The sequence below is a fragment of the Scyliorhinus torazame genome, chromosome 6, assembly GCF_047496885.1.
Source record: "Scyliorhinus torazame isolate Kashiwa2021f chromosome 6, sScyTor2.1, whole genome shotgun sequence".
NCBI lineage: Eukaryota > Metazoa > Chordata > Chondrichthyes > Carcharhiniformes > Scyliorhinidae > Scyliorhinus > Scyliorhinus torazame.
Genome location: NC_092712.1, coordinates 45,530,754 through 45,674,932, shown reverse-complemented (window position 1 = coordinate 45,674,932; position 144,179 = coordinate 45,530,754).

The following is a 144,179-nucleotide window of genomic DNA, read 5'->3' as shown; positions in this document are numbered from 1 at the left end:
GGAATGTGGCAAAGAGCAGGAATAACGCAACTGAAAGATCTGTTTGTGGATGGGAAGTTCGCGAGTCTGGGAGCGCTGACCGAGAAATATGGGTTGCCCCAAGGGAATGCATTCAGGTATATGCAACTGAGGGCTTTTGCGAGGCAACAGGTGAGGGAATTCCCGCAGCTCCCGACACAAGAGGTGCAGGACAGAGGATCTCAAAGACATGGGTGGGGGATGGTAAGGTGTCAGATATATATAGGGAAATGAGGGACGAAGGGGAGACTATGGTAGATGAACTAAAAGGGAAATGGGAAGAAGAGCTGGGGGAGGAGATCGAGGAGGGGCTGTGGACAGATGCCCTAAGCAGGGTAAACTCGTCGTCCTCGTGTGCCAGGCTAAGCCTGATTCAGTTTAAGGTATTACACAGGGCGCATATGACTAGAGCACGGCTCAGTAAATTTTTTGGGGTGGAGGATAGGTGTGCGAGGTGCTCGAGAAGCCCAGCGAATCATACCCATATGTTTTGGTCATGCCCGGCACTACAGGGGTTTTGGATGGGGGTGACAAAGGTGCTTTCAAAAGTAGTGGGGGTCCGGGTCGAACCAAGCTGGGGGTTGGCTATATTTGGGGTTGCACAAGAGCCGGGAGTGCAGGAGGCGAGAGAGGCCGATGTTTTGGCCTTTGCGTCCCTAGTAGCCCGGCGCAGGATATTGCTAATGTGGAAAGAAGCCAAGCCCCCGGGGGTGGAGACCTGGATAAATGACATGGCGGGGTTCATAAAGCTAGAGCGGATTAAGTTCGTCCTAAGGGGGTCAGCTCAAGGGTTCACCAGGCGGTGGCAACCGTTCGTCGAATACCTCGCAGAAAGATAGACGGAATGGGAAAAAGAAGGCAGCAGCAGCAGCCCAGGATCGGGGGGGGGGGGGGGGGGGGGGGGGTGGGTGGGGGGGGCGGGGAGGGGGGGGGGGAGGAGGAACCAGAAGGACTCTCAGGGTTGTTAATATATACTGTATAGTATGTATAGGTCGTTGCTACAGATAATTATATATTGGACTGTTAAATTATATTTTTGGAGAGTGTTACTTGTGACAAGGCAGTTGCCAATTAGGGCTAGTTTTCATTTTTGTTATTTATTATTTATTCATTTTCTGTTTATAAAATAGGTCATTGTTATTTGTGTTGTTATAATATTGTGTAAAGGATGCACAATGTACTGTGTTGGTTGACCAAAAATTTTCAATAAAATATTTAATTAAAAAAAAATAGGACAATGTCTTCTCTCTGAACACTATCTTTTTCCTCTTCTGACTCTTCCATGTCATGTGTCGCTTCAAACACTCTATCATAACGTTTTGGACAGTTGAAGACATAATGGTATTGAGAGTCACATCGAAAACATCGACTTATCATGCCCCGTGCATTTCTGGGGTTCATCTTCCTATTGTAAGTTCTAACTGGGTTTCTGTCTTCATAATTTCCTTGTCTCGATCTCCTTCTATAGTCTTGGGCCCTGTTCATAGCCGTACAATTTCGCCATCCCGTTAGTAGTGTATTTTCCATATTCTGCTTTATAGCAGGCTGACCTACTTAAGTCATCAGAGCCATCGGAATCGAATGTTTCCCCAGAAACTTCTTTAAAGCTTTTGTCATCTGATCGAATAAGGTATCCTCATCCGTAAACAGAACTCCTGTCAAAACCAGGAGCCTATCCATGTTGCTCTCTCTAGCACAGTCAAGTAATTTAAAGGCCAACACAGTCTGTGGAAATTCCAGGTTGAGTTTCTGCAGCCTTTTATATAGTCTGCCAAATTCCATTTTATAGTCTTCCATGGAGAATTCCTCTATTTTCCGGAACTTATCAAATTCCGACCATGCTTCAGACGCACTTAACAAGTCATCTTTCTTGTAAATCTTATCCATATATTGTGATAGAGTCTCCAGACCTTCTTCTGAGTCTAACTCTTCCAAATCCAGCTCAGAAAGCACTTTGTTTCGGATTTTACTGTCATAAGGTAGAGAAAGAGCCAATGCCATACCTTGTTTTCTCTTTCCCAAGACAGTTACCTTAGTCCACATAACTACTGCACTTCTCCATTGGTCGTATGATTCCCTTTCTGAAAATAAGGTGGGATAGTCATATCCAGTCATCATTATCCTGGGTTCAGCCATGGATCTTTTTTTTCCTTCTCACTCACTCCTTGGTTTGATCAGGAAAAGTTGTATCTTTCAAACCTTCACATTTGCACAGCAACCATCCTCTGCTACCATTGTTATACGTTTTAGTTACCGTTGTATGAAGAGTCAAAAGTCCTGTTCCTTTTCACCAAACACCATTTATTTCACTCCCACAACCTTGGCACAAAACTCTAACAACACACCACCTGACACAAGGGCCACCTGAAGCCCCTTTACATATCAGTGTCAATCATTGGATACTTAACATAAATGAGACAACTAATTGCAATGTCTCTTAATGCATTACTTAACTCTTAACCCATTACTTAACACAGCGCACCGTTCACTGGTGGTGGGATTCTCTCCTTCGAATGCTTGTCAATGGGATTTCCCATTGAAGCCACCCCATGCCCCTGGAAAACCCATGGGCAGAGGTGTGCCACCAGCTGGAAATGGGAATCCCAAAGGCCCAGAAAGGACTCCCCAACTGCAGGACAAGTAAGCTTGAATATTTTCTTAACTCTTTTCGCAACATATTCCTGGGAATGTAAATCGATTGATATAAAAGCTGCAGTTTAGCAGGCTGAAAAATTTCAAATGGAAGTAAACAAAAGAAGCTGATGATATTGAAGGGAAACTGTGGAAATTGAACAAGTGTGGTTGTAGAGTGAATGACGGATAAAGGGGTGGTACATCTCAGTTTTGTCCACCCATGTTGAAAACAGGTTGCATTCAGCTAAAGGCTGACCCAGCAATGTTCCGTTGGTATCACAAGGAGAAATGAGCAAGCATCTTTATGATGCACATTGATAATGTTCTGTGGGGAGGTTCTATAGAATTTGAACAATAGGTTCATGATTGGAAGTCAAGCTTTGGAGGCCATAAAAAACATAGGTTTAGACATGAAGCAGAGTAGGTCAGGAGTGTTAGAAAATGTCAATTGTCAATCGCATCCCAATAAATCGGGCCAGGTCCTGACAAAAAAATGATACTGCCCCCAACAAAGAAATCGACCAATTAAGAAGACTGATTGGACAATTGCACTGGTTGTGCACTTAGAGTAGATCTGGGGTGGGATTCTCCGACCCCCCGCAGGGTCGGAGAATCACCGGGGGTCGGAGTGAATCCCGCCCCCGCCGGCTGCCGAGTTCTCTGGCGCCGGAGATTTGGCGGGGGCAGGAATCGCGCTGTGCCGGTCGGCGGCCGCTGGCAGCGGCCCCCCCCCCCCCCAGCGATTCTCCGGCCCGCAATGGGCCGAGTGGCCGCCTGTTCTTTTGCCGGTCCCGCCGGCGGAAATTAGAGTAGGTCCTTACCGGCGGGACCTGGCGGCGCGGGTGGCCTCGGGGTGGCGCGGGGGGATCTGGCTCCGGGAGTTGCCCCCACGGTGGCCTGGCCCGCGATCGGGGCCAACCGATCCGCGGGCGGGCCTGTGCCTTGGGGGCATTCTATTCTTCCGCACCGGCAGCTGTAGCGGTCCGCCATAGCTGGTGCAGACAAGAAGCCCTCTGCGCATGCGCTGGGATGATGCCAGCACACGCTGGCGCTCTGGAGCATGCGCCAATTCGCGCCGGCCGGCAGAGGCCCTTCAGCGCTGGTTGGCGTGGCGCCAAGCCCCTTCCCCGCCGGCCGGCACAGCGCAAACCACTCCGGGGCCAGCCTAGCCCCTGAAGGTGCAGAGGATTCCGCACCTTTGGGGAGACCTGACGCCAGAGTGGTTCACGCCACTCCTTCCCGCCGGAGTTGCCCGCCCTGCTGATTACGGCAAAATCCCACCCCTGATGTTAGTTATGACGTATTAGAAGTGATGAAACACATTATAATTGAGGAGGGTCCGAGAGCAAATAAAACATTAAATAAATTAAATTCAGGGAAATGCGCACTCAAGTTTCCAGCCTTAGATGAGCCAGAATATATGAGGTTCACCATTTTCAGTGATGCTTCCAATGCTAATCTTCCAGATGGATGGTCTAGTACAGCGGGATTTGTCGTATTCCTGAGGGGACAGAATACAAATGTTGTCCACTGGCCTGGAAGCAAAGAAAATTGAAAGGGTAGTTAAAAGGACCTGAATGGCAGAAAGACTGGCTCTAGTAGAAGCAATAGATATGCCATTTTACTTAGCAATTATTGAGAGAGAAATCCTGGACCTGGGGCATTTAGAGAAAAGGTTGCCCTTGAATGTTATGTGGATTATTGTTCTTTATGGGGGCAATATACATTCAACAAAGAGTGACTGAGAAAAGGCTGAGAAATGACCTTGCTAGCACAAAAGAAATGTTAGAGAGAAAAGAGATCTCTAAGATAAAATGGGTTGACGCAAGTCACCGATGATCGGATTGTTTTACAAAAAGGAATCCTTGCTTGAAGAAATCGATGGCGGTCCTAGAAGACGGATGTCTGGTATTGTGATGGGTTATTAGAAATGTGGAGATAAAAAAATTCAATTTGATTTGTTTTTAAATTATTTGATTGTGTTATGTAGAGGGTTCCATCTCTGCTACTCCACTACTGGGCCGATATCTGGGGTTTGAGTATCTGTGTGTGTCTCCCTCCAGCTGGCACTGAAACTTCAGAGGCCAGGGGATGCCGCACTGGGACACCTCCACGGAAGAGAGCACTGAATCAAGCCTGCCGTTTATCCCTAACCGGAAGCCTGAGGCTTATATCACACAGATATCCAGACCCCCACCACTGCCCAGGTGATTCTCTCTCTTGCCGGTGGTGCAACACCCACCCGGTTCCTACTTCGCTGGAGTAGCTTTCCCAAGAGAGAGAATAGGACACTGCTGTTTATTACCTAACCAGCAGCCTGTCCTGAGTGAACGGGTTTGAATCATTCAAGATGACCCTAGATTCTCGACCCCGGAATTAAGGTGAGGAATATCTTAACAATGACTTGGTCAGAGATCGCTGGTGAGAGATTGAAGAATTTAAACGACTCCAATTATCAGCAAATCGAGGTTTATTGCAAAACCCAGGTCAAAATCATCAAACAGAAGAAATTATAATAAAATCTTAAACTCTAACACAAACTAAGTCTATTCAGAAAGTACTATAACGGACACAACGTAAAATCTTATTGTTACACAATTTTAGCAATGACACAAAACACAAATCAAGTCCCCTTCCCCAAAGCCTCAACCACTATCAAAGTCAAGGGAGTTTCGCAAGCTGCTGCAGGGTACTTACAGTCACAGGCTGCAGGAGGTCAAGTCAAAGGTGGAGAGGTCAAGCCAAGAGACCCTCAATCGAAACACAGCCCCTTTTATATCCGTTTTACCTGGCTTTTTCCTGTGTTCGGCCAGCCCCTTTTGCATTGAATCCATAAGGTTTAAAGTTCCCGCTGGTCCTGCCCCCTTTGAGCCGGTCAGACCTGTCAAGATGGGAGTACCTCCCCTAGGTCCGCCTCCAGTCTGCTTTTTGAGATAACGAGGTTGAGCTCCCTTGTGAAGATTTTCAAAGTCTTCCATCTGCTCTGGAGATCGCTGCTATGTTGATGGGGTGTTGATTGGATTCTGCTCTGGTGGAGGCAAAGTCATTTACATCTGCATGGGGCTATGACCATCCCATTGTCCTGCTTGCAGGCAGGCCCCTTACAGCATTACCATGCCCCTTTGTCTCTGTGTTTAATCTTATCTAGTTGTCTAGTTGGCTCCTTCTTCCTTGTAGCTCCTGGGGGGGGGGGGGGGGGTTTGTAAATACCTATGCCCCTACTCAGCTCAGCGGACCAAGCCTGCTGGGAAATTTGGTTACGTTCCTTTGGCTGAAAAGTGTCCAGTTTAGTCTCTGGGTTTTATTCTTGGGCAGTCCAAAAAGGGCCGAATTGCCCGAAAACCTTACAGTTATAAAGTTATTGTTTAAAGGGAAAAAAGGGAATCTGTTAATGGGACACTAATTACATTGTTCGGATATAGAGGTGAAGGTCTTTGCTTCATTAAGTACTACGAACACATGTAATTTGGGGTCAACCTCCTCATAATCTTGCTCCCGGGCCTGGCCAAGCAGGCAGCAGGCGGTCGACTGGGTCATCCAATCCAACTGTCTTCCCCATTACTGCGTCGACATTCACAGCCAGGTGGCCTTGGAGAGGGGCCACGCAGTGTCTGCCAGCATACTTCAGGTTTCCCATGACCAGTGGGCACTGCGGGGGCTAGGGTGCATCATAATAACAATAATCTTTATTAGGGTCACAAGTAGGCTTACATTAACACCACAATGAGGTTACTGTGAAAAGCCCATAGGCTCCTGTTCGGGTACACTAAGGGAGAATTCAGAATGTCCAATTCACCTAACAGCACATCTTTCGGGACTCGTGGGAGGAAACCGGAGCACCCGGAGAAAACCCACACAGACACGGGGAGAACGTGCAGACTCCTCACAGACAGTGACATACGCCGGGAATCGAACTTGGGACCCTGGAGCTGTGAAGCAACAATGCGAAGCATTGTGCTACCGTGCTGCCCGTTAGCCCCTGGGAATTACATTTTGGTTTATTTAGTTAAGTTTCCTTTGTAATTTTGTTTTAATTACAGTGTCCCACCAGGGGCTCTCACCCCCTATCATTTTAGTTTAATTAATTTTTTGTTTATATTAAACAATTATAAATAGGGGACACATTTTGTAAGTTTTCTTTAAAGTTTAGATTTGCTTTGTTACAGTACCCCAGGTACTGTCTCATGCCCTTTTATTTTTTGATCTCTTGTTTAATTTATTGCTTTTTATCTTATCAAAAGAGACTATGAATAGGGGATGTCTTCGGGGTTCCACACAGTCAAGTACACTGCATTTGGTAGTCCTTCAGTTGAGCAGCATTGGACTCAGGAACGATTTATCTTCTATTAGTTGATTTTATTTTTTATTAGTTGAACTTAAATGAGCATATAAATAGGGGAGTGTGGGGAGAGCTATGAGACTCATTAAACTCTCAGTAAAGTTTGGGCTTCACCAATCGGTTTGCATTCTATTAACACTAGTGTGTGATGAGTTTGTCAATCTTATCTCTCCCACAGAATTCAGCTTCTTGCAGCTGTCATAATATACACCAGTATATCATGGTGCAGACACACACTGATGGACACACAGTGGGACCAATCAACACACACAACACCGCAGCCAATCACCAGTTAGAGCACACGCACTATAAAGACAGGGGGCATCAGAGTTCCCGCTCATTCGAGCTGCAGCTTGCTAGGAGGACAGAGCTCACTGCCTGCAGCACAGACATTCACCATGTGCTGAGTGCATCGACTGGTTAGGACAAGGCAAAGGTCTTTAGTTAAAGCTAGTATCGTGTTAACCCACAGTCAGAGTATGTTAAACAGTTAATGATTCAATAAAATAGTGTTGCACTATTTCAAGTGTTGGTGACCTGTATGTGTTCCACGGATCCAGAACACCCAACACAACATGATACCACGAGTTAAGGGATATTAGCACTTCTTAGACCTACCTGCAAGTGATCTGCCTTCCGCCAGCATTCCGTCATCCTGCAACAGGGACACATGGTGAAGATCTGTGCTGTAAGCTCTGTCCTTCTGAGAGGCTGCATCCCGAATGAGCGGGAACTCTGATGCCCTCTGTCTATATAGTGAGTGTGCTCTAACTGGTGATTGGCTGCGGTGTTGTGTGTGTTGATTGGTCTTGCTGTGTGTCCATCAGTGTGTGGCTGCACCATGATATGCTGGTGTATATTATGACACCCACCATGTCGCTAACCCATACCCCCGACTTCCGGGCCACCATGGAGGCAAAGGCCAGAGCATCGGCCTCTCTCAGCCCCTGGGCTCCCGCTGGCTTCCGACACACCAAAGATCGCAACCTCTGGATTCGATACCACCCTCATTTGTAATACCTCTGACATGACGTCAGCAAACCCCTGTCAAAACCCCTCAGCCTCGGACAAGCCCAAAACATATGGACATGGTTCCCCCCCCCCCCCCCACCCCCCCGCCCCCCGCCCCCACACCTGTCCTCCACCACCTCAAAGAACCTGCTCATCCGGGCCACCGTCATGTGTGCCCTGTGGACCACCTTGGCTGAGCCTGGCACACGATTAGGATGCATTGACTCGCCTCAGGGCCTCCTCCCATAATCTGGCCTCCAACTCCCTACCCAGCTCTTCTTCCCACTTTCTCTTCACCTCCCCTATCAGGGCTCCCTCCCACTCCATCAGTTCCTTATAGATCTCTGATACCTTCCCCTCCCCTACTCCTGCTCTCAACGCCACCTTAGCTTGTAGACCCTGGAGGCGGGAATATTGAAACCTGCCTTCGCACAAAGTCCCTCACTTGCAGATAACGGAACCTATTCCCACCTGGCAACTCCAACTCCTCCTCCAACTCCTCCAAGCTCGGGAAACCCTCATCAGTAAACAGATCTCCAAATCTCTCAATCCCCAGACGCCATGGAGCGAATCGGTGGTTGCCACATATCGGTGCCCACACCGATGCCCCTTCCAGGCCCATGTGCCGCCGCCACTATCCCCATACCCTCAGGGCTGCCGCGACCACCGTGTTTGTGGAGCACATGGCTGGCGAGAACGGCCGTTAACAGTGCCCCCAAACTTGTATCTTTGCACGAGGCCGCCTCCACCCGCTCCCAAACCGACCCCTCCCCCACTACCCACTTCCTGACCATTGCTATGTTCGCCGCCCAATAATAATTCATAAAATTCGGAAGAGCCAGCCCCCGGCCCCCCAACACCACCCCCCCCCGCACCAAAGACCCCCCCCCCCCCCCCACCCCCCTCGACTCCAGCAGCACCTTCTTCACCCGCAGGGTTTTACCCACCCAAACAAATCCCGAGCTCACCGCATTCACCTTTTTAAAGAACGCCTTGGGGGATAGAAATTGGAAGGCTCTGAAAGACAAACAGAAACCTCGGGGGGACCGTCATTTTCACTGGTTGTACCCGCCCCGCCAGTGACAGCAGGCGTGCATCCCACCTCCGAAAGTCCCCCCTCATCTGTTCTACCAGCCGACCCAAATTCAGCTTGTGCAGCTGTTCCCATGAGAATAGGAATCTTCATCGAGCTTCCTGCCCTGTTTGTCTGATTGCCAACAACCAATCACAACTAAATGCGATTATCCCAGTGTTTCTAGGACTACTTGGCTCCATATATGACCTGCTTGTTTTGGTCTTCGGTATGAAGACAGTAGCACAGTGGTTAGCACAGTTGCTTCACAGCTCCAGAGTCCTAGGTACGATTCCGAGCTTGGGTCACTGTCTGTGCGGAGTCTGCACGTTCTCCCCGTGTCTGCATGGGTTTCCTCCGGGTGCTCCGGTTTCCTCCCATAGTCCAAAGATGTGCAAGTTAGGTGGATTGGCCATGATAAATTGCCCTTAGTGTCCAAAAAAAGGTTAGGTGGAGTTACAGGGATAAAGAGGATAGGGTGGAGGCGTGGGGCTTAAGTAGGGTGCTCTTTCCAGGGGCCGGTGCAGACTCGATGGGCTGAATGGCCTCCTGCTGCACTGTAAATTCTATGAAAACTGCTCTGTATTGTAGCTTTCTATGGTTTTTACTGTATAGCCAAGGCCTGAATTTTACATTTGTGGCACACCAGGAGCCGACGCGAGCATGAGTGGGAGCGGCTTTCACATCAGCTCCTGCCCGAGATTGCATTGTTGGCTTGATATTACCCGGGCTGGCCAAGTAACAGCCATCTCATGTGACATGCGCTCCGTTAAAGGTTGAGCGCTGCCAGGGATGGAGGCGTGTAAAGGGAGGGTGCGGGCTGGCACTTCCAGGGGAGAGGGGGACAGCTGCTGTGGAGCTGTCTCAGGGGGCTACTGATTTGTGGAAAAACGATGCCACGAGTGTCTCGGCAGCACAATCACACATAGACCTCTGTCCCCAGGCACATGTCAATTTTATTTGAGCCCTGACATTTACCTCGCCCTGGACTGAAGTTGCAGCTTAAACGTAAAGGACCATCGGCCTACCCGTCAACCATGAAGGCAGACAGGTAATGTCAAGTCCTAGTCAACTGCTGCTTAATTAATGGGCATGATGACCCAATGTTTTCTGATGCGACACACCTGCCCGGGCAACATAAAGTTCTGGCTCTGGCGTTGTTCTGAGCACGCCCTTCTGCACAACCCTTTATCCTGGCTAGGTGGTGATGAAGTGACGGATCTGCCAGACCATGAGTTGTGGGACTATACAATTGTACTGCTGGTGATGGCCCAATGTGTCTCATGGATGCTCCGTTTTGGATTCTAGATTAGCACAGCAGTAGCACCATGGCAGCTATCCTCAGTTTAAACATGAGACTTTGTATTCACGAGGACTATGTAGTGATTATTCCTACAATGCTCTTGAGGTGAGGATGGGATGAAATGAGTTATATCCTTGTATTGGTTCTGTACCTGAAACAGGAGCAGTCTCACAGAATCGCACTGGCATTACTTCTTTGGGCCTTCTGAAGGGAGTAATTGGAAAAATATATTCCAGTCATGCAGCCTGTGAGAATTTTTATTACACTACAGGAGGAAACATTTTTAGTTTCATCTATATTCTCTGCACCCATGGAGAAGTCTACAGAATAATAATAAAGCATTGGTAGTCTGGTTGATTTCTTTCTCACTAGTCTGAATTACTGATGTAAATTGAAACCTTCATACTGCTGCCCTGATCAGGTGATGGCAAGGACTATCTATCCTTCCTTAATCTTGCCACAACCAAACTATCCTGGGTGACAGGGTGTGAAAGGTGTCCAAAAGACCTGTGTACCAAAACAAGCCACTCCCACTCTCCCAACAAATATATTGGAGTGCAGTTATTTTTTTAAATATAAATTTAGAGTACCAATTATTTTTTTCCAATTAAGGGGCAGTTTAGCATGGCCAATGCACCTAACCTGCACATCTTTGGTTTGTGGGGGCGAAATCCACGCAAACACGGGGAGAATGTGCAAACTCCACACAGACAGTGACCCAGAGTCAGGATCGAACCTGGGACCTTGGCGCCATGAGGCAGCAGTGCTATCCACTGCGCCACTGTGCTGCCCTGGAGTGCAGTTATGAGGCCAGCATCTACCAGCATCATGATGTGTAAGGTTTCTAGATATGTGCTATCAATAGACGAAAGTGTAAATGTTACCTGGTGAATTACAGGCCTATCAACTTCCTCCCAATTGATCAACAGAATGATGGAAGAAGTAATGAACACTGATATTAGAGATGCATATTCACCAATAATTCACTCGCTGGCATTCAGGCCAGGGGCTGTTTAGCACAGGGCTAAATCGCTGGCTTTGAAAGCAGACCAAGGCAGGCCAGCAGCACGGTTCGATTCCCCGAACAGGTGCCGGAATGTGGCGACTAGGGGCTTTTCACAGTAACTTCATTTGAAGCCTACTTGTGACAATAAGCGATTTCATTAATTTCATTTTGTCAGAAGTGCTTGGCTTTATGTTGTAGCACAGCATTGGTGCAGGCAAAAATACAAAAGATAAGTACAAGAGAGTAACTTCACTTGACATCAAGGGAGTATTTGACCGAATATAACACCAAGGGCCTTGCAAAATTTAAGCCCATATGAATTAAAAGGAAAAATCCTCCATTGGCTGTATTACGAAAACAAAGGTGATTTTAAGGGATTTATATTTGTATTGGCAAACATTAGGAATAAAGCATAGTTTTAAGTGGGTTATATTTAATGTTTTTGTGCCTGGGAGGGTGGACATATAGAACATAGAACATAGAACAATACAGCGCAGTACAGGCCCTTCGGCCCACGATGTTGCACCGAAACAAAAGCCATCTAACCTACACTATGCCATTATCATCCATATGTTTATCCAATAAACTTTTAAATGCCCTCAATGTTGGCGAGTTCACTACTGTAGCAGGTAGGGCATTCCACGGCCTCACTACTCTTTGCGTAAAGAACCTACCTCTGACCTCTGTCCTATATCTATTACCCCTCAGTTTAAAGTTATGTCCCCTCGTGCCAGCCATATCCATCCGCGGGAGAAGGCTCTCACTGTCCACCCTATCCAACCCCCTGATCATTTTGTATGCCTCTATTAAGTCTCCTCTTAACCTTCTTCTCCAACGAAAACAACCTCAAGTCCATCAGCCTTTCCTCATAAGATTTTCCCTCCATACCAGGCAACATCCTGGTAAATCTCCTCTGCACCCGCTCCAAAGCCTCCACGTCCTTCCTATAATGCGGTGACCAGAACTGTACGCAATACTCCAAATGCGGCCGTACCAGAGTTCTGTACAGCTGCAACATGACCCCCCGACTCCGGAACTCAATCCCTCTACCAATAAAGGCCAACACTCCATAGGCCTTCTTCACAACCCTATCAACCTGGGTGGCAACTTTCAGGGATCTATGTACATGGACACCTAGATCCCTCTGCTCATCCACACTTTCAAGAACTTTACCATTAGCCAAATATTCTGCATTCCTGTTATTCCTTCCAAAGTGAATTACTCACACTTCTCTACATTAAACTCCATTTGCCACCTCTCAGCCCAGCTCTGCAGCTTATCTATATCCCTCTGTAACCTGCTACATCCTTCCACACTATCGACAACACCACCGACTTTAGTATCATCTGCAAATATAGTTAGATTCATGCTGGACAAAGGCATTGGTATGTGTGGGGGTTGGTTATGTGCCAACTGTGTTTCTATTTTGCTTAGAATGGGTTATGGTGTGAAGAATAAATAAAAAGCATGTAGGGGTTGCTTAGCAACTGGAGGCCATTCTAAAGATAAGAAAAGCTTTTGAGTTTTAGTTTCAGCTGACTTTGTGGGCAGTTGGAGGCAGGATCTTGGAGAATAAACATCTCTCAACTCTGCCAGAAGGTAGACTAGACAGGATGAGAGCTGCAAAGAGGCAGGCTTCCTAAAGTACAAGTCAGCTGGACTCATGCAGTCCATTAACCAGGAATTGGGACAGAAAATGTGTTTAAGATGACTGGAGTTAAGAAAACAGAGACCAGGGTATTGTTCAGAAGAATTCAAGAAAGAGTAAACAAATTGTTCTGAGTTAAAGAGACAATCACAGGAACTAGATTTAAAGTGGGACAGCAGACTTCAGAGATAGATTAAGCGTTTGATGTAATTTTAATACAGACTGGGAATCGAGAGTTAAACCAATTGTGAGCAGTTTGCACAGCAGTCAAGACAAGGAAATGCTAAAGGGGTTGGTGTAAAATCCTTGACTGGATAGGCTGTTAAAAGTGGAGCGGAAGCTTTGTTTAACAGTTTTAAACAGGAAAGCATAATTACGAGAGAAAATCTTAAAGTGTGTTAATCATCTGGGGGGATTCTGAGGAGATATCCACAAACATTCACTTGGGTTCAGAGTGGAGAGTGTATTTGCCCACAAGAATTTTGTATGCTTAGAAAGAACTTTGTATTGATGAAAATACTGTAGATTAAGATATACTTTGTAATCGGTATTAATCCTAAAACCTGTGTGTAATTATTAAGGTAAAGGGGGAGTAAAGGTGTATTGTATAATAATCCAACTTTTCATGTTTAATAAAAAGTTTTTTTCTTGTTGTTGAAACTAATTGGGGGTCCTGTGACTCTGTTCCTCCAAGTTTTTTTTTAAATAGTAAAAGTTATGGTCTTTTGAGCCAGAGTTCTATTCTGGGACTTCCCGTCCAGTTACAACATCAATTGAGATCGTAACAGCTGACGTCCGACTTGAAGCTTAGGGGGTCTTGTGGTTGACACAGGCTAATCATCGCAATTCCATAATATTGTTGCCAGAGTTCTTCAGGCTTTGACCAACCATCTTTAATTGCTGCATTGCTGGCCTTCCGCCCATTTTAAGGTCAAGAATGGGGATAATCACTGATGATACCAGAACATTCATTCCATTCACAACTGCAATAATGAAGCAGTCCATGGCAGTCTTCAACAATGCCTGCACAACATCCAGGTTTGGGCCAACAAGTGACAGGCAACATTCACACCACATCAAGTCAGGAAGCGTTCATTTCAAGAAGAGAACTCACAAGCACAATCTCCCCAATGTTCGATAGCACCACCACAGTCAAATTGTCTCCACCATCAATGTTCTGTTAGCCATTCTAACAACCTGGCTTTGGGAGTGAGGCAGAGGAAGAGGTAAGATACCCTCTGAATTGTGGCTCACTTCCTCCATGCCTTTCACCAGCATCATCACTTCAAGAGTGGAAGAAATAGTTGTACAACAACATTATAAAATCTTATGAAATATATTGAATATTATAGAAACGTCTCCCTTCTTTAAATATATTCCCTAGCAACCTGCTGAGTTGAAAAACACAGAACCTGTTATATCTGTCAAGGGCATGATTCAAGAACAGGCTCTGAAATCCGGTATTACTAAACCTGGTATCTCATGACCAATATTTAAATGGAAGACGGGATCAAAATGGTAATGTCACTGGAATAGTAATAGTAATTGCCCTCTGAAATGGCCGAGCAAGCCCCTCCATTCATAGGCAGTTAGCGGTGGACAATCCTTGCCAGCTACACCCACACCCATGAAAGAATAAAGAAAAAAAAAAGATGCTCTTTTTCATTCGTGGGATGTGGGCGTCGCTGGCTGGGTCAGCATTTCCTGCTCATCCCTGAGGGCATTTAAGAGTCAACCATATTGCTGAGGATCTGGAGTCACATTTAGGCCAGACCAGGTAAGGACAACAGATTTCCTCCCTAAAGGATATTAGTGAACCAATGGTTTCATGGTCACACTTGGACTTTTTATTCCAGGTTTTTATTGAATTCAAATTCCACCATCTGCAGTGGCAGGATTTGATCCCGATCAGAGCATTGCAATGGGTCTTTGGATTAAAGCCTTTGAATTTCGGCGGGAGCGGTGCGCAGGGGCCTTCTGGGAGGTGAGTAGTGACTTTAAAAACCCTTACCTTTGCAGGAGCAGCCCTTTGAATTTCGGCGGGAGCGGTGCGCAGGGGCCTTCTGGGAGGTGAGTAGTGACTTTAAAAAACCCTTACCTGGTCCCGTGTCTGTTCTTCTTTTCTGTTTTATTTTTTTTATATATAAGGCGGGAACCGGAAGTTCGACCTGCGGACTTCTGGGAAGGCCCCCCCCCCCCCCCCCCCCAACCAATAAATTCTGGTGGAGAGGAAACCCGAGACACTACACATGTAGTGTCTCCCACCCGCCCTCCTCCTCTAACCTAATAATAAGACCCATTGGTGTGAGGTAAGTACCATATTTTATTATTAACACTAAGAAGGTAAGTAAGTGATTTTTACTCATTTTTACTTTTATACCTTTTCAAATTGTGTGTGTCGGGGGGAAACTGAAGTGACATCACAGAAAAGCTGCGGCCTGAGTGGCTGGTTGGGATTCTACACTAAATTAAAAAAATTGAGCATTGGTAACTAATTAAACATAATTACTTAAGTATAATTTAGAGGGATATCTAAGCCAGAGATTGGAGAGTACTATATTTAGCTTTCGCATTTCTATTAGAAATCTAGTGCTAGGAAACAGATAGTTAACAGTAACTTTGAAATTAAAAAAAAAATATTCCAAAAAAAAAAATTTTTTAATTTTAATTTTAATTAATTGACGCAATGTCAGTTAGAGGGGTGCTGTGCTCTGACTGTGAGATGTGGCAGATCCGGGAGGCTTCCAGCGTCCCGGATGGCTTCATCTGCAGAAAGTGCACCCAACTGGAGCTCCTCACAGACCGCATGGTTCGGTTGGAGCAGCAATTGGATGCACTTAGGAGCATGCAGGTGGCGGAAAGCGTCATAGATCGCAGTTATGTAAATGTGGTCACACCCAAGGTGCAGGCAGAGAAATGGGTGACCACCAGAAAGGGCAGGCAGTCAGTGCAGGAATCCCCTGTGGTTGTCCCCCTCTTGAACAGATATACCCCTTTGGATACTGTCGGGGGGGGATAGCCTATCAGGGGAAAACAGCAGCAGCCAGAGCAGTGGCACCACGGCTGGCTCTGATGTTCAGAAGGGAGGGTCAAAGCGCAGAAGAGTAATAGTAATAGGGGACTCTATAGTCAGGGGCACAGATAGGCGCTTCTGTGGACGTGAAAGAGACTCCGGGATGGTATGTTGCCTCCCTGGTGCCAGGGTCCAGGATGTCTCAGAACGGGTAGAGGGCATCCTGAAGGGGGAGGGCAAACAGGCAGAGGTCGTTGTACATATTGGTACTAACGACATAGGCAGGAAGGGGCATGAGGTCCTGCAGCAGGAGTTCAGGGAGCTAGGCAGAAAGTTAAAAGACAGGACCTCGAGGGTTGTAATCGCGGGATTACTCCCTGTGCCACGTGCCAGTGAGGCTAGAAATAGGAAGATAGAGCAGCTAAACACGTGGCTAAACAGCTGGTGTAGGAGGGAGGGTTTCCATTATCTGGACCACTGGGAGCTCTTCCGGGGCAGGTGTGACCTGTATAAGAAGGACGGGTTGCATCTAAACCGGAGAGGCATAAATATCCTAGCCGCGAGGTTTGCTAGTGTCACACTCTACCAATAAAAGATAACACGCTGTACGCCTTCTTAACAACCCTATCAACCTGGGTGGCAACTTTCAGGGATCTATGTACATGGACACCGAGATCTCTCTGCTCATCCACACTGCCAAGAATCTTACCATTAGCCCAGTACTCTGTCTTCCTGTTATTCCTTCCAAAATGAATCACCTCACACTTTTCTGCATTAAACTCCATTTGCCACCTCTCAGCCCAGCTCTGCAGCTTATCTATGTCCCTCTGTAACTTGTAACATGCTTCCGCACTGTCCACAACTCCACCGACTTTAGTGTCATCTGCAAATTTACTCACCCATCCCTCCAGGTCATTTATAAAAATGACAAACAGCAGTGGCCCCAAAACAGATCCTTGTGGTACACCACTCATAACTGAACTCCAGTCTGAACACTTCCCATCAACCACCACCCTTTGTCTTCTTCCAGCTAGCCAATTTCTGATCCAAACTGCTAAATCACCCTGAATCCCATGCCTCTGTATTTTCTGCAGTAGCCTACCATGGGGAACCTTATCAAACGCTTTACTGAAATCCATATGCACCACATCAACTGCTTTACCCTCATCCACCTGTTTGGTCACCTTCTCAAAGAACTCAATAAGGTTTGTGAGGCACAACCTACCTTTCACAAAACCGTGTTGACTATCTCTAATCAAATCATTGCTTTCCAGGTGATTATGCACCCTATCTCTTATAAACCTTTCCAAGATTTTGCCCACAACAGAAGTAAGGCTCACTAGTCTACAGTTACCGGGGTTATCTCTACTCCCCTTCTTGAACAAGGGGACAACATTTGCTATCCTCCAGTCTTCTGGCACTATTCCTGTAGACAAAGATGACTTAAAGATCAAAGCGAAAGGCTCAGCAATCTCCTCCCTAGCTTCCCAGAGAATCCTAGGATAAATCCCATCCGGCCCAGGGGACTTATCTATTTTCACACTTTCCAGAATTGCTAACACAGTATTTTCCTGTGTGAATACTGATGAAAAATATTCATTTAGCACCTCTCCTATCTCCTTGGACTCCAAGCACAACTTCCCACTACTGTCCTTGACTGGCCCTACTCTTACCCTAATCATTCTTTTATGCCTGACATATCTATAGAAAGCTTTAGGGTTATCCTTGATCCTACCTGCCAAAGACTTCTCATGTCCCCTCCTGGCTCTTCGTAGCTCTCTCTTTAGGTCCTTCATAGCTAACTTGTAACTCTTGAGCGCCCTAACTGAACCTCCATGTCTCATCTTTAAATAAGCCTCCTTCTTCCTCTTGACAAGTGTTTTGACTGTTTAGTAAACCACGGTTCCCTTGCTCGACCACTTCCTCCCTGCCTGACAGGTACATACTTATCAAGGACACGCAGTAGCTGTTCCTTGAACAAGCTCCACATTTCCATTGTGCCCATCCCTTGCAATTTTCCTCTCCATCCGATGCATCCTAAGTCTTGCCTCATCGCATCATAATTGCCTTTCCCCCAGATATAACTCTTGCCCTGCGGTATATACCTATCCCTTTCCATCACTAAAGTAAACATAATCGAATTGTGGTCACTGTCACCAAAGTGCTCACCAACCTCCAAATCTAACACCTGTCCTGGTTCATTACCCAGTACCAAATCCAATATGGCCTCGCCTCTCGTTGGCCTATCTACATACTGTGTCAGGAAACCCTCCTGCACACACTGGACAAAAACGGACCCATCTAAAGTACTCGAACTATAGCGTTTCCAGTCAATATTTGGAAAGTTAAAGTCCCCCATAACAACTACCCTGTTGCTTTCGCTCCTATCCAGAATCATCTTTGCAATCCTTTCCTCTACATCTCTGGAACTTTTCGGAGGCCTATAGAAAACCCCTAACAGGGTGACCTCTCCTTTCCTGTTTCTAACCTCAGCCCATATTACCTCAGTAGACGAGTCCTCATCAAACGTCCTTTCTGCCACCGTAATACTGTCCTTGACTAACAATGCCACCCCTCCCCCTCTTTTACCACCTTCCCTGAGCTTACTGAAATATCTAAACCCCGGCACCTGCAACAACCTTTCCTGTCCCTGCTCTATCCATGTCTCCGAAATGGCCACAACATCGAAGTCCCAGGTACCAACCCATGCAGGGGCTGTTTAGCACAGGGCTAAATCGCTGGCTTTGAAAGCAGACCAAGGCAGGCCAGCAGCACGGTTCAATTCCCGTACCAGCCTCCCTGAACAGGTGCCGGAATGTGGCGACTAGAGGCTTTTCACAGTAACTTCATTGAAGCCTACTTGTGACAATAAGCGATTTTAATTTCATTTCATTTCATGCCGCAAGTTCACCCACCTTATTCCGGATGCTCCTGGCATTGAAGAAGACACACTTTAAACCACCTTCCTGCCTGCCGGTACACTCCTGCAACTTTGAAACCTTACTCATGACCTCACTACTCTCAACCTCCTGTATACTGGAGCTACAATTCAGGGGCAAAATTCTCCCGAAACTAATGGGGCTAAAGGTAGACAAGTCTCCTGGCCCTGATGGAATGCATCCCAGAGTGCTAAAAGAGATGGCATGGGAAATTGCAAATGCACTAGTGATAATTTACCAAAATTCACTGGACTCTGGGGTGGTCCCGGCGGATTGGAAATTAGCAAACGTGACACCACTGTTTAAAAAAGGAGGTAGGCAGAAAGTGGGTAATTATAGGCCAGTGAGCTTAACTTTGGTAGTAGGGAAGATGCTGGAATCTATCATCAAGGAAGAAATAGCGAGGCATCTGGATGGAAATTGTCCCATTGGACAGACGCAGCATGGGTTCATAAAGGGCAGGTCGTGCCTAACTAATTTAGTGGAATTTTTTGAGGACATTAACAGTGCGGTAGATAACGGGGAGCCAATGGATGTGGTATATCTGGATTTCCAGAAAGCCTTTGACAAGGTGCCACACAAAAGGTTGTTGCATAAGATAAAGATGCATGGCATTAAGGGGAAAGTAGGAGCATGGATAGAGGATTGGTTAATTAATAGAAAGCAAAGAGTGGGGATTAATGGGTGTTTCTCTGGTTGGCAATCAGTAGCTAGTGGTGTCCCTCAGGGATCAGTGTTGGGCCCACAACTGTTCACAATTTACATAGATGATTTGGAGTTGGGGACCAAGGGCAATGTGTCCAAGTTTGCAGACGACACTAAGATAAGTGGTAAAGCAAAAAGTGCAGAGGATACTGGAAGTCTGCAGAGGGATTTGGACAGGCTAAGTGAATGGGCTAGGGTCTGGCAGATGGAATACAATGTTGACAAATGTGAGGTTATCCATTTTGGTAAGAATAACGGCAAAAGGGATTATTATTTAAATGATAAAAAATTAAAACATGCTGCTGTGCAGAGAGATCTGGGTGTGCTAGTGCATGAGTCGCAGAAAGTTGGTTTTCAGGTGCAACAGGTGATTAAGAAGGCAAATGGAATTTTGTCCTTCATTGCTAGAGGGATGGAGTTTAAGACTAGGGAGGTTATGCTGCAATTGTATAAGGTGTTAGTGAGGCCACACCTGGAGTATTGTGTTCAGTTTTGGTCTCCTTACTTGAGAAAGGACGTGCTGGCACTGGAGGGTGTGCAGAGGAGATTCACTAGGTTAATCCCAGAGCTGAAGGGGTTGGATTATGAGGAGAGGTTGAGTAGACTGGGACTGTACTCGTTGGAATTTAGAAGGATGAGGGGGGATCTTATAGAAATATATAAGATTATGAAGGGAATAGATAGGATAGATGCGGGCAGGTTGTTTCCACTGGCGGGTAAAAGCAGAACTAGGGGGCATAGCCTCAAAATAAGGGGAAGTAGATTTAGGACTGAGTTTAGGAGGAACTTCTTCACCCAAAGGGTTGTGAATCTATGGAATTCTTTGCCCAGTGAAGCAGTAGAGGCTCCTTCATTAAATGTTTTTAAGATAAAGATAGATAGTTTTTTGAAGAATAAAGGGATTAAGGGTTATGGTGTTCGGGCCGGAAAGTGGAGCTGAGTCCACAAAAGATCAGCCATGATCTCATTGAATGGCGGGGCAGGCTCGAGGGGCCAGATGGCCTACTCCTGCTCCTAGTTCTTATGTTCTTATGTTCTTATGAAATGGCGCGATGTCCGCCGACTGGCGCCCAAAACGGCGCCAATCAGACGGGCATCGCACCGCCCCAAAGGTGCGGAATGTTACGCATCTTTGGGGGCCAAGCCCCAACATTGAGGGGCTAGGCCGGCGGCGGAGGAATTTCTGCCCCGCCAGCTGGCAGAAACGGCCTTTGTTGCCCCGCCAGCTGGCGCGGAAATGACATGTCGGGGCGGCGCATGTGCGGGAGCGGCAGCGGCCGCTGACAGTTTCCCGCGCATACGCAGTGGAGGGAGTCTCTTCTGCCTCCGCCATGGTGGAGACTGTGGCAGAGGCGGAAGGGAAAGAGTGCCCCCACGGCACAGGTCCGCCCGCGGATTGGTGGGCCCCAATGGCGGGCTAGACCACCGTGGGGGCACCCCCGGGGTCAGATCGCCCCGTGCCCCCCCCCAGGACCCCGGAGCCCACCCGCGCCGCCTTGTCCCGCCAGTAAGGAAGGTGCTTTAATTTACGCCGGCGGGACAGGCAATTTATCGGCGGGACTTCGGCCCATCTGGGCCGGAGAATCGAGCAGGGGGGCCGCCAACCGGCGCGGCCCGATTCCCGCCCCCGCCGAATCTCCGGCGCCGGAGACTTCGGCATCTGGCGGGGGCGGGATTCACGGCAGCCCCCGGCGATTCTCCGACCCGGCGGGGGGCTCGCAGAATGACGCCCCAGGTTCCCAAGACCCTGCTGAATTAGTTTAAACCCTCCCGAAGAGCATTAGCAAATTTCCCCCCCAGGATATTGGTACCCCTCTGGTCCAGGTGTAGACCATCCCGTTTGTAGAGGTCCCACCGACCCCAGAATGAGCCCCAATTATTCAGAAATCGGAAACCCTCCCTCCTGCACCATCCCTGTAGCCACGTGTTCAACTCCTCTCTCTCCCTATTCCTCGTCTCGCTGTCACATGGCATGGGTAACAACCCAAAGATAATAACTCTGTTTGTCCTAGATCTAAGTTTCCACCCTACCTCCCTGAATTCCTGCCTTACAGCCCTATCCCTTTTCCTACCGATGTCGTTGGTACCTATGTGGACCACGACTTGGGGCTGCTCCCCCTCCCCCTTAAGGATCCCTAAAACACGATCCGAGACATCACGCACCCTGGCACCTGGGCGGCAACACACCAACCACGAGTCTCTCTCGTTCCCACGGAATCTCCTATCTATCCCCCTAACTATGGAGTCTCCAATGACTAATGCTCTACTCCTCTCCCCCTTCCCTTCTGAGCAATAGGGACAGACTCTGTGCCAGAGACCTGTACCCCATGGCTTACCCCTGATAAGTCATCCTCCCCAACAGTATCCAAAGCGATATACTTGTTACTAAGGGGAACGGCCACTATCCCCTTGTTACTAAGGGGAATGACCAACAATCTGTTTTTGTGATGTTGATTAAGGGATAAAATGACCAACACATCAAGGATAACTTCCCTGCCCTTCTTTGAAATAGAATCACTACAGTGCAGAAGGAGCCCATCGACTCTGCACCGACCCTCTGAAAGGGTCAGGCCCCCACCCTATCCCCTTCTTTGAAATAGAATCACTACAGTGCAGAAGGAGCCCATCGACTCTGCACCGACCCTCTGAAAGGGTCAGGCCCCCACCCTATCCCCTTAACCCAGTGACCCCACCTAACCTAAACCTTTGGACACTAAAGGGCAATTGATTATGGCCAATCCACCTAACCTGCACATCTTTGGACTATGGGAGGAAACCGGAGCACCCGGACGAAACCCACGCAGACATGGGGGGAAAGTGCAAACTCCACACAGAATGTCACCCGAGGCCGGAATTGAACCTGGGTCCCCGGAGCTGTGAGGCAGCGGTGCTAGCCACTGTGCTGCCCAAATAGTGCCACGGGATTATTTAGATTCATCTGAGAGGACAGATAGGACCGCAATTTAACATCTCATCCAAAAGGAGTCACCTCCAACAGTGCAGCAGTCCCTCAGTACAGATATAGTTTGAGAGGCGATGGATTTAAAACTGAGTTGAGGAGGAACTACTTCTCACAGAGGGCGATAAATTTGTGGAACTCGCTGCCCCACAGTGCGATAGTAACTGAATCATTAGATGGTTTCAAGATGGAGATAGCTACATTTCTGATTTTAAAAACAGGTTAAAGGGATATGGGCGACAACTGGGCATGTAGATTTGAGACAAGGAAGAGTTCAGCCAAGATCTGATTGAATGGTGGGGGGAGCAGGTTCGAAGGGCTGAATTGCCTACATTTGCTCCTCATTCCCATGTTCGTATGTGCACTGCGAGTGTCAGCCTTGAATTTTATCCTCATATTTTGGAATGTGGCTTGAGCCCAGAGCATTCCGATTCAAAGGCCAGAGTGCTACCAACTGAACAATAGCAGCCACAAAATGCAACAATGTTGAATTGCCTGTCTTGCTGGTTATCAAAAAAATACCATGATGTTTTTCCCCTGAAGAAAGTTTTTATTTTGCAACAATGCATCATTAAATATCTCCCCGAGATACATTAGTTCACATTCAATGCAGTTGAGTTGAATGTGTCAGCATTTGGCTGAAGCGTTGATGACAAAATAGACTAAATTCAATTTGTTTCAAATTAGAACAGGTTCAAAATCTGACAACACTGGAACTCTGTGGTCTAAATAAAAAGGAGCAGTTTGAAGGGTGATTCGAGGAAATATGCAATGGATTTAAAGGATGGATGTTAGGAAGATATTTCCACTTGTGGGAGGGAGAAATCAGGGTCATAAATCCAAGGTAGTCTCTAATAATGCCAATGGGGAATTTGGGTGGCATTTGTTAACCCAGAGAGTGACTGGCATGTTCAACGCGCTCTCAGGAGGAATAAAGTAAAGTAAGTAAAGTTGCCATAGTCCCAGATGACCAGAGGCTGCTTTCCCCTTTGAGGGGGAGAGCTGACTGGTGGTGATTTGACCTGAGGATCACCACACCTCAGGCGAGGGGCAAGGTTGAGAGGATAAGCCCTCAAGGAATAGGTGAGGTGAATGGCAAAGATGCATTTAAAGCAAACCTTTTCCTTGGGACTCACTTTTGCCAAGGGGCCAACACTTGCCATGCTCACTTAGTTTTAATGTGAAAGAGGAGCCTGATTGGTCCGCACAGTTTCGGTCCAATCAGGTTCACAAGAGGAGAGGGCAATCTGAATATCGGATGCAGACTTCAGCCAGCTCCTTTGTGTGGTCTTCATCTTTGTGGGAACGGAAAATCCAACATTTGCACCTGTAGATCGTCGTGAAGGACAAGAGTAACAAAATGCTTGTTTTACTCAGCATTGGATGCTCCTGGGACATGTTACTCCAGAATGCCGATAGCCTCATGGACTTTTGGCATGTTTCCAATGTGCTGCCACAGGTCAGGTACAGCAGCTCAGTCTTTTCAGTTGGAGTCAGCTGTAAGTTAATAACTGACAAACAGGCCTCAACCTCAAAAGGAAGTTTTCACCCACCGTTGTCTTTCAAAATCTTAAACTTCTCTCATTCGCCAGTACTTCCCTGCATGTAACACACATGGGCTTTGCATCCTGGTGTGGCACCATTAACGAAACCATGCGTCAAGAAATCAGCTTTATACTGCTTTGTTCCCGAATGAAGATTCTCCATTGGAGGCTGTTCACCAGAGGTCTTGGAGCTCTGTACAGAGCTAACACTGGCGCTCTATGTCCTTCCATGGTGTAATGACTTAGGCCAGGTCTTTGAGATTGGCCAATTAGAATACGGGTTCCCTGGAAGGACTTCCGGTGGTGCTGAAGGACTTCCAGCGGCACTCGCGAGCGGACTGGCTGCGTCGAGAAAAGTCTCCCACTGGTCCGCGATATTTCGGACTTTTTCGGGGGTTTCCCTGTGGTTCTTTCTTCCCGGGTTTCTTCGGCCTTTGGGGCCTGAGGGACGGGTGTCGGGTCGGTCCGGTTTGGAGCCGGTGAGGAGCCCCGTGGGAGTGTCCGGCGGCCGGAGCGGGAGACATCGATCCAGAGGTCGGATGCGTGGGTGGAGCTTGACACGAGGCGAGGCAATCGAGGTGGCAGGCCCGAGTCCAGAACGCGATGTAGAGGGGGACTAGAGCACACTGGGTGGCTCCCACTGAAAATGGATCTTTGAGGAGTTTGAAGTCCAGTCCCTGGGGTGAGAGCTTTTTTGGAATTTCTGGAAAACATTTTTGAAAATAATTATTTATTTATTTTCGGATTGAAGAAAGAAAGAAAAAATAGTAAGTCATTAGAGGATGCGAAAAGCAGCTAGGAAGAAGGAAGAAAACCCGGGTTTGCCGTTGAGTGAAAGGGCCAGCAAAAGCGCTGACAAGATGGCGGATGCCGGACCGCATGGTGGGGCCGCACTACTTACAGTGGAAAACATGACTGAGGTGATGGCAGTGGAACTGGAAAAGCAGTTTGTGAGGCATATGGAGGCTTTGAGGAAGGAGACGGCGGTCGCATTGAAATCATTGGTGGAGGAGGCAATCGCCCCGGTGAGGGTAGCTGTGGCAAAGACATCGGCCGAGATGAGTGAGCAGGGCGAGAAGATGAAGGAAGTGGAGGAGGCCGTGTTGCAGCACAGCGACAAGTTCACCTCGATGGGGATGAGCTGCGGAGAGTGGTGGAGGTCAACAGAGGACTCCAAGCAAAGCTTGAGGACTTGGAGAACCGCTCGAGATGGCACAATCTGAGAATTGTGGGCTTGCCCGAAGGGACAGAGGGCCCAAGGCCAACAGAGTACTTCGCTAAGAAGTTGGTGGAGCTGATGGGGGAGGGGGAGAACTCCTCCCAGTACGAGCTGGACCGGGCTCATCGGTCATTAAGGCTGAAGCCCAAGGTGAATGAGCCGCCAAGAGCAGTAATTATCTGCTTCCATAAGTACTGCATGAAGGAGAAGGTGTTAAGCTGGGCGAAGCAGAAGCGCGAGGTGCAGTGGGATGGTGCTGGAGTTCGGACCTATCAGGACTTGACGGTGGAGTTGGCAAAAAGACAAGCGGCGTTCGGGCGAGTGAAAGCGGCACTGTACAAAAAAGGGGTGCGATTTGGTATGATATACCCGGCGAAGCAAAGGGTGACGTATGATGCCAAAGACTTTTATTTCGAGGCAGTGGAGGTGGCTGAGGCATTCGTGAGGGCGTAAAGCTTGGGACAGACGTGAGGAGTGGAGCTGGAAGAGAGACTGGGGAGCTGGAAAATGTATAAATGTCATAACTTTCTTTTTACTGACGTGTATTGTAATTTACTTCTCTTCACATTGTTACAGAGTTCAAGTTATTGGTTGGGTTGATTGGCATTCTGTGTTGCGACGGTTATGTCTTATTTTAGTGAATTGTATGGGTTGGATTGTTGTTTTTGTTTTTTCTTTCTCTGGGACTGGGTGGGAGGGGATGGTATATCTTGGCGGAGGGAGCCACCCGCGCTAGCTAACTAAAGTCGGCTAGTTAATGGAGGTGAGGTGAGAGGAAGGCTGCGGACATTGGAGCCTGGTGAGCAGATTTCGATGGGCCTACGAGGTGAGCGAGGTGGGGGGGAAGGGATTGATGCTGGGAGATGTTTTTTCGAGAGGAAATGTTTGGGGGGGGGGGGGGCGGGGGGGATTTGGGAGGGGGGGAAGGGGTTTGATGTTAATAATGGATATGGGTGGGTCAGGCTCATGGGGCAGGGCCCGGTGGTATGATGATGGTGGATAAGAAGGGGCGGTGGGGTGAGAGACCCCCAGTTAGGATACTCACGTGGAACGTGAGGGGGTTAGGAGGTCCGGTCAAGAGGTCAAGGGAGCTTGCACATCTTAAAAGTTTGAAAGCCGATATAGCAATGCTGCAGGAGACTCACTTGAGGGTGAAAGACTTAAAAAGGGCTGGGTTAGTCAGGTGTTTCACTCTGGACTTGACGGAAGGGCTCGAGGGGTAGCGGTAATGGTCAGCAAAAGGGTACGCTTCCAGATGGAGAAGGTGGTGGCAGATCAGGGGGGTAGATATGTGATTGTGACGGGGCGCTGGAGGGGAGGTTAGTGGCGCTGTTAAGTGTATACAGCCCCAATTGGGACGATGTGGGATTCGCAAAGAAGGTGTTTGGGGCCATCCCCGACTTGGACACACACGAACTGATAGTGGGGGGGGGGACTGGAACTTGGTACAGGAGCCAAGGTTGGACAGGTCATGGCCGCGCTTGCTGGTCCCATCAGGTGGGGGGGGAAAGGCGTTGGCTGGGCTGCTGGTGGAAATGGGAGGGGTGGACCCTTGGAGGTTTCTGCATCCGAGGGAGCGGCAGTACCCGTTTTTCTCAGCGGTCGATAAGGTATATTCGCGGATCAACTTTTTTGTGGTGGAGAAGGCTTTGCTGGCTGGGATTAAAGGGTCGGAATACTCGGCAATTGCAGTGTCAGATCATGTTCCGCATTGGGTGGATATGGTGCTGGAGAAGGGGGTAGCGCAGAGACCGGGGTGGAAATTAGATGAGGGACATTTGGGGGACCAAGTGTTCTGTGACAAAATTGAAAAGGTAATTAAGGAATATGTAGGTTTCAACTGTACGGGTGAGGTTTCGAAGGCGGTCGTCTGGGAGGCTCTAAAGGCGGTGGTGAGGGGGGAGGTGATTTTGTTTAAGGCCAGGGTGGACAAAGAGGAGAGGTTGGAGCAGCAGAGGATAATAGATGAGATGTTGGAGGTAGATAGAAGTTATGCAGAGGATGGGGACCCAGCAAAGCTGGAAAAGAGGAAGGAACTACAGGCGAGCTTTGACTGACTATCTACCAGGAAGGTGGTGCGCCAACTGAGATGAGCAAGGGGTGCAGTTTACGAACATGGAGATAAGGCCAGGTATATTAGCAGGTCAGCTCCAGAGGGAAGCAACGGCAAGGGAAATTGTGCAGGTGAGGAATAGGGCAGGGAGGTTGGTGGTGGCTCCAGATCTGATTAGCAAGGTTTTTGAGGAATTTTATGAGAGGTTGTACAGGTGAGAGCCACATGGGGGAGACCGTGAGATGCAGGAGTTTCTAGATGGGTTGGAGTACCCGAGGTTAGGGGAGGGGGACAGGGCTACATTAGAAGGAGCGATAGTGGAGCAGGAGATAAAGGATGCGATTGGAAGGATGCATTCAGGGAAGGTGGCAGGGCCGGATGGGTTTCCGGTGGAATATTATAAAAAATTCAAGGATAAGAACATAAGAACATAAGAACTAGGAGCAGGAGTAGGCCATCTGGCCCCTCGAGCCTGCTCCACCATTCAATGAGATCATGGCTGATCTTTTGTGGACTCAGCTCCACTTTCCGGCCCGAACACCATAACCCTTAATCCCTTTATTCTTCAAAAAACTATCTATCTTTATCTTAAAAACATTTAATGAAGGAGCCTCTACTGCTTCACTGGGCAAGGAATTCCATAGATTCACAACCCTTTGGGTGAAGAAGTTCCTCCTAAACTCAGTCCTAAATCTACTTCCCCTTATTTTGAGGCTATGTCTCCCTAGTTCTGCTTTCACCCGCCAGTGGAAACAACTTCCCCGCATCTATCCTATCTATTCCCTTCATAATCTTATATGTTTCTATAAGATCCCCCCTCATCCTTCTAAATTCCAACGAGTACACTCCCAGTCTACTCAACCTCTCCTCGTAATCCAACCCCTTCAGCTCTGGGATTAACCTAGTGAATCTCCTCTGCACACCCTCCAGTGCCAGTACGTCCTTTCTCAAGTAAGGAGACCAAAACTGAACACAATACTCCAGGTGTGGCCTCACTAACACCGTATACAATTGCAGTATAACCTCCCTAGTCTTAAACTCCATCCCTCTAGCAATGAAGGACAAAATTCCATTTGCCTTCTTAAGCTGGCACCCCTGATGGTGGGGATGATGGAATAGGCGATAGGGAAGGGGGTGTTGCCACAAACTTTGGGGCAGGCATCGATTTCCCTGTTGCTAAAAAAAGATAAGGATCCGACGGAGTGTGGGTCGTATCGGCCCATATCACTTCTGAATGTGGACGCAAAAGTATTGGCGAAGGTACTGGTGGGTAGGCTGGAGGAGTGCCTCCCGAAGGTGATAGGTGAGGATCAGATGGGGTTCGTGAAAGGGAGGCAGCTCTTTTCAAACATTAGAAGGGTATTGAACGTTGTTATGGCACCGGCAGAGGGGAAGGAAACAGAGGTGGTTGTGGCACTGGACGCTGAGAAGGCGTTCGACCGGGTAGAATGGGGGTACTTGATGGCAGTGCTGGAGCGGTTTGGGATTGGACCAAGATTTGTGAACTGGGTAAAGCTATTATATAAGGAGCCGAGGGCGAGTGTCCGCACAAACAACATCAGCTCGAGATACTTTTCTCTCCACCGTGGGACTAGGCAGGGATGTCCTATGTCCTCCCTGCTGTTTGCACTCGTGATTGAGCCGTTGGCCATCGCATTAAGAAGTTTGGGGATATGGAAAGGAATAGTGCGGGGGAATAGTGCATAGGGTGTCCTTGTATGCCGATGACTTGCTGTTATACGTGTCGGAACCGAGTGTGTCGATAGGGGGAATTTGGAGCTGCTTCGAGTGTTTGGGTCTTTCTCGGGACACAAACTAAATCTCGAAAAGAGTGTGTATTTTGTCGTGTCTCGGCCAGGGGTGGGGGGGCTACCATTCCGTAGGGCAAGGACTCACTTTAGGTACCTGGGGGTGCAGGTTGCCCGGGAGTGGGGGGGGGCTCCGCAGGTACAACATCACTAGTTTGGTGGGGAAAGTGAAAGCTGATCTGGCAAGGTGGGACAATCTCCCTCTGTCACTGGCGGGTCGGGTACAGGCGGTTAAAATGAACGTGTTGCCGCGATTTCTGTTTATTTCTCAATGCCTACCGATTTTCCTGCCAAAGGCTTTTTTCAGAGAGATTGAGGGAAGGATTACCTCATTCGTATGGGGAGGGAAGGTGGCCAGAGTGGAAAGGTGCTACTACAGAGGGGAAGGCAGGCAGGGGGTTTGGGTCTTCCGAACCTGATGTATTACTACTGGGCGGCGAATGTGGAGAAGGTGCGGAGTTGGGTCAAAGGGGTTGATTCCCAGTGGGTCAGAATAGCGGAGAGTTTGTGCAGGGGGTCGGGATTGAAAGCACTAGCAACAGCGCCGCTCCCGATAGCCCCGGGGAAATACTCAGGGAGTCCGGTAATAATAGCTTCGTTGAGAATTTGGAGGCAGTTTCGCCAACACTTCGGGTTGGGGGCAGGGTCAAGGGAAATGCCGATTCGGGGGAATCACAGATTTGAGCCAGGGAGGTGGGATGGAAATTTTCGGAAATGGGAGGAGAAGGGGATTAAGACACTGAAAGATTTGTTTCATAGGGGTCGGTTTGTAGGATTGAAGGAGCTGGAAGCGAAGTATGGGCTGGAGCAGGGGGAAATGTTTAGATACATGCAGGTTCAAGATTTTGCCAGAAAGGAGATACAGAACTTCCCGGAGGAGCCGGCCTCCACATTGCTGGAGGAGGTGCTGACGACGGGGGGACTGGAGAAGGGGGCAGTGTCGGCGGTTTACAGATCTATTTTGGAAGAGGAGAAGGCACCACTGGAAGGGATCAAAGCAAACTGGGAGGAAGGGTTGAGAGAGGATATGGAGGAGGGGTTCTGGTGTGAGGTGCTCCGGAGAGTGAATGCCTCCACCTCGTGCGCGAGGTTGGGGCTGATACAGCTGAAGGTGGTATACAGAGCACACCTCACGAGGGTGAGGATGAGCAGATTCTTTGAAGGAGTAGAAGATGTGTGAGAACGTTGCGGGGGGTGGGGGGGGGGAGCCGCTAATCACGTTCATATGTTTTAGTCCTGTCCAAAGCTAGAGGATTACTGGAAGGAGGTTTTTTGGGTGCACGTGAAACTTGACCCGGGCCCCCGGGAGGCCGTATTCGGGGTGTCGGACCAGCCAGGGTTGGAAACAGATTTGTTTCCTCCCCCGGAGCTGACTCAGACCAGCATACCAAGGACCGGGGAGAGTCCTCTGGGACAAACCTTTCACGTCCCTCCGACACCACTGCTGAGGACATCTGACTCGGATAAGGACACCGTGGATGATGCTGCAGCTGTACCCCTGCCGCCAGAGGAAAGGAGCGAACTGCCCCTCAGGCGCTCACATCGTTAAAGACGGGTGACTAGCCGTTATACCCCCCCTACCCCCGGAGGCCGAAGTGCAGGAGCCGGACCCGCCGCAAAAATGAAGCAGGAGACCCATGAGTCACGAGGACCATGGGGGCTCGGACTTTGGAGGGGAGGAGTGTAATGACTTAGGCCAGGCCTTTGAGATTGGCCAATTAGAATACGTGTTCCCTGATTAGTGTCCCAATCAGGGAACCCCTTTCTGTGTATATAACAGGGAGTGTCAGATCCTCTCCACTCCCGGTGTGGACAGCAGACTGAATGGTCATGGTTGTCCAGCTGTTGGGTTTGTAAATAAAAGGAATTCTGGTGACGGGACTTCTGCCTCCGTGGACGTATTACAGTGGCGACGAGGAAAACGGAACGACCTGAAGGAACCGGCTCATTAGCAGCTGCTGCATATTGAGGGTAAACCACTGACAGGCACAATGCCCTTATTCGGAAAGTTGGATTCTTTTGACCCTTCAATGGAAGACTGGGCCCAATATGTAGAGCAGATGAAATACTTCTTTAGAGCAAACGATATAATTCCGGTTGCATAGCAACGGGCCATTCTGTTGACCTCGTGTGGGCCAGCAGCCTTTGCCATTGTGCGCAGTCTCACTTTTCCAGAGGTACCGGGCATGAAATCTTTCCAGGAATTGACGGATTTAGTAAAAGAGTACTATGATCCTAAGCCACGTCTGATCCTGCAAAGGTTTTACTCAGCATTCCGAGACACTGGGGAGTCAGTTACAAACTTTTTTTATTCTCCTCATTTTCACATTTTCTCCCAAATTTACCCCCAACAATAAACAATAATCAGTAACGAATGCAATGTCAATCCCCTATCAATAACAACCATCCCATCCTCACACCAAACCCCAGACATTGGCCCGCATGTTAACATAAACAAATGACAAAGAGGAATCAGGAATCACCCATAGTCACCATTAACACATACAGTCCCCCTCCCCCCAACCCTCCCAGCCCCCAACCCCCCTAATGTTCGATGTGATCCAATTCTCGAAAGTGCATGATGAATAACGCCCATGAATTGTAGAACCCCTCCATCCTTCCCCTCAGTTCAAATTTGACCTTTTCAAGAGTCAAGAATTCCATCAGGTCCCCCGCCACGTCAGGGCACAGGGTGGAGAGGTTGTTCTCCACCCTAACAGGATCCGCCTTCGGGCGATCAACGAGGCGAAGGCTACGACATCTGCCTCCACACCCGTTTCCAACCCAGCTGGTCCGACACCCTGAATATGGCCTCCCAAGGGCCCGGGTCCAGTTTCACGTGCACCACTTTAGAGATTACCCTAAGCATGTCCTTCCAATAATTCTCCAGCTTTGGACAGGACCAAAACATATGAACGTTATTTGCGGGGCCCCCTCCCACAATGTTCACACACATCTTCTACCCCCTCAAAGAACCGAGTCATCCTCACCCTTGTGAGGTGTGCTCTATATACCACCTTCAGCTGTATCAGCCCCAACCTCGCACACGAGGTGGAGGCGTTCACTCTCCGGAGCACCTCACACCAGAACCCCTCCCCTATAACCTCTCCCAACTCTTCCTCCCACTTTGCCTTGATCCCTTCTAGTGGCAGTTACAAACTTTTTAATAAGACTAAGGCAATTACCAGAGGCTTGCGAATTGGCCTGACGCTAAATGAGATGCTCCGAAACCATTTGGTATGTGGAATAAATAATTTATCAATACAGAAACGTCTGCTTTGCAGCTGGCTTTGTCCTTAGAAAAAGCGGCAAGCCGAGTGCATGAGTTACAGGATACTCCGAAGGAGGTAGCCGCCCATACCGATGCAACTGAGTTAAGGGACTACCGCTGGGGAATAGGCAACTGCATAGCCACCCTCAGGAATGACTTGGATACTAAATTAACCAGGCCCACTCGCAGAAGCCCTCCCAAGCAAGGGAAAATTAGGTCCAGACTGACAGCAGGCCCTGCAGCCTTTCGCCCGGCAAAATATTATAGTTGTTGCCAGAGATTGGAGCCAGAAAGGAGAAATAGAAGCCCCAAACCATCATCCTGGAGAAGGTCATGTAGGCCGGGGTACAGGAGAATGCATACCCTAGAAGCTCTAACGAGGAACAACTAAATTGTGTAACGATGGTGAAATCAAAACCCATTAAATTATCCATTAGGTTGAATGGACGTCCCACACTGATGGAAATCGACACTGGAGCAGCCGTATCAGTGATAGGGGAAACAGTATTCAATAAAATTCGCACTGGACTCCAACCTTTATTCCTAACCAGGACCTCGGCAAAACTGAGGACATACACAGGGGAACCACTGAGAGTGTTGGGCACAACACATGTAACTGTGGCTTATGGAGAGCAACTGGTTAGGCTGCCTTTAATGGCAGTGAAAGGTGTGGGGCCAAGCTTATTGGGACAAAACTGGCTAAAAGAGATCCAGCTGGATTGGGTAAACATTTTCCAGCTGGAAAATGGCTGCCTGAGTGAACTCCTGTGCAAATACCCAGAGGTTTTCTGAGAAGGGCTCAATAAAGGGAGAAAAGGTGACATTCCATGTAGATCCTGATGTGTTATGTACTCTGGGATAACACAGGCTGCAACTGGATGCAGCTTTAACCAAAACGTACTCCAGACCTTGAAGTTGGTTAATCTGATTTATTGAACCAGTAGCACAGTTAGCACAGTTCTCTATGAGTTCGACTCTCTGCTAATCTAAGTGTGGTTACTCTGTCTGACTGAACCAGACTAGCTCTTAGCCACGTGCTGGAGGTGTGATACTGTACATACACCCTGACTCACTCTGTAGATGTTCATCAGTGGAAAGAGGCGGAGTGTGAGTGCCTCGTGCCTTTTATAGTGATATACCACCACTGAGTGTCCTTCTTGCTCATTGGTCATGTCCTGTTCTCTGTGTTCATTAGCTGCCTGTCTGTGCCTGTCTGTATATCATTATCTGCATGTCTGCAAATCATGACATCTCCCCTTTTTTTAATGTTTTGTTGGCATATGGGAACGTACTTACATGTGGTGACATATATTAACATATTTACAAGCGGTGGCATATGTGAACATATTTACAAGTGAAGACAGCTGTCTCATGTGAGAAAACAGAACATAGCAAACAAAACAATTGTTCATAAGTCCAGTCTCTGGGGCTTGCGTCTGATCCTTGTCGACGCCGGATAGGTGGTGGTGGGGACGACGGGGCCTTGACAGGCGGGATGGAAGCCTGACTGGTGGCCTCGTAGTTTGAGGTATCAGGAGATGGCAAAACAATGGAAGGAAACGGAGAAGAAAGCGGTTGCGGGCAGGCAACTTTGCGCAGTGCCCGTCTGTTTCATCGCACAACAGAACCATCAGCCATACGTATAACATACATGTGGGGCGCAGCCTGACGGACAACGACAGCTGGAGCAGACCAGCCACCATCCAGTATCTTGATCCTGAGTGTCTGCCGGGGATAACATGGGCAAATCGGTGACATGAGCATCATAGCCCTGCTTTTGCTGGTTTCAGAGCGGCTGCACCTTCTGCAGCACCGGGAGGTGATCCAGGTTGGGCAAGTGTATGGCTGGAAGTGTTGTTCGCAGGTCCCTGTCATCAGGAGTTGAGCCGCGACATGCCAATGGACAGTGGGGTCGCCCTGCACGCAAGCAGCGCGAGGTAGATGTCAGAAGCAGAATCCGCGGCCTTGCAGATGAGCTGTTTCACAATGTGCATCCCTTTTTCAACCTTCCCATTGGACTGTGGATAGTGTGGGCTGGAAGTGATATGTTTGAAATGGTATGACTTGGCAAACGTAGTGCACTCGTGGCTGCTGAAGCACGGGCCATTGTCACTCATGACAGAGAGTGGGATAACATGCCTGGAGAACGTCTCCTTACAGGCCTTGATGACGATCCGAGATGTGAGGTCTGAGAGCTTCACGACTTCAGGGTAATTGGAGAAATAGTCAATAATCAACACGTAGTCACGACCATTCGCACGTAAGACGTCGATGCCAACCTTGGACCACAGTGAGGTCTCGATTTCATGCTGCTGGAGAGTCTCCTTGCTCTGCGCTGGCTGGAAGCGTTGACAGTTGAGGAACATGTTCGAGATGTCCTGGCTAATACTGGGCCAGGAGACAGCCTGCCTGGCTCTGTGTCTGCACTTCTCGACGCCCAGGTGTCCCTCATGCATTTGGCTGAGCACCAAGCTCTGGAGACTGAGTGGAATGACAATCCGCTCCAGCTTGAGGAGGATACCAACAATCACTGTCAGGTCGTCCTTTACATTGTAAAATTGTGGGCACTGCCCTTTCTGTCAGCCATTGGCGAGGTGGTGCATGACACGCTGCAAGAGGGAGTCTTTGGCTGTCTCCTCGTGGATAAGAACCACCTTCTCATCAGACGCCGGGAGGGTGCTAGCACACAGCTGCACCTGTGATTCAATCTGCCGGATGATTTCCAGCGGTTCACTAGGCAATGTGATGGAGTGGGACAATGCATCAGCGATTAGCTCCTTGCCAGGCGTGTACACTAAGTCAAAGTCGTACCTTCTGAGTTTGAGGAGGATGCGCTGCAACCGAGGCTTCATGTCGTTCAGGTCCTTGTGGATAATGTGGACCAGAGGCCTATGATCTTTCTCGACAGTGAATGTCGGCCGGCCGTAGACAGTTTAAAAAAAAAAAATTTTTATTAAAGTTTTCACAGAATATCAATAACAAAATGAAAAAGGAACCCAACAGGGTTAAATACAAAACACAGTCAAAAAACTATCCTCCATACCCCCCTCCCCCCCTGTACATAAATAATAAATTAACACCCCAACTTAACACAAAGCCAACAGAACAAATATATACACCCCCTCAGATCCCCCAGTGTAAATAAACATAAATAAAGTAAACCCCGCCCCCCCGAGCTGCTGCTGCCATTGACCAATGTCTACCGTTCTGCCAGGAAGTCTAAGAACGGTTGCCACTGCCTAAGGAACCCTTGTACCGACCCTCTCAAGGCGAATTTCACCCTCTCCAACTCAATAAACCCCGCCATATCGCTGATCCAGGATTCCACGCTTGGGGGCCTTGCATCTTTCCACTGAAGAAGAATCCTCCGCCGGGCTACCAGGGACGCAAAGGCCTGAATATCGGCCTCTTTCACCTCCTGCACTCCTGGCTCCTCTGCCACCCCAAATATTGCGAGCCCCCAGCCCGCTTTGACCCTGGATCCTACCACCCTCGACACTGTCCTCGCTACGCCCTTCCAAAATTCCTCCAGCGCTGGGCATGCCCAGAACATATGGGTGTGGTTTGCTGGGCTCCCTGAGCACCCAACACACCTGTCGTCACCCCCAAAAAACCGGCTCATCCTTGTCCCGGTCATGTGTGCCCTGTGCAGCACCTTAAACTGTATGAGGCTGAGCCTCGCGCACGAAGATGAAGAGTTCACCCTCCCTAGGGCATCTGCCCACGTCCCTTCCTCAATCTCCTCTCCCAACTCCTCCTCCCACTTACCTTTCATCTCCACCACCGAGGCCTCCTCCTCCTCCTGCATCACCTGGTAAGTTTCTGAGATCTTCCCCACTCCCACCCACCCCCCCCGAGATCACCCTGTCCTGTATTGTGCGTGGCAGCAGCCGCGGGAATTCCACCACCTGCCGCCTGCCGCCCTTACCTGTAAGTACCTAAAGGTATTCCCCAGGGGAGTCCATGCTTCTCCTCCAGCTCACCCAGGCTCGCGAACTTCCCGTCCACAAACAGGTCCCCCAACCTTCGTATCCCTGCCCTGTGCCACCCCGAAAACCCTCCACCTGTTCTTCCTGGGGCGAACCAGTGGTTCCCCCGTAATGGGGTCCACGCCGAGTCCCCAACTTCCCCCCTGTGCCGCCTCCACTGCCCCCAGATATTGAGGGCAGCTGCCACTACCGGGCTCGTGGTATACCTCCTTGGAGGGAGTGGCAGCGGCGCCGTTGCCAGCGCCTCCAGACTCGTACCCACACAGGACGCCGTCTCCAGCCTCTTCCATGCAGCCCCCTCCCCCTCCATCACCCACTTGCACACCATCGTCGCATTGGCGGCCCAGTAGTACCCATAGAGGTTGGGCAGCGCCAGCCCCCCCCCATCTCTACCCCGCTCCAGGAACACCCTTCTCACCCTCGGAGTCCCTCGCGGCCACACAAACCCCATTATGCTCCTGTTAACCCACCTAAAAAAGGCCTTCAGGATAAACACGGGGAGGCACTGGAACAGGAACAAAATCCTTGGGAGCACCGTCATTTTGACTGACTGCACCCTATCCACCAAGGACAGCGGCAACGCGTCCCACCTCTTGAACTCCTCCTCCATTTGCTCCACCAGCCTTGTGAAATTAAGCCTATACAGGGCCCCCCAGCTCCTGGCCACCTGGACCACCAAATATCTGAAGCTCCTCTCCGCCCTTTTTAGTGGGAGCTCGCCAATCCCCCTCTCCTGGTCCCCTGGGTGAACCACAAACAGCTCGCTCTTCCCCATGTTGAGCTCATACCCCGAGAAATCCCCGAATTCCCTGAGGATCCTCATTACTTCCGGCATTTCCCCCACCGGGTCCGCCACATATAACAGCAAGTCGTCCGCATAGAGCGACACCCTATGTTCCTCCCCACCTCGCACCAACCCCCTCCAGTTCCTCGACTCCCTCAGTGCCATAGCCAGGGGTTCAATCGCCAGTGCGAAGAGCAGGGGGGACAGGGGACACCCCTGCCTCGTCCCTCGGTGCAACCGAAAGTACTCAGACTTCCTCTTGTTCGTGGCCACACTCGCCATCGGGACATCGTACAACAGCCTAACCCACCTGACGAACCCCTCCCCAAACCTGAACCTCCTCAGCACCTCCCACAGGTACCCCCACTCTACCCTATCGAAGGCCTTCTCAGCGTCCATTGCCACCACTATCTCCGCCTCCCCCTCCCTCGCCAGCATCATGATAACGTTCAAAAGCTTCCGCACATTCGCGATCAACTCTCTCCCCATTCACAAACCCCGGCTGGTCTTCGTGGATGACCTGCGGCACACAATCCTCAATCCTCGTGGCTAAGACCTTCGCCAGCACCTTGGCATCTACGTTTAGCAACGAAATCGGCCTGTAAGACCCACACTGCAGGGGATCCTTGTCCCGCTTCAGGATCAAGGAGATCATTGCCCGGGACATCGTCGGGGGAAAAGTATCCCCCCCCCCTTGCCTCATAAAAGGTCCGAACTAGCAACGGGCCCAACAGGTCCATATATTTTTTTATAGAATTCGACCGGGAAACCGTCCGGCCCCAGTGCCTTCCCCGCCTGCATGCTCCCTATCCCTTTGGTCAGCTCCTCCAGCCCAAATGGGGCCCCCAATCCCGCCACCAGACCCTCCTCCACCTTCGGAAACCTCAATTGGTCCAGAAAGCAGCCCATCCCTCCCTCCTCCAGTGCGGACTCGGACCGATACAATTCCTCATAAAAGTCCCTGCAGACCCCATTGATGCCAACCCCACTCCGCACCACGCTCCCTCCCCTGTCCTTCACTCCCCCGATCTCCCTCACTGCGTCCCGCTTCCGAAGCTGATGCGCCAGCATCCGGCTTGCCTTTTCCCCATACTCGTAGACCGCCCCCTGGGCCTTCCTCCACTGCGCCTCCGCCTTCCTGGTGGTCACCAGGTCGAATTCGGCCTGGAGGCTGCGCCTCTTCCTCAACAGTCCTTCCTCGACAATGTGGAGGTTGAACAATGGGTTTCAGACTAAAACGTCCTCCTCTGGGCAACATCTGGGAGCAATTCATTTTGAGGGGTTATTGGTAACTTGCAGCAACTGAAGAAAAAGGAAGTGAATCCAGTCTGATATTAGATGAAGATTTGCAGAAAAAAACCTAACCTCACTTCAGGATTTGGAAGAGTCACTTGGTTTTTTCGGGACCTGAATATCATCAGGAGAACCATCACTGCAAAAGACACTTCTGGGGTTAAGGATTGCCAGTCAGTCAAAGGACAGAATGGAAGTAAACACAGGAATGAAGAATCACATTGGGCTGGTTCCAGGAAAATTGAGTGACAACTTCAGCGACGTAATCATGGAGTGTGATTTTTGATTGTGTTAAAAGTAAAAGGGCAACATTCTATTTATAGTTCAAGGGATACGTTCCCTATAAAAATAGTGTTAAGGCATTGTTGCTTTTAGTTTGTTGCAGTAAAATCATGAAACCTGAAAAAAAAACAGTCCTTCCTCAGTCACCTCCACATACCTCCTGTCTACCCTCACCATCTCCCCCACCAACCTCTCCCTCTCCCTCTGCTCCCTCCTCTCCTTGTGGGCCCTAATGGAGATCAGCTCTCCCTTAACCACCGCCTTCAGCGCCTTCCATACCATCCCCACTCGGACCTCCCCGTTGTCGTTGGTCTCCAGGTACCTCTCGATGCTTCCTCGGACCCGCTCACTCACCTCCTCGTCCGCCAACAGCCCCACTTCCAAACGCCACAACGGGCGCTGGTCCCTCTCCTCCCCCAGCTCTAAGTCCACCCAATGCGGGGAGTGATCCGAAATGGCTATCGCCGAGCACTCAGTATCCTCTACTCTCGCTATCAGCGCCCTGCTCAAAATAAAAAAGTCGATCCGGGAATAAGCCTTATGGACATGTGAGAAGAATGAAAATTCCCTAGCCCCCGGCCTTGCAAATCTCCAAGGGTCCACCCCTCCCATCTGGTCCATAAACTGTAGCCACCTAAAATGGCTGATTCCCTATTAATTTGGCCAAAACCCGATTTAAAATGGCTAACCGAAAAGGCTGATGGGAAAATCAGCCAACAGGACACAAACGGACAGCTGCAGACAGAATAGCGTATTCGGCTCTGGGGAAGTCGGCCCAGATCGATACTCAAGACTATTAGCAGCACATCAACCCAGACATCTGCAGTTTAATCGGCTATCCCCGGGAACAATTGCAACATATTAGCAATTGAATGCCGGGCCAGACCTGTCGGCGCCTGCAGTGGCCGAAACAAAGACAGGTGAACGACCACCCCCCGATCGAGGAATCGCCCCGTTATTGGATATATCGAACCCAGTGATTGGGAACAAGTCCAATCACTTGGGACTCAGGGTCAAGGGCCGCCCCGAGAGGCGGGAAGCCCCGGGACCCTATAAAGTGAGGGGCCAAGTTCAGATTGCTCTCTCTCTCCCTTTTTCACCTGCTCGCGACCTTCGCAAGAACATCGACCAGAAACCGTAAGTCTGACTCCAGCGATCGCTACCCGATAAAGACTCCTAGCCATCGACTCGTATCAGCCTTTTGAATCCCGCGGGCCAGATCCGATTCGATAAGCCATTTGTTTCCCTGACCTGGTGGGCCCTTCCTAAAGTTAAGTATTGGCCAGTAGTGGTAGGTTCCTATATAGAGAGTAGCATTATTGTGTAAGCATTACTTGTCGTATATAATAAATGACCGTTGATTTCAATTTTACTAAGCGGTGTGCTGATTTATTAATCATAACTCGAGCTTGAACCACGTGGCGGTATCAGAAAGATACCTGGCGACTCATGAGCAAAGGTGACATAATCAGAGGTAATAAACTAAGGCTAATAAGAGCAACAAAACCCCCTCAGCACCTTAGCCGCCGCTGGCTTCCTACCCGTCCTAGACCTGGGGTGATCCAGTGCCGGATCCAACACCGTGTTAAAGTCTCCCCCCATTATCAGGCCCCCCACTTCCATATCTGGGATCCGATCCAACATGCGGCGCATTAAACCCGCATCGTCCCAGTTCGGAGAATACACATTGACCAGTACCACCCTCTCTCCCTGCAACTTACCACTTACCATTACGTACCTGCCGCCATTGTCTGCCACAATGCTCGACGCCTCGAACGACACCTTCTTTCCCACCAAGATCGCCACCCCTCGATTTTTGGCATCCAGCCCCGAATGAAACACCTGACCTACCCACCCTTTCCTCAATCTTACCTGGTCTGCCACCTTCAGGCGTGTCTCCTGGAGCATGACCACATCCGCCTTCAGCCCCTTCAGGCGCGGACACGCGGGCCCGCTTAACCGGCCCGTTCAGTCCCCTTACATTCCAGGTTATCAGCCGGATCAGGGGGCTACCCGCCCACCTGCCCCGCCGACTAGCCATCACCCCTCCTCGGCCAGCCACGCGCGCGCACCCCGCGCCCGGCCCATTCCCCACATCAGCAGACCCCCGTCTCGACCCCCCCCCCCCCCCCACTCGCTCCAGCGCCCCCTTGACCATAGCAGCAGCAACTCAAATCCCCCCCCCCTTTCCGGCTAGGACCCATCCTAGCTGCTTTACTCCCCCCATTGCACTTCCGCAAGTCAGCTGACTCCTGCTGACCCCGGCCACTCCCGCCTCTCCTTCGACCCCTCCCATTGTGGGACATACCCTGCTCTTCCATTCCCCATCCGCAGGCTCTTCACCTCCCCCTTCCATCCCAAGCGCGGGAAACAACCCTCGCTTCCCCGCCCCGGCCCCGCCCCCTCCAGCCTTCAGCGGGGGAAAAAGCACATGCTTTCCACCTACCCGGCCCCGCCACCTCTTACGCAGCTCCTTTTACAGGCCCAGTCTCCTCACCCGCGGGTCGGGCCTCCCCCTCCCCCGCGGGGCCCCATCACACTGCCGGCCATCCACCCCTGTTCCATTTGCTTACCCCCCTCCAAGAGCCCTCCCGGCCAACCCAACCAAAACAGTGCCCAACCCGCCCTAACCACCAACACCAAATCAGAAAGGAAAAAACAAGAGCAAAGAACCCCCCTGTGGTGGTATGTATTAGGGGTAATACGGTACACCATGATGCCGAGAGGCTATTGGTGGATGGATACTGGGTCCTGATAGGATCTGCCGCCTACTGGGCTCCACCCAGAAATGCGGGTATAAGAACCCAGGTTTCTCCCAGCAGCTGCATTCTGTAACCGAGCTGCTGGGGAACAAGTCTGCTCAATAAAGCCTTGATTGATGTTAATACAACCTGCCTTGCGTCATATTGATGGTCCTACAATTTATTGAGCAGACTTAAAACACAAAGTAGGAATATGGAGCTCCGGATCACCCCGGAGTGCCTGCGAATCGGCCCCCAAGCAGCTAATTCTACCTCTGTTTTTAAACACTGGCTGGCGTGTTTTGAGGGTTACCTCCGAACGGCCCCTGACGAACCGACGGACGAACAGAAGAAGCAAGTCCTCCATTCCAGGGTGAGTCCCGACATCTACTCACTCATCGAGGACGAGGACGATTTCGAAGCGGCGATCGCCACGCTGAAAGAGATCTACATCCGGCCCGCCAACCAGGTCTTTGCACGCTACCAGCTCGCGACACGGCGACAACTTCCCGGAGAATCACTGGATGAGTTCTACAATGCTCTGCAGATCCTGGGAAGAAACTGCAACTGCCCGGCGGTAACGGCGAACGAGCACACGGAGCTCCTGGTCCGAGATGCGTATGTGGCAGGTTTGGCTTCATCCCAGATCCGCAAGAGACTTTTGGAGAAAGACTCTCTGGGACTCACAGAAGCTCGGGCCCTGGCGGCACCCTTCGATGTGGCCTCGCGAAACGCCCGCGCCTATGCCCCCGACCGCACTGCAGCCCCTTGGGCTCCGTGGACCCCCGCAGCGATCGACTCTCCGGCACACCCCCACCCCCGCAAACCTGCGCGGCCAGAACCCCAGACCACCCGGGGGGGCCCGCTGCTATTTTTGCGGCCAACCGAAACACCCCTGGCAGCGCTGCCCGGCCCGCTCGGCTACCTGTAAAAGCTGCGGCAAAAAGGGCCACTACGCCGCGGTGTGCCAGTCCCGGGGGGGTCGCCGCGATCTCCGGGGAAGAAACGGGACCACCGACTCAGCCCCCCCAGCGACCAACGAGCGGCCAACGGACGCTGCCAATTTGGGCCCCGGACGCCACGAGGGAGAGATGGGCGCCGCCATTTTCTTACCCGCAGCTCACGTGCGATCCATGGGAGTGGCCATTTTGTCCACCCCAGACCGCGTCCGATCCGTGGATGCCGCCATCTTGGCTGACAAGCAAGGACCCCAACACGGACGGCTCCATGCTGCCTGACAACAATGACCTGATGCAGCAACCACGCTTGGCATCGATGACCCTGGACCAGTCGCTGCCCCGGACGCTCCAGACAGCAACGACGACAGTGCTGGTGAATGGGTACGAGACGCCGTGTTTAATCGACTCTGGGAGCACGGAGAGTTTTATTCATCCGGACACGGTAAGACGCTGTTCCCTTGTAATTCGTCCCAGCACCCAGAGAAACTTCCTGGCGGCGGGGTCCCACTCTGTTGAAATCAAAGGGTTCTGCATCGCAAACCTAACGGTGCAAGGGAGGGAGTTCAAACATTATCGGCTGTATGTCCTCCCACATCTCTGCGCTCCCACTCTCCTGGGGTTGGACTTCCAATGCAACCTCCAGAGCTTAACATTTAAATTTGGCGGCACTGTACCCCCACTGACTGTCTGCGGCCTCGCGACCCTCAAGGTTGAACCGCCTTCCTTGCTTGCGAACCTTACCCCGGATTGCAAGCCCGTCGCCACTAGGAGCAGACGGTACAGCGCCCAGGACCGAACATTTATCCGGTCTGAAGTCCAGAGGCTGCTGAAGGAAGGCATCATCCAGGCTAGCAATCGTCCCTGGAGAGCCCAGGTGGTAGTCGTAAAGACCGGGGAGAAGCAGAGGATGGTCATCGACTATAGTCAGACCATCAACAGGTACACTCAGCTAGATGCGTACCCTCTACCCCGCATATCCGACATGGTCAATCGGATTGCACAACACAAGGTCTTCTCCACCGTGGACCTTAAGTCCGCCTACCACCAGCTCCCCATCCGCCCCAGTGACCGCAAGTACACTGCCTTCGAAGCAGATGGGTGACTATACCACTTTTTAAGGGTTCCATTCGGCGTCACGAACGGAGTCTCGGTCTTCCAATGGGAGATGGACTGAATGGTTGACCAGCACGGTTTACGGGCCACGTTCCCGTACCTCGACAACGTCACTATCTGCGGCCACAACCAGCAGGACCACAACGCCAACCTCCGAAAATTCCTCCAGACCGCTAACGCCCTCGACCTCACCTACAACAGGGAAAAATGCGTGTTCAGCACCGACCGTCTAGCCATCCTGGGCTACGTAGTGCGTAATGGAGTGATAGGCCCCGACCCTGAACGCATGCGCCCCCTCATGGAGTTCCCTCTCCCCACTGTGCCAAAGCCCTGAAACGCTGCCTGGGCTTCTTTTCTTACTACGCCCAGTGGGTTCCCCAATACGCAGACAAGGCCCGCTCACTAATCCAGTCCACGACCTTCCCTCTGTCAACAGAGGCACGCCAGGCCTTCAGCCGCATCAAAGCGGATATCGCAAAGGCCACGATGCGCGCCATCGACGAGTCCCCCCCCTTCCAAGTCGAGAGCGACGCATCCGACGTAGCTCTGGCGGCCACCCTCAACCAAGCGGCCAGGCCCGTGGCCTTTTTCTCCCGGACCCTCCACTCTTCAGAAATCTGCCACTCCTCAGTGGAAAAGGGAGCCCAAGCCATAGTGGAAGCTGTGCGACATTGGAGGCATTACCTGGCCGGCAGGAGTTTCACTCTCCTCACTGACCAACGGCCGGTCGCCTTCATGTTCGATAACGCACAGCGGGGCAAGATAAAAAAACGACAAGATCCTGCGGTGGAGGATCGAACTCTCCATCTACAACTGTGAGATCTTGTATCGTCCCGGAAAAGTGAACGAGCCGTCCGATGCCCTATCCCGCGGCACATGTGCCAACGCACAAATAGACCGCCTCCAAGCCCTCCACGAAGACCTCTGCCATCCGGGGGTCACTCGGTTCTACCATTTCGTAAAGTCCCGCAACCTCCCCTACTCTGGGGAGGAGGTCCGTACTGTCACCAGAAACTGCCAGACCTGCACAGAGTGCAAACCGCACTTTTTCAGGCCAGATAGAGCGCACCTGATAAAGGCTTCCCGACCCTTTGAATGCCTTAGTTTGGATTTCAAAGGCCCCCTCCCCTCCACCGATCGCAACACGTACTTTCTAAACGTCGTTGACGAATACTCCAGTTTCCCCTCCGCCATCCCCTTACACTGTTCGGTTTCCCCGCCTACATCCATAGTGACAGGGGGTCCTCCTTCATGAGTGACGAGCTGCGTCAATTCCTGCTCAGCAAGGGCATAGCCTTGTGCAGGACGGCCAGTTACAAGCCCCGGGGGAACGGGCAGATAGAAAGGGAGAACGGAACGGTCTGGAAGGCCGTCCTGCTGGCCCTCCGGTCTAGGAATATCCCAATTTCCCGCTGGCAGGAAGTCCTCCCGGATGCCTTTCACTCTATCCGCTTCCTGCTGTGCACGACGACTAACCAAACGCCTCACGAGCGCATCCTTGTTTTCCCTAGGAGGTCCTCCTCTGGAACATCACTTCTGACCTGGCTGGCAGACCCGGAGCCCATCCTGCTCCGGAAACATGTGCGAGCGCACAAATCAGACCCGTTGGTGGAAAGGGTACATCTCCTCCACGCAAACCCGCAATATGCCAATATCCCCGATGGCCGACAGGACACGGTCTCCCTGCGGGACCTGGCGCCCGCCGGAGCTCCCCACACCCCACCAACACCAATCACACCCTCACTCCCGCCGGCGCATCCCACAGCCACTCCCTTCCCGGGGGGATCGGTTCTCCTCCCAGGCCCGCCCAGGAGTAAGGAAACAGGGATGGACAGCGCGACCCTCCCAGAGACAACGGGACTCGAGCCAGCCCCATCACCACCACACGGCCTGAGACGATCGGAAAGGACGACCAGGGCACCCACCCGGCTCATCGAATCGCTTTAAGTCATGTCAATGATTCAGTAGCCCAGTAAGGCGGCATTATTGTATATAGTTAATAGTTACAGCACAATACCGACCCTGTAAACCCCTACCACCATACGACACACCATCCCGCCGGGTTCTTTTTTAACAAGGGGTGAATGTGGTGGTATGTATTAGGGGTAATACGGTACACCATGATGCCGAGAGGCTATTGGTGGATGGATACTGGGTCCTGATAGGATCTGCTGCCTACTGGGCTCCACCCAGAAATGCGGGTATAAGAACCCAGGTTTCTCCCAGCAGCTGCATTCTGTAACCGAGCTGCTGGAGAACAAGTCTGCTCACTAAAGCCTTGATTGATGTTAATACAACCTGCCTTGCGTCATATTGATGGTCCTACACCCCCCTCAAAAAGTAACATATCAACCGCAATCCCCAAACGCCCAACAAAGAACAAAGAACAAAGAACAAAGAAATGTACAGCACAGGAACAGGCCCTTCGGCCCTCCAAGCCCGTGCCGACCATACTGCCCGACTAAACTACAATCTTCTACACTTCCTGGGTCCGTATCCTTCTATTCCCATCCTATTCATATATTTGTCAAGATGCCCCTTAAATGTCCCTATCGTCCCTGCTTCCACTACCTCCTCCGGTAGCGGGTTCCAGGCACCCACTACCCTCTGCGTAAAAAACTTGCCTCGTACATCTACTCTAAACCTTGCCCCTCTCACCTTAAACCTATGCCCCCTAGTAATTGACCCCTCTACCCTGGGGAAAAGCCTCTGACTATCCACTCTGTCTATGCCCCTCATAATTTTTATACCTCTATCAGGTCGCCCCTCAACCTCCTTCGTTCCAGTGAGAACAAACCGAGTTTATTCAATCGCTCCTCATAGCTTATGCCCTCCATACCAGGCAACATTCTGGTAAATCTCTTCTGCACCCTCTCTAAAGCCTCCACATCCTTCTGGTAGTGTGGCGACCAGAATTGAACACTATTGAACCCATCCTGACCCTCAATCTATGTCCAATTTCTCGGCCTGAACAAAGGCCCACGCCTCAAAATAATGGCGCCTGTCCTTGTAGGTGACCCACAGTCGCGCCGGCTGCAACATGCCAAAGTTCACCCCTTTCCTGTGCAGCACCGTCTTCGCTCAGTTGTACCCGGCCCTCCTCTTCGCCACCTCCGCACACCAGTCCTGGTATATTCGAACCTCCGCGTTCTCCCATCTGCTGCTCCTCTCCTTCTTGGCCCACCTGAGCACACACTCTCGATCAGCGAACCGATGAAACCGCACCAGCACCGCCCGCGGAGGCTCGTTAGCCTTGGGCCACCTCGCCAGCACTCTATGGGCCCCTGGAAGGACCCCGCTCCCATCAGCGAGTTTAACATGGTGACCACATAGGCCCCCATGTCCGGCCCCTCCAGCCCCTCCGGGAGGCCCAGAATCCGCAAGTTCTTCCGCCTCGACCGATTCTCCATCTCCTCGAACCACTCTTGCCATTTCTTGTGGAGCGCCTCGTGCGTCTCCACCTTTACCGCAAGGCCTAAGATCTCGTCCTCGTTGTCGGAGATCTTTTGTCGAGCCTCTCGGATCGCCACCCCCTGGGCCGTCTGTGTCTCCAGCAGCTTATCGAGAGAAGCCTTCATCGGCTCAAGCAGGTCCGTTTTAATCTCCCTGAAGCAGCGCTGGATACCCTCCTGTTGCTCCTCCGCCCACTGCCTCCACGCTGCCTTGTCCCCGCCCGCCGCCATTTTGTTCTTCTTCCCTCGCACCTTCTTCAGGTCCACCACCACTTTTTTAGTCGCCCCGCTCCTGGTAAAAGCCATGTACTGTCGGGAAACTATTGCACTCTCCTTCCCACAGCGGGAACATCAAGAAAATGCCGTTAGGGGCCCTGAAAAAGAGCCCAAAAGTCTGTTTTTTGCGGGAGCTGCCGAATGTGCGACTTAGCTCCGCATAGCCGCAACCGGAAGAGAGCAGGCCGTAGACATAGTCGTGAAACTTGAGAATGCCAGTGAGAAGACCCAGGCATTCCTTCTCGATTTGCGCATACCTTGTTTCGGTGGGTGTCCTCGATGCATTGGCTACCGGTGCCCAGGATGAAGCGTCATCGCGTTGGAGCAGCACCACATCGATGCCATCCTGGCTCGCATCTGTCGAGATCTTCGTCTCCCTGTCTGGGTCGAAAAATGCCAAGGCGGGTGCAGTGGTGAGCTCGGCTTTCAGCTCCAACCACTCTGCCTGATGTGCTGCCTTCCACTCAAGGGCAGTGGACTTTTTCACCAGGTTTCGTAGGGCCATGGTGTGTGAGGCCAGGTTTGGGACGAACTTGCCCAGAAAATTGACCATGCCCAGGAAGCGCAACACCGCCTTCTTGTCTTCAGGGACCTTCATGGCTTCAATGGCCTTGACCGTGTCTGTGTCCGGGCGCACGCCCTGCTGAGAGATCTGGGAACTTGAGTGTCAAAGCAACATTTGGACCTGTTCAGCTTCATTGGCATGGACATGGCGGAATACCTGCTGGAGACAGGAAACTTGCTCTTCAGGGGTTGTGGACCATATGATGATGTCGTCCACGTACACACGAACCCCTTCAATGCCCTCCATCATCTGCTCCATGATGCAATGGAAGATCTCCGATGCCGAGACAATGCCAAACCGCATGCGATTATAGCAGTATCTGCCAAACGGTGTGTTGAAGGTGCAAAGCCTTCTGCTGGACTCAACCAGCTGGATTTGCCAAAATCCATGTGATGCATCTAACCTGGTGAAAAAACGTGCATGTGCCATCTCACTGGTGAGTTCCTCCCGCTTCGGGATGGGGTAGTGTTCACACGTTATATTCTTATTGAGATCCTTGGGATCAATGCAGATGCGCAGGTCTCCCGATGGCTTTCTAACACATACCATCGAGCTGACCCAGTCAGTCGGTTCGGTTACCTTGGAAATGATGCCCTGTTGCTGAAGATCCTTGAGCTGTGCCTTCAGGCGCTCCCTCAGCGGAGCCGGGACCCGGCGTGGTGCGTGGGCCACTGGCTTGGCATCAGGTCGTAGCAGAATCTTGTATCGATATGGCAGCGTGCCCATCCCTTCGAATACATCCGGATACTGAGCGAGGATGTCGTCAATGCCGGCCTGAAGATCCACATTGAAGGATGTCGTTGCGTAAACCCGCTGCACGAGGTTCAGCTGCTTGCAGGCATGCGCGCCAAGTAGGGATGCCCTGTCTGGCTTGACAATTTCAAAACGTAACCGCACATCGGTTGGAGACGAGTAGATGGCAGGATCCCAGTGCCGTGATGGCATTTCTGTTGTAATCCAGGTGCCTGCAGGCTGCTGGAAGGACCTTGGGGGGTTTCTTGATGTGTTTGAAATCTGCCGGTGAGAGGAGTTTGGCAGAAGCACCTGTGTCCAGCTTAAACTGGATGGAGCAGTGGTTGACCTGCATCACCGCACACCATTCGTCCGCAGAATCCACAGCGAGGATGGATTGAATTTGTGATGAGTTAGATGTGGCATATTCACATTTGGTAATGATGCCAACACAGTAGGCGGAGTCCAGGCATTCTTCCTCTGGATCCGTTGTGCTGCCAGGATCAGAATCCTGTAATCGTTGTTGCACACTCTAAACGCGCTGTCGTCAGAATTGGGAGCGCTGGCCCCTGACTGGTGGTGCAGACCTGCACAAGGCTGCATAGTATCCAGGATTCCCGCAGGTTAAACATCGCCTGCCTCTTGCAGGGCAGCGTTTCTTTAAGTGGGCGTTACCGCAGTTCGAGCACGTCATGACATCGGCGTCCTGACGCTCCACCCGTCGTCGCACACGCGCAGTGCGGGTGTCGGCCGCTTCGTTACCCCGTTCGCATCGCGCATGCGTGGGGCCCCGGGAAAAGCGCGCAAAATGGCGGCTTTCATCAATGCTGAGGCTCTGCATCCGGGAGATGGCCAACACACTCTTTGCCTCGTGGGAGGCAGGTTTCTCATTCTCAGCCGATTTGCACTGGGCATAGCAATTTTTGGCGTGCTCATGCACTGTGCATGTTTCAATCGCGACTGGCAGGGTCATATGCTTGATTTTCAGTAGCTGCTCTCACAGAGGATCAGAGTGAACTCCAAAAACGATTTGGTCTCTGATCATGGAGTCAGCAATATCACCAAAGTTGCAGGACAGGGCTAGCAGGCGGAGGTTAGTTAAGAAGGAGTTGAATGATTCATCTTTATCTTGTAGACGCTGTATGAATATGAAGCGCTCAAAGATTTCACTGGTGTCCACTTCACAGTGACTGTCAAACTTGTCCAGGATGGTCTGAAACTTTGTCTTGTTCTGGCCTTCGGCGAAGTGAAAAGAGTTGAAGAGTTCGATGGCTTGATCACTCGCTGTTGAGAGGAGAAGCGCGATCTTCCTTGCATCAGACGCACCCTCGAGGTCTGAGGCTTCGCTGTACAGCAGAAACGTTTGCTTGAATGTCCACCAGTTGGCACTGAGATTGCTGGAGGTCCTGAGCTGGTGAGGAGCCTGAATCTTCGCCATGGTGCCGGGATACATTCGCTGGTCATCACGGAACGGACTGAGGTAAACCACCTAGATTAAGCAGTCTCCTGATATTATGATGTGTCATGTACCCTGGGATAACACAGGTTGCAACTGGATGCAGCTTTAACCAAAAGATACTCCAGACCTTGAAGTTAGTTCAATCTGATTTATTGAACCAGTAGCACAGTTAGCACAGTTCTCTATGAGTTTGACTCTCTGCTAACCTAAGTGTGGTTACTCTGTCTGACTGGACCAGACTAGCTCTTAGCCATGTGCTGGAGGTGTGATACTGTACATACACCCTGACTCACTCTGTAGATGTTTATCAGTGGAAAGAGGCGGAGTGTGAGTGCCTTGTGCCTTTTATAGTGAGATACCACACCTGAGTGTCCTGCCTGCTCATTTTATAGTGAGATACCACACCTGAGTGTCCTGTTCTCTGTGTTCATTAGCTGCCTGTCTGTATATCATTATCTGCATGTCTGCATATCATGACAGATCCAGAGGCAGTCTAAAATTCTATAAGGCCTGACCAGTACCCTTCGCATTAAGGCAGAAAGTTGCTATGGAAATAAAATGATTAGAACGTGAGGGAATAATAAAACCGGTCCAGTTTGCAGAGTGGGCGGTACCCGTCGTGCCTATCCTTAAGCCGGACGGCTCAGTCCGCCTTTGTGGAGATTTCAAACAAACGATTAATCGCTACTCACAACTGGACAAATACCCAATTCCCCGGATTGAGGATTTGTATGCAATGCTGGCCGGAGGACTCCTATTCTCAAAGTTGGATATGAGCCATGCGTATCTACAGCTGAAGCTGGACGAAGAGTCCCAAAAATTCTCAACACTAAACACCCTGAAGTGCCTCTTTCAGTATACAAGATTACCCTTCGGGGTATCGTCAGCTTGTGCGATATTCCAGAGGACAATGGAGAATATATTACAAGGGCTACTACAAGTCGCCATTTACCTGGACGACGTCCTCATTACAAGAAAAATAAAGGCAGAACACCTGCAAAATCTGGAGGAAGTCCTTAGGAGGTTTTCAGCAGCAGGCGTGCGCCTAAAGAGGGAGAAATGTGTTTTCCTAGCACCTCAAGTAACCTATCTGGGGTACAAGGTTGACAAATCAGGGCTCACCCTTTGGAGGATCGGGTGAGAGCGATTAAAGATGCCCCGGTCCCCACCACAATCCAGGAGTTAAGGTCTTTTTTTAGGACTGGTGACATATTCATACAGAAGAGAGCTTCCATCTTGGACCCCCTACACCAATTACTAAAAAAGGGGCAAGCCTGGGAGTGGTCCGCCCTCCAAGACAGGGCTTTCAAGAAGGTAAAAGAACAGCTCTCCTCAGAGAACGTCTTGGCACACTACGATCCCAGGAAAGAGTTGGTGCTCACGTGCGAAGCGTCTCCATATGGCATTGGTGCAGTTTTGGCACCCAGAGGGCAATACGGACAGGAACGACTGATAGCGTTTGCTTCCAGGACGCTGGCAGCAACAGAACGAAAGTGCGCCCAAATCGTAAAGGAAGGACGGGCTGTGATCTTCGCGGTGAAGAAATTTCACCAGTACTTGTACGGGCGGAAATTCACTATAATTACAGACCACAAGCCATTGCTGGGTTTGTTGAAAGAAGACAAAGCAATACCACACCAATAGCGTCATCCCGCTGAGCCCTACTACTGGCAGCGTACCAGTATCAACTGGAGCATCGGCCAGGAACCCGGGTGGCAAACGCCGATGCACTAAGCAGGCTGCCGTTTCGGGACGCCCCGCCATTAGTACCCAAAATGGAGGAAACGGTAATGACGTTACATTTCCGGGACACCCTTCCAATGGCAGCACAAAACATTTGTTTATGGACCCAAAGGGACCTGGATTTATCAAAAATAAAACACATGGTGCTAACTGGGGAGATGACAAAGACCAGTCCAGGCGGAATTCCACCCTTACTGGAGCAGGAGAGAGCAGATCACAGTGGAAGACGGGATCCTGCTATGGGGGGGCTAAGTAATAGCTCCAAGTCAAGGCCGTCGAGCCACTGGCTGAACTACATCATGGGCACCCTGGAGTCTCAAAAATGAAGATGCTGGCCAGAAGCTATGTCTGGTGGCCGGGCCTGGATACTGACATAGCGGCATTGGTAGGTCAGTACCAAGAATGCCAACAAGGGCAGAAGGTGCCACCAGCAGCCCCGCTGCACCCATGGGAATGGCCGGGTAGACCATGGTCGCGACTTTATGTCGATTTTTGCAGGGTTCAATATTTTTTTTAATAGTGGACGTGCATTCCAAATGGCTGGACGTCTACAACATGAACTCTGCAAATTCAACAACTACCATTGAAAAACTCCGCACCTTGTTCGCAATTCTTGGTATCCCGGAGGCGTGAGTTTCGGATAATGTATCGGTTTTCACCAGCCAGGACTTCACAAAATTTATGAAGTCGAATGGCATTCGGCGCACAAGGACGGCACCGTACCACCAGGCATCGAATGGTTTGGTGGAGAGAGCCGTCTTAAGTCGGGTTGAAGAAACAGTCAGCAGCATCATTGGACACCAAACTGTCGCGCTGGCTATTTGACTATAGAACAACCCCACACATCACAACGGGAATAGCACCGGTGGAGATACTCATGGGCAGACGACTCCGAACCCGGCTGAATCTACTATTCCCGAATTTAGGTGGCAGAATAGAGCGACACCAAGAGGCCCAATGCAGGGCCCACAACAACACTCGCCAAGAAAGGCAGCTCAACACGGGTGAAAATGTGTGGGTCAGAAATTATGCGAATGGGACTTGCGGGTGCGGCGATGACCAGCTAAGTCGCACGTTTCGGCAGCTCCCGGTGGAACGGACTTTTGGGCTCTTAATAAGAGCCCCAACGGCAATTTTAACGGCTAAAAGCACTGTGCGGTAGTGCGGTAAACCAGAAGGGAATCCTCCCTGGACACGGATGGAAAAAGGAGAGGAAAGTGGCCAGATTGCAGTGGATCCTTTAGAGCAGCGGCAAGGAAGGCAAGCACAAACCAAGATGGCGTCGGAAGGTGGCAGTTTAATATGGGGCCGTGAACAACAAGAGTTCCTGCAGCGCTGCGTGGAAGAACTTAAAAAGGAGATGAAGAAGGAGCTGTTGGCCCCGATATTACAGGCGATCGAAGGGCTAAAGGATGAGCAAAAGACCCAGGAGCAGGAGCTTCGGGTCGTGAAGGCAAAGGCTGCCGTGAATGAGGACGATATACAGGGCCTGGTGGTGAAGACGGAGATGCACGAGGCACAACACAAAAGGTGTGTGGAAAGGCTGGAGGTGCTGGAGAATAATGCGAGGAGGAAGAATTTAAGGGTTCTTGGTCTTCCCGAGGGTGCAGAGGGGGCGGACGTCGGGGCATATGTGAGCACGATGCTGCACTCGTTAATGGGATCGGAGGCCCCGACGGGCCCGTTGGAGGTGGAGGGAGCTTATCGAGTTATGGCGCGAAGACCGAGGGCTGGAGAAATTCCCCAAGCCATAGTGGTGAGATTTCTCCGATATAAGGACAGAGAGATGGTCCTCAGATGGGCAAAGAAAACTCGGAGCAGTAGGTGGGAGAACGCGGTGATCCGCGTATATCAAGATTGGAGTGCGGAGGTGGCGAGAAGGAGGGCGAGCTTTAATCGGGCCAAGGCGGTGCTTCATAAAAGGAAGGTCAAATTTGGAATGCTGCAGCCGGCAAGACTGTGGGTCACACATCAAGGGAAACACCACTACTTTGAAACGGCGGATGAGGCGTGGACATTTATTGTCGAAGAGAAATTGGAATAAGTGGGTTATAAAAAAGAACGTTTGAGACAAAGTGGTGGGGCGAATATGGGGGCGAAGTGGGGGGAAAAAGGGGGGAGAGATGATTTTTAAGTTGTTAATCCTGCGACCCGGTAACTTTTCCCTCTTCCCCTTGTTGTGGGGGCGGGAGGGAGGGAGGTGGAGGAGCTGGGGGCGTCAGCCATTGGGGGCGGGGCCAAAAGGGAAGCGCGGGCTTTGTTCCCGCGCTATGATCATTATGGCGGGAACAGGGAAGCAGGAAGGAGGGGGCGTCGCACAGTGCGAGCCGAGGTCACGGGGGGAAGCCGAGGTCGGCCAGAGTTTGCTGACTTCTGGGAGCAACATGGGGGGTGCAATTACGCTAGTGGGGGATCTAGCGGGGGGGTGGGGGGGGGGGGTTAACTGGGTTGCTGCTGCTGGGGAGAAGGGGGAGCTGGTATGGGGTGGGGTGGGCGGGGCGGGGGGGCGCTGCCTGGGGGGGACACAGCTACGTGGGAACCGGGTGAGGAGCTGGATAAAGAAAAGGGGATGGCTAGTCGACAAGGGGGGGGTAAAGAGCCCCCAACCCGGCTGATCACGTGGAATGTGAGAGGGCTGAACTGGCCGATAAAGAGGGCACGGGTACTCGCACACCTTAAGAAACTTAAGGCAGATGTGGTTATGCTGCAGGAGACGCATTTGAAACTGATAGACCAGGTCAGACTACACAAAGGATGGGTGGGGCAGGTGTTTCATTCGGGGCTAGATGCAAAAAACAGGGGGGTGGCTATACTAGTGGGGAAGCGGGTAATGTTTGAGGCAAAGACCATAGTGGCGGATAGTGGGGGCAGATACGTGATGGTGAGTGGCAAATTACAGGGGGAGGCGGTGGTCTTAGTGAACGTATATGCCCCGAACTGGGATGATGCCAACTTTATGAGGCGCATGCTAGGACGTATCCCGGACCTAGAGGCGGGGAAGCTGGTAATGGGTGGAGATTTTAACACGGTGCTGGAACCAGGGTTGGACAGATCGAGGTCCAGGACCGGAAGGAGGCCGGCAGCAGCTAGGGTGCTTAAGGACTTTATGGAGCAGATGGAGGAGTAGACCCCTGGAGATTTAGTAGACCTAGGAGTAAGGAGTTTTCGTTTTTCTCCTATGTCCACAAAGTTTATTCAAGGATAGACTTTTTTGTTTTGGGAAGGGCGCAGATCCCGAAGGTGACAGGGACGGAGTTTACGGCTATAGCTATTTCGGATCACGCTCCACATTGGGTGGACTTGCAGATAGGGGAGGAAAAGGAACAGCGTCCACCCTGGAGAATGGACATGGGACTATTGGCGGACGAGGGGGGGTGCTTAAGGGTGAGGGGGTGTATTGAAAGGTACTTGGAACTCAATGATAATGGGGAGGTCCAGGTGGGAGTGGTCTGGGAAGCGTTGAAGGCAGTGGTTAGAGGGGAGCTGATATCAATCAGGGCACATAAAGGAAAGCAGGAGGGTAGGGAACGGGAGCGGTTGCTGAAAGAACTTCTGAGGGTGGACAGGCAATATGCGGAGGCACCGGAGGAGGGACTGTACAGGGAAAGGCAAAGGCTACATGTAGAATTTGATTTGCTGACTACGGGTAATGCAGAGGCACAGTGGAGGAAGGCACAGGGTGTACAGTACGAATATGGGGAGAAGGCAAGCAGGTTGCTGGCCCACCAACTGAGGAAAAGGGGAGCAGCGAGGGAGATAGGGGGAGTGAGAGATGAGGAGGGAGAGATGGAGCGGGGAGCGGAGAGAGTGAATGGAGTGTTCAAGGCATTCTATGAAAGATTATATGAAGCTCAGCCCCCGGATGGGAAGGAGAGAATGATGTGTTTTCTGGACCAGCTGGAATTTCCTAAGGTGGAGGAGCAGGAGAGGGTGGGACTGGGAGCACAGATTGAAACGGAGGAAGTAGTGAAAGGAATTAGGAGCATGCAGGCGGGGAAGGCCCCGGGACCAGACGGATTCCCAGTTGAATTTTATAGGAAATATGTGGACTTGCTGGCCCCGCTACTGATGAGAACCTTAAATGAGGCGAGGGAAAGGGGGCAGCTGCCCCCGACTATGTCAGAGGCAACGATATCGCTCCTCCTAAAGAAGGAAAAAGACCCGCTGCAATGCGGGTCCTATAGGCCTATTTCCCTCCTGAACGTGGACGCTAAGATTCTGGCCAAAGTAATGGCAATGAGGATAGAGGATTGTGTCCCGGGGGTGGTCCATGAGGACCAAACTGGGTTTGTGAAGGGGAGACAGCTGAATACGAATATACGGAGGCTGCTAGGGGTAATGATGATGCCCCCACCAGAGGGGGAAGCGGAGATAGTGGTGGCGATGGATGCCGAGAAAGCATTTGATAGAGTGGAGTGGGATTATTTGTGGGAGGTGCTGAGGAGATTTGGCTTTGGAGATGGGTATATTAGATGGGTACAGCTGCTGTATAGGGCCCCGATGGCGAGCGTAGTCACGAATGGACGGGGGTCTGAATATTTTCGGCTCCATCGAGGGACGAGGCAGGGATGTCCTCTGTCCCCATTATTGTTTGCACTGGCGATTGAGCCCCTGGCAATAGCATTGAGGGGTTCCAGGAAGTGGAGGGGAGTACTCAGGGGAGGAGAAGAACACCGGGTATCTCTGTATGCGGATGATTTGTTGCTATATGTGGCGGACCCGGCGGAGGGGATGCCAGAGATAATGCGGATACTTGGGGAGTTTGGAGATTTTTCAGGGTATGAATTGAACATGGGGAAAAGTGAGTTGTTTGTGGTGCATCCAGGGGAGCAGAGCAGAGAAATAGAGGACTTACCGTTGAGGAAGGTAACAAGGGACTTTCGGTACTTGGGGATCCAGATAGCCAAGAATTGGGGTACATTGCATAGGCTAAACTTAACGCGGTTGGTGGAACAGATGGAGGAGGACTTTAAGAGATGGGACATGGTGTCCCTGTCACTGGCAGGGAGGGTGCAGGTGGTTAAAATGGTGGTCCTCCCGAGATTCCTTTTTGTGTTTCAGTGCCTCCCGGTGGTGGTCACGAAGGCTTTTTAAAAAAGAATTGAGAAGAGTATTATGAGTTTTGTGTGGGCCGGGAAGACCCCGAGAGTGAGGAGAGGATTTTTGCAGTGTAGTAGGGATGGGGGGGGCTGGCACTACCGAGCCTAAGTGAGTACTACTGGGCCGCCAATATCTCAATGGTGTGTAAGTGGATGGGAGAAGAGGAGGGAGCGGCATGGAAGAGATTGGAGAGTGCGTCCTGCAGGGGGACTAGCCTACAAGCTATGGTGACGGCGCCGTTGCCGTTCTCACCGAAGAAATACACCACAAGCCCGGTGGTGGTGGCTACACTGAAAATTTGGGGGCAGTGGAGACGGCATAGGGGAAAGACGGGAGCCTCGGTGCGGTCCCCGATAAGAAATAACCATAGGTTTGTTCCGGGGAGAATGGATGGGGGATTTGGAGCATGGCAAAGAGCAGGGGTAACACAATTGAGAGATCTGTTCGTAGATGGGACGTTTGCGAGTCTGGGAGCGCTGACGGAAAAATATGGGTTGCCCCAAGGGAATGCATTTCGGTATATGCAACTGAGGGCTTTTGCGAGGCAACAGGTGAGGAAATTCCCGCAGCTCCCGACGCAGGAGGTGCAGGACAGAGTGATCTCAGAGACATGGGTGGGGGACGGTAAGGTGTCAGACATATATAGGGAAATGAAGGACGAGGGGGAGATCATGGTAGATGAGCTGAAAGGGAAATGGGAAGAAGAGCTGGGGGAGGAGATTGAGGAGGGGCTGTGGGCTGATGCCCTAAGTAGGGTAAACTCATCGTCCTCGTGTGCCAGGCTAAGCCTGATACAATTTAAGGTGTTACACAGGGCGCATATGACTGGAGCACGGCTCAGTAAATTTTTTGGAGTAGAGGATAGATGTGCGAGATGCTCGAGAAGCCCTGCGAATTATACCCACATGTTCTGGTCATGCCCGGCACTACAGGGGTTTTGGGTGGGGGTGGCAAAGGTGCTTTCGAAGGTGGTGGGGGTCCAGGTCGAACCAAGCTGGGGGTTGGCTATATTTGGGGTTGCAGAAGAGCCAGGAGTGCAGGAGGCGAAAGAGGCTGATGTTTTGGCCTTTGCGTCCCTAGTAGCCCGGCGCAGGATATTGTTAATGTGGAAGGAAGCCAAGCCCCCGGGTGTGGAGACCTGGATAAATGACATGGCAGGGTTTATAAAGTTGGAACGGATTAAGTTCGTTCTAAGGGGGTCGGCTCAAGGGTTCACCAGGCGGTGGCAACCGTTCGTCGAATACCTCACAGAAAGATAGAGGGAATGGAAAAGAAGAAGACAGCAGCAGCAACCCAGGAGCGGGGGGGGGGGGGGGGAGAGGAATCAGAAGGACTCTCAGGGATGTTATTGTATATGCATAGGTATGTGGTATATGTAATTGTATATTGGATTGTTGGATTGTATTTTTGGAGAGTATTTATCGTGGACAAGGCAGTTGCCATTTAGTTTTGTTTTTGATTTTGTTCATATATTATTTATTTATTTGTTTAAAACCGGCCATTGTTATTTATATTGTTGTATTGATGTGTAAAGGAAACACTATGTACTGTTATGTTTGGCCAAAAAATCTTGAATAAAATATATTTAAAAAAAAAAAGAAATTATGCGAATGGCCCCACATGGGTAGCAGGAACAGTCAAGGCCGGGACAGGACCTGTGTCGTGTGAGATACGTGTGGGAAAACCTGTAATAAAGAAACACCTGGACCAGGTGCGGGCCTCAGATCCGTTTCCTCGGGAGCTGACTCAGACCAGCATACCAAGGAGCGGGGAGGGTCCTCCGGGACAAACCTTTCACGCCCCTCCGACACCACTGGTGAGGACATCGGACTCGGATAAGGACACCGTGGATGATGCTGCAGCTGTACCCCTGCCGCCAGAGGAAAGGAGCGAACTACCCCTCAGGCGCTCACATCGTTAAAGACGGGCGCCTAGCCGTTATATCCCCCCTACGTCGGAGGCCGAAGTGGAGGAGCCGGAGCGCACAAACGAAGCAGGAGACCCATGAGTCACGGGGACCATAGGGGCTCCTCAGACTTTGAGGGGGGAGGGGTGTAATGACTTAGGCCAGGCCTTTGAGATAGGCCAATTAGAATACGTGTTCCCTGATTAGTGGCCCAATCAGGGAACCCCTTTCTGTGTATATAACAGGGAGTGTCAGATCCTCTGCACTCCCGGTGTGGACAGCAGACTGAATGGTCTTGGTTGGTCAGCTGTTGGATTTGTAAATAAAAGGAATTCTGGCGACGGGACTTCTGCCTCCGCGGACTTATTACACATGGACTCTCCTGTGCAGCTCTCCCCCAACAGATTCCGGTATTAAATCCTGGCCAGTAGGTATATTGTCTACTTGTGTCTCCGGTTTCTCTTTCTTATAACAAACCGATCCATCTTCACAGTCTTCTTGCCTTGCTTGCCAGCAGCTAGAAAATGGAAGAAGCTCTCCTCTGATTTGGTGCCCAGAACATGTACGTACAGGGCACTTGGCCTGTACTTGCAGGGTGCGTGACCTGGTCACTGCTGCCATATCTGGCCGGAAAACCGCACACAGCCATTCTCATTTCAAATGGGTAGCACCGTAGCATAGTGGTTCACACAGTTGCTTCACAGTTCCAGGGTCCCAGGTTCGATTCCCAGTTTGGGTCACTGTCTGTGTGGAGTCTGCACGTTCTCCCCGTGTGTGCGTGGGTTTTCTCCGGGTGCTCCGGTTTCCTGCCACAGTCCAAAGATCTGCAGATTAGGTGGATTGGCCTTGATAAATTACCCTTGGTGTCCAAAAAGGTTGGGTGAGGTTACTGGGTAATGGGGATAGGTTTGAAGTGTGGGCTTGGGTAGGGTGCTCTTTCCAAGGGCCGGTGCAGACTCGATGGGCTGAATGGCCTCTTCCTGCGCTGTAAATTCTATGAATCTATGAAATGCCGGAAGCAGCCATGGGGTGCTTTACCTACAATCAGGACCCCTGCGGTGCCTTGACCGATCTTTCCGCAACCCTCCCAATATCCACCCACGGTTTTCAACCCATACTTAGAAAAACCCTGATTTAGAATCATGCAGTGCAGAAGGAGGCCATTTGGCCCATCACGTCACACTGGCCTTCTGAAAGAGGACCCCATATAGGCCCACTCCCCCACCCTATCCCTGTAAGCCCATAACCCTACCTAACCTTTGGCAATTTAGGAAACCTTTGGACACTAAGAGGCAATTTAGCATGGCCAATTCGCCTAACCTGCACATCTTTGGACTGTGGGAGGAAGCCAGAGTACCCAGTGGAAACCCACGCACACACGGGGAGAATACAAACTCCACACAGACAGTGACACAAGGCTGGAATTGAACCCGGGTCCCTGGCGCTGTGAGGCAGCAGAACTAACCACTGTGCTGCCCTAAAGGGGAAGCTAGGTAAGCATATGGAGGGGGGGGGGGGAGAAAGGATTTGGACATTATGCTGATTGGGTTAGAAGGAGAGGGGTTTGAGGGGCACATGTGAACCATAAATTGCCCTTAGTGTCCAAAATTGCCCTGAGTGTTGGGTGGGGTTACTGGGTTATGGGGATAGGGTGGAGGTGTTGACCTTGGGTGGGGTGCTCTTTCCAAGAGCCGGTGCAAACTCGATGGGCCGAATGGCCTCCTTCTGCACTGTAAATTCTTTGACATAATTCTATGACATAAATGACTGGCATGGTGCAATAATGCACTTTCACAGAGTTAATTTGTGAAACCAAGGACTTGTGAATAGGAAAGCAGCAGCCTCATGGGTGCACTTACTCCCTACATGTCTGTTGCCTCAGAGAGCTCCACCGCACCCCCCCCCCCCCCCCCAGGGCAATTACCTACTCTGAGTCCCAATTAGTCCCTCAAGCCAATTGAACCTTACTCTGCTGTGTTGCCCTCAAAGGGACAATCGCCACAAATCACCACATCCCTCCCCCTTTGATCCATTTATACAATCTTCAATATCAAAGATACTCTGGTCTAAATTCTAACTAAACATTATAAACGTCAATTGGACAACTATAAACAGGGGGCTGGATTCTCGGCACCCCGACGCCGAAATTGCAGCCGTCGCCAGGGCGGAGAATCCATTCCCCCGCATGGAATCGGGACCGGCGCCAGTTTCCCGATTCTCCAGGCCCCGAAACGTGGCGTACTCGGCCACATATCACCTACCTGCGGCCATTGCTGGAGGCCCGCCCCGCCATTCTCTGCCCCCTACTGGCCGAAGTCCCGACGGCACGGATCTAACATGATCCTGCCGGTCGGGATACTAGCGTGGCGGCTGTGGACTCAGTCCGCGGCTGCCCTGGTCTGGGCCGGGCCAATCGGAGGGCAGGGGAGGCCTTCTACGAGGCCGGGCAATTTTTGGGCAGGCAGTCATGGTCAGGCATGCAGCCAATCGGGGGCACTCTTTAGGAAGTCCAGCTCTGCCATGAAGCATGGCGCGGCCGCTGGAGGCCATCGCCGTGCGCATGCGCGGCCTCAAAACGGGAAGTGCAGGGGCCCGTATCTGCAGCAAAATGTGCTAGTTTTACGCTGGTTCACTGCTAGCCCTCTGCTGGGCTAGGAATATGTGGCTCTTTCACGCCAATGTTTCTGGCGTGAAAGTCCACAGTTTTTACGACGGCGTGGGGACACAGTCCCAAAAACAGAGAATCCAACCCCAGGTCTTTGAGGGGATTTCTATTTCTTGTAGAGTGGTGTAATTCTGTAATCTGAGATGCTGCCACAGGGTCAACATGAACAGAAATGTACGGGGCACTTGGGATCAAGTGTGCTGCAGGGCCCGGGACCTGCTCACTCTTATGGCCGGAAGACTGCACACAGCCCTTATCATTTCAAATGCTGGTAGCGACCTTTGTGCGCTTCTGGTACAGCCAGTTCATTGTGTTTGCTTCCACGGAGACATCAGTTATATCTATAAGTGGTTGATTAACTAATTTAATGCTTATGAGTTTGGATACATTTCTTGATGGCAACACCGACTGCTGGAGTGCCTCTCAACTCCTCAAGTGATCTGTCCCTCCATGTCTACTTGGTACGACAAGATTCCGGTCTCAGTTGGGGGGAAGCCTGGCTCTGCAGTGAAATTATGCACTGGATAAATTCAACCTCATTCTGTGCTATGATGGGCCTTATACAGTTTAAGGTGTTGCATTGGGCCCATATAACGGGGCCTGTATGAGTGGGTTTTTCCCAGGCGTGAAGGATGTATGTTAGAGATGTAGGAGGGGGCTGGCGAATCACGCTCTCATGTTTTGGACGTGAACAAAGTTGTTTTTTTGGGGGGGGGGCAGTGGTTTTCGAGACTCTGTCAGAAATTAGTGGGGGTGAAGATGTCGCCGTGCACTTTGGTGTTTCAGACCTGCTGGAGGCGAGGGCGCCCCGATGTTGTGCCCTTCGGCTCTCAGATTACCTGGCGGCAAATCTTACTGAGTTGGAGGTTGGCTGTGCCACCTGGGGTCTTGGCGTGGCTTGAGGATTTGCATGCAATTTTAAGACTGGAGAAGATCAAGTTCGCTCTTAGAGGGTCGAAAGAGGGGTTCTATGTAAGATGGAGCTCTTTCTGACTTTATTTAAGAATGTACTTGTCGGTAGCCATTGGTGGGAAACGGGTATTGGGGTAGTTTAGGGGAGAAAATGGACAAACTGCTAGAAACGTGTTTATTTATTTATTTTTTAAAAATATTTTTCTTCTCCTTTTTCACATTTTCTCCCAAATTTACACCCACGAACAATAAACAATAATTAGTAACAAATATGTCAATCCCCATATCAATAACAACGATCCCATTCTCCCACCAAACCCCAAACATTAGCCTGGATGTTCACATAAACAAATGACAAAATGGAATTAGGGATCACCCATAGTCGCCATTAACACACACAGCCCCCCTCCCCCCCCCCAACCCTCCCACCCACACGCCCCAACTAATGCTCGATGTTATCCAGTTCTTGAAAATGCATCATGAATAATGCCCATGAATTGTAGAATCCTCCATTCTTCTCCTCAGTTCAAACTTAACCTTCTCAAGAGTCATGAATTCCAGCAGGTCCCCCCCCCATGCCAGGGCACCGGGTGGAGAGGCTGCCCTCCAACCCATCAGGATTTGCCTTCGGGAGATCAACGAGGCGAACGCTACAACATCTGCCTCCACACCCGTTTCCAACCTTGGCTGGTCCGACACCCCGAATACGGCCTCCCGAGGGCCCGGGTCTAGTTTCACGTGCACCATTTCAGAAATTACTCTAAAAACCTCCTTCCAGTAATCCTCTAGCTTTGGATAGGACCAAAACATATGAACGTGATTAGCCCCCCCCCCACCCCGCTCACATACATCTTCTACTCCTTCAAAGAATCTGCTCATCCTCGTCCTCATGAGGTGTGCTCTATATACCACCTTCAGCTGTATCAGCTCCAACCTCGCGCACGAGGTGGAGGCGTTCACTCTCCGGAGCACCTCACACCAGAACCCCTCCTCCATATCCTCTCCCAACTCTTCCACCCACTTTGCTTTGATCCCTTCCAGTGGTACCTTCTCATCTTCCAAAATAGCCCCGTAAACCGCCGACACTACCCCCTTCTCCAGTCCCCCTGTCGTCAGCACCTCCTCCAGCAATGTGGAAGCCGGCTCCTCTGGGAAGCTCTGGATCTCCTTTCTGGCAAAATCCCGAACCTGCATGTATCTAAACATTTCCCGCTGCTCCAGCCCATGCTTCGCTTCCAGCTCCTTCAATCCTGCAAACCGACCCCTAAGAAACAAATCTTTTAGTGTCTTAATCCCTTTCCCTTCCATTTCTGAAAATTTCCATCCCACCTCCCTGGCTCAAATCTGTGGTTCCCCCGAATCGGCATTTCCCTTGACCCTGCCCCCAACCCGAAGTGTTGGCGAAACTGCCTCCAAATTCTCAACGAAGCTATTATTACCGGACTCCCTGAGTATTTCCCCGGGGCTATCGGGAGAGGCGCTGTTGCTAGTGCTTTCAATCCCGACCCCCTGCACAAACTCTCCTCCATTCTGACCCACTGGGAATCATCCCCTCTGACCCAGTTCCGCACCTTCTCAGCCCAGTAATAATACATCAGGTTCGGGAGACCCAAACCCCCTGCCTGCCTTCCCCTCTGTAGCAGCACCTTTCTAACCTTGGCCACCTTCCCTCCCCATATGAACGAAGTAATCCTTCCCTCAATCTCTCTGAAAAAAGCCTTTGGCAGGAAAATCGGTAGGCATTGAAAAATAAACAGGAATCGCGGCAACACGTTCAGTTTAACCGCCTATACCCGACCCGCCAGTGACAGAGGGAGATTGTCCCACCTTGCCAGATCAGCTTTCACTTTCCCCACCAGACTAGAAATATTGTACCTGCGGAGCCCCCCCCCCCCCACACTCCCGGGCAACCTGCACCCCCAGGTACCTAAAGTGAGTCCCTGCCCTACGGAATGGCAGCCCCCCCACCCCTGCCCCCACCCCCGGCCGAGACACCACAAAATACTCACTCTTGTCTAGATTTAGTTTGTACCCTGAGAAAGACCCAAACACGCGAAGCAGTAGAAACATGTTGATATTAGGTTGTTGTTTGTGTATGTTATTGGTTGTGTTTGGAATAAAATACATTTTTTAAAAAGAGAATTCCGGTCTCAGGGATCCAACTTGATCCACTACTGAAGTTTCATCTTCCGTAACTTTATGTTGCAGTGGTGGTGGCTCATTAATGCGATCTCGAGGCTTGTGCGTTTAAACATAAATGCCTTTATTGGTAGGCTTTAACAATGTAGAGTTCAGAATATGGTCTTGCGTGGCCTTGTTCCATGCAGGCTTTCTGTTTACCGAGTTCTGTTCTCTGACCATGTGACTACATACATCACTCTGCGGGTGGTGCCACTCTCCAATTTCACGTTGATCCTTGCTCTGCCGAGCACCTTACATTATGATGCATGCAGGCACCTATCATCACAATACAACACAGTCTTAGGTCTGGACAGTTCTTTCACAATCTTGATCTATCAAGCATTAAGGAATGGTCGTGGTATTAGTCTGTTTCTGGTGTCTAGGTCGTGTGATAAAATTTCTTCTCCTTTCTGCATTTCAATTCAGCAACTTTTTCATTGACTGTTTTGTCAGATTGGTTCTTGTGCTTTTCTCTTATTCTGACCATTTCAGCAACCTTGTCCTTTAATCTCAGTGTCTTTCTCTGTCTGAATTGCTGATTCTGCTGTCAATTTCAATGTTTGTACCTCTTTAGTTAAATTCTCATTGTCATGCTTTCCTTCATCAAGCTCTCATTCTCCTGATTCAGTTCCTCTTTAACTCAGTTGGCTGGAGAACTGGTTTGTGAGGCAGAGCAAAGCCGACAGCGCAGGTTCAATTCCTGAACTGGCTGAGGTTATTCACGAAGGCCCATCTTCCCAACCTTGCCACTCGCCTGAGGTGTGGTGATCCTCAGGTTAAGCCTCCACCGGTTGGCCCTCCCCTCTCAAAGGGGAGAGCAGTCGATGGTCATCTGGGACTGTGGTGACTTTACTTCACTTTATGGGTGGCAGGGTAGCACAGTGGGTAGCACTGTTACTTCACAGCACCAGGACCCAGGTTCGATTCCCGGCTTGGGTTACTTCTGAGTGGAGTCCGCACGTTCTCCCAGTGTCTGTGTGGGCTTCCTCCGGGCGCTCCGGTTTCCTCCCACAAGTCCTGAAAGACGTGCTTGGTAGGTGAATTGGACATTCTGAATTCTCCCTCAATGTACCCGAACAGGTGCCGGAGTGTGGCGACTAGGGGATTTTCACAGTAACTCCATTGCAATGTTAATTTAAGCCTACTTGTGACACTAATAAAAATTATTATACTTGTTCCTATTTTCTGGTTGCTTTTTCATGGAGTTCAGTTTATTCTATATTGTCTCATTAATTCCTCCTCCTCCTTAACTTCATTTTGTAATTTCTTGTAATTTCGTTTTTCAAATTTTGCTTATTCCTCTTTAGGTTCAATAGTTCCTCGTTTCTTTTGAAGTCTTTAATTTCTGTTTTTTTTCCGAGGGGAATCCGTCATGTTTTCACTGAACATCTACATTTCACAAATGGAACCGTCATTTCGACTTGGCTGAACTTTAGCCAAACCCTTTTGGGTCACTGTTGGTCAGGTCTGTCTCCGATGAAGTGTCGGGTTTTTTAAAAATCTACATTTATATTTGATTTTTAAAGTTTTAAATATACAACATAATAAAGTACAACAAAAAACCCCAACTCCCCACCTCCATCCTCCAACATCCCAGTGACTCAAACCCACCCCCATAGCAGCCGACGGTAACCAGCTCTTTAAAGTGTAGTATAAACAGGCCCTATCTCTTGTGGAACCCTTCCCCCACCCCCACCCCCAAAATGAACTTAACCATCTCCAAGTACAGGAATTCCATCAAGTGCCCCAGCCACACTGTGGCACAGGGCAGAGAAGCTGACCTCCACCCCAACAGGATCCGTCTGCAATCAATCAGCGAGGCGAAGACCCCCACTCCCGCCTGCAGCTTCGGCAAGTCCAACACCCCGAATGTGCCCGCCAAGGGCCTGGGCTCCAAGTCTACATGCAGGATTGCCAACATGGTGCTGATCAATGACTTTGGGCAGGACCAGAACACAGGTGCATGATTGGTCGGACCCATGTGTTGAACTGTTTCCATTCTGCAATTCTCTCATTGTCCTTCATTTGGTCATTTACTGTCATTCATTGCCCTCATTCTGTGTCTTTCATTGCCCTCATTCTGAGGTCTATCATTGCTCTCCTTCTGGGGTCTTTCATTGCCCTCATTCTGGGGTCTTTCATTGCTCTCCTTCTGGGGTCTATCATTGCCCTCCTTCTGGGGTCTATCATTGCTCTCCTTCTGGGGTCTACCATTGCCCTCCTTCTGGGGTCTTTCATTGCCCTCATTCTGGGTCTTTCATTGCCCTCCTTCTGGAGTATTTCATTGCCCTCATTCTGGGTCTTTCATTGCCCTCATTCTGGGGTCTTTCATTGCCCTCATTCTGGGGTCTTTCATTGCCCTCATTCTGGGGTCTTTCATTGTCCTCATTCTGGGGTCTTTCATTGCCCTCATTCTGGGGTCTTTCATTGTCCTCATTCTGGGGTCTTTCATTGTCCTCATTCTGGGGTCTTTCATTGTCCTCATTCTGGGGTCTATCATTGCTCTCCTTTTGGGGTATTTTATTGCCCTCCTTTTGGGGTATTTCATTGCCCTCCTTTTGGGGTCTTTCATTGCCCTCATTCTGGGGTCAATGCTCTCCTTCTGGGGTCATTCATTGCCCTCATTCTGTGGTCTTTCATTGCCCTCCTTCTGGGGTCATTCATTGCCCTCATTCTGGGGTCTTTCATTGCCCTCCTTCTGGGGTCTATCAATGCCCTCCTTCTGGGTCTATCATTGCCCTCCTTCTGGGGTCTATCATTGCCCTCCTTCTGGGGTCATTCATTGCCCTCATTCTGGGGTCTTTCATTGCTCTCATTCTGCGGTCTTTCATTGCCCTCATTCTGGGGTCTTTCATTGCCCTCATTCTGGGGTCATTCATTGCCCTCATTCTGGGTCTTTCATTGCCCTCATTCTGGGGTCTTTCATTGCCCTCATTCTGGGGTCATTCATTGCCCTCATTCTGGGGTCTTTCATTGCTCTCCTTCTGTGGTCATTCATTGCCCTCATTCTGGGGTCTGTCATTGCCCTCCTTCTGGGGTCTTTCATTGCCCTCATTCTGGGGTCTTTCATTGCCCTCATTCTGGGGTCTAACATTGCTCTTATTCTGGGGTCAATGCTCTCCTTATGGGGTCTATCATTGCCCTCATTCTGGGGTCCATCATTGCCCTCATTCTGGGGTCTATCATTGCCCTCATTCCGGGGTCTAACATTGCTCTTATTCTGGGGTCTATCATTGCCCTCCTTTTGGGGTCTTTCATTGCCCTCATTCTGGGGTCTATCATTGCCCTCATTCTGGGGTCTATCATTGCTCTCATTCTGGGGTCTATCATTGCCCTCATTCTGAGGTCTATCATTGCTTTCTCCTTTTGGGGACTTTCATTGCTCTCCTTCTGGGGTCTATCATTGCCCTCATTCTGGGGTCTATCATTGCTCTCACTCTGGGGTCTTTCATTGCCCTCCTTCTGGGGACTTTCATTGCCTCCTTCTGGGGTCTTTCATTGCCCTCATACTGGGGTCTATCACTGCTCTCCTTTTGGGGTCTTTCATTGCTCTCATTCTGGGGTCTATCATTGCCCTTATTCTGGGGTCTTTCATTGCTCTCCTTCTGGGGACTTTCATTGCTCTCCTTCTGGGGTCTATCATTGCTCTCCTTTTGGGGTCTTTCATTGCCCTCCTTTTGGGGTCTTTCATTGTCCTCATTCTGGGGTTTTTCATTGCCCTCATTCTGGGGTCTATCATTGCCCTCCTTTTGGGGTCTTTCATTGCTCTCCTTCTGGGGCCTATCATTGCCCTCCTTTTGGGGTCTTTCATTGCCCTCATTCTGGGGTCAATGCTCTCCTTCTGGGGTCATTCATTGCCCTCATTCTGGGGTCTTTCATTGCCCTCCTTCTGGGGTCTATCATTGCCCTCCTTCTGGGTCTATCATTGCCCTCCTTCTGGGGTCTATCATTGCCCTCCTTCTGGGGTCATTCATTGCCCTCATTCTGGGGTATTTCATTGCTCTCATTCTGGGGTCTTTCATTGCTCTCATTCTGGTGTCTTTCATTGCCCTCATTCTGGGGTCTTTCATAGCCTTCATTCTGGGGTCATTCATTGCCCTCATTCTGGGGTCTTTCATTGCTCTCCTTCTGTGGTCATTCATTGCCCTCATTCTGGGGTCTTTCATTGCCCTCCTTCTGGGGTCTTTCATTGCCCTCATTCTGGGGTCTTTCATTGCCCTCATTCTGGGGTCTAACATTGCTCGTATCCTGGGGTCAATGCTCTCCTTCTGGGGTCTATCATTGCCCTCATTCTGGGGTCCATCATTGCCCTCATTCTGGGGTCTATCATTGCCCTCATTCCGGGGTCTAACATTGCTCTTATTCTGGGGTCTATCATTGCCGTCCTTTTGGGGTCTTTCATTGCCCTCATTCTGGGGTCTTTTATTGCCCTCATTCTGGGGTCTATCATTGCTCTCCTTCTGGGGACTATCATTGCCCTCCTTTTGGGGTCATTGCTCTCCTTTTGGGGTCTTTCATTTCCCTCATTCTGGGGTCTTTCATTGCTCTCCTTTTGGGGTCTATCATTGCCCTCATTCCGGGGTCTGACATTGCTCTTATTCTGGGGTCTATCATTGCCCTCATTCTGAAATCTTTCATTGTCCTCATTCTGGGGTCTATCATTGCCCTCCTTTTGGGGTCTTTCATTGCCCTCATTCTGGGTCTTTCATTGCCCTCATTCTGGGGTCTTTCATTGCCCTCATTCTGGGGTCTTTCATTGCCCTCATTCTGGGGTCTTTCATTGCCCTCCTTTTGGGGTCTTTCATTGCTCTCCTTCTGGGGTCTATCATTGCCCTCCTTCTGGGGTCTTTCATTGCCCTCATTCTGGGGTCTATCATTGCCCTCATTCTGGGGTCTTTCATTGCTCTCCTTTTGGGGACTTTCATTGCCCCCCTTCTGGGGTCATTGCTCTCCTTTTGGGGTCTATCATTGCTCTCCTTCTGGGGTCTACCATTGCCCTTATTCTGGGGTCTTTCATTGCTCTCCTTTTGGGGTCTATCATTGCTCTCCTTCTGGGGTCTTTCATTGCTCTCATTCTGAGGTCTATCATTGCCCTCATTCTGGGGTCTTTCATTGCCCTCATTCGGGGGTCTTTCATTGCTCTCCTTTTGGGGTCTATCGTTGCCCTTATTCTGGGGTATATCATTGCTCTCCTTTTGGGGTCTTTCATTGCCCTCATTCTGGGGTCTATCATTGCCCTCATTCTGGGGTCTTTCATTGCCCTCATTCTGGGGTCTATCATTGCCCTTATTCTGGGGTCTATCATTGCCCTCCTTTTGGGGTCTTTCGTTGCCCTCCTTCTGGGGTTTTTCATTGCCCTCATTCTGGGGTCTATCATTGCCTTCATTCTGGGATCTTTCATTGCTCTCCTTCTGGGGTCTTTCATTGCCCTCATTCTGGGGACTTTCGTTGCCCTCATTCTGGGGTCTATCATTGCCCTCCTTTTGGGGTCTTTCATTGCCCTCATTCTGGGGTCTATCATTGTCCTCCTTCTGGGTCTTTCATTGCTCTCCTTTTGGGGTCTTTCATTGCTCTCCTTCTGGGGTCTTTCATTGCCCTCTCTCCGGGACTTTCATTGCCCTCCTTTTGGGGTCTTTCTTTGCTCTCCTTATTGGGTCTTTCATTGCTCTCATTCTGGGGTCTTTCATTGTCCTCATTCTGGGGTCTTTCATTGCCCTCATTCTGGGGTATTTCATTGTCCTCATTCTGGGGTCTTTCATTGTCCTCATTCAGGGGTATTTCATTGCTCTCCTTTTGGGGTCTTTCACTGTCCTCATTCTGGGGACTTTCATTGCTCTCCTTTTGGGGTCTTTCATTGCCCTCATTCTGGGGTCTATCATTGCCCTCCTTTTGGGGTCTTTTATTGTCCTCATTCTAGGGTCTTTCATTGTCCTCATTCTGGGGTCTTTCATTGCCCTCCTTTTGGGGTCTTTCATTGTCCTCATTCTGGGGTCTTTCATTGTCCTCATTCTGGGGTCTTTCATTGCCCTCATTCTGGGGTCTTTCATTGCACTCCTTCTGGGGTCTTTCATTGTCCTCATTCTGGGGTCTGTCATTGCTCTCCTTTTGGGGTCTTTCATTGTCCTCATTCTGGGGTCTTTCATTGCCCTCTTTCTGGGACTTTCATTGCCCTCCTTTTGGGGTCTTTCATTGTCCTCATTCTGGGGTCTTTCATTGCCCTCTTTCTGGGACTTTCATTGCCCTCCTTTTGGGGTCTTTCATTGTCCTCATTCTGGGGCCTTTCATTGCCTCCTTTCTATGGTCCTCTGCTGCTTCCTTTCTGAGCTCTTTGTTGCCTCTTCTTGAGGTATTCATTGTGTCTGAAGTCTCATGTTGCCTCTTCCTTGAGATCTTCCATTGCCTTTGGACATTTTTTTGAGAGTTGTCCTTTTTCTGGGATCTTCTTCAATTTTCATGTCCATGGCCATTTGTGCTTTCTTCTGGTTGTTGCTTTAAACGTAGTGCCACTTTAAATGCTTTGTGGCTTTAAGACTGTCATCTTTTATTTCACTCAGCTGTCAGCTTTCTCTCTCTCTGTTTTTCCTGTGCTTTTGGAATTTTGGTGCAAACATGGCTGCTCTTTTTTGAACTTTTAAAACTTCTCCTTATTCTTGTCCCCTTTCCGTGTGTTTTCTTCTTTTGGTCAGTTTGAGACTCCGTTTTTCCTTTTCTCTGAAGATGCCAATTTTTTTGTCATTTTCAGTCACACTTGGAGACCTCTCATGGTCTAAGGGCCTTCTTTTTAAAAAACTTCAGAACTTCTCTGCCTGAGCAGAGAAGTGCAGCGATTGCTGCCACAGAACCCCCACAGGCTCTGCTCCAATCCTGCACACTGGGACCTTGTCAGTTTCGGCTTGATTGTTTTCACGCTTCGGAAAACCTCACTGCAGCTGACTTGGGGCTCCTTAAAAAAAACCTTAAAGTACTGCTTTCTGCGAGTTCTTCTGCAATAAACTTTGCAACAACTCTTTGGTTTGTTTTAACACAATTTATTTTTTTTAAACAGAAAGCCACAGCTCTTGCTTCACATGGTTATTTTTGCATTTTTTCCCTTGAAAGTTTCTAAATTTTTGACTGCACTGGCCAAGTCAGGTTTTTTCTCCATCTGTCCCTCAGCCTCTCCAAAGCACTGAGCCTCCCGGGCTGCCTCTTAGTCTACAATGCAAGTGAAATACCTTTCTGCATTTCAATAATAATAATAATAATAATCACCTCTTGTCACAAGTAGGCTTCAATAAAGTTACTGTGAAAAGCCCCTAGTCGCCACATTCCGACGTTTGTTTGGGGAGGCCGGAACGGGAATTGAACCCGCGCTGCTGCCTTCATAGATTATCATAGAATTTACAGTGCAGAAGGAGGCCATTCGGCCCATCGAGTCTGCACCTGCTCTTGGAAAGAGCACCCTACCCAACGTCAACACCTCCACCCTATCCCCATAACCCAGTAACCCCACCCAACACTAAGGGCAATTTTGGACACTAAGGGCAATTTATCATGGCAAATCCACCTAACCTGCACATCTTTGGACTGTGGGAGGAAACCGGAGCACCCGGAGAAAACCCACGCACACACGGGGAGGATGTGCAGACTCCGCACAGACAGTGACCCAAGCCGGAATCGAACCTGGGACCCTGGAGCTGTGAAGCAATTGTGCTATCCACAATGCTACCGTGCTGCCTTGTTCTGCATTACATGCCAGTTGTTTAGCCCACTGTGCTAAACCAACCCCTACTTGCCCTTCTTGTAGATTCTGACCTGGGGATCTTGATGAGTTCTTTTGTTGCCCTTGCACCTTGGAACTGTCCATCTTTTCTGATTACTCAGGGTCTGGCAATATCGCAAATGGGTCAATTTGCCCAAAGACAGGCATTCTGGAGGGTACTTTTTTTCAGACTTCAATTAAAGCAGGATACTCACAGGTATCGGGCCAGAGGCAGTGTCATGATAATCCCGCCTTTGTCGCCAAATGTAATGATGCACTTTGACAGACTTCATTTGTGAACACAAAAAGAATGTATGAATGAGAAAACAGCAGCCGCATGACTGCACCTAGCTCACTGCTTGTCTGCTGCCTAAGAGAGCTTCACCCCCTCGGCTGGTTACCCACTCTGAGTTCCAACTGGTCCCCCAAGCCAGATGACTCTTACTCTACTGTGTTGCCCTTAAAGGGTCAATCATCCACAAATCACCACACATGGCCTAGAAAATGACGTGCTTCAGTGTTATATTTACGCCAACCACACTTATTAAGCAAGTGCAATAACCTCGCCAAGGCCAATCTTCCAGCACCATACCCTTTTATTAAAGAAACAGCTTACAGCACATATGTTCAAGCTCGGGGACCTACAGAATGCTGACCCGGGTTGAAACAGTGACTTTTAAGCCCACGCCCGCTTAATAGGGGAAGTCATATTCCACAAAGTCCACGGAGAGATCTAGTGACGATTACCGTGTCCTTTGCGGCCACCATATTGGTACGGTTGCATTTTAAACAAGAGGGGTTTTATAATAAAAGCGAATTACTGCGATTACTTCCCGTGCCAGCCTCCCCGAACAGGTGCCGGAATGTGGCGACTAGGGGCTTTTCACAGTAACTTCATTTGAAGCCTGCTTGTGACAATAAGCGATTTTCATTTAATTTCATGCTGGAATCTGAAACCAAAGAGAAAATGCTGGAAAATCTCAGCAGGTCTGGCAGCATCTGTAGGAAGAGAAAAGAGCCAACGTTTCGAGTCCAGATGACCCTTTGACAAAGGGGATTTGTGATAGCCTTATTTAGAAAATGCAGTAGGTTTCCTGCCCATCCCCTAGCTTCCCGTCCCATTCCCCCCAGCTCTCCTCTTCCTCCCTGTCAGTCCTGCGCCTGCGCTCTGGCGGACTCCGCTCGAGCTGTCAGGAAACATGTAACAAAACTTCGCAACAAAGAGTTGGAGCCCAACTTCCCAAATCCCAAACATTTGAGCATGGACTGGAAGCGCGGCTTGAAAGGTGCTTTTCTGGAAGACGACTGCAACCAGGTCAGTTCGAAACCGGTTGAAGCTAAAACGTATTGAAAACAAAATTACAGCGAGAAAGTAAATCTAAAAGCAATTGTTGCTCGAGTAGGTGACTGGAAATGTTAATCACTGCTTGAAAATGAGCTCGCGTTCGAGTTTGTGTTGAGCCTGTGTTATTTTAATCGGCATTTTACATTCAACTTGTCTTTTTTAAAAAAAATATTTTATTGAAAATTTTTGGTCAACCAACACAGTACATTGTGCATCCTTTACACAATATTATAACAACACAAATAACAATGACCTATTTTATAAACAGAAAATGAATAAATAATAAATAACAAAAATGAAAACTAACCCTAATTGGCAACCGCCTTATCACAAGTAACACTCTCCAAAAATATAATTTAACAGTCCAATATATAATTATCTGTAGCAACGACCTATACATATTATACAGTGTATATTAACAACCCTGAGAGTCCTTCTGGTTCCTCCCCCCCCCCCCCCCCCACCACCCCCCGATCCTGTGCTGCTGCTGCTGCCTTCTTTTTTCCATTCCGTCTATCTTTCTGCGAGGTATTCGACGAACGGTTGCCACCGCCTGGTGAACCCTTGAGCCGACCCCCTTAGAACGAACTTAATCCGCTCTAGCTTTATAAACCCTGCCATGTCATTTATCCAGGTCTCCACCCCCGGGGGCTTGGCTTCTTTCCACATTAGCAATATCCTGCGTCGGGCTACTAGGACGCAAAGGCCAAAACATCGGCCTCTCTCGCCTCCTGCACTCCCGGCTCTTGTGCAACCCCAAATATAGCCAACCCCCAGCTTGGTTCGACCCGGACCCCCACTACTTTTGAAAGCACCTTTGTCACCCCCATCCAAAACCCCTGTAGTGCCGGGCATGACCAAAACATATGGGTATGATTCGCTGGGCTTCTCGAGCACCTCGCACACCTATCCTCCACCCCGAAAAATTTACTGAGCCGTGCTCCAGTCATATGCGCCCTGTGTAATACCTTAAACTGAATCAGGCTTAGCCTGGCACACGAGGACGACGAGTTTACCCTGCTTAGGGCATCTGCCCACAGCCCCTCCTCGATCTCCTCCCCCAGCTCTTCTTCCCATTTCCCTTTTAGTTCATCTACCATAGTCTCCCCTTCGTCCCTCATTTCCCTATATATATCTGACACCTTACCATCCCCCACCCATGTCTTTGAGATCACTCTGTCCTGCACCTCTTGTGTCGGGAGCTGCGGGAATTCCCTCACCTGTTGCCTCGCAAAAGCCCTCAGTTGTATATACCTGAATGCATTCCCTTGGGGCAACCCATATTTCTCGGTCAGCGCTCCCAGACTCGCGAACTTCCCATCCACAAACAGATCTTTCAGTTGCGTTATTCCTGCTCTTTGCCACATTCCATATCCCCCATCCATTCCCCCCGGGGCAAACCTATGGTTGTTTCTTATCGGGGACCCCCCCAAGGCTCCAGTCTTTCCCCTATGCCGTCTCCACTGTCCCCAAATCTTCAGTGTAGCCACCACCACCGGGCTTGTGGTGTAGTTCCTCGGTGAGAACGGCAATGGGGCTGTCACCATAGCCTGTAGGCTAGTCCCCCTACAGGACGCCCTCTCTAATCTCTTCCAAGCCGCTCCCTCCTCCTCTCCCATCCACTTACTCACCATTGAAATATTAGCGGCCCAATAATACTCACTTAGGCTCGGTAGTGCCAGCCCCCCCCCTATCCCTGCTACGCTGTAAGAATCCCTTCCTCACTCTCGGGGTCTTCCCGGCCCAAACAAAACCCATGATGCTCTTTTCAATCCTTTTAAAAAAAGCCTTCGTGATCACCACCGGGAGGCACTGAAACACAAAGAGGAATCTCGGGAGGACCACCATCTTAACCGCCTGCACCCTCCCTGCCAGTGACAGGGATACCATATCCCATCTCTTGAAATCCTCCTCCATTTGTTCCACCAACCGCGTTAAATTTAACCTATGCAATGTGCCCCCAATTCTTGGCTATCTGGATCCCCAGGTAACAAAAGTCCCTTGTTACCTTCCTCAACGGTAGGTCCTCTATTTCTCTACTCTGCTTCCCTGGATGCACCACAAACAACTCACTTTTCTCCATGTTCAATTTATACCCTGAAAAATCCCCAAACTCCCCAAGTATCCGCATTATTTCTGGCATCCCCTCCGCCGGGTCTGCCACATATAGTAACAAATCGTCCGCATACAAAGATACCCGGTGTTCTTCTCCTCCTCTAAGTACTCCCCTCCACTTCTTGGAACCCCTCAACACTATCGCCAGGGGCTCAATCGCCAATGCAAACAATAATGGGGACAGAGGGCATCCCTGCCTTGTCCCTCTATGGAGCCGAAAATATGCAAATCCCCATCCATTCGTGACCACGCTCGCCATCGGGGCCCTATACAACAGCTGCACCCATCTAACATACCCCTCTCCAAAACCAAATCTCCTCAACACCTCCCACAAATAATCCCACTCCACTCTATCAAATGCTTTCTCGGCATCCATCACCACTACTATCTCCGTTTCCCCCTCTGGTGGGGGCATCATCATTACCCCTAACAGCCTCCGTATATTCGTGTTCAGCTGTCTCCCCTTCACAAACCCAGTTTGGTCCTCGTGGACCACCCCCGGGACACATTCCTCTATTCTCATTGCCATTACCTTGGCCAGGTTCTTGGCATCTACATTTAGGAGGGAAATAGGTCTATAGGACCCGCATTGTAGCGGGTCCTTTTCCTTCTTTAAGAGAAGCGATATCGTTGCTTCAGACATAGTCGGGGGCAGTTGTCCCCTTTCCTTTGCCTCATTAAAGGTCCTCGTCAATACCGGGGCGAGCAAGTGCACATTTTTTCTATAGAATTCGACTGGGAATCCATCCGGTCCCGGGGCCTTTCCGGCCTGCATGCTCCTAATTCCTTTCACCACTTCTTCTACCTCGATCTGTGCTCCCAGTCCCACCCTTTCCTGCTCTTCCACCTTGGGAAATTCCAGCCGATCCAAAAAGCCCATCATTCTCTCCCTCCCATCCGGGGGTTGAGCTTCATATACTTTTTTATAAAATGTCTTGAACACTCCATTCACTCTCTCCGCTCCCCGCTCCATCTCTCCTTCCTCATCCCTCACTCCCCCTATTTCCCTCGCTGCTCCCCTTTTCCTCAATTGGTGTGCCAGCAACCTGCTCGCCTTCTCCCCATATTCGTACTGTACACCCTGTGCCTTCCTCCATTGTGCCCGTAGTCAGCAAGTCAAATTCTACATGTAGCCTTTGCCTTTCCCTGTACAGTCCCTCCTCCGGTGCTTCCGCATATTGTCTGTCCACCCTCAAAAGTTCTTGCAGCAACCGCTCCCGTTCCTTACTCTCCTGCTTCCCTTTATGTGCCCTTATTGATATCAGCTCCCCTCTAACCACCGCCTTCAGCGCCTCCCAGACCACTCCCACCTGGACCTCCCCATTATCATTGAGTTCCAAGTACTTTTCAATGCACCCCCTCACCCTTAGACACACCCCCTCATCTGCCATTAGTCCCATGTCCATTCTCCAGGGTGGGCGCCCTCCTGTTTCCTCCCCTATCTCCAAGTCTACCCAGTGTGGAGCGTGATCCGAAATGGCTATAGCCGTATACTCCGTTCCCCTCACCTTCGGGATCAACGCCCTTCCCAGCACAAAAAAGTCTATTCGCGAGTAGACTTTATGGACATAGGAGAAAAACGAGAACTCCTTACTCCTAGGTCTGCTAAATCTCCACGGGTCTACACCTCCCATCTGCTCCATAAAATCTTTAAGTAGCTTGGCTACTGCCGGCCTCCTTCCAGTCCTGGACTTCGACCTATCCAGCCCTGGTTCCAACACCGTATTAAAATCTCCCCCCATTATCAGCTTTCCCATCTCTCGGTCCGGAATGCGTCCTAGCATCCGCCTCATAAAATTGGCATCATCCCAGTTCGGGGCATATACGTTTACCAAAACCACCGTCTCCCCCTGTAGTTTGCCACTCACCATCACGTATCTGCCCCCGTTATCCGCCACTATAGTCTTTGCCACGAACATTACCTGCTTCCCCACTAATATAGCCACCCCCCTGATTTTCGCATCTAGCCCCGAATGGAACACCTGCCCCACCCATCCTTTGCGTAGCCTAACCTGGTCTATCAGTTTCAGGTGCGTTTCCTGTAACATAACCACATCTGCCTTAAGTTTCTTAAGGTGTGCGAGTACCCGTGCCCTCTTTATCGGCCCGTTCAGCCCTCTCACGTTCCACGTGATCAGCCGGGTTGGGGGGCTTCCTACCCCCCCCCCCCCCCCCCCCGCCCTTGTCGATTAGCCATCCCCTTTTTCCAGCTCCTCACCCGGTTCCCACGCAGCTGTATCTCCCCCAGGCGGTGCCCCCCCGCCCATCCCCTCCCATACCAGCTCCCCCCTCTCCCCAGCAGCAGCAACCCAGTAATTCCCCCCTCCCCCCCCCCCGCTAGATCCCCCGCTAGCGTAATTACTCCCCCCATATTGCTCCCAGAAGTCAGCAAACTCTGGCCGACCTCGGCTTCCCCCTGTGACCTCGGCTCGCACCGTGCGACGCCCCCTCCTTCCTGCTTCTCTATTCCCGCCATGATTATCATAGCGCGGGAACCAAGCCCGCGCTTCTCCCTTGGCCCCGCCCCCGATGGCCAGCACCCCATCTCCTCCACCTCCCCTCCTCCCCCCATCACCACCTGTGGAAGAGAGAAAAGTTACCACATCGCAGGATTAGTACATAAAACTCCTCTTTCACCCCTTTTTAACCCCCCTCTTTGCCCCCCACATTCGCCCCACCACTTTGTTCAAACGTTCTTTTTAATAACCCGCTCATTCCAGTTTTTCTTCCACAATAAAAGTCCACGCTTCATCCGCCGTCTCAAAGTAGTGGTGCCTCCCTCGATATGTGACCCACAGTCTTGCCGGTTGCAGCATTCCAAATTTTATCTTCTTTTTATGAAGCACCGCCTTGGCCCGATTAAAGCTCGCCCTCCTTCTCGGCACCTCCGCACTCCAGTCTTGATAAACGCGGATCACCGCGTTCTCCCATTTACTGCTCCGAGTTTTCTTTTCCCATCTAAGGACCATTTCTCTACCCTTAAAACGGAGGAATCTCACCACTATGGCTCTGGGAATTTCTCCTGCTCTCGGTCCTCGTGCCATCACTCGGTATGCTCCCTCCACCTCCAACGGACCCGCAGGGGGCCTCCGCTCCCATTAACGAGTGCAGCATCGTGCTCACACATGCCCCGACGTCCGCTCCCTCCGCACCTTCAGGAAGACCAAGAATCCTCAGGTTGTTCCTCCTTGCGTTGTTCTCCAGTGCCTCCAACCTTTCCACACATCGTTTCTGATGTGCCTCATGCGTCTCCGTCTTCACCACCAGGCCCTGTATGTCGTCCTCATTCTCGGCTGCCTTTGCCTTCACGACCCGAAGCTCCCGCTCCTGGGTCTTTTCTTCCTCCTTTAGCCCTTCGATCGCCTGTAGTATCGGGGCCAACAGCTCTTTCTTCATTTCCTTTTTGAGCTCTTCCACACAGCATTTCAAGAACTCTTGTTGTTCAGGGCCCCATGTTAAACTGCCACCTTTCGACGCCATCTTGGTTTTTGCTTGCCTTCCTTGCCGCTGTTCTAAAGGATCCACTGCAATCCGGCCACTTTCTCCTCCTTTTTCCATCCGTATCCAGGGGGGATTCCCTTCTGGTTTACCGCGCAGTGTTTTTAGCCGTCAAAATTGCCGTTGGGGCTCCTATCAAGACCCCAAAAGTCCGTTTCACCGGGAGCTGCCGAAACGTGCGACTCAGCTGGTCTGCTCATCGCCGCACCCGGAAGTCTCTCAACTTGTCTTTTAAGCCTCGAGTCTGTGAGAGGTTCGATGTGAGGCTGAGCCTGTGGAGGGAGGGAGGGAAGACCAGAGTTTTATTCCCTGTTTATTGCTCACCTCAACATCAGTCAGCCTTTGGGGCTGAGCGGGGAAGAAGCTCCCGGAGGCTGGAAGGAGGAGGCGGCTGTTTAAAAGATGTGGTAACACCGGCAATTCACCACATCACAACGTGTCTGGGGAAGGAGATAATATAATCTCGAAAAGACAGAATGTTGCGACTTCCAAAGTGCAACAAAGAAATGGTATAAATTGGAACAAAGAAATGGTACAAAGTGCAACAAAGGTTTGGGCTATCTTCCCCACCATGCCTGCTCTGCCATTTACATCACTCTGTCTGACCCTGCAGCTCAGTTTTATCTGCCTTTGCTCCACATCACTTGACTTATGTCAATCTCTTGAAAAGCCCCAGTTGTCTCTGTGGTCACAACCTTCTGTGGCGAGGATTCCTGATTCCTGCCAAAGCACATGTCAGCATCCTCGTCCTAAACTCAAACTTTCAAATTCAGATTGAGCGAGAGAAGACAGAGTGCCCCATGCTCGAGACTCAGCGTTGGGCAGAGGTAATATACAGGGCTGAGGAAAGAGTTGGCCCAAGTAGACTGGGCACAAATAATTGAGGGTAGGACAATTGAGGGGCAATTGCGGATGTTCAGGGGGAGATTAAACACCTCTCAATTAAAGTATATTCCTGAGAGGAAGAGGAATTGTAAAAGGGAGAAAAACATCCCATGGCTAAACAAGGAAGTCAAGGAGGACATGAAGGCAAAAACTAGGGCGTACCATACTGCAAAAGCGAGTGGTAAGCTGGAGGATTGGGAGAACGTTAGGGGTCAGCAAAAGGCTAATAATAGAATCAAAAAAGCTAAGATGAACTACGAAAGAAAACTAGCAGAAAACATAAACACTGATACCAAAAGCTTCTATAAGTATATAATGAGGAAGAGACTAGCTAAAGTAAATGTTGGCCCTTTAGAGGACGATACTGGTGAGGTAATAATGGGGAGCACAGAGATAGCAGAGGTACTGAACCAATATTTTGCCTCTGTCTTCACAGTGGAGGATAATAACTTTTTTTCCAAGAACTGCAGTTAATACAGAGGAACTTGGTGCAATAACCTTCACGAGGGAGAAAGTATTGAATAAACTAATGGGACTAAAGGCAGATAAGTCTTCAGGACACGATGCCTGCACCAAAGGAGGGGGCAGCAGAGATAGTGGATATATTGGGTATGATATTTCAAAATTCCCTGGATCTGGAAAGGTCCCAGTGGATTGGAAACATGCGATTGCAACTCCCCAATTCAAAAAGGGAGAGAGGCAAAAAGTAGGAAACTACAGACCGGTTAACTTGACCTCTGTGATAGGGAAGTTGCTGGAATCACTCATTAAGGAGGAGATGACTGAACATTTGCAAAGACAAAGCTCAATCCATCATTGTCAGCATGGTTTTATGAAGTCATGCTTGACAAACTTGCTTGAGTTCTTTGAGGACGTAACCAACGATGTGGATAATGGAGAACCTGTGGATGTGGTATGTCTAGACTTCCAGCAGTCGTTTGACAAGGTGCCGCATAAAAGATTGATCCAGAAGGTGAGATCGCAGGGGGTTGGGGGTAGAATACTAGATTGGTTTGAGGATTGTCTGACTGTCAGAAAGCAGAGGGCCGGGTTAAATGGGTCCTTCGCTGGCTACTGCAACTAGTGGGGTGCCACAGGGTGCAGTCCTCGGGCCTCAACTGTTTACAATCTATATAAATGATCTGCAAGCAGGGACAGAGTGTAACATAACAAAATTTGCAGATGATACTAAAATAGGTGGGAAAGCAGGCAGTGAAGAGGAGATGCAGGTTTTACAGACGGATGTAGATAGGCTAGGAGATTGGGCCAATATTTGGCAGATGGAGTTTAATGTGGATAAGTGTGAGGTTATCCATTTTGGCTGAAAAAATAGGCAGACAAATTATATAAATGGAAAAAAAGTTCAAAATGCATCTGGGCAGAGGGATCTGGGTGTCTTTGTTCATGAATCGCAGAAAGTCAATATGCAGGTACAAAATGTAATCAGAAAGGCTAATGGAATTTTAGTCTTTATTGCAAAAGGACCGGAGTATAAAAGTAGAGAAGCATTGTTGGATTTGTATAGGGTATTGGTGAGACCACGTCGGGTGTATTGTGTCCAGTTTTAGTCTCCTTATTTGAGGAAGGATGTGGTGGCATTGGAAGCAGTTCAGAGGAAGTTCACCAGCTTGATTCCAATCTGAATTGAGGTATATAAATCTGATCGAGGTATATAAAATATTAAAAGGGATTGATAAAGTAAAGGTAGCCCAACTGTCCCCCTTGTGGGGCAATCTAGAACAAAAGGTCACAGATATAGGTTGAGAGGTGGTAGATTTAAAACTGAGATGAGGAGGCACTACTTCTCGCAGAGGGTGGTGAATTTATGGAACTCGCTGCCCGATAGCGTAATGGAGTCCAAATCATTAAATGGTTTCAAGAGGTAGATCGATATATTTCAGATGTTTTTTAAAATAGGGAAAGTGATATGGGGAACAGGCAGGGAGGTGGCTTTGAAACCAGGAAGAGATCATCTATGATCTGATTGAATGACGGAGCAGGCTCAAAGGGCTGAATTGCCTACTTGTGTTCCTCATCCCTATGTTCCTATGTAAATTGCCCAGTTCTGATTTGGAGATGATGTGTTCGCTCATTCTTTTTTGGACATAGAGAATTCCTACTGTGCAGAAAGAGGCCATTCTGCCCATTGAGTCTGCACTGATGCTCTGGGGGATTTTCACACTAACATCATTGCAGTGTTAATGTAAGCCTGCTTGTGACAATAATAAAGATTATTATTATTTAAAAGAAAGTCCTTTCCCCATAACCCCATAACCCCAGTTAACCTGCAAATCTTTGGAGGACACTAAGGGGCAGCTGTACATGGCCAATCCACTCAACATCCACATCTTTGGACTTTAGGAGGAAATCCAGAGAAATAAAGTCACAGAAACAGGCGTCCTTCATTAACAATATCCAAACGTTTCTGTGAACTAGCCCCTCTTTTTGTAAAACAGTCTGACAACTGATAGCTACTGTCGACCCATTTAAGTTTTGCTTTTTCCCCTCTGTCCAACATCTGCTTCAAACTTGCGATGTCTATCCTTAACCTTTTTTCATTTACACTTTTTGTAGAGTGCACATTTTCCCACAGGGATTTATTATCAATGTGACATTCAATGGGTATATTACCCAAATCCCCTAATCCCCAAATTTCTGTCAATATCTGAGATATATAAAAGGCCATATCCACCGCCTCTACAAGGCTTAACGCCTCAGCAGCCAAAGTGCTTTTGACCACTCTCCTTATTTTCTTTGTTTCCCACACAAGAGGGCAACATTTACCATTGTTCCCCAAAAGGAAAATTATAAAACCTCCTGCGCTTGAAACCCCATCACATAAATTTGAATAGGACGCATCACTATAAACTATGAGTTTCAAGTGCCTATAGTCACCTAAAACCGGGAACCTCAAAACACACTCCAGCCTTTTTAGTTTGACCAACGCTTTATTTGCTCTTATTATGTCTTCCACTTTGGGATCATTCATTTTTGTACTCAACTCTAAGACATCAAAACTCACATCCGGTCTAGTCTGTCTACCAAACCAATTCAGTTGCCCAATTAAACTTCGCAGTTGTTCTTTTTCCATCTTTGAAACCATTGTGTCTTTTTGTGAAACCCGGCCACGACTAATTGCTATTGGGCTGGTGCTTTCCAAATAAGATTGCTGACGTAAAGTTGCCCCTAACTTAATCTGTCCGATTTCTACTCCAATACATTTAAATGCATCGGAAGCCTGACTTCCAACCCTGAATTCTTTCCTCAAACCAGAGATTACAATAGCTTCGAAATCATTAGTCCCACCCCAAAAAAAATCATCGACATGCATCATAAAGATGCCAGAAAGATTTTCTTTATAGTGCCAGTAAAACATTGCAGGATCTGCTTTCAACTGGCAACAGCCTAACTTGAACAAAACTGACCTTACCGAAAAGTACCAGACTCTAGACGCATCATTCAATCCATATACACATTTGCTCAACTTCCAGGGTACCCCTTCTGTGTTAGCTGCCTCTTTCGGAGGATGGAGAAAAATGTCTTTCTGGAGCTGATGCCCCTGCAAAAAGGCAGCTTTTATATCTATAGATTTGCATTCCCATGCCTTTGTGGCTAATAGAGCCAAGAAGATCTTTAAAATAACCTTTCCTGCTGTAGGTGAATCTACCCTTAAATCCTGATCTTCTAAGTTTTCTTCAAATCCCCTTGCCACAAGCCTGGCCTTTGCCTTATAAGTTCCATCCGGAAGAACCTTTTCCGTGCAAATCCATCTGTGGGATAGAGCTCTTTGCCCCCTATCCGATACCTCTGTGTATACCCCAAATTCACTCCAACTATGCAGTTCTTGCTGTTTGGCATTTTTGATAACTTTCTCATCTAATTTATTGGTAGCCACCAAAATCTCATGTGCATGTGGGCTTCTACTCCTATTAGTATTTGTAGTCTTACTCATGTTCCGAGATCTTGATAAACTACGTCTCCTCTCCCACCTGGTATCCCGTTCTGTACTGCTACTGCTTGATCTTTCCCTTCTGCTGTGGGATGTCCTTTCAATAGTTGTCGACCTTTTCCTGCGGACCTGTTCACTATTTGATGTACTATCTGAACTGGCACTGTGTTTCTGTGCACTTCATTTTTGAACTTTGTGTTCCCAATCCATTGTCTTGACTCCTTCCCTAAATGCTGTACATTCAACCAATGTTTATACTTTCCAGTGGCCTTCCCTGCTCTACTAATAACAGTTGCATCCTTCTATTGACTAGACCCTTCAGGCAAGTATGTCACTTTTGTACCAACTTTTGGCAGTTGTCCTTTTGGAAAAATGGCCTGTTCTAATTCACCAGAAGTGTTGTGTTCCTCTCCAGAAACCCTGTCTATATCAGTTAACTGGTCCTCATAGTTCTGTAACATGTGTGTACCAGATGACTCTGGTTCCTCGTCATGTTTGTCTGCTCTGTCTAAATTTGAAAATTTGTAATCTGTATCCATTATCCTTGATGAATGTCCCCTAACAGTTTGATTGCCATGTTGCAAAATAATTGTTTTGCCATATATGCCTATGATCTTCCCTGGGCCTTTCCATTCATTAAAGTTATCTCTCTTATAGTATACTATGTCTCCTTGCTGAAAAACGGCATTTGATGGCCGTACATTATGTCTTCAAGCTCTGCGAATTCCTTCAGAGACTTCTGCTTCCAAAAAAGCTTTTCTACTGCTATGTAATGCATTTAAATGCCCAGCAAAGGCAGAGCTAATTGTAGTCCCTTCCCTAGCTGGAGGCTGGTCATCTAAAATGGACGGAATTTTAGGATTTCTACCAAACACTAATTGATAGGGATTATAGCCCCCAACCATCTGCAATGAATTCTTTGCATGTACCGCCCATGCTAAAGCTGAATTTAGCTTGCAGTTTGGTCAATCTGCCAAAATTTTCTGGAGCATGTCATCTATTACCGCATGGTTTCTTTCACACACACCATTACTAAATGGGCTTTCCGCAGCCATGTTCATAACTGTGATATTCATGTTTTCACACATACCTCTAAACTCATCATTAGCAAATTCTCCCCCATTGTCCGTAAGGAATTTTGCCAGTGGGTCCATTCCTGTCCCTATCCATTTTTCCACGATTTGATCCAGAATTACTCTTTTCTTTGCTTCGTACAATCATTGATTGACCAAAACTGATTGCTAAATCTACAAAATGCAAAATAAATATATTATTGGCTTTATCCCAGTGTGGTAGGCTATATTAGGGGTATCGCGGTACCTAGGTGGGATGTACCTTATACTGTAGTATGAGTGGTAGAACCTGCCTGCTAGTTCCAGCCAGCAGGCGGAGCATAAGAGTCTGTGTTTCACCCACAGCTGTCATTCTGTACTGGAGCAGCTGGGGTAACTACTTGTTCATTAAAGCCTTCAATTGGACTACAATCTCGCTTCAGTAGTGATTGATCGTGCATCAATTAAATTAAAAAAAAAAAAATTTAGAGTACCCAATTCATTTTTTCCAATTAAGGGGCCATTTAGTGTGGCCAATCCACATAGCTTGCAAATTTTGGGGTTATGGAGGCGAAACCCACGCAAACACGGGGAGAATGTGCAAACTCCACATGGACAGTGACCCAGAGCCGGGATCGAACCTGGGACCTCGGCGCCATGAGGCCGCAGTGCGACGGGATGCTTTTGTTGCGGGCGTGCTGTCCTCTAAAATCCACCAGCGACTGCTGGAAAATGACACGCTAGGGCTTAAAGAGGCACGGAAACTTGCGCACTCCCTAGATGTAGCCTTCCGCAACGCCCAGGTCTACATTCCTGGTTGGGCGCGGTACCCGCATGGACAGGGTGGACCCCACCCACGGCCGATTCCAAAGCACCCCTAAATTCCCCACAAGCCTGTGCAGTGCGGCAGACAGGAAACCATGGGCGGGGTGGCGATGATATTTTTGCGGGCAAAACAAACACCCCCGGCAATGCTGCCCGGCCCGATCCGCAATCTGCAAGGGCTGCGGGAAGAAGGGGCACCTCGTGGCAGTATGCCAGGCCCAGTCGGCCGCCGCTGTCTCCACAGGCAAACTGGGCCCGCTGCCATTCCTCTCCTCACAGGCCATGTGCGATTCATGGGGGCAGCCATCTTGGAGGATGTCTCAGGACCCCGACTCGGCTGGCCGTGTATCGCCCGATGAGATCTTTCAGCTTCTGCCACAACTTGCCTCAGTGACACTGGACCAGTCTCGACCCTGAACGCTTTCAACCGCTACGACGTCGGTACTCATCAACGAGCACAAGACATCCTGCTTGATCGACTCCGGGAGCACGGAGAGCTTCATTCATCCCAATACGGTAAGACACTGCTCCCTTTCTGTACACCCGATTAAACAAAAGATCTCCCTGGCCTCTGGGTCCCACTCTGTGGAGATCCGGGGGTACTGCATAGCCAACCTCACGGTCCAGGGCGTGGAGTTCAATAACTTACGACTCTACGTCCTCCCCCATCTCTGCGCTGCTACACTCCTGGGACTGGACTTCCAGTGTAACCTGCAAAGTTTAACGTTCAAATTCGGCGGCCCCATACCCGCCCCCCCCTCACTGTCTGCGGCCTCGCGACCCTCAAGGTCGACCCGCCTTCCCTGTTTGCAAACCGTACCCTCGATTGCAAACCCGTCACCACCAGGAACAGACGGTACAGTACCCAGGACCGGACCTTCATTAGGTCGTAAGTCCAGCGGTTACGAGAGGAAGGCATTATCGAGGCCAGCAACAGCCCCTGGAGAGCTCAAGCGGTGGTTGTAAAGAACGGGGAGAAACATAGGATGGCCATAGACTACAGTCAGACCATCAACAGGTATACGCAGCTCGACGCGTACCCTCTGGCCCGCATATCTGAAAAGGTCAACCAGATAGCGCAATACAAGGTTTTCTCCACAGTAGACCTTAAATCAGCCTACCACCAGCTCTCCATTCGCCCGGATAACCGCAAGTACACTGCATTCGAAGCAGATAGGTGGCTCTACCACTTTCTAAGGGTTCCCTTTGGTGTCACAAATGGAGTCTCGGTCTTCCAACGGGAGATGGACCGAATGGTTGACCGGTACGGTCTGCGGGCCACGTTCCCGTACCTCGACAAGTCACCATCTGCGGCCACGACCACCAGGATCATGACAGCAACCTCCGCAAATTCCTCCATACCGCAAAAACCCTTAACTTAACCTATAACAAGGACAAATGCGTGTTTAGCACCGATCGCCTAGCCATTCTTGGCTACGTAGTGAATCATAGGCCCAGATCCCGAACGCATGCGCCCCCTCATGGAGTTTTCCCTCCCCCACTGCCCCAAGGACATGAAACGTTGCCTGGGCTTCTTTTCTTATTATGCCCAGTGGGTTCCCAATTATGGGGACAAGGCCCGCCCACTAATCCAGTCCATGGTTTTTCCCCTATCGGCAGAGGCCCGCCAGGCTTTCAGTCGCATCAGAGCAGACATCGCCAGGGCGACGATGCACGCAATCGATGAGTCCCTCCCCTTCCAGGTCGAGAGCGATGCATCAGACGTAGCTCTGGCTGCCACTCTCAATCAGGCGGGCAGGCCCATGGCCTTCTTTTCACGCACCCTCCACGCCTCAGAAATCCGCCATTCCTCCGTCGAGAAGGAGGCCCAAGCCATCGTCGAAGCTGTGCGGCATTGGAGGCATTACCTGGCCAGCAGGAGATTCACTCTCCTCACTGACCAACGGTCGGTAGCCTTCATGTTTGACAATGCACAGCGGGGCAAGATAAAGAATGATAAGATCTTATGGTGGAGGATCGAGCTCTCCACCTATAATTACAAGATTTGGATCGTCCCGGGAAGCTCAACGAGCCTCCTGATGCCCTGTCCCGCGGCACTTGTGCCAGTGTACAAGTAGACCGACTCCGGACCCTCCACAACAACCTCTGCCACCCGGGGGTCACCCGGTTCTTCCACTTTGTTAAAACCCGCAATCTGCCCTACTCCATCGAGGAGGTCAGGGCCGTAACCAGAAACTGCCAAATCTGCACGGAGTGCAAGCCGCACTTTTACAGGCCAGAGAAAGCGCACCTGGTGAAGGCTTCCCGCCCCTTTGAACGCCACAGCGTGGATTTCAAAGGGCCCCTTCCCTCCACCAACCGCAACAAGTATTTCTTAAACGTGATTGATAAGTACTCCCGGTTCCCTTTCGCCATCCCCTGTCCCGACATGACGGCTGCCACCGTCATTAAAGCCCTCCACAGCATCTTTACCCTGTTCGGTTTCCCCGCCTACATCCATAGCGATAGGGGGTCCTCCTTCATAAGTGACGAGCTGCATCCATTCCTGCTCAGCAAGGGCATTGCCTCCAGCAGGACGACCAGTTACAATCCCCGGGGAAATGGGCAGGTAGAGAGGGAGAACGGGACGGTCTGGAAGGCCGTCCTACTGGCCCTACGATCCAAGAATCTCCGAGTGTCCTGATGGCAGGAGGTCCTCCCCGATGCACTTCACTCCATCCGATCACAACTGTGCACTACTACCAACAAAACACCTCATGAACGTCTCCTTGCCTTCCCTAGGAAGTCCTCCTTGGGGACCTCGCTCCCAACATGGCTGGCAGCCCCCAGGCCCATCCTACTCCGCAAACACGTACGGGCCCACAAGTCGGACCCACTGGTCGAGAGGGTACATCTCCTCCATGCTAACCCCCAGTACACCTATGTGGTGCACCCCGACGGCCGACAAGAGATGGTCTCCCTCCGGGATCTGGCCCCCGCTGGATCCCCACCCTCTTCCCCCCCCACCACCAGCCCCAACCATTTTTTCACCGGCGCATACCACCACAGCCCCCTTCCCAGGAATATCCGTCCTCCCACTGGCCCCATCCGGCTGCGATGAAGCTGAAGATGACACGCTCCCAGAGCCACGGATGCCCGAGCCGAAGCCAGCATCACCGCCGGGACTGCGACAATCGCAGAGGCCGACCAGGGTCCCAGACCGGCTGATAGTTTCATTGTAAAATGAACTTGTAAATAATTGTCTGTAAATATGTGTATTGCATGTCAAGGCACCAAAGGGTACCGCTATAACCTCTACCACTGTAAAAGCAAGGCCACCACCCCCGTCGGACTCTTTTTTTAAACAGGGGGTGAATGTGGTAGGCTATATTAGGAGTATCGCGGTACCTAGGTGGGATGTACCTTATACTGTAGTATGAGTGGTAGAACTTGCCTGCTGGTTCCGGCCAGCAGGCGGAGCATAAGAGTCTGTGTTTCACCCACAGCAGGCATTCTGTACCAGAGCTGCTGGGGTAACTATTTGTTCATTAAAGCCTTCAATTGGACTACAATCTCGCTTCAGTAGTGATTGATCGTGCATCACCCAGATCTTTAGGTCCATGGCCACAATGTCGTTAAAATCTCTGGCCAAAGGTAGGGTTACTATCGGTCGGGCAGGTGTCCTTCTGTACTTCCTACAAACTTCACAGCAATCACTAACCTGTTCTATCAGTTTAGTATAGTCTTCATCCCTTACCTTTGCATCCCTTAATAAATTATTCAGCCTCCAAGGAGACAGATGTGCAAATTGCCTCTGCAGTTTTAATACAACAAGCTTTTTATCAGCTAAAGTCCCATTTTCAACTGCCATTATCACATCCTTAACCACTCTACTTGAAAAATTATTTGTCAGTAATGGAATACAATAGTGTCCCGACTGTGTAAATTGTAAGTCCACCGTCTTTCCAAAAACTGTTGCCTTATCCTGTTCCATATCCAGTTTCACGTGTGCTTTCTTCATCGACGGTCTGCTCAGAAGCAAAGGTATTTCACTTGATACAACATCCGTGCTAATGAAATGATTCACTCCGGCAATATTGCAAGGGATCACCACTCTTTTCAGCGACTTCAGAGTATTATCATCCCCAAACCAGAAACTTGTGGAACTTTCAAATTCCTTAACCTTGTTACGATTTTCAGCATTCAAGGAGTCCAGATAACATTTTAACCAGTCAATTCCACACACAGTAGATGTGCAGCCACTGTCCAATACAGCACAGTTGAAGGATTCTGCAACCAACACCCTCATTACCTGCATAAAACTGCTTGTTAATAGGACAATGTCTTCTTTCTGGTCACTATCTTTTTCCTCTTCTGACTCTTCCGTGTCATGTGCCGCTTCAAACACTATTATAACGTGTTGGACAGTTGAAAGCATAATGGCATTGAAAGTCACATTGAAAACATCATACCTGGGGCATTTCTGGAGTTCATCTTCCTATTGTAGGTTCTAACTGGGTTTCTGTCTTCATAATTTCCAGGTCCCGATCTCCTTCTATAGTCGTGGAACCTGTTTGTAGCTGTGCGATTTCGCCATCGTGGTAGTAGTGTATCTTCCATATTCTGCCTTATTGCAGGCTGACCTATTTGGGTCATCAGACCCATCGGAATCGAATGTTTCCCCAGAAACATTTTTCAAGCTTCTGTCATCTGTTCGAATAAGGTATCCTTATCTGCAACCGAACTCCTGTCAAAACCAGGAGCCTATCCATGTTGCTCACTCTAGCACAGTCAAGTAATTTAAAGGCCAACACAGACTGTGGAAATTCCAGGTTGTGTTTCTGCAGCCTTTTATATAGTCTGCCAAATTCCATTATGTAGTCTTCATGTTTTCACACATATCTCTATCTTTCCTAAGGCAGTTACTTTATCCACATAACTACTGCAATTCTCCATTGGTCGTACGATCCCCTTTCAGAAAATATTGGGGGGTAGTCATATCCGGCCATCTTTATCCTAGGTTCAGCCATTTATCTTATTTTTTCTTTTCTTCTCACTCACTCCTTGGTTTGGTTTGGAAAAGTTGTATCTTTCAACCCTTCACATTTGCACAGCAACCATTCTCTGCTACCATTTGTTAGACATTTAGCTGTTGTTGTATAAAGAATCAAAGGTACTGCTCCTTTTACAAACACCTTTTATTTCACTTTAACAGACTCTACACAAAACTATATCTTTGTATCACCTGACACAAAGGCCACCCGAAGCCTCTTTACATATCAGTGTCAATTATTGGATACTTAACATAAATGAGACAACTAATTGGAATGTCTCTTAACCCATTACTTAACATGGAATCTGAACATGGAACAAGAAAGCACAACAGCGCCCATACTTCCTCAGGAAATTACCACCCCCACATTGATTCTGTCCACACCTCCCGCTGCCTCAGGGAGGCAGACAGCATTATCAGAGACCCCTCCCAACCAGGCTTTGCCTTCTTCCAGATCCTTCCATCAGGCAGAAGGTACAGAAGTTTGAAGATCTGCTCATCCAGACATTGGAACAGCTTGTTCCCCACAGATCAAAGACTCCTCAACGACTCTCCCTCGGACTGATCTGTTCCCTGTAGGAACACTATTCATGCGCACTGTGCTGCTCTTGCTCATGTATTTGCTTTGTTTGGCCCCTTGTTCCGCACTGTAACCAATCACTGTTTGTTGATGTACCTTTTGTCAATGTTCTCTGTCGATTATTCTTTTTTGTCTACTATGTATGCACTGTGTACGTTCCATTGGCCGCAGAAAAATATTTTTCACTGTACTTCAGTACATGTGACAATAAATCAAATCAATTCAAATCAGTGTCCACATTGACAACTTTTACAGATGCACCATAGAAAGCATCCTATCTGGCTGCATCAGAGCCTGGTATGGCAACTGCTCGGCCCAAAACCGTAAGAAACTACAGCGAGTCGTGAACACAGTCCAGTCCATCACACAAACCCATCCCCCATCCATTGACTCTGTCTACACCTCCCGCTGCCGTGGGAAAGTGGGCAGCATAATTAAAGACCCCTCCCACCCAGGTTATTCTCTCTTCAAACTTCTTCCATCGGGCAGGAGGTACAAAAGTCTGAGAACACGCACTAACAGACTCAAAAACAGCTTCTTCCCCGCTGTGACCAGACTCTTGAATGACCCTCTTATGGGCTGAACTGATCTCTCCACGCTCCTCTTACTTGAGTAACACTACACTCCGTGTGCTTCACCCAATGCCTGTGTCTCTGTAGTTACATTGTGTATTTATGTATGTCCTATTTTTTTCATTTATGGAATGATCTGCCTGGTGCGCAAACAATACTTTCACTGTACCTCGGTATAAGTGACACTACATCTAAATCTATCTGTCGTGAAGGGACAATGCTTTCTAAAATTGATTTTGGCCAGATAGTGTTCACGTGGTTGTGGGTAATGCCCTAGAGTCTGTCAAATGGGTGCCGAGTGCTCTATGTTGCTTTCCTGCTCGCCCCCAGCCAAACGGAGGATCGGTGGCTGTTTTTGCGCCAAATTTTCGGTCGTAAAAGGCCACCATTCCCATGCCGGCATCAGGACATAGCCTGAGAATCGGAGAATCCAGCACATTAGGGCAGCACGGTAGCATTGTGGATAGCACAATTGCTTCACAGCTCCAGGGTCCCAGGTTCGATTCCGGCTTTGGTCACTGTCTGTGCGGAGTCTGCACATCCTCCCCGTGTGTGCGTGGGGTTCCTCCGGGTGCTCCGGTTTCCTCCCACAGTCCAAAGATGTGCCGGTTAGGTGGATTGGCTGTGATAAATTGCCCTTAGTGTCCAAAATTGCCCTTAGTGTTGGGTGGGGTTACTGGGTTATGGGGATAGGGTGGAGGTGTTGACCTTGGGTAGGGTGCTCTTTCCAAGAGCCGGTGCAGACTCGATGGGCCGAATGGCCTCCTTCTGCACTGTAAATTCTATGATAAATTCTATGATAATCTATGACATGAACTGATGTAAACGGTCAGAATAGGTTTCTAAGCAGCAGGTGGATAATTACATTTATTGAAAAAAGTCAATGTAACATTAAGGGGAATTTTAAACACTTTTCTGAGATTGCTTCGCATAACAAGATTATAAATAGAATTCTTAAAATGCATCCAGGAGAACTATTTCAGCCAGATTGGAGAGGGTCCTTCAAGACAGGGCAGGTCCTGGATTTAATTTTAGGTACTGAAGCTGGGCAAGTGGTTGAAGAGTTAGTGGGGGAGCATTTTGCAGTCAGCGGTCAGTCAGTGGGGCAGCACTGTAGCACAGTTGCTTCACAGCTCTAGGGTCCCGGGGGGTGTGGGGGGGGGGGGGGGGGGATCATTTCATTAGCATTCGGTTAAACAACTCTCCAATTTCTTTACCAACCTCACCTCTCTGGATTCCGTAGCTCCTGCATGGATCTTTCTTTGGATCCTGCCTAGTGGCCCAAAACATCGGAATACATCCTTGGTTTCCAATAGCTTGCTGCTTCAGTTTCAAGTTGCAAACAAGCTGATTACTTCCAGCACTCCAACTTCTAGAAGGTTAATTGCCTTTTATTGAGAGGTTCACTGTAGATTTTTACATGCAGAAAAAGAGACATGCTGTTGAAACTTTTCATCTTGCACTCAGGGCGCTTGGAAGAAGTACCAACTGTAAAGGGAACAACAATTTATACTGCATAAGAAGAGAGTGCTTATTGCTTGGCAAGTGAACTCTGATTGGTAGAGGCATTGCCATGGAGAATGCAGTGGGGAGCAGGTAACTGTTTTTTTTCAAATTCAAACCAGGAAGGTGGACTCTAATTGGTCAAAGCATTGCCCGAGGGAATGAACTAGGGAATGGTTGCTCTCCAAGCTTTTGTCTGCAAAGGATAGGATGCTGTTGCTTTCTACTTAGACGCCACATGTATTGCCCAACAGGGGTCTTAACCTTGCAGGCAGAAGGAGCATGTCCTCGCATTGTAGCTTTTTCAACTAAAAAAAAAAGCTTGGGGGGCAGCCACTCTCTGGTTCATTCCCATGGCAATGCCTTCACCAATCGGTGTCGGATTGCCGAGTTTTGAGTTTGAACAAAAGCTGTTCCCTGCTGCATTCTCCTGGGCAACGCTTCTCCAATCAGAGTCCACTCGCCAATCAATCAGCAATCTCTTCCCATGTTGAAAACCTGGTGTTCCCCTTACTTTTGGTATTTCTGGAGAACTGTACTGATGAGTGCAAGTCCTGGACAGCATCTGTCTTTCTTTCAACAGTACTCAGGCTCCCTGCTGCCAATCAAATATTACATATTTTACTGGATTACGAGCAGGCACATGTCTCCAGTTCTTTAGGTAAATATGCATACCTGCCATTTTATGATCCTTTTACTCTGCCCTTAATCAGTAAACATAAGTCATGTTTTTAATTGTAAGTCCGTGTGGCGAGCCCCCACTCCTCCCCAACAGCGGGACGCGATTCTCCGCATGGCGGACAATCGGCGCCATTGGCACCGCCGTGGTTGGCGCGGTGCCGGTCGGTGGCCACTCTATGCGGCCCCCGCGCCAATTCTCAGCCCGGGAAGGGCCGAGCGGCCGTCGTAAAAAACCCGAGACCCGCCGGCGCCGTTCACACCTGCTCTCAGCCGGCGGGACCACGGCGTTGAGAGGTCCGGGGGCGGCCTTGGGGGGGGGGGGGGGGGTCCGAGTGTAGCCACCTAAATTGGCCAACTCCCGATTTAAAATGGCGAACGGCAAAGGCTGATGGGAAAGTCAGCCAACATGGACAGAAACCAGCAGCTGCAGGTTTGCTGTGTATTTACCTCTGCAAAGGCCAGACAACATCGATACCAGCGACCATCAGCATAACAATGTAGCAGCCATCTGCATACTGATGAGCAATCCCCGGGAACAATAAGTAACATTTTGGACACACAAGGCAAAGCCAGACTCCTCGGCGCCAGCAGGAGCCAACACAAAGGAGGTGAACGAGCACCTCAAGACCGCTCATCAATCAGGGAACCGCTCCAGTATTGGAGAAAATTGAACCAAGCGATTGGGACAAAGTCCAATCACTTGGAACCAGGTACAGGGTCCGCCCCGAAAGGCGGGAAGCCCCTGGAGACGATAAGAGCTAAGCCCCAAGTTCAAATCGCTCTCTCTTCACCTCTGCGTCCTGCCCGGGTCACCCAGCAACACAAACCAACATTGACCGTGACCAGTGCAGTGACTCCCGAACAAAGTAAGTCTTAATTCAATGCTCGCTACTAGATAGGCGCTCCTAGCTACCAATCCGTACCAACTTTGAATCCCGCAGACTCAGAACCCGAACGAAAGGCCATTTGTTCCCCTGACCTGGTGGGCCAGTCCGAAGTTAAGTATAGGCCTGATAGTTGTAGAAGTAGCTTAGATGTAGAATTTGTGCATGAGTAGTGATTACTGTGAATAATAAATGTGCTTTGATTTAAATCTTACTAATCGGTGTATTGGGTTATTGATCATTACTCGGACTTGAACCTCGTGGCGGTATCATAAAGATACCTGGCGACTCGAGAGCAAAGGTAATAAAACAGAGCAATTGAACCAAGGAGAAAGTTAGCAACATTATTTGGCGACTCCGCCGGGAAGCGATCTAGAAGTGGCATAACCACTCCGGGAGAACCCAAGAATTTGAATTAGAGATCCAATTGGAAACAGAAAACCACAAGTGTTCAAGCAGTTCTGATCAATTCTCATAATTTGGACGTGTGTGTATGCATGCGTAACTAACAGGGCGATAAGGTAAAACTGATAGATTTTTTGTTGCGACAAAGCTATCGGGAGTTTGTATATCGGAAAGTAGCGACAGCCGTACCCGTATTTACAGCACCGCCTTAATACCCCTGTCCCAAATTTGAAGAGCAGCATTCGGATAGGAAAGATGGCAATGAAGGCAATGCAACGCCTATTGAACCCAGAGGAATTTGCGGTCGCAGCGACCAGCAGCAGTAGAGTGGGACAATGTCCCATTTGGGAAGAAGAGATCAGGAAATATCTCAAAGGGAAAGGATGGCCCCCTTGGAATGAATTCTGTGACAATGAGGAATCAGGTCCCGGGAGTATAGGACATACTTGGTGGGAGAACCTGAGCGAGATCCACAAAAAGGGCTTAGGGAAAGCTCGCAAGCCGATGGCAATTGTGTCCTGCTTGGCACAATTGCAAGGAACAGAGGAGGTCGTTAGGACACTCCGGAAAGAGGTAGAGGGCATACATCGAATGAGTAAGGTCGATGTAAGCGAGGTAGAGCGAGAGAATTTAGAATTGAGAAGGAATTTGGCAGCGAAAGATGGAGAGGTGGAGGATGCCAAAAGGGCACACCAGTCTTGTCTGGCGCACTTAAGCAGCTTCCAGTCTCAATATGAAAAGGCCTATCAGGACACGCAACGTGCAGTCCTGGTACGTGAAGAAACAGAAAAGCAGGTAGAAGCATTGCAGAGACAGTGCAGCGACCTAAAGGCAGCGTTAAGAGCACTCCATGCTGCCACCACAGAGCAAAGACAAAGCACGCTAGATCACGCAACGTGCCGGAAGCAAATTGCAGAGCTGCAATCGCTGCTTTCAGTTCAGAAAGGATTCCAGGAAACCTTTGGACCAAAATTAGATTAGGAAGACGGCCCTGATTGGGAAGAATTGAATGAAATAGCGCAGAGATATGTTCAGGGAACATGTGCGCAGGGAAAGCCACAAAAGAGGAAAGCGCCCCAACCCCCCACACAGCAGATAGTTCAGGCTCCAATGAACCCAGTCACCACCCACAGCACAGCCACATCGGACGATGCGGAATTTCTATACTCCACCCCCTTAACAATGACGCACTTACGGGACGCGTGCGATAAGATCACACCGTTCCTCCCCACCTCAGACCCCCACCATTTCTTTGCCACAGTCAAGCATCAGGCGACCATGTATGGCCTGGATGAGCGAGAGCATGTAAAGCTCACAGTTTTAAGCTTAGATCCTTCAGTAGCAGCAGCCCTTCCAGACCCACAGAATGTAGGAGGAGGCACCCTTGCAGAAATGCATACCGCGATCCTGGATGCGATCGGGTATAACCGGGGTGACCCCGTAGATGGCCTCAACAAATGCAGGCAAAAGAAATCCGAGCACCCCACAGCGTTTGCTGGACGCCTGTGGATCCACTTTGCAGCAGTCTTTGAGACTTAGACCACGCCCATTTGTCCCCAGACAACATGGCCAAATGGACCCGCATCCTTATCTCCCATGCCACAGAAACAGGACAGAAAGCCTGCGCGAGTTATGATCCCTCAGAGGAGGCCCATAACGAGAAGTGGGTAGTGAAAAGATTGTCCCGCGCTTGGGAGCAATCGCTACAAAGCAAACCCGCAGTCAAAAATCCCGAGGAAAAGCAGGCCGACGCAGATATACATACAGGCAGTTATCACACACCAGAACTCCGCATGGGTGAATGAAGGAAAGAACTGCCCCCCACCCAAGTCACAGGAGTGTTACAACTGCGGACAGTTGGGACACTTCGCAAGAGAGTGCAATGCCGCTAGAAAGCCACAGAGAGCCCAGCAGACGGGCACTCTGAGTAAAAAGAAGACAGAGCCCATTCATAGCGTTAGCGCCCATTCAGATCAGACGGACCTGACCGGAACGGACTGACGGTGTACGGGCTCCCCCAGTTGGGCCTGCGACACCCTTTGGGATAGGTCCGGACGACCGGTAGTTGCAGCGAAAATTCGGGGACAGCCCATCGAGTTTCTCTGGGACACAGGAGGGTCCCGCACCACAATAAATTCCTCCACCCTGTTTCAAAAAGACACGTGGCCTACTACAGCCACCATCACCCTCAGAGGCTTTACAGGCCACTCACAGCAGGGACACATCACAGCCCCGGTACCCATTCAAATCGGCAACATTACCACCAAGCACCCCATGGTTTTAGTTGACCTGCCCCACACAGCAGAACACATTCTGGGAATCGATTTCATGAATTCCCACAATCTTTCATTTGATCCAGTCAACCAGTGTGTCTGGAAAATGGCGAAGTCTGCAAGAGCCCCCGCAACGCTAAACATAGGAGAATACGCAAACAAAATTAGCACAGTAGGCGAATTTTGGTTCAACCCGACTACGCTTAATACGGACAAGCAGGTTAGGGCAGTTCTGCAAAAGAACAGGGCAGCATTCACGACCCACAAGCACGACTGTGGACGGATGACTGGCTCCGTACAGATCACAGGACCTGACCCTAGACCCCCAAAACAGCACGGATTTCCCCGAGAGGCAGAGGGAGAAATCTCAAAGGTAATAGAAAGCTTATTAGAGCAGGGCGTACTTAGATCAATAGCCTCCACTAATAATGCCCCGATTTGGCCAGTGAGAAAGCCCGATGGATCATGGCGACTGACCATCGATTACCGAGAACTCAACAAAATCACCCCCGCAGCAGCCCCCACAGTAGCAACAAGTCCCGAGACCATGCTCAAACAGGGACTCAACTCCCGATTCTTTACGGTTTTGGACGTCAGTAATGGATTCTGGTCCATTCCATTGGCAAAGGCGTGCCAGTACAAATTTGCCTTCACCTTTAAAGCACAGCAGTACACGTGGACATGCCTTCCACAAGGATTCCACAACTCCCCCTCCATTTTCCACTGACAGCTGGCAAATGGTTTAGCCAAATTCTCTCGCCCCGAATGTCTGGTCCAGTACGTAGACGACCTACTACTGCAGACAGACACCAAGGAAGAGCACATTGAGCTTCTGTCCGAACTCCTGGAACTCTTACACTCAATCGGTTGTAAAGTCAACCCCAAAAAGGCCCAGATTTTGGAAGATAAGGTGATATATTTGGGAACAATTATCACACATGGTAAACGCAAGATTGAGCATAAAAGGATTGACCCGATTGCCAAATTGCCCCTTCCCCAGAACGTTTCAGCCCTCCGGTCGTTTTTAGGACTGGTTGGCTACTGCCGAAACCACATTGACGGTTTCGCCAGCAAGGCAGCGCCCCTCTCAGACCTCCTAAAGAAAGGAGCCCCGTGGGAATGGCTTCCGCAGCATACGGATGCTGTGGACTCTTTCAAACAGGCACTCATAGCAGCCCCCACACTACAAGTTCCAGACCCGCTTTCCCCTTACGCTGTAGAGGTAGCAAGTACAGACCGCACCCTTTCAGCCGTGCTCCTCCAGGAACGGCACGAACAGTTAAGGCCCGTAGTTTACGCCTCCAGAATTTTAGATGCTGTGGAGCAGGGATTTTCAGCCTGTGAGAGGCACCTGCTCGCCGTTTTTTGGGCAGTTCAGTATTTTTTGTATATTACCGGACTGAACCCCATCACAATTCTCACCGAACACACCCCCACCCAACTGTTACTGGACGGGCGACTCAAGGACGGTACAGTAAGCCAGATTAGAGCAGCTAGATGGACCCTTCTCTTGCAGGGACGGGACATCACTGTTAAACGGACAAAGACGCACACCTTTTTAGCCGACAACTTACAGTACCCCGGAACCCCCCCATGAATGTGAAATTATCTCTCCACACCACAACACAGGCCCCTTTATCGCGAAAACACCCCCCAGAAAGATAGGTAGTTCAACCCAGAGCCCCCAGCGCACAGACACGTGCGAGCCCATAAAGATCTATGTGGATGGATCTTCCACAGTCTTGGATGGGAAGCGCATAACAGGCTGCAGTATTTATGTCGAGGACGCGCAGGGACGCACCCTAGAGGAAATATCATTAAAACTTCCACAATATCATTAAAACAGGCCACTTAGGCGCGCAGGCAGCAGAGCTCGCGGCCATCGCGTATATAGTGGACCACCCAGATTCCTTCCCCAGCCCAGCAGACATGTACTCGGACAGCCTCTTTGTCTGCAACAGCCTCACGGAATTCCTGCCCCTTTGGAAAGCAAGAGGTTTTGTTTCCGCAGACGGGAAACCCCTCCCCTCAGCCCCATTGCTCCATCACGTCTTAGAGAGAGCACAGAATAGGACTTTTGGGATAGCCAAAGTCCGGAGTCACCATCGTTCCTCCCCCCCTGGAAATGTAAAAGCCGACGCACTGGCCAAAGCAGGTTCCAGGCACGGATATTTTTGGACACCCCCCGAAAGCGCCCCAGTGAATGCAGTTCAGGTCTCACAGACTAAGATCGAGGATCTAGTGCAGGCCCAGAAGCAGGACAGCAATCTCAGGGAGATTTTAAAAGGAAACTATCCCGCACCCTATGAGAGATTTAGAAATGCACTGACCACACATGACGGTGTGGTGTTAAAAGACACCCTTTATGTGGTTCCTGAACAGGACAGGAATCAACTGATTTGTTTGTTCCATGACGGTCATGGACATCAGGGAATCGATCCCACTACAGCCCTCCTCAGGCAGCTTTGTTGGTGGCCAAATTTAAAGGACGCTGTAAATCACTACATCGAGAATTGTCTTATCTGCGCCCGGAATAATCCGGACAGATATGCCAAAAAGGCTGAGCTTAGTCACACCCGACCCGTTAATGGCCCCTGGATTAACCTCCAGATTGATTTTATGGGTCTATTGCCCCATTGCAGGAATGGTTATAAATACGTACTCGTGGTGATAGACAGTTTACAAAATGGGTGGAAGCATTCCCAGCCAGAGCAAACACTGCAAAAACCACAGCCAAGATTTTGACCCACCACATCTTTACAAGATGGGGACTCCCCCGCAGCATTGAATCTGACCAAGGCCCCCATTTTACGGGACGTGTCATGCAGAACGTCCTCACGATATTTGGCATTACCCCAAAATTCCACATAGCATACCACCCCCAGTCAAGTGGTATCGTGGAGCGCATGAATCGGACCCTAAAATCCACCCTCAGAAAAATGGTCCAGCAAAATAACACCACTTGGGACTCAGTCCTCCCTTTTGCGCTGATGTTTTTGCGTAATACAATTTCTACTTCCACAGGTTACACCCCACACACTCTCATGACCGGATGCCCCATGAAAGGCACAGAATATTTGTTAGGTTTGGACTTGACCAGCCCCGAAGTGACGGCCCTCACACACGAGAAAGCAGTAGAGCAATTAGTGGAGAATGTTAAAACGGCTCAGCTAGCAGCCGCAGTGAAATTGGGCACACAAAAGAAACAGAGCAAGGCTTGTTTCGACAAGACAGTGCATGCGACTGAGTACAGTATAGGACAGCAAGTCATGCTCTCCGTATACAACCCCAGCACATTCCTGTCACCGAAGTACTCGGGTCCGTACTCCATTGCGGACAAAGTAAGCCCTTCCGTATACAAGATAAAGTACCCCAACGGAAAGACTGCGTGGTTCCATATCAACCAGCTGAAGGCATATGGAACACAGTCTAACCACTCACACCATGTCATGCTCGACGCAGCACACCACACCCCGCCCACAGCCAACATAACCCTACCATCCCCCACCACGTCCAGCCCAGCCACGGACTCGACCTCGACTCCACCCCAAAATATACACTCCGCCCCGGAACGCCCACAGACTGCAGCAGCAGAGACAGCGACTGTGACTCGGACGATAGCCACAGCACGTCTCCCTACTATCCCCATGCAACAGGACCCACACCCAGCGATTCCGACTACGATCCGAGTGATCCCTTCATGATCACTTTCCTAAACAAACCCCACCACCGACCACTGGCCTGCACTGATGACCCCGATTCCGTCCCCTCACAACTAGACACCACCTATTTGCACAGAGACAACTCATACAGACTCGTCCGAAACGACGAGAGCGACCCCAAATCACACCACGCAGCCCTATCAACCTTGATACATTCAAGAGTTTGGTATCCAGGAGAAGATGACGACCTTGAGTCTGACTCCCAAAACGAGAACCCCTTTGCGACCCTGTTCGCAACTGATAACTGAGGTGTCCAGATGATGTTTTAAAGGAACAGCTTGGGAGAAAACGGTGTCCTTTCTGATGGAACCTGCAGCATGTTTTATGTTGTTTGTAGTGTTTTGTTAGATGTTGTATGTCAGACCGAAATTTCTTTTTCCCATGGCCCCACACCTTTTCAGCAGAAGAGGTTGCCCACAGAGACTTGCTATTGGCCAGACACTAGTTCAGAGGGACTAGTTTGTCTGCAGAGACTTGTTAAGGTCCCAGACGCCAGTTCAGCGGAACTCGTCTGTCGACAGATACCACACGCCCGTTCATAACTGCCCTTCTGGTTCGAGGGAAGAACCACTATGGCAGCCCCCCACGATGACTACATTTCTTGCCCGTTCTTGTCGGTTGCTCAGGCAGTGGAGAAACGGCTTGGGACCCGCCCTGCCTGGGAACCCCCCCCTCTGGTCAGCTACGCTCGGGTAGGGGAGACACGGCATTGGTAGCCGTCCTACCCGGGGACTCCATCCAACTCTTACCCGTCGCGGTCCATACGTACCTCATTTTGGAAATTTTAGTTCAAAAAGTTTTGGTTTGTTTCAGGTAACCCTTAGATTGCCAACCACATGCTATTTACATCCTGAAACATTTGGATGGTAGATTGCACAGTCTGCGAGACGGCTCGCACTGGTTCATTATTTGAAAGTGTGTCTTGTCCTAAAATTCGGTTTTTGAAAAAAAATGAGGGAGTCACACATCGTGACCAATTATAAAGGGAGTAATTGGCACTAAAGGACAGACAGGCTATCATACGAGATGTTAAACCAAGATAGTTACAGACACTATGCTTGTTTCCACAGAACTCCAGAAGCTCCAGGACCGGAGAAGAGAAGAGAAGAGAAGAGAGGGAAAGAAGAAGCACCATGAGGACTTCCTTCGGATGGTTCATCGTAATAATGGACATTTGGTTGCGCGTGAACGCGAACCCCATGACCTCAAGCCCCCCAGCCGTTAATGTTTCACTTCCCCACAGTACCCAGAGCCCAGTCACCAGCGACACCACATCATCTTGGTGTGCCAGGTTTATAACCTGGTACTCCCTGTCCTACGTAATAGAATCCTTGCTGGTATTGGCGACACTCTGCTGCATCGTGCAGACTATGTGTCTAAGAAAATGTCGGGATTCTCCGTCCTGCGGTGGGCCCCCGCCGGCAGCGGGATTCTCCCATTGTGGGTAGCCCCATGGCGCGGGAAATCCCTGGGCGTGGGTGCGCTGCCGGCGGGGGCCCCGTAAGGTTGTCAAGAGAAATGGAGCGTTCTGGAATTATGACTGTTTCAAAAACTGGAGAGTTTCCATGGATTGGAATTAATGTATAATTTACAGCTGGGCTGAAAGTCTGAAGAAGGTCATGTGCATAAGGTCAAACTATAAATCATGGGAAACTATGGACAACTTCAAAATAAAAATTCACTGTCCCGAAATAGCTGATGATACACAAATATCTAGGGCTGAGAAACAGCCCTGGATACAGGCCTAAGATCAAGGCCCTGGATACAGGCCTAAGATAAAGGCCTCTGCTTGTGGGTTTTAGAATAGGTTAAATTACATTGGATTTCAATACTGTGTGTTTTGCAATCGTATTCTGCAATTCAGTTTGTTTTTTTCTGTGAAAACGTAAACCCAGTGTCTTCACATTTGATGAGTAGTAATTAGTAATTTCAAATGGAGTGCACGGAGACACGTTCCTGTCACAATATCAGCTGCAAATATATTGCTGCTGCTTGTAGCTGCTCCTACCCTAGGTTATAGAATCCCTACAGTGCAGGAGGGAGCCATTCGGCCCATCGGGTCTACACCCAACCCTCCGGAAGTGCACCCCACCTCGGCCCACTCTCCCGCCCAATGCCTGCAATCCCGTAACCCCACCTAACCTGAACGTCCTGGGAAAGCATTGCCAGTCCAACCAACCTGCACATCTTTGGACTGTGGCAGGAAACCGGAACAACCAGCGGAAACCCACGCAGACACGGGGAAAATGTGCAAACTCCACACAGACAGACGGACAGTGGCCCAAGGCTGGAATCGAACCTGGGTCCCTGGCGCGGTGAGGCAGCAGTGCTAACCACCACCCCGCCACCCTGTCATGGTATCTGCTGTCATGCTATGTCACGCTCAACAATCTTGCGCCATCTTCACACATCCATTCATCTGCAACCACTCCTGCGTCTAGCATCTAACGACGCCGCGTTCGATATCTCTTTCTGCTGCACTCCACCCTGCCTTCTGGAAGAGATCTCTGTATCCTTTCAGCTCTGACCAAACGGCCAAAATGCTGACATTTTATTTTCTGAGGGACACTTTTTTTTAAGAGTTCCTTTTGTTCTTGCAATTTCAAGCAGCTCTTCGTTGGTCTTATAATCTGGTTTGTGGGGGCAGCACGGTGGCGCAGTGGTTAGCATTGCTGCCACACAGCGCCGAGGTCCCAGGTTCGATCCCGGCTCTGGGTCACTGTCCGTGTGGAATTTGCACGTTCTCCCCGTTTTTGCGTGGGTTTCGCTCCCACAACCCAAAGATGTGCAGGGTAGGTGGATTGGCCACATTAAATTGCCCCTGAATTGGAAAAAATTAATTGGGCACTCTAAATTTAAAAAAAGTAAATAATCTGGTTTTAATTAATTGATTTTAAATAGACAGCTGAGCATTCACATTTCAACGGTCTCCATTGTCTTCCACAGATCTTTGTTTATTGTCCAGGTTTCTGAGGCATACAGGAATCCTTCATCTTCAACGGCACGATGCCACAGTGGTTAGCACTGCTGCGTCACATCGCCGAGGACCCGGGTTCGATCCCGGCCCCGGGTCACTGTCCGTGTGGAGTTTGCATATTCTCCCCGTGCCTGCGTGGGTCTCAACCCCACAACCCAAAGATGTGCAGGGTAGGTCGATTGGCCAGGCTAAATTGTCCCTTAATTGGAAAAAAAAAGAATTGGGTACTCTAAATTAAAAAAAAAAATCATCCTTCATCTTCAGAAAATTACTTTTGGCTATTTCTATCCTTCTAATCTTGGCATCATGTCTACCATGCTAGTGGCTCGATTGTCAAGGCAAACAAAAGGGGAGACAGCGGACACCCCTGCCCTGTACCCCTGTTCAATTGGAAATACCCCGGGCTCAGGGCATTAGTATGTACACTTGCGTGGGGGGCCCTGTACAAAAGCATAATCTATGAAATGAATTTTGGCCTGAGGCCAAACTTCCCCCAGAATTTAAAGAGGTACCCCCCACTCAACCCTATCAAAATAATCACCCCTGACTCAGTCCCTAAGAAGGGCGACAGCACAACATCTCGCAATCTCCTAATATTGGCCGACAACTGCCGACCTTTAACAAATCCAGTCGGCTCCTCCCAGGTCGGCAGGGCTCCAATCGCATTTTCAAAACCTAAGCCACCAACTCAGTGGCAGCATTTAAGAATGAAGTAGGCCCATACCACCCACATTCCATGGCATCCTTGTCCTTCTTCAGGATCAAGCAAATCGACACCTGCGGCAGCGTGGGTTCAATTCCCGTACCGGCCTCTCTGAACAGGCAATGGAATGTGGCGACTAGGGTCTTTTCACAGTAACTTCATTGAAGCCTACTTGTGACAATAAGTGATTATTATTATTATTATCCATAACTTTCTAAACAAAAGTCAAAGCATACCGTGGTAATTTCCCATTAACCGGCACAACCCATTGTAGTCTGGTACTTACATAGTTAATGTTGGATTGAGTACAGTACTCCCCACACAGTGATATAAGACACATGACCCAGAGCCAGGGGTCGTCTAGGGATGGACAACGATTTGTAAAGACCTAAGATGGAGCTAGTTTCATACATGTATCCTCTACAGTGTGTATGTATATAATTATGGTTTTTGCTTTTAATTCATTTATGGGATGTGTGTGTCACTAGCTAGGCCAACACTTATTGCCATCCCTAATTGCCCCCGAGATGATGGTGGTGAGCCGCCTTCTTGAACTGCTACAGTCCATGTGGTATAGGTACAAAACTTTGACAAAGGGTCACCTGGACTAGAAACATTAGCTCTTTTCTCTCCCTAAAGATGCTGCCTGAATGTGGAAAATGCTGAGATTTTCCAGCATTTCCTCTTTTACGTTCTCCTTAAGCTGGATCCTTCCCCTAACTTATGGTCGAGCCTAGTATCCCAGTTCACTTCAGCTAGCTCAACCTTTAAGGCCACATAGTCACCCTTATTTACGTTTAAAATACTAGTCTTTTTGGAACAAGGGTGTAACATTTACAATTCTCCAGTCCTCTGGCAACACTGGAGTCTCAGGAAGACTGGAAAATGATGACGAGTGTTGTGATGCTTTATCAACTTTAGGTATAGACAGCCTATTCAATACCTCCTTCAGATCAAATTTAAACCCTTCGAATGTCTGAATGATCTCCTCTTTCACCTAAACCTGGGTAGCATCCTCTTCCTTGGTAAAGACAGATGTCTCAGCGATGCCCTCTGCCTCTATGCGAAAATGTATTTTGGTCTTTAAGTGGCCCTACTCCTCCTCTTACCACCTTTTTGCTTTCTAATTGCCAATAGAAGACTTTGGGATTCCCTCTTATGTTCGCTGCCAGTCTCTTTTTACACTCCCTCTTTGCTTCTCTTATTTGCTTTTTCACCTCCCCTCTGAACCTTCTACATTCAGCATTGTTCTCAATTGTATTTTCTACCTTTCATAGGCACACTTTTTCTTCATTATCTTAATTTCTATCTCTTTTCCCATCCCGAGAGCTCTGGATTTGTTTGCCCTGCCTTCTCCTTTCAATGGAATACACCTCGACTGTGCCCAAACTGTCTCTTCTTTGAAAGGAGCGCATTGTTGAGCTACTGTGTTTCCGGCCAACCTTTGATTTCACTTTATTCGGCCCAGTTCCATTCTTACCCCATTGGAATTGGCTTTCTCTCGGTTTATTACTTTCATTCTAGGCTGCTCTTTGTCCTTTTCCTCAGTCAGCCTAAACCTTATGATACAATGATCGCTGTCCCCTAAATGTTCTCCTACTGACACATTCCTAGGAATCAGGTTTCCCAGGAGTCAGGTTGGACTGGAAACATACTGCTGTAGAATGTTTTCCTGAACACACTGTAGGAACACTTGCACCCCTCTGCCCTTCACTAATACTATCCCAATCTATATTCAGATAATTAAAGTTCCCCATTATAATTGCTCTATAGTTCTTGCACCTCTCTGTAATTTCCTTGAATATTTGTTCCTCCAATTCCCACTCGCTAGCTAGTGGCTGATAGATGACACCGAATAATGTAATCATACCTTTTTGTTCCTTAGCTTTAGCCAAACAAATTCTGTCCTTGACCCTTCTGGGATATTCTCTTTCTCCAGCACTTCAATGTTCCCCTTAACCAATACCGCCACCTCTACCCCTTTCCTATCTTTCCAGCACACCTTGTACCCAGGAATATTTAACACCCAGTCCTGCCTTTCTTTGAGCCAGGTCTCTGTTATAGTCACAACATTGTATTTCCACATGACGATCTGCACTTGTATATCACATTCTTATTCACCACGCTCCATGCATTCACATACATGCACTCTAACTCTGATTTATATCCTGTTACTTCCTTCCCCTTACTCTGAACCAATTAACTCACTGTTCCACATTGTATCACTTCTTCCATCGGGCAGGAGATACAGAAGTCTGAGAACATGCACGAACAGACTCAAAAACAGCTTCTTCCCCACTGTCTACCAGACTCCTAAATGGCCCTCTTATGGACTGACCTCATTAACACTACACCCTGTATGCTTCATCCGATGCCAGTGCTTATGTAGTTACATTGTATATGTTGTGTTGCCCCATTATGTATTTTCTTTTATTCCCTTTTCTTCTCATGCACTTAATGAACTGTTGAGCTGCTCGCAGAAAAATACTTTTCACTGTACCTCGGTACACGTGACAATAAACAAATCCAATCCAATCCAATTGTAGTGCTATCTATCTCTCCCAGTATACTGTGTAACTTGCTATTCGTCTGATATTTTCTCCTGGTTCCCACATCCCTTCCAAGTTAGTTTAAACCCTCCCCAACAGCACAAGCAAACCATCCCGCAAGGATCTCAATCCCGGCTCTGATTAAATGCAACCCATCCAGCCTCTACAGGTCGCATTACCTCCCAGAGCAGGACCCAATGTCTATATATCTAAATTCCTCCTGACCGCACCTATCTTTCCAGCCACACATTCATCTGTTTTATCCTCCTATTTCTGTATTCACTTGCACATGGTACTGGGGATTAATGTGGAAATTGTTATTTTCAAGGTACTGCTCGTTAATGCCCTACTTAGCTTCCTAAATTGTGATTGTAGGCCACATCCCTCTTTCTGCCGATGTCACTCATATCAATATGGACCATGACTGCTGGCTGGTTACTTTCTGGCTCAGTGACATTCTTTGCCTTAGCACCGGGGAGGCAACACACCATCCTGGATTCATATCTGGGACCACAGAAACTCGTGTCTATTGTCCTGACTATCGAATCACCTATTACTATTGCTCTTCCAGACTTCTTTGTACCCTCCCATGCAGCTGAACCACCCATGGTGCAAAGACTTGGCTGTGACTGCAATCTCATGCGAACCATCATTCTCACAAGTATTCAGAAAATACTGGTTGGAGAGTGAGGTGCACTCAGGAGACTCCTGAACCACCTGCAGCTCCTTTTTTTTGATACTCTGGTGGTCAATCATTTCTTCTTCCCTGCATACTCTTAAACTGTGGGCTGACCACGATATAAACGCTATCGATGAAGCCCACAATTTAATGGATGTGCATTAGTAATGCCAACTGCTGCTTAAGCTCCGAAACCCAGGGCTCAGGCTGTTGCAAAAGATGAAACTTACTGCACAAATGGTTATTCAGGCCACAGGACACATTCTAGATTTCCCACATAGAACAGGAGGCACAATCTAGAGGTTGGAGCAGCCCTGCCATTCCTCTATTTATTAGGTATTGTTGCTACTGATAGTAAACCATACCAATACCAACAAACCTTCCCAATATTAATATATCTTACTGCTATCGACAAGCCTTACTAATACCAATAAATGTTACTAATACTTAATACACCTTATTAGTGGTAATAGACCTTACATAAAAATAAATGTATGTTGGTTCTAATTAATGTAAATGAGCCACATTACAAGCTCTGCTGATAATCTTATTGTTTGTTAGTGCGGCTATTAGCACACTCAGGTCTGTTCAGCAAGTGCTGCCCAAGTTCAGCAAGTGCGGCACGGTGGCACAGTGGTTAGCACTGCTGCTTCACAGCACCAGGGTCCCAGATTTGATTCCCGGCTTGGGTCCGGGTGCTCCGGTTTCCTCCCACAAGTCCCGAAAGACGTGCTGTTAGGTAATTTGGACATTTTGAATTCTCCCTCTGTGTACCCGAATAGGCGCCGGAATGTGGCGACTAGGGGCTTTTCACAGTAACTTCATTGCAGTGTTAATGTAAGCCTACTTGCGACAATAAAGTTTAAAAATCACAGAATCACATCCACCAGTCGGAGTTTTGTTTTGGTGTTTGAAAGCATGGGCTGGTTGATTATGGTCTGCACTCTGCCTCGTATCTGATCTACCCGAATGGGAACAGACTCCCATAGTGCACTATCGAGTGGCTATTCGGGTAGTTCGGGGGCCTCAGAGGGGACAATGCGGCTTTAGTCCCATTTTCTGCATTGAGGCCCTCCGCTCGCTGGAACTCCTCAGTGCAGGGAGATATCAGGACGCCATGTTAAATGGCCTCCCGATCTCTCGACCCCCTGGCATGGCCCCCAAGCCCACCCCAAGCCAACTCACCTAGAAGGGGGTCCTCAGGTGCACCCATAACCATGCAGGGTAACCCTGCGCCTGGACAAAATGCCAGCCAGGCATCCCTGGCAGTCCCTCTGCCGGCTGGCAGTGCCCCCTGAGTACCTTGGTACTTACAGGATGGTACCCAGGTGGCAGTAGCTGTCTCACCCTAATATGTAGATTTGTCAGGAAGTTATCCCGGACACAATGGATGGGATTGACATTGCGATGTCTCGCGCGATCGCGTCAGATCTCACCAGGTATGGCGAGCCGGGTATCTACTGGCCTCGCCGCAATGCTTTGCGGGCGCAATGCGACTGGTAAATCTCGCTCCCATTTCTTGGAACTTCGGAGCTGGTTTTGAGTGATCAGCACCTCGATGCTGGCTTTGTAGAGTCGGTTCCCATCTCGGGGCTATTAATCCCTTTAGAGTCCTCTGCGTGCGTGGCCTTTGTAATTGTCCCATCAGGGGACTTTGTAAACGCGACTGTCACAGTTTGGCTGCAACCAGAAGATCTATAGAGTAAGACTGGCAAGAGCAAGAGTTGCTGAATTAAGAGTCTGGTTTTCAGGGGGATGCCTTTGAAAGCCAGTTTTGATTGACAGGAGGGTTAATTATGAACGATACCTTTTCATCTTGCCATCACTACCTGGACTTCAAAGGGTAGAGAAGCAGATAATTTATAAACCAGAATCTTTCCTGCTTTTTTCCTCCCATGAAAGCTGCTGTGCTGCTGTAAGTGTCAGGATCTGGTCAGGGATTATCCGTGGAACTCAATGCTTTTTCTTCTCCTTTGCCGTACAGCGTGGTTACAATAAAGGTTACAAACATTGCTGTGGCTGGGAGATTTGTCATTTCAAAATGTTCCTGCCAATGGAACCAATGCAATCCTTGCGATTAGGTTATTTTTGTTCTTCCAGCATAATCACAAAACATTCAGAACATTTGAAATGAAGGCACAAGATGAAATCATTTCTGTAAGTGGTGGTGAGTTGCCATGGCAGCAGTTACATAAAGTAGTAGCAGTTATGTAAATTGCTTTCAGTGAGATAACCTCATGTCATTGTTAAAAATCTCTTTCTCAGTGAAAGTATATCTATTATATATGCATTTATATATTGAAAGCACTTTGAGTACACCTGATGGCTTTTGTGTAAATGGACCAAGTGATGTTGGCTGGGCCATACAGGTGAAAAAGTCCTGTTTGATTCGATCTACGATGTTGAATTAGCCAATCTGAATTTCTGTGATATAGCGTTAAATTCCTTCAAATACGGGTGGGGGTGAGGTTCAATAGGAAAGGCCCATCTATCATTCCGGCAGCTGCTAACTGTTCCACTTTTGAATCAGTTTTGGGCTGTGATCCCTGCGTGGTGCGACGTTTACACTGTGCTACACACCAGCCAAAACCTTGCTCCGGAGTTACTGCGATGCAGTTTGACTCTTAGCAGTGGGCCCCAGAAGAGCCAACTTTGTGCACCGACTCCAGTTCACTCCTTACTCAAGCACAGGGAGTTTCTGGGGGGATTGTTTCACACTGGTTTAGGGTCTGGTTTAGCACAGTGGGCTAAATAGCTGGCTTGTAATGCAGAACAATGCCAGCAGCGCGGGTTCAATTCCCGTACCAGCCTCCCAGAACAGGCGATCCGGAATGTGGCGACTAGAGGCTTTTCACAGTAACTTCATTGAAGCCTACTTGTGACAATAAGCGATTATTATTACACTGTGACTGAGCCCGTCTCGGTATGTAGTCGGTTGTTAGGAAGGTCTGTCGCTTTAGGGAGTATTACAAGGAGTTGTACAGGGTGGACCCTGGGGGTGAAGAGGGGGACATGGGATGGTTCTTCGATGAGCTGGAGTTTCCTCAGCTGGAGGAAGAGAAGGGGCAGGCGCTGGAGGGGGCCCTGGGGCTGAGGGAGATACTGGACAGTGTAAGGGGTATGAAGTTGGGGTAGGCTCCGGGGCCGGATGGATATCCGGCAGAATTCTATAAGGAGACGGACCTGGCACCACATCTCTTGGGGGCGTTTAAAGAGGAGCTGCTGGAGACTATGATGCATCAGTGATCACCTTAATCCTGTAAAAGAGGAAGGACCTAATGGAATGTGGGTAATATAGACCCATATCGCTGTTAAATACAGACGTGAAAGTGCTGGCTAAGCTATTAGCGGGAAGGATGGAAGGTTGTGTCCCGGCGGTGGTTACGGGGGATTTAACAGGCTTTGTAAAGGCAGGCAGCACTCTAGCAATATAAGGAGGTTGTTAAATTTAGTCATGAATCTATTGGGAGCCCAGGTACCGGTTGTAGTGGTGTCCATGGACGCGGAGAAAGCATTCAACTGGGTAGAGTGGCGGTACCCGTTTGAGGTTCTGGACAGGTTTGGGTTTGGGCCGAGGTTTGTGGCATGGGTGCGCTTGCTATATGTGGCACCGAGGGCAAGTGTGCGGACAAATTACGTGAGCTCACAGAACTTTGAGTTGCACAGAGGAACAAGGCGGGGTGCCCACTGTTGTTTGCACTGACTATAGAGCCTTTGGCAATGGCTCTTAGGAGGTCGGCAGAGTGGCCTGGATTATGAGGGGGCGGAGGGAGCACCTGGTGTCGTTCTATGTTAATGACCTACTGTTTTATGTTTCAAATCCGTTGAGAAGTATGGAGAGGATTATGGGCCTGCGTTCTCGGGGTATAAGATGAATCTAGGGAAAAGCAAAGTGTTCCCAGTGAATGAGTTGGGATGCCATTTAAGGTGGCTAGGGACAGGTTCAGGTACCTGGGATTCAGGTAGCGAGGGAATGGACGATGCCCCACAAGTGGAACTTAACGAACCTGGTGGAGGATGCCAGGGAGGATCTCAAGAGGTGGGGTACACTTTGGCGGGGAGGTTCCAAGTGGTAAAGATAAATATTCTGCCGAGGCTCCTGTTCATTTTCCAGACACTCCCGATCTTTATACTGAAGGCCTTATTTCGGAGACTGGACACGATTATTTTGGACTTTGTCTGGGCGGGGAAGGTGCCAAGGGTCAGGAGGACCCTGCTACAGAGGCAACAGGGGGGGATGGCTTTGCCGAACCTGCTTCATTATTATTGGGCAGCGAATGCGGCGATGGTGGAAAGGAGAGGGGGTAGAATGGGTTAGGATGGAGGAGGAATCTTGAAAGGGGTCCAGCTTAAGGGCTATGGTGATGGCAGAGTTGGTATTCAGGGAGTAGGTATTCAGGGAGTCCAGTGGTGCAATCCACGGTGAAGAATTGGAACCAGTTGAGGAGGCATTTTAGGATGGAGGGGATGTCGGGGAGGTGGGGGGGATGGGTGGCATGTAAAGGAGGTGGAGAGAAGTGGGGCTGGTCAAGGTGAGGGATTTGTAGCTGGAGGAAGGGTTTGCCAGTCTGAAGGATTTGAGGGAGAGGGTAGAGCTCCCGAGAGGGAGTGAGTTCAGGTACCTGCAGGTAAGGGACTTTGCGCGGAAGGTTTGAAAAGAGTTCCCTAGGTTGCCGAGGTACACACTGCTGGAGCGACTGCTGCTAAGGGGTTCAGCAGGGGGGTTTGAGGCAAGGTGAGGGATGTTTGTGACCATGTTTGAGGAGTTGTTCGTCATGGGGGGGGGGGGGTGAAAAAGGGGGAAATATTTGTACAAACCATATAGTTGTTTGTTGGGAAGTTTGCTTCCCGAATTATTCATGTGTTGTAACCTTTTTTATATACGCTTGTAATAAAATACATTTAAAAAAAGGAAGGTCTGTCGTTTTCCCAATGCATACATCATTTATGAATAAAATGGAGAATTATTTGCTAAATGTCCCTCACAAATATGCATTTGGATGATTTAAACTGCGATAATTAACCAAAGAAAACATTTCTACAGTGTTCCAATTGATATTTTTAGGCTGACCCCAATAACATTTCTAAAGGACTCTTTAGCTTAAAGTCGAACAAAATGCCGCTATGAACATCTCTCAGCAATTTACAGATTTGAAAGTAAGCAGGGCGGCACAGTGGTTAGCACTGCTGCCTCACAGTGCCAGGGACCCGGGTTCAATTCCCGCCTCAGGTCACTGTCTGTGCGGAGTCTGCACGGTCTCCCCGTGTCTGCGTGAGTTTCTTCCGGGTGCTCCGGTTTCCTCCCACAGTCCAAAGATGTGCAAGTTAGGTGGATTGATCATGCTGAATTGCCCCTATGCATCCAACGGTTGGGTGGGGTTACAGGGATAAGGTGGGGGATTGTGCCTGGGTAGGGTGGTCTTTCTACGGGTCAGTGTAGACTCGATGGGCCAAATGGCCTCTTCCTACACTGTAGGGATTCTATGATTTCTGAACAGGGAAAAAAAGCCAGTCACAGACTAACAACATGGACTCTCATTAGTTGTGGCTAGGCTTAAACAACAAAGAGCAGAATCTATGGAAGGAGTGCATCCTCCCCAATGAACGCAACGCATTCTATGCTCATTTCGAGCAGGAAACCATCAAACTTGTCAACTGCCCCAGCAGCCTCAGACACACCCATATATACCGTCACAACTTGCAAAGTCAGACCGGTCTTCTTGAAAGTGAACCCTCGGAAAGCCACAAGTCCTAACGGAGTCCCTGGTTGTGCACTCAGATCCTGCGCGGACCAACTGGCGGTGTGTTCACAGACATCTTCAACCTCTTCCTACTCCGTTCCGAGGTTCCGACCTGATTTAAGAATACCACCATCATACCGTTGTCAAAGGAGAACCAGGCAACGTGCCTCAACGATTACCGTCCAGTTGCCTTAATATCTATCATTATGGAGAGCTTCAAGAGGTTGGTCATGAGACACATCAACTCCATACTCCCAGAATGCCCTGGTCCACTCAATTTGCATTCAGCCACAACTGGTCCACAGCAGACGGCATCTCTCTGGCCCTACACTCATCCCTGGGGCAACTCGACAACAAGGACTCCTACGTCAGACTCCTTTTTATTGATAACCATAGTATCACAGCCTGGTATGGCAACTGCTCGGCCCAAGGCCATAACAAACTACAGAGAGTCATGAACACAGCCCAGTCCATCACACGAAACCAGCTCCCATCCATTGACTCTGTCTACCCCTCCCGCTGCCTTGGGAAAGCGGGCAGCATAATCAAAACCACCCGGGTTATTCTCCCTTCCAACTTCTTCCATCAGGCAGGAGATACAAAAGTCTGAGAACACGCACTAACAGGTTCAAAAACACTTCTTCCCTGCTGTTACCAGACTCCTGAATGACCCTATTATGGACTGAACTGGTCTCTTCACACATCTTGTCTACTGAGTAGTACTAGACTCCGTATGCTTCACCTGGTGTCTATGTCCTTTAAAGGACTAATGTCCTTTAGGGAAGGAAACCTGCCAATCTTACCTGGTCTGGCCTACATGTGACTCCAGATCCACAGCAATGTAGTTGACACTTCAATGCCCTCAGGGATGGGCAGTGAATGTTGACCCAGCCAGCAACACCCACATTCCATGAACGAATGCAAAAAAAATCCATGTGTTCTCATTTAGAATCAATCCCAGTATAGGATTTTGAATAAAACAGCATTAATGCCAAACATTCAAAGCCACAGGTTACAAACCGGACAGACCAGCAAATAAGAAATATAATTGATATTGGGATTGAGTTACAAGGGCTTCAAAGGTGCAAGTTTGCAATAGGTCAGGGTGACATTACCCAAAAAGCTGCGGGTTGGACAACCCTGGACGTATCATGCTGTGCTGCTAATAACGTTCATGGGAGCTGTCGATACTTTGACGGCTCACCTGTACTTAACACCAGTGCAACACAACACTCCCTTGGTTTTTCAGAACATTATTCTTGTTAATGTGCTCCAATCAAACTGACACACGGGCTGAACCGTAATATTCTGAATGCAAGATAAAACCAGCAGAGGAAGCTACGTAAACTTTTCTTAGACATCTTGGAAGTCCTTGCCCATGGTTAACCTTGTGTACCAATAATTAATTATCATTGCAAAAGGCAGCAAAACTGGACACGCATTCAATTTGATGCTCATTCATTTGACCTGCCTGTTAATGCGGTTCTCTCTATGACAATTTGTGGATTGTTGTAATGGGGGTTTTACTGTTCACAAATTCAGTTTTCGACTCGGCCACCAATGTTTACTGTTTTACTGTTTACAACTGGCAAGTATGAGCTTTTTTTCCTAGTGTGTGCCTTCCCGTGTAACGGTTAGCTGGGCCACTAGATGGGGGTATCCTATTTTGGTAACGGATCAATCATTCTGTTTTGCTGTTTGAGTTCTGGAGATAATTGCAGTAATTAATCCTGGAGAGAGCTTAAACTGCTACATAACATGTCTACACTTGTTAAAAAAAATACTTAATCAAAGACAGTTTCCAAATGCAAGTTCCACCCTGACCCATGACCAGTTTGAGACATGCCAAGCATTAATCCTAACTATGTACCCCCAGTCTAGTTTTAATATTTGATTAAATAAATCCCAATTTCCCAATATTTTAGACCGGTTTAAGTATCAATGCTGCTGCTCACTTTGCTTGTTTGACATTTTGGTAGTCATGCTGCATGCTTTGGGATGCTTTGGGAACAGTGTTTTGTTCTTTGGGACCATATTGGATAGGCACATGGAGCACACCAGAATGAAAAAGGCTTATTGTCACAAGTAGGCTTCAAATGAAATTACTGTGAAAAGCCCCTAGTCGCCACATTCCAGCACCTGTTCGAGAAGGCTGTTATGGGAATTGAACCGTGCTGCTGGCCTGCCTTGGTCTGCTTTCAAAGCCAGCGATTTAGCCCTGTGCTAAACAGCCCTGCTAAACAGGGAGTGGGGTAGCTTGATCTTGGTTTCGGACACTGCTCGGCACAACATCGAGGGCCGAAGGGCCTGTCCTGTGCTGTATGTTCCATGTGGAGGAAGATTGACCAGATATGCCCCACTGCAAAATTGATCAACGACTAAATTAATCCGTTGACCCTAGACTAGAAAAATGTAATCCTGAACAAATCCAGAAGTTCACCCCCCCCCCCCCCTCCAATAAATAGGACTTGATGTTGTGTTCACTGTTGCAAATAAAATGCCTTAAGTAAGCAATCGATCTATTGTGTGTCAAGGAAAAATCTAGACAAACATTTAGGTCTAAGTCTTTTGTCAGAGCTGTCTCACTATTCCGTACGTGTAGGAGCAGAATTTGTCCTATTAAAAACGAATGGCCCAGATTTTGCAGCCAGTGGAGAATGAGCAAGACTCACTGTTCATTGCACTTATAGCATTTAGTGGGCTTTTGCATTATCCATCCACCGAGTCTCTCCCACTTAACTTCAATTTATACAATTAGAAAATTCCTTTTTCTTTACGGCGCCGAATAAATAATATTTGCAAACAATGTTTCAAAACAAATCAAAGAGAAAATTATTTTCCATATTCTCGATAAAGCGTTTCATTACAAGATGCCCCTCTGCTAGGACCTCCTCACAGCCCCCCCCCCCCCCCCCCCAATAATCCTTTTGTACAGACACACCTTTTTATGAAGCAATCAGATGATTTGCATCGACCCATTTGAATCTTAAGAGATCCTTTCTTTTTAACATTTGTTTGACAGCAACAAGGATGGGTGTGCCCAGAACCAGTGGGCACAGTCTGAGGTTACGGGGTAAACCATTTAGGGCAGAGATGAGGAGAAATTTCTTCACCCAGAGAGTGGTGAGCCGGTGGAATTCGTTGCCAGAGGAAGTAGTTGAGGCGAAAACATGGCAAGTTTTAGACTTAGACAGTTGACCTTTTGATGCCATAGCCCTGTCCTGCGCATGACCCAGCTAACCAACATCCGCCCCAAATCTATTGTATCCTGTTCCTCAGCACTGTTATCACAAAACATGGGTATGTGAGGTATAGAGTGCCTCCTCGCTTCTATCAACTGTTCAGATACTGGGAGTGTGGTAGCGTGGCCACTATAAGAAGGTGAGCTCCACTGACCATGTGACAGACTCCGGGTCTATTGCACGGGAGCGCGCAAACCCCGGTCAATGCACCAATCCTTGTCATCTTCTGTCACACTTGGGAATGGTAGGTTGCCCCTGGACCAGGGTCCACGTGGATTATGCAGGCCCGTTTTTGGGTAAGTTGTTTTTGGTGCTAGTGGATGCCCACACAAAGTGTCTATCGGTCCAGGAGATGGGGACCACTACCTCGGCAACCAGAGTAGCGGCTTTACCATTCATGGGCTCCCCGAGGCAATCGTTTCAGACAATGGCACCCTCTTCACTGGCGATGCTTTCCAGCTCTTTGTGTGAGCAAATGGCATATGGCAGACGGGAATATCCCCCTATCACCCAACGTCAAACATTCTGGCTGAGCGGGCCATTCAAAATTTCAAGAACGCCATGAAAAAGCAGTCAGATAAACCACTTTACCAGAGGTTGGCTAATGTTTTGCTGTTGTACAACTCAGCTAACCCCTCATTCTAACCCAACAAATCCAATCCAATCCAATCCAATCCAATTCGACCATGGGGGTCAGACCAACTGAGTTTCCTATGGGTTGAGAACCCGATTGGACCTTGTATTTCCGAATTTGGCAGGGAGGGTGGAGGCATGCCAGTTCTCCCAGAAGAGTCAGTGGTCACAGCAGAGAGAGGACAGGACATTCCAGCAGGAGACCCGGGTTTTGTCCTTAATTTAGCGGCAGGTGTGTCTTGGTTAGAAGGACGTACTGTGGCCCAGTCGAGGCTGATGTCTTATGTGGTCAGTGTTAATCAGAAGACCGTCACGAAGGATGTCGACCACTTGAGGAGTCGAGCGGTGATGACCCCCAGCAAGAAGTCGGCGAGTCCAACGAGCACCATGAATATTCCTGTAACTTGGTCCAGCCAGGTTCTGTTCAACCAGCTGCGTCTGTCGAGGGCGGGGAGGCCAGTTTGCCATTTGGAAGTGGTCCTGCCTGAGCTGGTGCCGACTGTGGACCACCCGATCGGCCAAAGGATTGTCGAGCCTGAGGCTGGGTTTCGGAGGTCTAGGAGGACCTGGAGGGCTCCGGACCGATTGACTTTTTGATGGACTCTTTTTCCTTGGTTGTCCTTGTTAACAATTGTGACTTTAGTACATAGTTATGGGGAAGTGTATTAAGTGGCGAGGGATCTGGTCGTGTGGCCCCTTTAACAGGGTGAGTTCTACTGACCACTTGACTGGCTCGAGGCCAATCGCACAGGAGTGCGTGAACCCCAGCCAATGAGGAATTTGCACGGGGCCCTGGGAGCAGGACCCCAGGCAGGGTGGACCAGGGAGATGAAGAATAAAGACTTGTTGTACAGTGTTCTGAGCCTATCATCTCGCTGCCTTCGCCTTTCATCAATAAATCCCTTCGATTAATACTGGAAGTCACCAGTATTTGTCTCGAGCCATCACAGTGAGTTTGTAATCAAGCTGCATTAACCGTGAATAATTAAATATATAAATAATGTATCTTAGAATTCCTACAGTGCAGAAGGAGGCCATTCGGCCCATCACGACTGTACCGACCCTCTGAAAAATAGATTCATAGAATTTACAGTGCAGAAGGAGGCCATTCGGCCCATCGGGCCTGCACCGGCTCTTGGAAAGAGCACCCTACTCAAGGTCAACACCTCCACCCTATCCCCATAACCCAGTAACCCCACCCAACACTAAGGGCAATTTTGGACACTAAGGGCAATTTATCATGGCCAACTCACCTAACCTGCACATCTTTGGACTGTGGGAGGAAACCGGAGCACACAGAGGAAACCCACGCAGACACGGGGAGAACGTGCAAACTCCACACAGACTGCCACCCAAGGCCGGAATTGAACCTGGGTCCCTAGTGCTATGAGGCAGCAGTGCTAACCACTGTGCACTGTCATCCCTGACGCTAAAACATGTTGAAATTTTGTAATCCCTGACTTGACATCATTCCTCATTACTGAGGGAATCTGGCTGACACTTTAACCAATCTGTTCTACACACTGCAGAGATGTAACCATTAAGTAACACTGCACAGTCAAATGAATCCATGGCAAATACACTCATCACTGGGCTGAATCTGCTTCTGACTTGTGCATTCCTTCAGGCAGATCACCATCTTAATTTTCAATCTCTGAATTCTCTGTGTCATGCGCAACCTCAAAAACCCTGCTGCTCCACTTTGGGTAGTTCATCTCATAGAGATTTTAAGTCATGGTTGTTCTTACCTGTTCCCGAGGCATTCCGAGTGTTCATTCATCTGCCAATGGAGGTGGCCAGGGAGATAGGTAAAGTAAAGAGTAGAGGCGGGAATACTGTCCTGGACCCAGTGGGGGTGAATGAGGTGTTTAAGGACTTTTATAGTAAATTATATGAGTCGGAACCCCCGGCTGGGGTGGAGGGGATGAGGCAGTTTCTGGATCAGTTGAGGTTTCCGAGGGTAGATGAGGATCTGATGGAAGGGCTGGGAGTCCCAATTGAGATTGAGGAAATAATCGAGGGGCTGGAGAGCATGCAGTCGGGCAAGGCCCCGGGGCCTGACGGCTATCCGGTGGAATTCTTTAAGAGGTTTTCAGAGATATTGAGCCCACTGCTGGTGAGGGCATTTAATGAAGCAAGAGAGAAGGGAGTCCTCCCCCCAACAATGTCGCAGGCCTCGATTTCATTGATCCTGAAACGGGAACAGGGGCAAAATTCTCCGGAAACGGCGCGATGTCCGCCAACTGGCGCCCAAAACGGCGCAAATCAGTCGGACATCGCGCCACCCCAAAGGTGCTGAATGCTCCGCATCTTTGGGGGCCGAGCCCCAACCTTAAGGGGCTAGGTCGGCGCCGGACGAATTTCCGCCCCGCCAGCTGGCGCAGAAATGACATTGCCAGGCGGCGCATGCGTGGGAGCGTCAGCGGCCGCTGACGGCATTCCCGCGCATGCGCAGTGGAGGGAGTCTCTTCCGCCTCCACCATGGCGGAGGCGGAAGGGAAAAAGTGCCCCCATGGCACAGGCCCGCCCGCGGATCGGTGGGCCCCGCTCGCGGGCCAGGCCACCGTGGGGGCACCCCCTGGGGCCAGATCGCCCCGCGCCCCCCCCAGGACCCCGGAGCCCACCTGCGCCGCCTTGTCCCTCCGGTAAGGTAGGTGGTTTAATTTACGCCGGCGGGACAGGCATTTTAGCGGCGGGACTGCGGCCCATCCGGGCCGGAGAATCGAGCGGAGGGGCCCGCCAACCGGCGCGGCGCGATTCCCGACCCCGCCGAATCCCCGGTGCCGGAGACTTCAGCAACCGGCGGGGGCGGGATTCACGCCAGCCCCCGGCGATTCTCCGACCCGGCGGGGGATCGGAGAATCTCGCCCAGGATCCAGAGCAATGCAGGTCATACAGGCCAATTTCTCTACTGAATGTGGACGCTAAACTGCTGGCTAAGATACTGGCCACAAGGATAGAGGACTGTGTCCTGGGGGTGAGAGGGGAAGACCAGATGGGATTTGTAAAGGGCAGGCAACTCAAGACCAATGTTCAAAGGCTTTTGAATGTTATTATGCTGCCCTCAGAAGGAAGGGAGGCGGAGGTGGGGGTAGCGATGGATGCGGAGAAGGGTTTTGATCGGGTGGAGTGGAATTACCTGTGGGAGGCGCTGGGAAGGTTTGGGTTTGGTGAGGGCTTCATTGACTGGGTGCGGTTGCTCTATCAGGCACCAGTAGCGAGTGTGCGTACGATCCGGCTGAGGTCGGGGTATTTAAACTGCACCGAGGGTCGAGGCAAGGGTGCCCCTTCTCCCCGATACTGTTTGCTCTGGCCATAGAGCCATTGGCCATGGCATTAAGAGCCTCTAGGAACTGGAAAGGGCTGGTTCGGGGGGGGGGGGGGGGGGGGGGGTGTCGGGGGAGCACCGGGTTTCGCTTTACGCAGATGACCTGCTCTTGTATATTTCAGACCCGTTGGAGGGGATGGGGGAAGTAATGCGAATCCTGGGGGAATTTGGCAATTTTTCGGGGTATAAATTGAACATGGGGAAAAGCGAGATGTTCGCGATCCAGGCAAGAGGACAGGGGAAGAGACTGGGAGAGCTGCCGCTTAGAATGGTAGGGAAGAGCTTTCGGTATCTGGGAATCCAGGTGGCCCGGGAATGGGAGGCACTGCACAAGTTAAACGTATGCCGACTGGTAGAACAAATGGAAGGGGACTTTAAGAGATGGGACATGCTCCCGCTATCACTGGCAGGGAGGGTACAGACTGTGCAAATGACGGTCCTCCCCAGATTTCTGTTTGTCTTTCAGTGCCTCCCCATCATCATCCCAAAGGCCTTTTTCAAGCGGGTGAATAAGGTTATTTGGGGCTTTGTGTGGGCGGATAAACCCCGCGAGTGAAGAAAGTGTTGCTGGAGCGCAGTCGGGGGGAGGGTGGTTTGGCGCCGCCGAACTTCTGCAACTACTACTGGGCGGCTACAAAGAGCCATTATTAGGAAGTGGGTAGTGGGGGAGGGGTCGGTATGGGAGCGGATGGAGGCGGCGTCATGCAAAGACACAAGTTTGGGAGCACTGATAACGGCACCTCTTCTGTTCTCGCCGGCTCGATACTCCACAAGTCCGGTGGTGGTGGCATCTCTGAGAATCTGGGGGCAGTGGAGGAGATATAACAGAGTGGAGGGAGCATCGATTTGGACCCCGATTTATAATAACCATCGGTTTGTACCGGGTAGGCTGGATGGTGGGTTCCGGAGATGGCAAAGGGCAGGAATTAGGAGGATGGGGAATCTATTTATAGATGGGAGCTTCCCCAGCTTGAAAGCTTTGGAGGGTAAATTTGAATTGCCAGCAGGGAATGGGTTTAGATATTTGCAGGTGCGAGACTTCCTGAGAAAGCAGGTTCCGGCCTTTCCGCTGCTGCCGCCACGGGGGATACAGGATAGAGTAGTTTCCAGTACCTGGGTGGGAGAGAGGAAGGTTATGATATTTACCAGGAGCTTTCGGAGGTGGAGGAAACTCCGGTGGAGGAGCTTCAGGGCAAGTGGGAGGATGAGCTAGGAGGAGCGATAGAGGCGGGTCTATGGGCGGATGCCCTAAGCAGGGTCAATACCTCCTTAGCCTGATACAATTTAAGGCAGTCCACCGGGCTAGGATGACAGTGGCTAGGATGAGCAAGTTTTCCGGGGTTGAGGATAGGTGTGCGAGATGCGCGGGAAGCCCAGCAAATCATGTCCACATGTTTTGGGCATGCCCGAAGCTTGGAGGGTTTTGGCAGAGTTTTGTGACCTGACTGGGTTTCTCAATCTTGAGAAGATAAAGTTCGCCTTGTCATGTGAGAGTACCTTTAAGAAATGGGTGTTTATAAATGGGTGTGTATATAAATATCTGTAGTGAGAGTACCTTTAAAAAATGGGTGTTTATTACTGCAGTGATGTCAGAGAGTGGGTGGAGGTTTTGACTTTTGTTTTAGGCTGTTTGCTGCAGGGTGTATTTTAGTTTTGTTTTCAGAGCTGGATAGCTGCAGTCACAGCCAGAAGGTGTATGAATCTCTCTCTGTAATCTAAAGACTGTAAATCGATCCTGGTGATTTAAAAATAATAACAGTAGTGACTTTAACCTGATGTGCTTCTGGTAAAAGGTGTTTTAAATCTTTTGGATGTTAAAAGGAAAGCTTAAAGGATTACTTAGTGTTGTATTCTTTGGGGGTTGTATTTGAATTAATGGTTGCTAAGATGTTCACTGTATGTTTTAAAAAGGTTAACTTGAGTTATTAGAATAAACATTGTTTTGCTTTAAAAAGTACTTTTCCATTTCTGCTGTACCACACCTGTAGAGTGGGCCGTGTGCTCCCTATACCGCAATCTATTAAAGGTTGTGGGTCAGGCGAACTCCATGATACACTTTGGGGTTCTCTAAACCCTGGCCCATAACAGCCTTAAGACGGTCAATGGTCGGGTTCACCCGGAGGTGGCAGCCGTTCGTCGACTTTCTCGGGGAAAATTAAAATGTCCAGATGCAGTATTCCGGGGGGAGGGGGGGGATTTATCTGCCAATACTGCTCAATTCTGTCATCTGCTGTGATTTTCAGGTCTGCGAAACATACGAATTAGGAGGAGGAGAAGGCCACTCACGCCCCTCGAGACTGCTCCTCCATTCAGTAATACCATCATGGCTGACCTGATTGTAACCGTAACCCCACATTCCTGCAGTACCCCAATAACCTTTGTAGCCAGTTAAAATGGCTAACTCCCGATTTAGAATGGCTAACTCCGATTTAAAATGGCAAACGGAAAAGGCTGATGGGAAAATCAGCCAACAGGACTAAAACAAGCAGCTGCAGGTAAAACTGTGTATTCACCTCTAGGAAGGCCAGACAGGATCGATACCTGCAGCCATCAGCATAACAAACCACCAGCCATCTGAATATTAATTAGCAATCCCCGGGAACAATGTGCAACAAATTAGACACACAAAGCCAACCCAGACTTTCCGGCGCCAACAGGAGCCTACACAAAGAGAGGTGAACGACCACCCCAAAACCGCCCATCGATCAAGGAATCGCTCCAGCATTGGAGACTATCGAACCAAATGATTGGGACGAAGTCCAATCACTTGGAACCAGGTACAGGGTCTGCCCCGAAAGGCGGGAAGCCCCTGGGGACTATAAGAATAGAGTCCAAGTTCAAATCGACCCTTCTTCACCCTGCTGCAACCCCTGCTGCCTTCTGCTGACCTTCTGCAACAGCCGCTCAAATCGTAAATCTTACTTCAACGCTCGCTATGAGATAGGCGCTCCTAGCTATCGATCTGTACCAGCTTCGAATCCCACAGGCTCAGAACCCAAACGAAAAGCCATTCGCTTCCCTGACCTGGTGGGCCATTTCCAAGTTAAGTATTGGCCTGTTAGTTGTAGGAAGTAGCTTAGAAGTAGAATTTATGTATGAGTATTGAGTACTGTATATAATAAATGTGCGTTGATTTAACTCTTACTAAGCGGTGTGTTGGATTATTGATCATTACTCGGACTTGAACCACGTGGCGGTATCAGAAAGATACCTAGCGACTCAAGAGCAAAGGGTATAGAACGGAGCAATTAAACTAAGGCTAAAATTACGAGCAACATTTGGTGACTCCGCCGGGACCTGATCTAGAAGTGGAAAACCATTCAGGGAGAACCCAAGAATTTGAATTAGAAACCCAATCGGAAACAGAAAACCACAAGTATTTAAGCAGTTCTGATCAACATGCATAATTCGGAAGTGTGTGTATGCATGCGTAACTAACAGGACTATAAGGTAAAACTGATAGATTTTTGTTGCGTCAAAACTGTCGGAAGTTTGTCTATCGGAAAGTAGCGAAAGCCGTACCCGTATTTACAACACCGCCTTAGCCCCCTGTTCCAAATTTTAAAGAAGAGGCATTTGGATAGGCAGGATGGCAATGCAGGCAATGCAGCGCCTCATGAACAATGAGGAATTTGCAGTCGCAGCGACCAGCAGCAGTAGAGTGGGACAATGTCCCATTTGGGAGGAAGAAATCAGGAAATATCTCAAAGGGAAAGGATGGCCCCTTTGGAATGATTTCTGTGATAATGAGGAATCAGGTCCCGGGAGTATAGGACATACTTGGTGGGAGAACCTGAGCGAGATCCACAAAAAGAGCTTGGGAAAAGCTCGCAAGCCGATGGCAATCGTGTCCTGTTTGGCACAATTGCGAGGCACAGAGGAGGTCGTTAAGACGCTCCGCAAAGAAGTTGAGGGCATACATCGGATGAGTAAGGTCGATGTAAACAAAGTAGAAAGAGAGAATATGGAATTGAGGAGGAAATTGGCAGCAAAAGATGGAGAGGTGGATGATGCCAAACGGGCTCACCAGTCTTGTCTGGCGCATTTAAGCAGCTTCCAGTCTCAATACGAAAAGGCCTATCAGGACATGCAACGTGCAGTCCTGGTACGAGAGGAGACAGAAAAACAGGTAGAGACATTACAGAAACAGTGTAGTGATCTCAAGGCAGCATTAAGAGCACTCCATGCTGCCACCACAGAACAAAGACAAAGCACTTTAGATCACAAAAAAGTGCCGGAAGCAGATTGCAGATCTGCAATCACTGCTTTCTGTTCAAAAAGGTTTTCAGGAAACCTTTGGGGAAAAATTAGATCAGGAAGACGGCCCTGATTGGGAAGAGTTAAACGAAACAGCACAGAGATATGTTCAGGGAACATGTGCGCAGGGAAAGCCCCAAAAGAGATAAGCACCCCAGCCCCCCACACAGATAATAGTTCACGCTCCAATGAACCCTGTAACCACCCACCGCACAGCCACATCGGACGATGCGGAATATCTATATTCCACCCCCTTAACAGTGACCCAATTACGGGACGCGTGTGAGAAGATCACACCGTTCCTCCCACCTCAGACCCCCACCATTTCTTTGCCACAGTTAGACATCAGGCGCACATGTACGGCCTGGATGAGCGAGAGCATGTAAAGCTCACAGTTTTAAGTTTAGATCCGTTGGTAGCAGCAGCCCTTCCTGACCCACAGAATGTAGGAGGAGGCACCCTTGCAGAAATGCACACCGCGATCCTGGAAAAGGATCTCATCCATTCCACTCCCAGCGCGGGAGAAGCCAAACCAGGAAAGACTGTATGAAATGCTATGATTTTGTTGTATGATTGAGGAAGGTAGGATAATGGAATGTTTAGGTGAGTGTAGTATATTAAGAATAAGTTAGAGGTTCCAAGTTTATTGTTTTGTAATGCATGTCCCCGTCTGACATAGCGCCCTTAGAATTGTTAGTTAAAATTTTTTGTGCATAACTATGGTCAGTGCAGAGGCCATGAAGGATGTGCCCCCCCCCCAGGTCAGGGAATGGAAAGCAACATAATGATGTGATCCTTCACGCTTCGCGTTAGGATCACAAGGAGGGTATGTAGCCAGTTAAAATGGCTAACTCCCAATTTAGAATGGCTAACCCCGATTTAAAATGGCAAACGGAAAAGGCTGATGGGAAAATCAGCCAACAGGACTAAAACAAGCAGCTGCAGGTAAAACTGTGTATTCACCTCTAGGAAGGCCAGACAGGATCGATACCTGCAGCCATCAGCATAACAAACCACCAGCCATCTGAATATTAATTAGCAATCCCCGGGAACAATGTGCAACAAATTAGACACACAAAGCCAACCCAGACTTTCCGGCGCCAACAGGAGCCTACACAAAGAGAGGTGAACGACCACCCCAAAGCCGCCCATCGATCAAGGAATCGCTCCAGCATTGGAGACTATCGAACCAAGTGATTGGGACGAAGTCCAATCACTTGGAACCAGGTACAGGGTCCGCCCTGAAAGGCGGGAAGCCCCTGGGGACTATAAGAATAGAGTCCAAGTTCAAATCGACCCTTCTTCACCCTGCTGCAACCCCTGCTGCCTTCTGCTGACCTTCTGCAACAGCCGTTCAAATCGTAAGTCTTACTTCAACGCTCGCTACGAGATAGGCGCTCCTAGCTATTGATCTGTACCAGCTTCGAATCGCGCAGGCTCAGAACCCAAACGAAAGGCCATTCGTTTCCCTGACCTGGTGGGCCATTTCCAAGTTAAGTATTGGCCTGTTAGTTGTAGGAAGTAGCTTAGAAGTAGAATTTATGTATGAGTATTGAGTACTGTATATAATAAATGTGCGTTGATATAACTCTTACTAAGCGGTGTGTTGGATTATTGATCATTACTCGGACTTGAACCACGTGGCGGTATCAGAAAGATACCTGGCGACTCAAGAGCAAAGGTGATAGAACAGAGCAATTAAACTAAGGCTAAAATTACGAGCAACACCTTTCATCCCTTAAATTAAGAACCTAGCTAGCTCTGCCTTACTCTGCTTCCGCTACCTTTTGAGGAAGAGAGTTCTAAAGACTCACGGCCCTCAGAGAAAAAGATCCTCCTCACTTCGGTCTTAAATGAGCGACTGCTTACTTTTAAACAGTGGTCCCTCGTTCTAGATTCTCCGACAAGAGGAAACAGCCTATCCACAGCCACCCTTTCAAAACCCCTCAGGATCTTAAAAGGTTTTAAACAAGTCGCCTCTTACTCTTCTGAACTCCAATGGATACACATCTTACCTCTCCAACTTCATGTCTGACAAATCTGTTTGAGTTCTTTGAGGAAGCAACAAGGAAGTTATACAAAGGAGAACCAGTGGACATGATTTATTTAGATTTCCAGAAGGCCTTTGACAAGGTGCCGCATAAGAGACTGTTAAATAAGTTTCGAGCCCATGGTGTTAAGGGTAAGATCCTGGCATGGATAGAGGATTGGCTGACTGGCAGAAGGCAGAGAGTGGGGATAAAGGGGTCTTTTTCAGGATGGCAGCTGGTGATTAGTGGTGTACCTCAGGGGTCTGTGCTGGGACCACAACTTTTCACAATATACATTCATGATCTGGAAGAAGGAACTGAAGGCACTGTTGCTAAGTTTACAGATGATACAAAGATCTGTAGAGGGGCAGGCAGTATTGAGAAAGTAAGGGGGCTGCAGAAGGACTTGGACAAGCTAGGAGTGGGCAATGAAGTGGCAGATGGAATACAATGTGGAAAAGTGTGAGGTTATGCACGCGGAAGGAGAAATGGAGGCATAGACTATTTTCTAAATGGGAAGATGCTTAGGAAATCAGAAGCACAAAGGGACTTGGGCGTCCTTGTTCACGATTCTATTAAGGTTAACGTGCAATGTTCAGTCGGCGGTTAGGAAGGCAAATGCAATGTTTGCATTCATGTCAAGAGGGCTAGAATACAAGACCAGGGATGTACTTCTGAGGCTGTATAAGGCTCTGGTCAGACCCCATTTGGAGTATTGTGAGCAGTTTTGGGCCCCGTATCTAAGGAAGGATGTGCTGATCTTGGAAAGGGTCCAGAGGAGGTTCACAAGAATGATCTCTGGAATGAAGAGCTTGTCGTATGAGGAACGGTTGAGGACTCTGGGTCTATACTCGTTGGAGTTTAGAAGGATGAAAGGGGATCTTATTGAAAGTTACAGGATACTGTGTGGTCTGGATAGAGTGGACGTGGAGAGGATGTTTCCACTTGTAGGAAGAACTAGAACCAGAGGACACCATCTTAGACTAAAGGGACGATCCTTTAAAACAGAGATGAGGAGGAATTTCTTCAGCCAGAGGGTGCTGAATCTGTGGAACTCTTTGCCGCAGAAGGCTGTGGAGGCCAAATCACTGAGTGTCTTTAAGATAGAGATAGTTTTTTGATCAATAAGGGGATCAGGGGTTATGGGGAGAAGGCAGGAGAATGGGGATGAGAAAATATCAGCCATGATTGAATGGCGGAGTGACCTAATTCTGCTCCTATGTCTTATGGTCTTATAACACGATCCACCCATTCCACTTATTAGTATATTAAACCTTCTCTGAGCTACTCCTGATGTACTGATAACTTTCCTACCCTATACAGAGTACTTCAGATGTGGTCTCATCAATTGAAGCATCAACTCCCTACTTTTGTAATCAATTCCCCTCAGAATAAATGATGACATTCTATTAGCTTTCCTAATTACTTGCTGCACCTTTTGTGATTCATGCAGTCGGACACTCAGATAACTTCGAATGTCAAGAGCTCTGCAATCTCTCACCATTTAAATAAGTTAATATTTTTATTCTTCCCTGCCAAGGTGGAGCATTTCACATTTTTGCAAGTTGGCAGATCTTTGCTCACCTGTCTGATCGATCTATGCCCATTTGTAGCCTCCTCGTGGACTCTCCACAATTTACTTTCCTACCTATCTTTAGTGTCGTCAGCAAGTTACAAGTGCTTTCATCCTCATTCCTTCTGCCCGTAATGCCGCCTTTGTGCGGACGCCTGCGTTCACAGGATAACAGCACCTGGACACTCTTGAAATGCCGCAGTCATTGCGCCCTCGCTCCTTTTTCGCACTGTAGAATGGCCTATTGGTGCCTTCCGGAGTGCTGGGAATGACTGCTTATTGAGGGATTTTTTTTCAAGGCAGCTCCAAAAGGATTGTCTCTTTCTCAGAATCAAACTCCAGCAGGGAACAGACGCCTGCCCATATTTGACAGCTTCACAGAACCCAGTTATTTGAATGCAAGCACCGAACAAGGAATTTCCAATAGAATTTCTGCAATCTTTTATACAGTCTGTTGAGAAGCATGATACATTCCTTTGTGGAATGACTGTCCATAAGACATAGGAACAGGAGGAGGCCATTCAGCCCTTCCAGTCAGCTCCACCATTTAGTAAGAATACGGCTGATTTAACGCTCACTTGAGTCCACTTTCCTGCCTCATCTCTGCAACCCTTAATCCACCTCCTGATTAAAAACCTATCGATCGTCGCCTTGAAGATGTTCAAGGTCTAGGCCTCCACAGCTTCCTGGGATAAAGAATTCCAAAGATTCACCACGCTTTGAGAGAAACAAATCCTTGTTCAAATCCATCTTAAATGAAAATATTTATATGTAACAAAATTAGAGACGCTTGCCTCTCTTGCTATAATACAATGATATAGCAGATTTAAATGTCACAACGCTAATCCACGGGATAGTCTTTTATTAAGTCACACAGGATATTGAGCTACCGTAATGCCAATCTTAGATTGCTGGCAAGTTATATAATTAACTATTGCTGTGTCATTTACTTTCCAAAGAGTCACAGAGCTGGAAACTAATGTTTTGAAACAATTGTACAATTTAATTCTCATTTTTGGATTGTCCACCCTCCTTCAGTTTCTATCACCTATGGTTTATGTTCCGGAATTGGACTTGAACACACACCCTTCTGATGATTCAGATTGTGCCGTGGTGGGAGTGATGCAACTGAGTTGGGACACTTAACCAATATACATATGTATAGTGAAGGAGGGGTTCAGTGATGATACCTTTTAAACACTAAATAGTTAGCATCCATTGGATTAATTTTGCATAAGTTACTTTATTAAGGATTGGGATGAATTATAGGAAGAGTACCGAGTAATCATTATTAACCATTAAACATGTATTTTTAGGACATAGCAGTAATAAGTAATCGATAGTGAAACAATCCAGGGTGCTGGTTCTGTTGTTCTGTTTCTCACAAACAAACAGCACAGGAAATTGTGATTGTACATAGCTGTCAGGTTGAGCATCCTGGCATCAATCATGGATTCCTTGCAATTCTATTGGTTGAAGTTTAAACATTGCTTGCAATTCTATTGGGTGAGTTTAAACATAGCAGCTTCAGGGATTGGATCACAGTCGACTGGTGCGGGCTGTTGATTTCTGAATGTTGTATATGTGTTGAGTTCATGTCTTTGTTCTGTAGACAGGACCTTGGCAGCTTTCCAGGCCCTATCTCTCACGTACATGAAATCAAGCTTGTAGGAATTAAACCGCCTTCAGATTGTTGATGTGTCTGCTGTTCTTTGTACTGAGTTGAGCCATAGGAGAAAAGCCCATGTGGAATCCGACTCAATACACAGGCCTTGAAACAGCTCCAACATATAGTAAGAAAAATAAAAACAGAAAATGCTGGAAAATACTCAGCAGTTAAAATGCTTTACAGGAGCATTATTGAACAAAACTTAACACCGAGCCACAGAAAAAGATATTCGACTGGGTTAAAGGTAGGTTTCAAAGATCGTCTAAAAGAAGACGAGCGACAGAGAGGTTTGGGAAGGGGGCTGCAGAACTTGGAACCCTGAAGCTTGAATGCACAGCCACCGAGGACCCGGGTTCGATCCCGGCCCCGAGTCACTGTCTGTGTGGAGTTTGTACATTCTCTCCATGTCAGCGTGGGCCTCACCCCCACAACCACAAAAGGTGTGCAGGTTAGGTGGATTGGCCATGCTTAAATTGTCCCTTCATTGGAAAAGAAAAGAATTGGGTACACTTCAGTTTAAAAATGAAATTGGATGCACAGCCACCAGAGCAATTAAATCCGAGAATGTGCAAGATCTCAGAATTGGAGGAGCACAGACATCTCGCAGGTTTGCCGGACGGGAGGAGTTTACAGAGATCAGGAGGAGTGAGGCCATGGAGGCGTTTGAAAACAAGGATGAGAATAGGCTTGAGGACCTTGCTCCGTTCAAATCTTTTGTAAAACAAGCACTTGTTCTCTTTCCAGTGAGAATCAGAGCTTGAATAGTACAGCTCGACAATACATCAGTATACCTTCATATTACTGGTTTAGTAGACCTTGAATCAAACAAACAATCATCCAGGAAAGGGCAGAAAGAGTTAAACAATTTATGAGCGTAAACCTAGAATTAGGTGCAAATGTAACCCAAATGTAACCTACATTAAATGCTTTGTTAGGACCTTGACTGGAGCAATTGTGCCCTTTCTTTCGCATCTACGCTGAGTTGAAGGCAGACTGCTGTTCATCACATACCCAGTTCTGCGTAGAAGCTGTTTCAGTGGTATGGATGCACCACTGTTGTCCAGTACTTCGTAGCAGTTGGTACTTGATGAGGGTTGAGAGACGTTAAATATATGGAGAAATTAGAGAACCTGGGATACGTCACAGAACGTTGACATTATGAAACCAAATGGTTTAACATGTATTTATTACAAAGGAATTGGGATGTAAGAGTGAAGAAGTCTTATTGTAATTGTAACGGGTCTTGGTGAGACAACACCTGAAGTACCAGGTACAATTCTGGTCTCCTTATCTAAGGAATGGTATATTTGCCTTTCCAATTCTCTTCCCTAGTGGTGCACTAAGGCAAACCTCTCTCTCTGTTTCCATAGCTAGTAATTTCCAGAACAAGTCGCAAAGCCTGTCACAGACAATGTCTGCAATAGCTTGAGGGACGCCACTCCACATAAAGTGTGGCTGACCAGCAGTTTCTCCCGCTCTTCCTGCCAGCCATTGGCGTGTTTGGAAAGATTTGAGGGTTGACACACTCAACCCATTTGACTGCATCATGAACACATCTTCTTTGGCCATCAAGGCCTGAGATGGGACTCAAACCCAAAGCTTCCGGCTCAGAGGCTACCCACTGCGCCATAAGACCTGCTATGTTTGCCTTTGAGTGGGTGTAACAAAGCTTCTTCACACTGATTCCTGGGGTGAGGGGATATTTGCTATAATAATAATCTTTTTTAATAATAGTCTTTATTATTGTCACAAGTAGGCTTACATTAACACTGCAATGAAGTTACTTGAAAAGTCCCGAGTCGCCACATTCTGGCGCCTGTTCAGGTACACTGAGGGAGAATTCAGAATGTCCAATTCACCTAACAAGCACGTCTTTCGGGACTTGTGGGAGGAAACCAGAGCGCCCGGATGAAACCCACGCAGACACGGGGAGAACGTGCAGACTCCGCACAGACAGTGACCCAAGCCGGGAATCAAACCTGGGACCCTGGAGCTGTACTAATCACTGTGCTACCATGCTGCCCTCAATCAGAGATTGAGTAGATTAGGTCTATATTCCCAAATGTTTAAAAGAATGAGAGGTGATCTTATTCAAATAAAACATTCTGATGGGTCTTGACAGGGTAGATGGTGGGAGGATGTTTCCCATTGCTGAGGTGTCCAGAACGAGGGAGTCACAATTTCAGACGAAGGCATTTCCGTTTGGGATGAGGAGAATTTTCTTCACTCAAAGGATTGTGGATCTTTGCAAACCTCTCGCCCAGAAATCCGTGACTGCTTAGTCATTGAATATATTCAAGGGATATGGTGAAAAGGCGGGAAGGCAGAGTGGAGGGAGAAGATCAGCTATGATCGGGTTATTGAATAACCTCCACCAGCTCATGTTTCTTATTTTCATGCGCCCACTTTAGAACAGAGAAAATTAAGGGGTGGTTTAGGGGTGGACGGTAGTCAGCTGGTAAACATGCTTTTTTTTAAGCTCAGGACACATGTACTGTCTGCTGTGGAATTTCCTGGAACTGTTAACTCTTCAGTATGAAGTATTTCCATCAGGACCAGAGAGATCAGCTGCATTGCAAATGTCATATTTAACTGTTGGAACAATGGGCTGGATTCTCCGTTTGGGAGAGTAAGAGCCGGATTCTCTGTTCTCCAGCCACTTGTTTCTCGGGCCTGTGCCATTCGCTGTCGGCAAGATTCGATCTTCCCGCCGTTTGTCAATGGGATTCCCCATTGAAATCACCCCATGCTTCCGGGTAACCCAGGAAAAGTGAATCCCGGTGACTGGAGAATTCCGACTTAAGTGTTCCCGCTGGAACTGAATCGTGTGCAAGCCACATTCCTGCTGTTTGAACAAAATTCAGGGGATGCAAATTGGACAGCCCTCTGCCGACTTCAATTGGAAGCAATTAGCAGGCCTGCTGCTGTTGGATTCACTGGGGCCGTACTGAGCGTTAAAGAGCCTGACAAGCTGCAGCTACTGACAAGCACTCCACTCACCAGGCACTCTCAATCCAGCCAAGAATGAGAGCCAATCTGGGCTCAAGAAGACCTGCCCCAACCCCTGATTTCGGGAGTCTGAAGTAGACCGACTGCCCGATGCCATTGAGGAGAGGATGGACAATGTCTTCCCGGGGATGGGTTGCAGACACAAGCTCCATCCTCCTGAAAAGCGCCCTGGGAGAAGGTGGCAGAGGCAGTCAATGCTGCCAGGTTCACTGGGAGGACCATCACGCAATGCTGGAAGATGATGAATGGTCTCCTTAGGCAGGGCGTCCTGCTGGTTCTGGCCCAGATTGAAGGTGATGTAGTCTGATGCCTGGGTGCATAGGGCATCAGTCACAACATGGATTCTCCTGTGCGGATGTTTGCCAGATCCCACACAGGTCCCTGTTTGAGCCCTAGAACGAGCCAGAGGCATAAAGTTCAGGGCGACCATCACCTTGACGGTCACCGGGAGGTGGTGTCCTCCTCCAAACTCCTGCGATGCCTGGTGTGCCACCACCTGGCACGGGCTGGCCCCTGCTCTTCTGGCGCAGGTTCCTCTTGTGCAGGAAGCCACAGCGATAAGAAGAAGAATCACAGAATGAAGGAAACAATACGACACCCAGGACGAAAGATGGGGCCAGGATGGAGCTCGACTATCAACAGGGGAGGAGGCAGGGGGCGGGGGAGCAAGGCAAGGGCGAGGGCTGATAAAATGGGCACATGTAAAATTGTACAGAAGAAACATCATACTTTGTAAATATTATGTGCTTTATATGTCAAATTGTCAAACTGTTAATATTGGAAAATGCCAATAAAAGGTATTAAAAAGGGACTTACGGTTGCGGCTATGCGGAGCTAAGTCGCACGTTCGGCAGCTCCTGCTAAAAACGTACTTTTGGGCTCTTTTTAGGGCCCGTAACGGCGCTTGTTCGATGTTTCCCGGTGTGGGAAGAAGACAGCAACATTCCCCCGATAGTGTATGGAGTGGACCAGGAGTGGGGCGATTTAAAAAAGTGGCATTGAAGCAAAGAAAGGTGCGAGGGAGGAGGACCAAGATGGCGGTAGGCAGAGACCAGGCAGCGCGGAGGCAGTGGGCGCAAGAGCAGCAGGAGCTTCTCCAGCGCGGTTTTAAGGAACTAAAAGCAGAGCTGCTGGAGCCAATGAAGGCTTCAATCGATAAGCTGCTGGAGACCCAGACGGCCCAAGGGGCGGCAATCCGGGAGGTCCGGCAGAAGGTCTCGGAGAACGAGGACGAGATCCTGGGCCTGGCGGTGATGGTGGAGGCGCACGAGGTGCTCCACAAAAATGGCTGGCGAGGTTCGAGGAGATGGACAATTGGTTGAGGCGGAAAAACCTGCGGATCCTGGGTCTCCCCGAGGGGCTGGAGGGGTTGGACGTGGGGGCCTACGTGGTCGTAGCCGGCGCGTCTGTGGGTCACCTATAAGGATCGACACCACTACTTCGAGTCCCCGGAGGAGGCGTAGGCCTTTGTTCAGGCCGTAAAACTGGACTCAGACTAAGGGCCGAGGACGAGGGGTCGTGGTGGAGGGATGGTTGGGATTGTTGGGTTGTATATTGAGGGGGTGTTCTTTGTTTTTTGGGGGCTGATTGGGCATTGTTTTAATTAGGTCCACCGGGCGGGCTCGTGGGGGGGTGGGGGGGGGGGGGGGTAGGCCAACTGCTTGGGGGGTTGATGGTCGGTAGGGGAGATGGGGCCCCGCGGGGGGTGGGGGGGAGGGGAGGCCTGAGTTGGGGGTAGTGGGACCGGGCCTGGAAAGGGTGCTGCGCCAGAGGAGGCGGGGCCGGGTGAGTGGAAATCGCGGGCTTTTTTTTTTCTCCCTGCGTTTAGGGCTGAAGGGGCGGGGCCGGAGCTGGGAAGCGCGGGCTTTTTCTCCCACGCTGGGAGTGGAATGGATGAGATCCCGCTGGTGGATGGGGGGGTGGAGGGGAAGTTCCACACTGGGGGGGGTCGATGGAGTGGCGGGAGTGGCCGGGGTCAGCAGGAGTCAGCTGACTTACGGGAGTGCAATGGGGGGGACCAATGCAGCTTAGGGGGGACCTAGCTGGGGCGGGGGGGGGACCAGGTTGCTGCTGGAATGGCCAAGGGGGAACTGGAGTTGGTAGAAGAGGTCGGGGTGGGGGTCTGCCGCTGTGGGGAACGGGCCGTGCAGGGGCGCGGGCATGTGGCTGGCCTAGGAAGGGATATGGCTAGTCGGCGGGGGAGAGGGGTGAGTAGCCCCCTGATCCGGCTGATAACCTGCAATGTAAGGGGACTGAACCGGCCGGTCAAACGGGCCCGGGTGTTCGTGCACCTGAAGGGGCTGAAGGCGGATGTGGCCATGCTTCAGGAGATGCACCTGAGGGTGGCGGATCAGGTAAGGTTGAGAAAGGGGTGGGTAGGGCAGGTGTTTCATTCGGTTTGGATGCAAAAAATTGGGGGATGGCGATCTTGGTGGGGAAGAGAGTGTCGTTCGAGGTGTCGAGCATTGTGGCAAACAATGGCGGTAGGTATGTGATGGTAAGTGGCAAGCTGCAGGGGGAGCGGGTGGTGTTGGTCAATGTATATGCCCTGAATTGGGATGATGCGGGGTTTAGGCGGCGTGTGCTGGGCCGGATTCCGGACCTGGAGACAGGGGGCTTGATAATGGGGGGGGATTTCAACACGGTGCTGGATCCGACATTGGATCGCTCTAGGTCTAGGACGGGCAGGAGGCCGGCGGCGGCCAAGGTGCTGAGGTCGTCCATGGACCAGATGGGAGGGGTGGATCCGTGGAGGTTTGCGAGGCCGGGGGCCAGGGAATTCTCATCCTTCTCCCATGTTCACAAGGCCTAGTCCCGGATTGACTTTTTTGTCATGAGCAGGGCGCTGATTCCGAGGGTGGAGGATACGGAGTACACGGCGATAGCCATTTCTGATCATGCTCCGCACTGGGTGGACCTCGAGTTGGGGGAGGAGAGGGACCAGCGCCCGTTGTGGCGCCGAGAGGTGGGGTTGCTGGGGGACGAGGAGGTGAGCGGGCGGGTCCGGAAGTGTATAGAGAGATACCTGGAGGCTAATGACAATGGGGAGGTGCAAGTAGGGGAGGTCTGGGAGGCGCTGGAGGTGGTGGTCAGAGGAGAGCTGATCTCCATTAGGGCACACAAGGAGAGGGGGGAGAGGAGAGAGAGGCAGAGGTTGGTGGGGGAGATGGTGAGGGTGGATAGGAGGTACACGGAGGCCCCGGAGGAGGGATTGCTTAGGGAGCGGCGTAGCCTCCAGGCTGAATTCGATTTGTTGACCACCAGGAAGGCGGAGGCGCAGTGGAGGAAGGCGCAGGGGGCGGTATATGAATACGGAGAAAAGGCGAGCCGGATGCTGGCGCACCAGCTTCGGAAGCGAGAGGCAGCTAGGGAGATCGTGGGAGTTAGGGATGGAGGAGGGAACACGGTGCAAAGTGCGGTGGATATTAATGGGGTCTTCAGGGACTTCTACGAGGAACTGCACTGGTCTGAGCCCCCACTGGAAGAGGGAGGGATGGGTCGCTTCCTGGACCGGCTGGGGTTTCCGAGGGTGGAGGAGGGGCAGGTGGCGGGGTTGGGGGCGCAGGTTGGGTTGGAGGAGTTGGTCAAAGGGATAGGGAACATGCAGGCGGGGAAGGCACCGGGGCCGGATGGGCTCCCGGTTGAATTTTACAAGAAGTATGCGGACCTGCTGGGCCCGCTGTTGGTAAGGACCTTTAACGAGGCAAGGGAAGAGGGGGCTCTGCCCCCGACGATGTCTAGAGCGCTGATTTCCCTGATCCTGAAGCGGGACAAGGATCCCCTACATTGTGGGTCATACAGGCCGATCTCACACTTAAATGTAGACGCAAAGTTGCTGGCAAAGATTTTGGCCATGAGGATAGAGGACTGTGGACCGCAGGTCATACACGAGGATCAGACGGGGTTCGTGAAAGGGAGGCAGTTGAATACCAATGAACAGAGGCTCTTGAATGTTATAATGATGCCGGCGATGGAAGGGGAGGCGGAGATAGTGGCGGCGATGGATGCGGAGAAGGCCTTTGATAGGGTGGAGTGGGGGTACCTGTGGGAGGTGTTGAAAAGGTTCGGGTTCAGGGAGGGGTTCATCAGGTGGGTGAGGCTGCTGTATGAGGCCCCGGTGGCGAGTGTGGCCACGAACAGAAGGAGGTCAGATGATTTCTGGCTACACCGGGGGACGAGGCAGGGGTGTCCCCTGTCCCCCCTGCTCTTTGCACTGGCGATTGAACCCCTGGCCATGGCGTTGAGGGAGTCGAGGAACTGGAGGGGGCTGGGGTGGGAGGAGCATCGGGTGTCGCTCTATGCGGATGATTTGCTGCTATATGTGGCGGACCCGGTGGGGGGAATGCCGGAGGTGATGAGGATCCTTAGGGAGTTTGGAGATTTTTCCGGGTACAAGCTTAATATGGGGAAGAGCGAGTTGTTCGTAGTGCACCCGGGAGACCAGGAGAGGGGGATGGTGAGCTCCCGCTAAAAAGGGCGGAGAGGAGTTTCAGTTACCTGGGGGTCCAGGTGGCTAGGAACTGGGGGGCCTTACATGAGCTTAACTTCACGAGGCTGGTGGAGCAGATGGAGGAGGAGTTTAAGAGGTGGGACATGCTGCCACTCTCCCTGGCGGGTAGAGTGCAGTCAGTTAAAATGACGGTGCTCCCGAGGTTTCTGTTCCTGTTCCAATGCCTCCCCATCCTGATCTTCAGGCGGGTTTACAGGAGCGTTATGGGGTTTGTATGGGCGCAGATGACCGCGAGGGTGAGAAGGGTGTTCCTGGAGCTGTGCAGGGATGGGGAGGGGGGGGTGGGGGGGGGGGGGGGGGTTGGCGCTGCCTAACCTCTGTGGGTATTATTGGGCCGCCAACGTGGCAATGGTGCGTAAGTGGGTGATGAAGGGGGATGAGGCGGCATGGAAGAGGCTGGAGATGGCGTCCTGTGTGGGCACGAGCCTGGAGGCGCTGGTGACGGCGCCGCTGCCGCTTCCTCCAACGAGGTACACCACGAGCCCGGTGGTGGCGGCTAACCTCAAAATTTGGGGGCAATGGAGACGTCACAGGGGGGAGGTGGGGGCCTTGGTGTGGTCCCCGATTCGGGGGATCCACCGGATTGTCCCGGGGAGGACCACCGGATTGTCCCGGGGAGGATGGACGGAGGGTTTCTGAGCTGGCACAGGGTAGGTATTAGAAGGATGGGGGACCTGTTTGTGGACGGGAAATTCGCGAGCCTGGGTGAGCTGGAGGAGAAGTTTGGGCTCCCCCCCCTGGGGAACACCTTCGGATATCCGCAGGTAAGGGCGTTTGTTCAGCGGCAGGTGGTGGAATTCCCACTGCTGCCGCAACGCAGGGTCCAGGACAGGGTGCTGTCGGGGGTGTGGGTTGGAGAGGGAAGGATCTCGGCAACGTATCAGGTGATGCAGGAGGAGGAGGAGGCCTCGGTGGAGGAGTTAAAGGGTAAAGAGGAGTTGGGTGAGGAGATTGACGAGGGGGTGTGGGCGGATGCCCTAGGGAGGGTGAACTCTTCCTCCTCTTGCGCGAGGCTCAGCCTCATACGATTTAAGGTGCTGCATAGGGCTCACATGACCGGGGCAAGGATAAGCCGGTTCTTTGGCTGCGAGGACAGGTGTGTTAGGTGCTCAGGGAGCCCAGCAAATCACACCCACATGTTCTGGGCATGCCCAGCGCAGGAGGACTTTTGGAACGGTGTAGCGAGGACGGTGTCGAGGGTGGTAGGTTCCAGGGTCAAGCCGGGCTGGGGGCTCGCAATATTTGGGGTGGCAGAGGATCCGGGAGTGCAGGAGGCGAAAGAGGCCGGCATTCTGGCCTCTGCGTCCCTGGTAGCCCGGCGTAGGATTCTTCTTCAGTGGAAGGATGCGAGGCCCCCAAGCGTGGAATCCTGGATCAGCGATATGGCAGGGTTTATTAAATTGGAGAGGGTGAAATTCGCCTTAAGGGGATCGGTACAAGGGTTCTTCAGGCGGTGGCAACCGTTCCTAGACTTCCTGGCAGAACGTTAGAAGATGGTCAGCAGCGGCAGCAACCCGGGGGGGGGGGGGGGGGGGGTGTATTTTTGCCTTTGTGTTGATGAAGGCTGTTAATTTATTATTTATGTATATGGGGGGGGGGGGGGGGGGTGATGTTCTTTTCTTTCTGTATTTTGTTACTGATATAGTGAAAATTTGAATGAAATTTTTTTTAAAAAAAAATATTTAAAAAAATATACCAGCCTGAATAATATTGAATTCAGGAGAAACGCCTTTACTTATAGAGTGATTAGAATGTGGAATGTCCAAGCACAAGGCGTAGTAATGGCGAATAGCATAGATGTATTTAAAAGGAATCTAGATAAGCCCATGAGGGAGGAAGGATCAGAAAGGTACACTAATGGAGTTTGATGAAGAGAATAGGATGACACTTGTGGGGAACATCAACAGTAACTTAGACCTCTTGGGTTGAATGATCTGTTTGTGTGTTGTACATTCTGTGTAATTCTTGCCTTTTAAGATTTAAAGCGCGAGGGTGATTTTAATCAGTGCTTACATTTGAGCCTCTTGTTTCTGACCTCTGGTACAATATAAAGGAGTGGGTTTGAATTGAGTGCCAAATGAAATGGAAGTTCTGAGTGATTCCTTTTGAGCTGCTCTTGAACTCCAACTTCAAAGGGTGGATTAAGAACAGCAGATCCAGACATTTGGGAACATCTATTCTTGACAGAAAGGTCTTGGCACCACAGGCCCCGTGTGAGCTGAAAACCTGATCAGACTTTTCCATTATTGTTCAAAGTCTTCTTGCATTTCAGATGATCATGGCCCACTCTATATTTTTGCCGAACGAAACAGCTCGATATGATAAGTTGAGTGTAAATCCCAAGAACTTTGACACGTTGTTCAAGTTGGCCTTCTCATTCCCCTGATTTCCTCATTTAATTCAATTAATCCTCCTGGAGAAACAAAGAAATTGAATTTATATAGCACCTTTTCAACCTTTGGAAGTCTCAAAGTTCTTTACAGGATCACAGAATTGTTATGGCAGAGAAGGAGGCCATTCGGCCCATCGAGTCTGCACCGTCACTCCAAACGAGCATCGTGACTTAGTGCCATTCTCCTGCCTTTTCCTCCTGCACATTTTGTTTCCCGTCAGATAATCACCTGATGTCCTCTTGAATGCCTTGGTCGAACCTGCCTCCACCACACTTCCAGGCCGTGCATTCCAGATCCCAACCACTCACAGTGTGAAAAGTTTTTTTTTTACTGTAGCCACCTGGGTTGGCCAATTCCCGATGTAAAATGGAGAACAGCAAAGGCTGAAGGGAAATTCAGCCAACGCAGGCAGAAACCAGCAGGTGCAGGTTTACTGTGTATTAAACTCTGCAAAAGCCCAGACAGCATCGATACCAGCAACCATCTGCACAATAATGTAGCGGCCATCTACATGCTAATGAGCGATCCCCGGGAACAATCGAAACATTTGTGATAAACAAGGCCAAGCCAGACTCCTCGGCGCCAGCAGGAGCCAACACAAAAGAGGTTAACGGACACCTAAAGACCGCCCATCGATCAGGGAACCGCTCCAGTATTGGAGAAATCGAACCAAGCGACTGGAACGAAGTCCAATCACTTGAAACCAGGTACGGGGTCCGCCCTGAAAGGCAGGAAGCCCCTGGGGATTATAAAGTAAAGCCCCCAAGTTCAAATCGTCCTTCTTGACAGGGTCACTCAGCAACGCGAACCAACCCTTGACAGTGACCTGTCCAGCTGCCGCCAAAGAACTTAAGTCTCAAGTCAACGCTCACTACGAGATAGGCGCTCCTAGCTACCAGTCCATACCAGCTTTTGAATCCCGCAGACTCAGAACCCGAACGAAAGGCCATTTGTTCCCCTGACCTGGTGGGCCAGTCCGAAGCTAAGTATTGGCCTGTTAATGATAGAAATAGCCTAGAAAGTAGAGTTTATGCATGAGTAGATTTGACTGTGTGTAAATAAATGTGCTTTGATTTGAATCTTACTAATTGGTGTACTGAACTATTGATCATTACTTGAACTTGAACCTCGTGGCGGTATCATAAAGATACCTGGCGACTCTAGAGCAAAGGTTATAAAACAGCCAATTGAACCAACCAAAAGTTAGCAACATATTACTGCCGACATCTGATGTGACCCGATCTAGAAGTGGCTTAACCACTCCGGGAGAACCCAAAAATTTGATTTAGAGATCCAATTGGGAACAGAAAAACCACAAGTGTTCAAGCAGTTCTGATCAATCCTCACAATTCGTAAGTGTGTTAAATGCATGCGTAACTAACAGGGCTATACGGTAATACTGATAGATTTTTTGTTGCGACAAAACTGTTGGGAGTTTGTATTCAGGAAAATAGCGAAAGCCGCACTCGTAATTACAGCACCGCCTTAGTACCCCGAGTTCCAAATTTCAAGAGAAGCATTCAGATAAGAAAGATGGCAATGCAACGCCTCATGAACCCTGAAGAATTTGTGGTCGCAGCGACCAGCAGTAGAGTAGGACAGTGTCCCGTTTGGGAAGAAGAAATCAGAAAGTACCTCAAAGGGAAAGGATGGCCCCTTTGGAGCGAATTCTGTAACAATGAGGAAACAGGTCCCGGAAGTATAGGACATACTTCGTGGGAGAACCTGAGCACAAGAAGAGCTTAGGAAAAGCTCGCAATCACTTGAAACCAGAAACACAAGCCGATGGCAATCGTGTCCTGTTTGGCACAATTGCGAGGCACAGAGGAGGTTGTTAGGACACACCGGAAAGAGATAGACGGCATACATCGAATGAGCAAGGTCGATGTCAGTGAGGAAGAGAAAGAGAACGTAAAATTAAGGAGGAAGTTGGCAGCAAAGGACGGAGAGGCGGATGGTGCCAAGTGGGCACACCAGTCTTGTCTGGCGCACTTAAGCAGCTTCCAATCCCAGTACGAAAAGGCCAATCAGGACACGCAACGTGCAGTCCTGGTACAAGAGGAAACCGAGAAGCAGGTAGAGACATTACAGAAACAGTGTAGTGACCTGAAAGCAGTGTTAAGAGCACTCCATGCTGCCACCACGGAGCAAAGACAAGCTCATTAGACCACGTAAAGTACCGGAAGCAGATTGCAGAACTGCAATCTCTGCTTTCAGTTCAAAAAGGATTCCAGGAAACCTTTGGATCACAGCTAGATGAGGAAGATGGCCCTGATTGGGAAGAATTGAGTGAGACAGCGCAGAGATATGTTCAGGGAACATGTGCGCAGGGAAAGCCCCAGAAGAGAAAAGCGCCCCAACCCCCCACAGAGCAGATAGTTCAGGCTCCAATGAACCCAGTCACCACCCACCGCACAGTCACATCGGACGACACGGAATTTCTGTACACTACCCCCTTAACAGCGACCCAATTACGGGACGCGTGCGATAAAATCAAACCGTTCCTCCCACCTCAGACCCCCACCACTTATTTCCCAGAGTAAAACAGCAGGCTACCATGTACGGCCTGGATGAGCAAGAGCAAGTAAAGCTCACAGTTTTGAGTTTAGACCCTTCGGTCGTAGCAGCCCTTCCCGACCCACAGAATGTAGGAGGAGACACCCTTGCAGAAATGCATACCGCGGTCCGAGACGCGATCGGGTATAACCCCGTAGATGGCCTCAATAGGTGCAGACAAAAGAAAACCGAGCACCCCACAGCGTTTGCTGGATGCTTGTGGATCCATCTCGCAGCAGTTTTCGGAGACTTAGACCGTGCCCATTTGTCCCAGACAACATGGTCAAATGGACCCGCACCCTTATCTCCCATGCCACAGAAACAGGACAGAAAGCGTGCGCCAATTATGATCCTCAGAGGAGGCTCATAATGAGAAATGGGTTGTAAATAGATTGTCCCGCGCCTGGGAGCAATCTGTTCAAAACAAACCCATGAATAAAAATCACGAAGAACAGCAGGCAGAAGCAGACATACACACAGTTAAGGCACACCAGAACCCCGCATGGGTAAATGAAGGCAGGAACAGCCCCCCACAAAAGCCACAGGAGTGTTACAACTGTGGACAGTTAGGACACGAGAATGCAATGCCCCACGAAAGCCACAGAGAGCCCAG